The sequence below is a fragment of the Camarhynchus parvulus genome, chromosome 14 (assembly GCF_901933205.1).
Source record: "Camarhynchus parvulus chromosome 14, STF_HiC, whole genome shotgun sequence".
Taxonomy (NCBI): domain Eukaryota; kingdom Metazoa; phylum Chordata; class Aves; order Passeriformes; family Thraupidae; genus Camarhynchus; species Camarhynchus parvulus.
In genome coordinates this window covers 10,051,492-10,195,376 of record NC_044584.1, presented here as the reverse complement: position 1 = coordinate 10,195,376, position 143,885 = coordinate 10,051,492, and the positions used below count along the sequence as shown (strand labels likewise).

Below are 143,885 nucleotides of genomic sequence, written 5' to 3'. Positions count from 1 at the left end.
TTTGCCCTCTCTTCTTTAAATGGGTATGTAATCAACCTCTGTTGACCTTTACCACTCAATTTTCCAGCTGTGGCTTCTTTTCCAGGAGAAAGCAGTCATAGGTAGGAGACTCTTGGGCAGATGTGTGCCCTTGCTTTGTGTCTGTGTGAGTGTAGCACCTCTGGAGTGACCCACAGGCTCCTGTCATCCCTGTGTCCAGCGCTGCAATTCTGCAACACCAGCTCTTCTCTCAGCTGCTGCCTGGAGTTGGTGGAAATGAATAAACCTAATCAGGGAGGAGCAGGAGAAGGAAAATCCAGCTGCAGGGAGAAAAAACGTTTTTCCCGTGTGTCTCCCCTCCCACGAGCAGTGCCAGCATCCCTCGTTAGCGCTCGGGCTGCCCTGGGCCGCGTTGCCAAAGTGACGGAATCGGCTGCTCTGGCTGTGAATGAGAGAGAACAGGCTTTGCTTTCCTCAAAACTTACCAAGGATTTGGTTCCATGGCACCACAGCTGAATCCTGACTGGGTCAGTTCTTTCTGACTCTGTTGATTCTGATTTATTTCCCCTCTCCAAAATCCCTCACCAGTATTTGGGTCATAGGGATGGGTTTGGTCCTTGGGTTTGGTCCTTGTCCCATGGCTCTGTGAATGCCATGGCCTGAGCAGGGCTGCTGGGGTGGGAGGGAGCTCCCAGAGGAGACAGCAGTGATAACCTTTAGGAATTGCTCTGGACTGTGCAGAAGCTGCATTGACAGATCTGCTCTTGATGGTGGGGAGAATCATTCATGTTTTGATGCTCCCCTACTTCTGTATTTCCATTTTTCCCTGGGGCTGCTGAGTCTTTCTGGTTCAGCACATTCCCCCAGCCCTTGTGCCCAGACACATTTGCACCAAAGCAGTTGCAGAGGGTTTTCTGTTGTCATTTTGGTGAAAGATGTATGTATTTCATTTCAGAGGAAAGCTTTGATGCTCAGATTGAACCAATGCAATTTTTTACTGATATAAATTAAAGGCTAATCACTCATCTTCCTGTAAATAATTGTCTGTATCTTGGACCGCATCAGAGTAGTAGGAAAACAAAACCAAACCTGTTGTTGGAGCACCATTTTTGCCAGTAAATCAGCAGTAACTGTATTTCTGTCTGGTCTATTATTTTTATTCCAATATTATAGATCTGAAGTTCTCTGTTCTTACTCCAGGGAAGAAAATAACAATTCTGCTATGCCATAAGTTTTAGTTAAGTCTTTTCCTACTGAGCCATCACACTGTTGCTCACTGGTTAAGTGTGCTTAGTGAGACATTTGCTGTGGGCATTTTTCAAGTTGTCATCACTTAATGCAAAGCAAGGCTTGAAAAAAACAAGGCAATATAATTCTGCTCTTTTGCACAATTTTCATTTTTATGTCCTGACCCTTGCAAAAGAGCAGACTTGGTTACATTTTCTGTCTGTGTTGTTCTACCATCTCTGTGCTGCTCTGGTGGCCAAGAAGAGCCAGGCATTCCCATCTTCATCATCTCACAATGGTAGTAGAGGGGGTGAATAAAAAATAACTTAAGAAGCATTTTGGGTAAAATTTCATCTACCAATATTGGTTTCATTAGAAATACAGGATATAGGTTATTTGGAAATAGATTTTGCCAGACGAAAAGAGGGGAAAAGTGTAGATGTTTTCTTTTGGTATTTCAAAATGCTGGGTTTATTTCTGTCTAGATAAACAAGTGATTAAAGTTGCGAGGATTAAGCTGTAAGAGAAGTGTGTCCAATGAAATTAGTGGGCAAAATGGTGGAAGAGCTGAAATAATTATAAATTTCTGTGACGATGGAACAACTATTTCTTTATCTTGGGTTTGCTCTGGCAGGTTTTATGAGGGTATTAGAAGGGGAATATGCCCATGACCCTTCAGAGATTTAATTTGCCTGGGTGGTCTCAACTATACATTTAAAATTAGCTCTTAGAATGAATGAAGTCTCTAAGAAATGTGAGTATGAACAACTTCAGTCTCCACTGGGTCTTTCCAAGAAGTGTTTGGGGATTTTTTTTTTGTGTGTAAGGACAGTACAGTGAAATAAAAGTATTCCCGTCAGAGTAGATTAATGAATTAACAGCCCTCTCTAGAGTCTCGGGCTTTTCTTACTTCCCAATAATTAAATTTCCCAGGTTCAAGTCAGATTTCAGGCTGTCTTGGCTGACGAGAACCTACAAACTCCACTTACTTCCTACAAATCCTCAATGTAAATAAGAGGTGTATTTGAAATTCATATTATGACCTAAAATTCCTCTTTGTTGACTCTTTCCATTTTTGCTGGCATTCTGTTACTTTGTTCAAGTAGGGAATACAACCTGTACAAGGAGGCCAATGACCTCTCTTCAGCAAAAGGACACCTGAGTACTTGGCTGCTGTGCTGGGGTCTGGATTTGCTCTTCCAGGTACCTTTTGAAGATGGGCTATGTGACACTCACTCAAAAACTGATTACACAAAATTCCTTTTATTCCACCTATTAGCAGCGCCTTTCTATCAGGAATTTCTTAAAAAATTAAGATTTAATTATTCTTGCAAAATGTAATGTAATACATTAGTTTTCATCATAGGAGGATATTATCACGCTGTAAATAATTAAAGAAATCATAAATTAGAGCTGATGATCTAAATGAAAGAAGCACATTTTCTGATGACTTTTTTTCTATGAGTTTCCTCGCTGAATTCTGCAAATTAGCAAGTAATTTGTAATGCTTATCCTGAACATTATGTGAATTAGAGAGAGTCCATTGTAATTAGATTTTTTTAAAACCAATTAGCAAGTGAGAAAGGTCTCATTGTTTATTTAGAATTACTCAATAAAAAAGGAGCATAATTTTATTTGTATTGTATTTTTTCAAGATTTTAATGCTTTCATTTCCTCCTAATAAAGGGAGGGCACAGAGAAGAGGGATGATAAAATGCTAAGTTACCTCCTTTCCTGCTAGATATGTAGGCTCCTTCTATTTTCAAAGGTTTCTGAATCAGACCAAATGTGATAAATGCAGTATGTTATAGGGCAGAGAATTAATTCTGTTTTCTGCAGATACAGTCTAATACCTTCACTTTGAGATCATTCTTTTTCTACATGTCTTTGCACACATCATCCTAGAATGTCTTTAGTTTCCATTTTAACAGAAGTGGAACCTCTTTTTCACTTTTTCATTTAATAGTGAATGAAATTGCAATAGAAGCAGAATTTCATGAGTTTTCAGCCCTGTCTATGTGGGGAGATAGAATGTAAGAAAATAATGTAAGAAAATGTAAGAAAATAAAGTAGTATTGTAAAAACGTAAGAAAATAGTAAGAAAAAAAATGTAAGAAAATAAAGATAGTGCAGAAGGCAACCTCACCCCTGAAGAGTTGCTGCTGTACTAATTACCAAAGATTAGGAACAGGCCTGCCCTTAAGAGGATAAAAGAGTGGGTTAGCTGGGTGATGAGAGAGTTGGAGTTTGTTGGCTGTGCTCTGAGGAAGAAGGAGATGCCCATGAGAAATCACCAAGAAGGTATGGGAGCTTTGTGATAAGATGACAACATGTCTATAGAAATCTTTAGTTTTCTTCTATTTTTCTATGAAGAGTCTTATGAGAAGAGCCTTGTTTTTCTTTGCTGTTGCCTCAGGATGTCAAGTGAAAAGGATTTGGCTGCTGTATATTCATGAGTTGCTATAGGAGGCTGGATGAGCTACTTGGCAGAGATTCCTGGAGCAGCTGAGATGTTGACTTCTTGGCTACTGCAGCAATAATATGGCCACTACAGCAGTGTGCACAGCAGGACTGCAGCCATCAGCACCAAGAAAAACTATTTTCTCAGTTCAGAGCAGGGGCTCAGTCCCTTCCTTCGGTCACATTGCCACACCAGCACATCAGGCAATGATTGGAATCTGTGGGTGATGAAGGGCTGGAGGTCCTTGGTGTGAAAGATGTGACCTGGGTCTGAGGTTCAGAGCAGTAAAGATTTTCTTGTGGTTTTGTTTGCACTGGAAGGCCAAGATCAGCTGAGGGATCCAGTTAATCCTTTACAAGCCCCTCCATGGATGAAAGTCTCAGGCTGCAGCACAAAAACTTCCTTTTTTTCTTTCAAGTTTGACCTTATCTCTCAAGATTCATAATGAGATGAAGTCTTGGAGATTTTTTGTGCATTATTCAGCTGCAGAAGTATTCTCCTTTTCTCCTTTAAGCAAGGTATTTTGTTTCTTTTTCTATTTTCGCGGTGCAAAAGAAATATTTTGTAGTTTAAGTGTAGTAGTGTGGTCTGTCCATGTCCTTTTCTGCGCTGCTTTTGCTGGGTTCTTCTCCTCTTGGTTTTTTACCATCTTCAGCAAATCAGTGGGAGAGTAAATTACAACAGTTTAGTTTATTGATGGGACCAAGCTTAGAAAAACTGAGTGAATACCCAAAGCAAAGTGTTTCTTGAGTAGATGTCAGGAGGAGCAGCAACCCTGGCTGTTGCTGGAGGCACTCAGGGCCTCCCTGGCCCTGAGCCCTGCCAGAGCTCAGTGGCTGAGAGGCACAGCTGCTGAAAGCAGTGATTTCAGTGGTGGGGTCCAGGCAGTGGAAATAACCTGCTGGTTCTGACTGTAAAAGTCTGGAAAAGACAGAAAGCTGTGGTAAAGCTTTTTTCCCCCAGTCAGAGTGTCTGTAAGAGCAGGCATTAACTGACAACAGAGGAAATCGCAGGAGGCTGCAGAGAATTGTGGAATAGGGCAGATGCAGATAAAAAGTTAACCTGTGCTAGAGCAAATTGAAGCATGACTGCTGTAGCATTTATCATGTTTCTTTACAAGCTGACTTACTGACAGCTTCTTTGCTTGAGATTCTCTGATGCTGAGACTTAACTGGCTGCCTCTGAACACCTCACACATCTTTAATAGCTTTAATAGTTTGGTTGCTGTTTTTTTTAAACAACTGAATTTTGTGGGTTATACAGATACTACTTTTCTTTTTCTGCTCTATTTTGAAATGCTCATCAAGAATTCCAGGCAGTTTTGGTGGTGGAAGAGAATTTTGCTGAGTACATCAGTCATGGTAATAATACCTGGAAGTCTTACTCAGGTTTGGGAGGGAAGAACAGGTGGGCTTGAAGATGGATAATTATGTGACATTCACAGTATCTGGCAGAAAATTCCAGTAATTTCCTGCTCTGATACACACTTGTGAATAGATACATCTTCTGGTTAACCAGCTGTGGAGCACTTCTTGCTCTGCATAGAGGTAACATCTGGCTTAAATAAGAGGAGGAAAAAAAGGAACAAATTACCCAGAAAGTAATATTTATCCCCTCCCATTTTCCAGAATAGAAGCTTCAGTAAGTAGTTTAAATTGAATGGCAGGTATTTCTTCCTGAAACGTGAGTTAAAAAAAAATCTAAGCAATGCATGAAAATTTTAAAGACAGGAAAAGAGTTTCAGTTCTGATTCTGAGCTCCAATTACTCCTGTGTTTGGTCTGATTCTTAGAAGGAAAAAAGCCAACCCACTCTTTAAAAACATCAGTAGGATGTGTGTGTCCCCTGGTACCTCTAAGCAAACCAAGAGATTTCACATTACATTAATTTGCACGGTTTGCAAACATTTCTGAAGTAGCCTCTTGATTAGATTTCCCATTCCTGAGTAATGGGATCTTTACAGGGCACTTAAAAAAATGTATTGTTGAGAAAAATACCTTAAATTATTTGCTTAACAGATGAAGGGAACTATTGAGAGAATATGGACACAATGTAAATATCACCTGGGCATATATGGGTAGGAATTTGTGTGAGAGAAAAGGACTTCCCCATGCTTACTGCTCGCAAAAAGAGATTTGTGTGTCTCATGTAACATTGATAATAGTGGCAGCCTCTTCCTTCCTCTCAGCAGGAATAGCTATCAAAGATGAAAGTATCTTTGTAGGCCAGCATGAACTGATTTCCTCAGTCCTGTGCATGATAATATTTTAATTAGGCAATTCCTTGTGGTGGTGAGGAGATTTTCAATTAACCATGTTTAAAAAGCGTTCTCACTTTCCCTAATTACATTACTTTAATTTCTTAGTGAAGGAATAAATCTCAACAGACAGGAATTCATTCACCTGGATTTTTGGGGGCTATAAATTTGGTAGAAAATCCAGAAAGCAATATGCAGTGGATGAAATATTAATGACTACTCTGTTTCCTATGCAAGTTATTTGTGATTAGGAAAATGGGTGATGTGTGATGTGTGAAATTTCTTGCTTTTTAGAAGACTAAAACACAAGACATTTTTTAGAGTTGAAAATACTATAATGTCTATTCCTTTGACCACCACCTGTTGTCAGTTCAAACCTTGAAAAACCAAATTATTTCCTGATCAGTGGAACCAAACATGGAAGAAGTCAAAATGTTTACCTGAAGATCCTTTAATCAGTTTTTTTATTAACATTTCACAGAAGTTTCATGGGGGTTAATAAGTCACTAAGAGATGCTACAGGTGTCATGACATGTCACACATGCATTCAAGTGCTTGGACCATTACAGATGTTGTAGAGGACTATAAGTGAATGAAAACACTTATTTTATATATAAACTGCTTTTTAAAAAGTTTATATGTGAATGATAGGCAAATGAAAGTGCTTAGGCTCTGTAGTGACTTTCTCACAAATCTATGAAACATTTAAATGTTTTATATACTCTTTAGGTAGAATTTTTATTGCTCCTCTCCTAGTTCTGACAAATGAAGTATTTTGGTTGTTTCTGTTTTTTGATACACGTAGCAGCTTAATTACTCTTTTGAAACCCATGAGCATTTCAGAGGAGATGAAATTAAAAGCACGAATTCTTATCCCAGTGGTTAGTGGGCCTTTTAGTAGTGAAGAACTGCCCACTGATGAGAAAAGTCTCATCAAGCAGATTCAGAAACAATTGAGTAAGGCTTAGCTATTCTTCACAAAAGGAGAAAACCCCTGGAGATATTCAGATGATTATTAGTTTGTGGTTTTCCAAAGAGCAAGGATCTCACTTACACTGGCCATAACTAGAATCTAATTATTTTCTTCATTTTTTAAAATTGAAACCTTTAGTTGTCATAATTCTTGCTGAAAGGTAGGAAATACAGTTTGTCTTTTTTAGAAGTTGTAATAGGGACAGTGGGGACCTGGTAACAGGATACCCAAACTAAACCCAGTTGGAAATATTTAATGGAACAGTTTTTCCACTATGAAATACAGATTGAAGGGTGGAAATCAGGATTTAATATTAATTAAAACATGTTGGCATTTGACCAAGAAATCTGATAAGGAAAAGCCCAAATAAATATAATTTTATTTTCTTGATTTCATGCATTTCTATACCAATTTATATTTTAAATGATGTAATATATAATTTGAACCCTTGATAGCAGTATTGTTATTTTATAAAGTTTTGTCACTTTTGAAATAGTTATAGTTGGTAACAAATCATTTTATCAGAATTCTCTTTCTGCAGGTAAATTAAATTTTTGATTTTATATTCCAATTCAAAATAAAACCAGATTTTGAAATGGCAGCTTTTCCTGCAGGAAGAAAATTTGTCTTTTTAAGCAGATGTATATTTGTCTTAATATAGTTTCAGTATCAAAAAGATTTTCACTGCATTTGACTGACATTAATTGGAGGGGACAGGTGGTGGTGGCAATGGGGAGGAAATCTCTCCAGCACTGTGTAGAATTGATAACAGGATATGCAGGACTAGAGCTGGTTCAACAGAAATTAAGTAGACACTGATGCAAAGCCATGGTAATTAAATTTCAGAACTTTACCAGAAATCAGATTATGTTGTTGCTCGTGTTTACCTCTCATAAAACAAGGCACAATTGAAAATTTCCAAAATACTGAGATATTTTCATGCTCTAAATATTTCTAGAGAACTTAGAGAACTATGTAAATTTATGAGGTATTGAAACAAAAGAGTAGCTGCCTAGAAATAGAGAATGGCTGTTTGATGCCCCATGGCTTGGAGAGCAACTGCTTTCTAAAGGTGAGACTCTGCTTTCCTTCCCATAATGACTCCCTTTCCTCCAGGCACTTGCTCAAAGTGAATCAGCTCAAGGATTAATACTTCTGCATAAGGCTTTTGACAAAGTGTGTGATATCAGACTGTATGAGCTTGAGCATTGCTGAAAAAGGGATTTTGCAGAGGAGCAGCATTGTACCTTGGAACACCTGTGTGAGCCACAGAAATGCTTCAAACCCTTTGACAAACAGCTCTGGAAACAGAAGTGATGTCTCTGCCTGAAATACTGCACAGGAGGACAAAGAGAAAGGGTAAAACCATTTTCCAGCAGCGGGTTCTCAGTTTTCTGAGCTCCTCCCACTTTCAGCAATGCTGCTGAGTTTGGGCTTGGTGTGTCTGTGGTTTCCAGCAAGAATAACAAAGTTGAATAACCACTTGCTGGTGGTGATCTGCAGTGAGTTGGGTTTGCTAGGGCCAGTTCCCAGTTGTGATGTGTGTAGGTGGAGCAGATGCACAATTTAAAAGGCTCTGAGCCTACATCTTGGCCCTGTTGGGTGTTTTGAGGTGAGGCATGGCTAAACCCTGTGCTAGAAGTGGTCTGAGGGAGCCTGGCTGTAGTGGGGAGAGACTTTCCATTCCTCCAGGGATCCCTGCTGAAAAGGGCTGCCCATGGTCAGATCCCTTAATTTGTTTGACTTTTTGGTCTGGGCAGCTTGAGGGTAGAGCCAATGCAGGATGGAGCCTGGTGCAGTGCCCTACTGCAGTTATTTATCACCCCTGTACAGAACCTGCAGCACTGAAGCCACATTATCACTGACTTATCTAGGGATTGTGTGGCTAGAACACTTCCTTTTGCTGCACTGCAAATGAGAAGCTGATAGGAAAAGGAGAATGGTGCAATGGGCTTTCCAGAGCAGAACTGACAGGCTGCTGCTCCTGCAGGGGCACATCTCCCATGGCAGCTTCCTCGTGCATATGGAGGAGACGATGATCCATCAGTGACTCACTGAATGCTTTTCACTTCATCATAGCAAATCATTAAAAAAAAAAAAAAAGAGAGAGAGAGAGAGAAAAGAAATAATACAATTTCCATGTGCTTATAAATGCAGTAGGAGGCTGTGATTAGAAACAAGCAGCTTAGCATGCAAAGTAAGAGCACGGCAGCAGTAGCAGCAGGTTGGATGTTATTGCTGTTATTGAACAGAGCACCAGGGTGACCACACTTTACAAGGGCTTTATTGGTTCACTCTAGTAAAAATGAATCACACCTCTCTCCCTCAGCTCCTCATCTTTTTCCCTCAAAAGACTGATAGGAAAAAGGATGATTAAAAACCTCCAACATGAAAAAAGTTCGACTTTACACGTCAGTGCTGTGTACAGATGGATGATTCACCAGAATCCATCTCTGTTTTTAAGCTGGTTTTTTGTTTGAAGTGTTAGCATGTCAGACTTTATAGAGATTCTGGGTTTGAGCCTCTGCTAGTACCTGCTTTTATCAGGTAAAATGTTATGTGGTGGCACAGAAGGGACTCCTGCTGAAAAGTGCTCCCCTTTGCTAGTTTGATGGAAAAATAAAGAGAAATCTATGTGGAGTCTCCATTTCTGTGCTCTGAGGGATTATTTCCATGGAGGTTTATACTGGGCACTTAAATGGCATCTAGAGGTGCTTTTGAATACCAGATACCATCCTTTGCAACATTGGAGGGGGCGAACTAGACAATTTTCCAACTCTCAATGAATTTTGTGTCTTTCCAGTCTCTGTCAAGCAGCTTTTAACTTTTGTTGCCTTTACAGTCTCGGGAGTTAGAGGCAGCAGAAGGCTCAGCTATACACCATTCACCAGGCAAGAGGCTTCATGCCAGGGAGTGCAGGGGCTGAAAGCCATTATTTAGGAGCCCATAGCATAAAAGTACTAGCAGATGTAAAAAAGGATGGGGCACTAACCTACAAGCAGGAAAGAAAAATTGAGTTTATAGTCCTGTCATATGTGCATTTAAAGTGAATTTGTCATTGTTGCTACTTGCAACAAAACTGCACCAGTCAATGTTCAGCTGCAGCAGCACCACTTGCCAAAGCAAAGCCATCCTGTCTGTGACAGGAACACATCTGTAGTGCCTGGCATCTGACAGTCCTGAAGCATTTTGCAGCACAAATGCTAATTAAGCTTTACAACAGCTTTGTAAAATAGGTAAATGCCATGAGCAGACTTTTCAGCTGAGGTGCAGGGCTCTCTCTCCTGTGGAAGGGTGTCAGGGTGTGAGAGGGGGCATGTTGGGTGGGTAGCCCAGTGTGTGGGGCCAGAATTGTGCTCATGAGAATAGGTCTTCAATTGCTGCATGACCTTTTGTGCTTGAAAATTGGGTCCTACATCACAGCTGGGACCTCTGCTATGGTTACAGCAGCAAAACTCAATACAGCAATAGAAATGTTCCATAGACTGGAGTAGCACTGTGGTCTGTCTGCCAGGGAATTGTTTTGGGTTTCCCCCCAAACGAGACTATAATCCAGCTTTTGATATGCATCACATCTCCTCTTGCTCCCGTGAACCCTTCCTTGTCCCAGAAGTGTGCCCCTGTCCCTGGGCTGTGGCCCTGTGTTGTGTGTTCTGGCTCTGCACAGCTCTCCTGGAGCAGCCACGTGCCCTCTGCTCAGGTGTGAGCCTTCATTTCATCCACCCTGCTCGATTGTTGGCAGTGTGTGTGCATGCTGTCAGCCCTCCATGTCCTCCCTTCAGTGCTCTCAGCTTCCTGGCAGGAGGAGAAGATGCCCCTGGCTTGTAGCTGGAGCCCTTTGCTGTCACGTCCCCTGACCCCAAGGGCGAGCGCTGTGTCCCCCAGCCCACCCCTGAGCTGCTCTCTGACGTCCAAGGCTTGTGTTCAGTGTTGTTCAGACCCATCTGAGTCTGACGTGTAAACCCTGCAGAATTTCATGGCAAAAGGCTGGGAGGGAGGAGGAGGAGGAGGCAGACAAAGTGCCCAGTGCCCTACTTAGCAAACGCCTAAAGCCGGGCCCGCTGCGTTGCCTTGTCAGGCTCTGCATGCTGCAGAACTGATTAAACAAAACCCCGACGTGTTGGGGCCAGGAATTGCCCGGTTCAGTGTTAACATTGTGTAAACACTCTCCAACTGACTAAATTCTAGCAGATCCAAAAGTTGCCAGGAGCATTTTCATGCCTTCCCTCTCTGCTGAAGCTCTGCCTGCAGCTCCAGCTCCCCGGGTCTCCCTGGGACTCATTAGCATGGCACTGCTGTCACTGCTGGCAGAGGAGCCACGGGGGACAGTGCCACACGTGCAGAGAGTGGCAACCTTCACACAGGAGCGAAACACTGAAGCAAAACTGTGGTGGAGGGGGAGGATCATGTTTAATAATATGCAAATCAATGTAGCATCTCACAAAGATTTGATTTGTGTTTCGAGGCAGCTGCTAAAAATGTTGTTTTAACCCCTCTTGGGAGCGTAAACATATCCACTATACACAGACTAGATGGAGGGTGATTACATTTTCTAATAACTTTAATTTTACAAAGCAGAACATTTGAAAGCTGACATGTCTTTCATCCTTGGACCAAGTGTGTTGGGGAGATGCCCATGTAAAGGTAATTGCATCAGTGTTAAGTCAGCACAGCCCTGCCAACTGCACAAAGAAATGCCCTGCAGACTTGTCAGGATGTGAGGAAGTTTTGCTGTACATAATGAAATGTGAAATATCATTTTTGATGCACAAAGGACATGCTTTCTCCTTGCTTTTTATTGTTTCATCACAGGCAGCCCAGTGCTCAGTGGTGCTTCCTGGGCTCAATTGTTGTGTCCTGGGCTGTGCCTCTGCCTGGCTGAGCTGAGTGCTCACAGACTGACTCAGGACAGTCAGTGAAGCCTACGTGTTGTCCCAATTATGAGGGCAAATGACCTGGGTCCTTTGCCTTCCTGTAATCAATTCCACACATTGTTAAGCTTGTGTAACTCAGGTGGCTTTTTATTGCCTGTGCCTTGCAGAAAACAACACTAGGCTTAATGCAGTTGTTTGCACATGACACAGCTGTAAGAAAGAGCAATATTATGGCCCAGTGGTGCTGAGAAGCAGAGAGGTGACTCTGGAGGCAGAGACCTACACAAGGGCTGGGGCCCTGGAGCCTGGAAATTAATAAATGAGCAGCACACTGCTGTGCTAGCACTCAGGGAAGGTTTGTTTGTGTCCTCCTCTGCTAAGTTACTGTTCAGGAGATAGAAAATTGGTATTTCTGTGGCTTGGATCCATTTTGATTTGTTTTCCTGTTATTCAAATATCTGCCTCCAGCTGCTGTCTTGGGCTGAGTTAGACAGGGATGCACAAATTGTCTCATCATCTTTTAAAGAAGGTCTCTAATTTCCTCTCTTTAGTTTTTGTTTGGGGCATTTGTGGCAGCAATGTCACTGCAAGGGGCCGGGATTCCCTTCTCTGCAAAGACAAAACCAAAAGGCAAAGGGCTCAGGGAGTCTCCAGGCTCTACTTTGTTCAGACACACGTTGTTGATTGCAAATACAAAGGTATTGATGGGCTTCATTGTACCTCAGTGCTGCCCTTGACAAAATTTTCTTAACAGTAAAATGAGGCCTGGTTAAATCAGAAAGGGGCTGCCCAAAGGCTGTGCCATACTCAAACATCTGGAAATGTTTGTCTAGGTCAGCCAGGAGCCCATTTCACTTCAGCCATGCGGGTCTTGTCACCTCCTCACCCCCTGAGGAGCAGCTGTGCTGATCTGCAGGATTGGTGCTGATCTCTGACTGACACTTGGTGCCTTCAGCCTCTCCATCACACGAGGGAGGAAGGAAGGGAGGGAAGGAGATTCAATCACCTGGAGCAATCTGCTGTTTCCCTGGTGTTTGCTCAAACGTTTAATTATTCTCTGTGTTACATGTCTTGCACGGCACCGTTTTGAATTTGTCTCATCTGATCAGATGAAGGAAAATTTATTAACAACTCTTCCCCTCCTGCCTCTCCTTCTTTGAGATCTCCATACACTGCAAACCAGGCAGCTCTTGGTCTCTGTTTTGGGCTCTCACAAAACCAGGCATGTTCTCTTATCCTCTGCTTTGCACCTTTGCTGGTTTTCAATGTTATCTTTCAAAATTGAGGTACTGGGGGATTATAGAATATTCATCACCAGTCTCATAAGTGCTGCAAATGGAAATATATTTACCTCCCTACTTGTCACTTGCTCATGCATCTAAGGATAATTTTCTAGGTTGCAGTCCTCTGTTCTGTAGCTGTGCCTAAGTACACTTCTTGTTCCTAGAGACACAACCACAAATCTGGCTTTAAATGAACCTGGTGAATATGAATGGATTTCACTGAGATATCAACGTTTATTAAAAATTAAAAAGATCTCATCTAACTCTGCTCCAGCTCCTCTGTGTAGACTCTCCTTAGTTGGCTTAAAATGTTTACTCCTAGAACTTTAACATCCTCTTTAGTTACTCAAGGATTAGAAAACAATTAATTTTCCTACTGCCTTTTTCATAGATGGAAAAGAAATATATATTGAACATGTTACCTCTTCTGCATTTTAACTTTTCTGGTTGTGTAACTGCTGTGCTGCTGAAGTTCCTTTGCTCTCTTTAATTCTGTCCTCAGCCAGTCCTGAGATGACTTTTTCCTCTGTCATTCTTAGTTTTCCTAATAAATATTTCATCTTTTCTAATATTGTTTACAGCAATTCCTATTGATTTCCTCCTTCTCAGTCATTTTATATTGGCTTTTTGCTCCTAATTGCCTCCTTTACTTTTCATCAAATGAGACTTTGCTTTTAGCCAAACTTGTTTGTTTTTTTTTTTTTAATTGTGGTTCTTATCATCTCATGATTTTTCCCCAAGAACTTCCCAATCTCATCCTCTCTACGTTTTCAGTCAATTTTTAGGCATCATATGTTCTTTAGTTTTTGGGCAACACTTCTTTTGAGGCCTCAGCTGTAAAATTGTGTATGCCACATTTACCCTTCTTCTTTCTCTTTTGTCCTAATTTTTAATATTTTTGGTCACTTTTTGCATAGTATAACATTAAACTGCAATATGTGGAGCAGCAACAGTCTTATCTACATGTTTGAATAGCACTTGGAAAAACATGTCCTATATTTTTGTAGTCCAGAATCTTTGGAGAGTCTGTTTTCTGTTCTATCCTTTTCTCAATTAGTGCAGGGAAGCTGGACTCCAAGGAATTTTGTTGCCAGTTTGTTGTTTTCATTTCAGCCCTGAAGAAGTTCCCACTCAGGTTCTTCAGGCCATAACTCTGTCTCTTTTCTATAGATATCACAAAAGATATTCCTCCTTGTACAAACCTTGCTTGCATCCTTACTTTCCTACAGCTACACTGTTGTAAAATAAGATTTGGTTACAATCTTTTTTAGCAGACTGCACTGAACAAGGTTTCCTGACAGTGGGAATATACTTTTGCAATGGTAATTTTATAAGTGGAAGAGACTATCCCAGGAATAAAACTCTTGTTTGAGGGCCTGAGTTATGAGACATGTTAAATGCTGAGGGTTGGCATAAAACCAGCATTTGCTCATAGATCTGCACCCAAAGCCACTGCTGCACCAACTGCTATGAAATAATGTGCTCCTGTTGTGGCAGTGATTTTGGGTAATGTCTGTCAGCCCAAACTGCCAGAATGATCTTGCTCTTACTGCAAGGCTGTCCAGTGAGCTGTGCACAAGCTGTGAAGCCAGGCACTCACTGATTTGCAGGAACATGGCAGTTTGAGTTGGCATTCCTGAGTCACCTTGCCTCGTCATAGCTGAATCACTGACACTTAATTGATGGAAAGCTTTTCTCACACAGCAGATGTCAGGCCTTGCACAGAGGTCTGGTGAGTGATCCTGGGCTCCAGGACTGATTGGGAAGGTTCTTCAAGTCAAACAAATCTACACAGAGACAACTTTACTTCTCCCATACTGCACCCAGGCGTGCACCCTAAAGGATGTTTTAGTGGCTGCATGTGGTCACATTGAATGCCACAATCACAGTTTCCTGCAGCACTCTCCCCAGAAGTATCTTTCTTGAAGAACTTCCTTGAGATGTGAGAGGGCATCATGATTTTCCATGTGACAGAGGACATCTGGTAGCCCCCAAGGTGTGAGTGAGGTCATTGTGCTGCGTAGCACGAGCTGTACACCTACCCAGAGGAGATCCTGAAGCACAACCAGGCTGTATCTGAGAGGCTGATGACAGCCAGCTCAGGCTTACAGAGCATTCACAATGTCATTTTCAGTGCCTGGGAGAGCTCTTACTTTCACAGAAAATTTCTTGGGGATCCAGATTTGAAGAGGGTTCCTGACTAAGGTCTGCTGCCATTGAGCTTCTCCTCTCCCCCTTTCCTACCCCACAGCTGTAGCTGGAAAGGGAAGGGAAGGGAAGGGAAGGGAAGGGAAGGGAAGGGAAGGGAAGGGAAGGGAAGGGAAGGGAAGGGAAGGGAAGGGAAGGGAAGGGAAGGGAAGGGAAGGGAAGGGAAGGGAAGGGAAGGGAAGGGAAGGGAAGGGAAGGGAAGGGAAGGTACAATCTGGCCCTAACTGTCCATGGTGATGCTGTGCTCTATTTGGCATTTGTGCAATATCTCTCCCTGCTTTTTTCCCCTCCCTCCCTTGAGTCCCTAGATTTTTAAACACGTCCTACCAAGAGCACTCAGTGAGCACGGAGCAGATTGACTGCAAGCCCTTCTGATGCTGAATTCAGCTGACAATCAGCTCCTAATGCCAGCAGCTATTCCTGTTTTGTATCCTCTTCCTTCAATCTGATGCAGACAAGGTCAAGTTTAGAAACTTCTAACAAATGTTACTTTCTCATTAGCAGACAGACTGTCGGGTGGCAGCTTCTGGTTTGTGTGTGCCAGTTGCCATTTTAATCAGCTCTGTTCTGCAAGCTTTGTGTTTGAAGAGCTAGCCAGGCCACCAGCAGATCCCTCTGCACGTGTTCAGCTCTTCATGGTTTTCCTAGGAATTTGTGTTTGAATCCCATTTTCCAAGGGACCCTGAGTGTTCTCTGCTCTTTGAGAAAGAAGGTGACATCAGAGAAAGGACAAAGGGAAGGCTGTCTGGCTGGAGAGCATCATGGGCAGGTTGTAACTGGTCCACAGGGCCATGTTGTTTCAGTGAAACTTCCTGGTTTCAGATTCTGTAATTCCCATTTTCCTATAATGCACCTTCAGCATCCTCTGCTAATCCACCATTGGCTAAGGGCCACTGAAGTTTGCAAGGGACTCCAACTCAGTGAGTACCTTCAGTTGTGCATCTTGCACAGGAAAGAAAGTGAACTCCCTGCTGTATTGGTGTTGGATAACAGGCTGAAGGAAGAGCCCTGCTTTATTGTGACCTGATCAATGTCTCTTCTCACCTACTGATCACAGTGATCTCTAACCTAGTGCAGCAGGCTGGGCTTTGGATATGCACCCATAGCAATTATATAGGTGAATAAACCAAAAGTATATATAAGATACATAATAGGGTGATTTAAAATTGTATTGCGAAGATGTATATGGAGACTTACATTTTTAATCAAGCCTATTTTAGGTATTTGGGAATATTTCCACTGCTGTCATAGAATAATTTTGGTTGGGAAAGATCCCTAAGATCATCACTCCAACTGTTGGTAGCCTTTGCTTTGCCTTCCTAATGATTTGTCTTTGTTCTGGAGTTATCCAGAGGCTGTTTTCCCATGAGCAGCTCAGGGCTGTCAGGTTGGAGGATGCTCTGCTGGGGTGATGGTCCTGGCAGTGAATGTCTTTTGGTGATGCAGGAGGATGGGTGGGATTGCTCTTTCAGTCCTGATGAGGGGCAGTCTGGGCTGTTTAAGGATGAGTGAGGGTGGAATGGCTTTCCACAGACTGGAAAGAACATCTCCAGAACAACGTTCTTATCCAATGTGCTTTGGAATTGACACCCACCATCAGCTGCAATGAAATGGCCTCTCATTAATGCTAATCACACTTGCCTCTTACTTTCTTATTAGATAATGAACATAGTTAAGTAGTGGAAAGCCTGCTCTCCCTTTTTCTGCTGTGACAGCATTAGATTGTTGTGATTTATACTCTTCATATAGGTAGTAATATGATTATCCAGTTAATCTATTATTCATTTCACTCATGATCTATTCTTTTCACATCCTTATTCTGTGAGTCAATTTCTCTCTCTGCTATTTTAATAGAGTAGCATTTTAAATTGTGAGAACACCGCATTAAACATGTATAAGATTTAATCTAATTTAAAATGCTTTCTTCTAGCAGGATATGCCTAATAAGCATAAAACTAATAATGTTCAAAATGCTATGGGATATTAACATGGCACATTGTGAGGGATGCATTTTTCAAGTAAAGCTAAGCACTAATTAATGAATATCTAAACCACTTTCTTACTCTTTATCCTGAAGCTGTGTGATTGACATGGAAAAAGATCTTTTGACAGAATACCATTGCATAGAAGCTGCATTGAAGTTTACAAATATTTTTCCTTGCTGTCTAATGTGATATCTTTAAAGTAACACAAATATTAATGTTATATGGACACTGAAATACTTGGGAATCGTTGATCTGCGCTTGACTTAGTGCTGGGTGTGCGTGACCCAGTGGATGAAGTGGATTTTATGTTTCCTCTCTGCATCTTTCTGCAGAGATCATGGGTCTGTCCCAGCCTGCAGTGCCACAGCCTGGCTGTTGTGTTCTATGTTTGTAGTTTTAGAGACTTTTAGAAGAGTTTAATAATTTGGGCAATAAGTATTTTTGTTTCGAATTTGTTTTACAGAAAAAGGAAGTTTTGGGTTGAATGTAGACTTCTTTGAAGCAAATTCAGTCTTCTATCTTTTTCTGCTGCCTGAGAACTGAGTAATTTTATTTTATGTTAAATATTTTTTGTTTCCTGCTTTGAAACCAAGCTTCCTCTTAGAAGTTAGGTCAATGTACTCTTGTGAAAATAAAAAGCCTGGCCAGATGCAGAAAACCACATTTTGGTATCAACTGAACAGAACTTATTCTAACTAAAATAGACTCTTGTTTATTTGTTTCACTATTTTCAAGACCCCGTTTCATGCTCAGTTTTTGACCACATGAAGATAGAGAAAACAGTAAACACCTGATTCTACAGAAAAATGATGGTGAAACTTAGGGTTTATTTAGTCTGCACTGGCTGACAGGAACCTGTTTTTCTTTTCTGGGCCAAGCACAGCAGAGGGCAGGAAGGGAGCAGAGCCTGGTTCCTCACTATGACACTGGATTTTGGCCAAGAGCCCCCACTGTGCAGATTTGGAAGCCTCCTCAGCTCTGCTGATTTCCACAGAGCCGGTGGAATCCACTTTGTAACACCCAGTGGGAAAACTCATATAATTGAGCCCATCTTTATGCCTCTGCCATCCCTGAATCTGCTTTGTGAATCTCCTCTTCGTTATCATTGCATCGGTTTAATTATAGACTTTCAGCAGAGGCTGACATGCAACAGGAGGGCAAATTGCGGGTTGGTTTTCCGGGATTGCTCACTCTGTCCCAGCAGGGGACTCCGGGCACAGATGGTGACATTGGCCGGTGGCTCCAGCGCCGCCTCCCCCGAGCGCAGCGTCCCTGAGCGCTGCCCCCGCACCGCCGCCAGGGCGAGCCTGGAGCGGTGCGAAAGGGGCCCTGGGCAGGCAGGTGATGGGTGCGAAAAACGCCGATCACTTGTTTTTAAAATTTTTAAAGTTTAATAGTAATAAACGGCTATAAAAATAGTCATACAGTTAGAGTAATAATGATTTGGACAATTTGAATTATGGCAATATGAGACAATAGAAACAAAGAGTTATGGACGTCTGGGTACCTTTTTCTGGGCAGCACAAGCCCGAAAACCAGCACATGTTAACAGAGGATTAACCTTTAAAAACAATAACCTGTTACATGTTCATACATCTCATACATGATGCATAAATTCCATGCAAACACAGGATTCTGTCTGGTCATCATCAGCTTCTTCCTCTGAATCCCAATGGCATCATCCTGCCCGAGTGAGACAGGAAGAAGTTCGTTTCTTCTGATAAGAGGGCAATAAATTCTTTTTGAAAGATTTAGGTGTCCTGTGGCTGCTATCTCACTGCAAGTCCTTTCTTTAAAAAAATATCTTACATAGCATAGTTTCTGTTTTAACATTATGTCATAACCTAAAACTATATTTAACATGCTACTTAAGAGAATTAATACAGGATTACTTTCTAACACAACACATATAATATTCATTTTAATATTTGCAAAAAGCCAATCATAAAATACCCATTTTCACAATGAGCATTGAGACAGCTAGCTGCAAGTTCTGCCTCTAATGGTGTAGAGAAATGACTAATGCTGCAAGTTCCAGAATACAAACTCCAGAGGTATCAGGAGTGCTAAAAAAATTCCTTTCTGACAAAGAGGTCAGGAGGATATTGGTTCTGAGCATGGCTTGGATTCAGCAGTGTTTTTCCTTAAGCATGTTTAGGTTCTTGCAAGGTCACAGCTTTGCTGAATATTTCTATTTATTATTTGTGGCTTGCTAGTTGCTATGTACTGCAGCTGTAGTATAGGATCTGTTGTGCTGGTGGTGTTTGAACATGAGAGAAAAATAAGAGTATATTTGAGGAATGTATTAGGAGTGTACTTAACCCTACGTTATCTCTGCCCTGGAACTTGCATGAAGTAAACTTTTATGGGTAATTAACTTTTCTGAGCATTACAAAGTTTGAATGTGTATTTGAGTGTGTATTTATGGTGGTTTTTTAATACTGAAGAGGTAGAATTCCCCTTTGTAATTCTTTGTCCCAGGAGACACAGAAACGGAGTTAGAGGGGTTTGAGAAGCCCAGACTGAGGTGCTGGGACTTCAGTGATGCTTCCTGGTGTGCTGGAGAGACTCATGGGGAAACTGTGGCCATTCTTGCAGACATACAAAGTTAAAAAAATCACCACTTTTGAATTGGGAAGGAATTTTACCTGTGTATTCCCCAAATGCTGTTAGATGCTGCAGATCCTAAGGCTGCCCTCCCCAATGTTTCTCTAACCCTGCAATCCCAGTGAATTTAGGAAAAAACCCAGTGGGTGGATGATTCAGCTTTCTGTATCTGCAGGTGAAACAGCATAACTTGATGTCAGTCCTTCTGCCACCAGGACTACAATTCTACTTGCAATTACATCTGCACCTCCACAGCGCTGGCAAACAAGGTCAGCAGCAGATCTCCCCTGCCCTGAGATCTTTGCAACATGCCCCAAACCCACCCAGAAACCTCCAGCAATGAAATGTGCTATTATAGCATGGCTTGGCTTCACAAGACACTGTTCCATGGGTGACACCCTCCAGACAATGGAAGGGTTGGTTTGGTGTATAAAGCTCTTCCTATTTGGGATCCTGGGTGCCTGGGCACCGACTCATCTCACATTGACAGCTGGTGTCAATGACTGTTTGAGAAACTTAGGCCTTGGGTACACAGAGATGCAGCACTTTTGTTTTTCATGTCTGCTTCTCCTCACATCTATCCATCTAACAGTGATGTTATTTCTGGCCTTCATTGTTTTGTTTCTGCTTTCAGCAAATAACAGAAGAGAAAGGTCTGTGACAATTTTAGGAAGCTTTATAGAAGGAGGTTATTGATGGCTGCTACTTCTTCCACGGGCACTTGGAGAAATCCTTGAAATGATGTTTGCTGGCGTTGTGAAACGAATTATTACTATGGTAACAGCTGCTGAAATGTTACAGGAAAGTTTAGCTCTACTTTTCCTTTTTTTTTGTTTGTATGCTGACATGATATCTTGTAGCCTTATTGCCAAGATGGTGGCTTATTTGTTATGCAGCTCAAGAAAAAGAGAAAGGAGAAAGCTTGTCGAAATCTTCATATTCAGGATCTGAGCAGCAGCAGAAATAAATACTAATACTTCTATCTAAATAAACTAAAAATTGGGGAGGAAGGATCTATGCACATTTACTGGAGGAATCATACTTTAAGTGCTAGTGATTTTTTAAATTAAAGTATTATTTCATGCTGGATTGATATCCCAATTCTACAGTTATAACTGTGCTTGAGCTAAAAAATAAAATGTCTCTACAGTATCATTTTAATCGTTTTCCCAGCAGGGCCAAATCTGCTGTTTGGTCTGTGGGTAAGCAGTAGAGAAAGAAAAACTGAATGCTCTGCCTGCACATTCTGGGGCTGATTTGGCACAAAATGTCACGTCCTCCTTGCTGGATAAATGACCCTAAATTATCAGAAGTGTAAATGTCTGCATGAAGAGAGACAAGAAAGGAAGCTCTGGGCCTCTGAGTGTAGGAGTGTCAGTTTAGTATCACAGTGGGCACTAAAGGACATGAAGTGGAAGTTCAAAACAAAAGTTAATGAGAGTTTATTGCAGCCTTTCTTAAGTGGGAAGAAAGGGTTTCCTCATTCAGTTCTGGCATGTAAATGATGAGGACATAGAAGTGGTTGACATTGGAGTGGACACAAAGAAGTAAATGGGCTGTCTTCAACATCCAGATACATTGTCCATCGTGGACAGACCCCAGCCCTGGTAGCTCATCCTGCTGTAGGGGTGAAAGGAACCTTGCCAAGCCAGTTCATTTATCTGCACTTGTACATCCTCTGCACTCAGGAAAGTTCAGCACTGACTCAGTTATGAAAGTAGCTTGAGAAATATGGACTTGTTTTTCCTTATGAGATTGGAGAAGCTTTGTAATGAAAATATGTACCCACTGTGCTGGGCACATTGCAAGCTCCGCACACTGGCTTTCACTGCTCGTTCTGGAGGAGAAGTGGAATCCAAGTCAAGGGCAGCAGCTCTTTTTAGCACAGAGATTGCTGATGCTGCTGCTCATGACCAAAAGAAGATGCCAGTCTCTTAGGTTTTCTCCTGGACACTTGACTTATTATTTATTGTGTTGCAGGAAACAAGCTCATGCATCTGAACCATGTGGAATGTCACAGGGTTTCAAAACACAAAGGTGGGCCAGTCCCAATGCTGCAGGTGATACCAAGCCAGGAGCCTTTGTCCAGGTGTTACCAGCCTTGGACCCCCAGAGTTTGGGGCCACATCCCTTTCATCTCCAGGCTGTGTTAGCACTTGCAGAGCTGTTGTGGGAGTGTAAAACCTGCCATGTGTAGTGTAATGACAGTTCAACTTCTTCACTTTCCTTATTTTTTACCAGTATTTTTGGATTAGGACAATGTCAGGAAGATGTTGTTGAAGACACAACAATCTCATGAGAATTGAAGGCAGCTCTGACTGTAGTCAGTGTGAGCACAGTTCTGCTGCTTAACCACAGATGTGGGGGAACCCTGCAAAGGGACATGGTTTAAGGATCTAAATCCAGGTTTGAGATAGAAATTTATCATGGCAATGGGGAGAGAGGCAAACTGGAGTCTGCTCCCTGGAGTGTTCTCCTGGAGCATTCCTGGGAATGTTTGGGCAAGATGATGCACAACTTCACATCTTGTGAGGCTCAGCCTTGGTTCAGTGGCCTGATCCTGGTATGTTAAAACATTATTGAGGTGTTTTATCATTTAACTTCTCTGAAATTCCAGCCAGACCTACTTTATATACAAGTACCAGATAGGTAGAAGTCTTCATCTCAAGGAATGGCTTCTGTTCTGTCCTTTCCAAAATCCCATCTTTAATGTGCTTTTTGAAGTTAAACCTTTTGTGATGGTTAAGGTGATGGACTTTGTTCTAAGCCACAATCACTTAGAAATATTTGATTGTATGTGACCCTAGCAAACTTTGGGAAATTACTGGCAGCTTTACTCCATTATTTGGGATCTTAGTGCTTCTGCAGCAGCACAGCACTTCAAGTAATTTTGCTTCATGTAGAAAGGCTGCTTGGGGCTGTCTGGCTACTTCTAATTTAAGCAATGGATTGAGGAACTTTGTGCCTGGAAAATGAAAAACTACAAGTGGATCAGACAGTGGGAGGAAAAGTGGGTTTGTATTTGCAAACACCTCAAAGCACTGGCACCAGGGAAGTTTTTTGGCAAATCCTGAATCTTATCCTCTATAAATCTGTGGCAATTAGGAGCAACTCCAGTGACTTGAATGGGATTATTCATGTAAATAGAGATGAGATCATATTTATGCTTCTGTGCAGCTAGTCTTAGCAGGGAGTGGTTCCTGAACAAAGTGAAAAGATTCAGGTTTGAATGCATTTTAACTATCCTTCCTATCACTCCTGCCCCTTTAAATCCAAACTAAAATATTGCATGGAGTGCTTTCATAAATAATTTACTTTCTGCCTGACACCAGTCAGGGAGGCATAAAGCTTTCTGTGTGTGCATGCTGCTTCCAGAGCTCAGCAGTAACTAGATCTGAATTTAAAACAAAAAATCTGAAGACTTTTATTTTTCTATGAGGATAGAAGAAGTTCAGGGACTTTGAAAGAGTCAATTCAGGCCCCGCCACATCAAACAGTCTCTGTGGTGCTTGAAAAAGCACTGTTCATTCATCCTGAGCCCCCAGATGGGAGAGGGATGACGTGAGGAGAACTGCCCTTGTGGTTAAGGAACCGGGTGGAACTCCTGGGATTTTGGCTCAAGCCTCTGCTCTGCTCTAGGTGGTGCTGGCCAGACACAATGCACTCCTGTGCTGAGATTTCCAGGCTGCTTCCAAACAAGCTGGGAAGCAGAAAAGCTGCATTGATATGCTGTGCTCTGGAAAGATACCTGCTGCCCGTTGGGGCTTAGCTAACACAACGGGTGTGTCTTGTTTTCCCAAATGACCTTGAAAAATTGCTAAATTTTCACTTTTCAGAGGGAGAGTAATTACTGGGCAAGTTGTGGAGTTTGGGAGGTGTTTTTCCAGAAGTCTTTTATGACCTTGGGCAAAGCACTTTAGGCAGAAACGTAGTGAAGTATTAAAGCATTTCAGTCCTATTGAGGACTTATCTCTGGTTCATTTCAGTGGGATTTAGGGTTCCAACTTAAGTACCTAAGTATTTTCATGATCCATAAAAATCTTAAAGTTTCTCTGTGGGGAAAAAATGGAATAATAAAATATCTTGTCTCATAGGGGTGTTTTGAGAAGAAATTAAAGATTTTGAAAAATCAAAAAAATTTGAGGCTATGTAGGTGGGATAGAGAGAATGATCGTGTATTCCCTGAAAGAAATCCTGGAATACATCCTTGGCATGAGTGTTGTACAAGTGTTTCCATGCTGGCAAGAGCACCCGGCCCACAGTGCACAAAGTTAATTCTATAATTTACAGCAAACCTCTGGAAAAACATTTCTTTCACTTAAAAAACCTAAAAAACTCTGCCTGTGGCGTGGCATCTGGAACATGCTTAGCAAGCAGCAGGAGCTCTTTATAATTCATCAAAAAGGCCACATAGATAATGAGACAAAGTTCCTCACTGTAGCTAAATATTTCTTCCCAATGCTGCTTCAAAACAAAAAGTTCCAGGGTGGTGGGTGTGGGAAAGCCTCTCTCCAGCCCCAGGATCTGGTGTGTCCCAGGCAGGAGCAGTGCCCAGAGCTGGCCTTGTGTCTGGGGGAACCATTTGTTCCCCCACTCCAGGGATGTTCCAGCAAAAAGCACCAAACCATAAAACTCTCCTGCCCAGCTCTGGCACAGAATTTGTGCTGAAGTGCCCAAGCTGAGGCCAAATGAGCTTCAAAAAGCTGTCAGAGCTGTCTTGGGAGCTCTGCTGCTGCCCTCTGCCACCACCATGCTTTCAGCTGGGCTGGGGTGGGAGAATTGTCTGCCTCCAGACAGACCCAGAAAATTATGTTGGGAGAGAGGGCAAGCTGGGTTTGGGCTTGTTTTGTTTCTAGGTGACACTGTGGACAGGGCTGAGCTGAGCCTGCCTGTGGCCCTGGGGAGAGAAAGCATCTGAGGGAAATGATGCTTTCACTTGGCACCGTTTCCAGTGGGAATCAGTTAGGATTTCAAAGATGTTCCCCTGATGTGCTAAAACTTAGCTTAAAAAACCAGAGAGATGAAAGGGCAGCCTCCTCTGGCGTGCACTGAGATGTGACAGGGAGAGTGGCTGCTGCTGTAATGAGCTCCTGGAAGGGGAGACTCACAAGCACTAAGAAGTCAAATGAGCAGGAATGGCTGTGTTCAGGGTGATTGCAGCCGTGCCAGGGCTGCCTGGGCACAGGTGCCTTCAGTCCCTGCTCCTTTGTATGGCTCTGGAATTCCATGGGGTTGGGGGAGCCTCTGAGGTGTCTGGGAAGAGAGAGAGGGAGAATTGCTGTACCCCAGAGGCTTGCTCTGCATTTTGGCCACCTTCCCTCACTGTGTTTGTTCTGTTTTTTTTCTTTGTCTGTAAATGTAAACTGCAGAGACTTTGAAACTCTAACAGAAGAGGAAAGTGAGGCTCCTGTACTCCACTGAAAAGCTGTTAGGTTATTTCCTGGTCTTACAGCTGCCTTTTCCAGTCTGCTGTAGCTGAAGCTGTAATGCAGAGATAGGGAATTTTCCATCATGTTGTGTGAATCTGGGTGGGTTGTGAGGCTCTGTAATTCTGCAAGCTTTTAGAAGCACAGTCTCTTCATGGGGCTCTGTGTCTCTGTTCTCTCACCTGTATTGTGGCAAACTTATAGGTGTAATGTGTGTTTATATCAATGGGTCCATGTGTTCCTTTTTCCTTTTCTCCTGTTTAGTTTCGTGAGTCTGTTAGAAATCAATAAGAAAGACAAGGAAATTGTCCCATCTCTCTGTCTGTGGGATACAATGTCAAATGGAAGATGGCCCCAAAGGAGGAAACAGAACAGTATGGAATGCTTCCACCTGCTCTGCCTTCCCTGTGTAAGCTCTGCACTGGTTGTAAACTAAGAATGGGAGAAGCAACACGGCAGAGATGTGTATGAATGATTTGCTTATAGTTGCAAGCAGAGGTTTCCCTCTCTCCTGTGTCAGTTTGGAGCATGCCTTGTGGCCTCAATAGCACTGACTGAGAGATGTACACTCCTGCCTTGGGGAGGATAAATGGCTCTCAGTGGTTAGGGATGGGACTACCTTCACCTCTGGGGTAAGCAGCCAAGCTAACTCTGCACACAGTGGGGATGGATTGTGGCAATAACCTGTTGAGTCACCACTTTTTATTGTACAATTATTTGTGTTCAGGTCTGATGCCTAAATAATGTGCAATGCTGAAACCTTGCAAAAAAAGGAAATGAATGCAGAGAGCATTGCTATACATGGCAGAATGTCCCTGATGAATAAAATCTATAGCTATTTCCCTTGAGCTGTAGTTAATAACGTTCAAAAAATGATGCCTGGACTCCTCAGGGGCTGACATCTGAGTGCAGTTCAGAGGAGTAGCCTGAAGTTCAGACACTTCTCTGAAGCCTCTCATCCATTTGAATGTCATAGGGTCTTCAAACCTGGGCTGAAAACCCTGTGAGGACACTTCTCAGGAACCCCCTGGAGCACAGAAGTGCAAAGGCATGCAGAACTGATGCCATTTCAAGCCTGAGCACAGAAGTTTGTGGTGTATTGGTAAGAGGCAGAGATTAGGGTGGAGGAGCATCTTAATGACTGGTTTCAAACAATGGGAAATCTCACCTTTGTATAAAGTATGGAGTGTGCAAGGCTTCTTAATAACAAATGAGGGATGGCTTTGCAGCCTGTCCCTGTTTACTCAATGTTCATCTGCCTAATTACCTATTTTGCCTAGTGTAAGGCTGGTTATCATAACCCAGGCCAGTGTCAGCACCCTAACACAAAGAGAAAACACACTCCCATGTTTGAACTGCTGGGATTTCTCTGGGAGCTCAAATAGCACAGGCACATCCTTCAGCACACAGAGCCCCAGGGCCCAGTGCTTTTACATGGACTGAGAAACAGGCAGGGCCCTCCTGCAGCAACATGCACACCCCTTGGATGTGGCGCACACATGCCTGCAGGACATGACCTGGTCACACACAGATCTAGGCTGTGGCTTTCCACAAGGCAGCACCCTTAGGAGGCATGGCAGGTTTCCATAACAGATCCACTTTCAGTAGGAATCTTCTATTCTGAAGAGAATTCCATTCTTTTTTTTTTTGTGTGTGAGAGTGAGTGAGCAAGCAAGCCACACAGAACCTAGCAGCTCTGGATTTCTGGATTGCATTCCTCAGCACAAGAGCTGGCAGGCTGTCAAGGATAGGCTTTAAGTATGCACATATATTTTTGCAAATTGGACACTAAATGTCTTAGCAGAAACCTGGTACAAATGGGAGATGTTTCCAATCAAAATTCAACATGCTGCTGATCCAGCTCATTGCTGTATCTTGCCCTTGGTGAGTAAACACATTGAAGTACCTGGCTTACATGAGAGGACACATAAAGGAATTGGGTGGTTGGGACCATTACTTGTTGACTCACGTGCCTCTCAAGCTGCCACAGTTCCTGCACCAGCCCTGCAGCACACTGTTCAAAATACCAGCTTTGTCCCCTTTCCCATCTCTGGTTTACCTCCAGTCTCCTGTCGTTGGAGTCCTTTGACATCAGTGTGAGTTCTGAAGAATCTTTGTCTGAAACATCATTTAGACTATTTAGAAATTGTGTGACTACAATTGTGTGATTATGTGTCAGATCCGTGAATGTTGTCTGGGGCTTTGAAATAAAATACACATGAAGGAGCGAGGAGGAAGTGTATGAAAATCCTTGACTTGGGTTTAAACAATGATGACTAAGGATTGTCTATGCAGGAGTTTCCTGTGCAGTGAGGTAGGTTTAGAAGTTAAATGCTTTACTTAGCTGCCACTTCCATCTGTAGTGTCTGGATCTATCCCTCCCACAGGTTTCTGAGGTAGGAGCATAGCTGAGTTTTCCAGGGACAAGAGAGTGGCACCTGAGGTGCTGTTAATGGAGACCTTGCACAGAGTGTACACAAAACTGGAAATTCATATTCCTGGGTATTGCTGAAAAATCTGTGTTCTTTAGAACATTGGAACAGACTGGGAGAGTTCATCTGCAGTGCTTATGGGGCAGTCAGAAGCACGTGGAAGATGCCCCTTGTCATATAATCCACATATATGTTCACTGTACGTCTCTAGAGCTTTGCATTCTAAGAGCATCTTTGCTGCTTGCCCCGAGTTACTGGCAGATCTGTAGTGCCTGAGATTGTATGGCTAGCATGGTACTCTGACAAACATTTTTAATAACTTGTTATAAAAGTTCAAAAAGGACAAAGAATTGCAAAGATTCATTCAAAATAAGTGAAATTCTGCACTTGTGGGTTGTTTATTTCATAAAAGCCATCTTGATAAGCAGGAAAGTAGGACAACTTTCCAAAGCAGAAGTAGGGTTGTTTCTGGCAGGACCCCTCCTGCTTCGTTGGCTTTCAGAACTGCCCACGGCCTTACCTGCTCTCTGGGCTTCTGAAATTGTCCATGCACTATTGACACAATTTTGCGATACACGATAAAAATGCTTTATTGTGTGCACTTTCTTCTCAATCCACTAAAACAAAGCCCCTTTTTTGTTTTGTTTTCTTGTCAGATGGTCTATGTGACATTCATCTTCCAGGCTGTGACATTAACTGCTATATTCAGGTATTAGAGAGAGGAGGATAATGTCAACAGCAGCTACCAGTACTTCAGCTTTCAGAATGGTTTGAGGGTTCTCAGGTGAACTGAATTCAAGGTGTTGGAATTTGGGGACACTTGTTTTCCTCCCTCCCCTCATGGTGTCTCTAACTCTTGCAGAGCACCAGAGCTCATCCTCCTTGAATCCATGGAGGGAAGGTGAGGAGTTGTTTCAGTGCACCTTCCTGGATTCTTGATGCACTCCTTGAAGGCTCTTTGATTGCAGTGTTATTTCCTCTCAGAGCTGATGTGATTCTCTCTGTGCCACAATAAAACTTAACAATCTTTCTTCCCTTTCAAGAGAAAGGAAGCAATTTTAAAAAATATATTGCCACATATATCCCCAGCATTTCTAGGCTAAAAAATATATCACATTTAAACTGTTGTGGCTTTGGCTCTGCAGGCTTTCCCACATCTGAACAATGCAGTGTCATGCTCCAAAACTTCATGACTTGTAAGATTCAGTGCTGGGTTGGTAACTTATATGTAGTATTTTTTGAAATGTTGCAGTGTTGTATATTATTGGAAAGAGAAAATACTTATTTGTCCTCTGATACTGAGCACTGATTGGTAGCATGTCATATCTGAATTACAAATATTTTAAATTGTGGCACTCACTAGCAAATAAAAAGTATATTAGATTATCTTAGAATGCTTTTATGGCTCCATGTGAGTAAGTCGACAGATGGTACAAAGGCACTTGGTTATAATGTTAAAGGAATGTAAAAAATTGTCTTGTTTAAAATAAGAAAGTAAAATTCTCAGAAAATTCTACAACACTTTCACGAGTGTGCTATGTGCTGCATAGATAAAGGAGTGAATGTGAATCCTTAATGCCATGCCTGCCTTAGAAACTCAAGTAAAATCTCATGAAAGTAGTAATGTCCCACATGTGCACTGAGAAAACATTTGCATTCCATGGCTCTGTATCTGTCTTGAAGATCAATGTGCATATGCAGGTACAGGCTGTGTTCAGAGAGTACATGAGTTAGGGAAACATATCCAGCCGCTGTGAAATCAGGCAAAATTTGAAGCACAAATTAGGTGGAAATTTTCCAGATTTGTATTTAAAACCAGCATACTCAAGAGCTTTGGAACTAAACAAGCCCCATCTGTTTTAAAAATTATACAGCACTATGAAACAGCCACAGTATACATCAAAATTTGGGTTGTTGTGTAAGAAACAGCAATTTCTAGGGTAGAAAGAAGTTTTCCAAAAAATGATTTTGTGTGTCTCTTCTAGACGTAGTTGATTAAATGCACTCATTGCCTTAAACAGTTGTGAACTATTTCCAAGTCTGACTCTGATGGAAGTGTTCCCTCACACCTTATGGATGAGCTGTATTAGCTGGTAGGTGCTGCTCAGCTTAGGAGAGGGTTCTCTGTGGCACCAGCCAAGCCGTTGTTGGTGCTGAATGGGAATTTCCAGTGGAATGTGTATTTTCCACTGTCTGTGATTCCTGGGACACATTTGTGGACACAAGGAGGAGAAGGTGGTCAGGAGCAGTGAGCACAGATTGAAGAAGCAGGCCTGCCTGACCTGATTGCCTTCAGTGATGAACCAACAGCATTTGTGGGTGGGTGAGGAACCTCCCTGTCATTTACCTTGACTTCAGCAAGGCTTTCATCAGTCTCCTAGACAGTCTGGGTAGCATGGGACATTACATTCTGGATGGACAGAGAGCTCAACAGATGGACAGAGAACTCAAAGAACCAGATAACTTAGCTTGCTGATCCCAGGCACACCCATAGGCATATACCAATTGTGGCAGTCTGGTATCTGTCCTGGGGCCTGTCCTTTTTGTGACCTTTACCAGTGACCTGGAGGAGGGGATGGAGCATGCTTTTGTCAAGTTTTCAGGTGACACCAGTTTCCAGGTACTATCTGTCTGTAGCTTGAGGGCAGACCAGCCATTCAGAGGGACCTTGATATGCTGAAAGGGCAGCAAGAGCCATATGAAATTCAATAAGGATCAATACAAACTCTTCATGTGGGCATAGAAAGCCCTGTAATGGTAAAGGCTCCAAAAGGCAGAGCCAGACTCTTCAGTGAAATTGGTGGAAGGATCAGAGACAGCAGGCATAAACTGTACAAGGGAGATTCACACTGAGTGTAAGGAAAACTGTTTTCCCTGGGATGACGCTCAAGCAGTAGAGCAGGCTGCTAGCAGGGCTGTGAAGTTTCCATTCTTGGAACCTTTCAGGACCCGACTGGACGAAGCCCTGAGCCACCTGGTCTGACCTCAGGCTGGCACTGCTTTGAGCAGCAGGTTGCACATGGAGATTTCCTGGGCTGCCCTCCAACCTGAATTACCCTCTGTGATCCTCTAAGAGCTGAACATTTGGGATTAAATATTTTTTAGGCTTTTTAGCTGATGTTAACCAGACCTGACCATAGGGGAGTCAGATCTTCATATATTAACCTGGGATTTGGTATTTCCAGTCTCCCAAAGAGTCTGGGACATACAGGAGATGCAGTTCTGTAAAATGACAAACCTGCTGTACATTTATTGACTGAGTCTATCAGGCCTGCTCAGCTCTGTTTTCTTTCAAGTATCTCTGCTGGCTCAAACACTAGAATGTGTTACTGTAATAAACAGGTGGCCACTCATCTGGGGTTTTCAGGGGAGGCATCTGTATGTTCATTTTATCCAGGAGACACTATTGCCTGAATTACTGATAGTAGATTTGCTGCTCTAACAAGAGAGGGAAGAAAACAGAAAAGTTGACTCAAAGCTCTTGTAAACAATTAGTAGTGAGTAGACCAGGGTGTGAGCTGAGAGCACATCAGCTAACGCCCTGAATTCCTCTGTGTGAAGCAGCTGACTTCACTGACAAGGTGCAGCAAGGCCCTGGACAGATGGCCCTCTGCAGGTTCAGCAGAGCACACAGAAGATGCTACAGATGCAGGTGTTCCTCAGTGCTGCTGTGCCCGAGGCTGCTGCCCCTTCCTCTTTGCTGGCAGAAAGGGTTTGCCCAAGCAGGTACACCTTTGGTCAGGCAACATCAGCAGATGTGGCACAAAGTGGCCGTGTGGTGGGTGTGAGCTGCTCCCAGGGAACTGCTGATGTGACAGGGAATGCTCCCATGGGCTGCTCAGGGTGGCAAAGCCAGGGCAGGGGCAGGTGCCAGCAGCACCTCACATGGAGGAGCATCTACCTGAAAAAGGAGAGGAGCAGATGAGCTATGAGTTCACACCCCTCTCTCTGTGCATTGGCTTTGTCACTTCCAGAGGGCGATTAGATTTTGTGTCACTGCCAGTGAACAATGGCACCCACCCACGTTTTCTGAAATGTTGTATACAAGCCTTGATTATCATTGTCTTCCTCATTGACTCTCAAGAGTATGAATGTTTTACAGAAGCACAGATGTTACCCAGAAAATTCCAAAGTTGTAGAATTGCCTCATAATGCTTTTAGCTTCACTTGATATTTCCCTGAAGGATGCAATGCCTTCTTACATCTCTTTCTGGACAGAAAGTCCCTTTTCAATGTCCTTATACTGCAGCACTTTGTTTCTTCTTTTTCTTCTTCTTTTTTTCTTTAAATTTCTTTAAAGCTTGCTTTGGGAGTTGTTTCACCTTACATGACAGTCAGTCCCAAGGAATTATTTCTCTTTTACGTAATGTGCTCTGTCTGTGTTCTGTCTGTGGTGTGAAAACCAGCAGAATGCTGGCTGTTAATAACAATATCATGTAACATATATGTTAATGACATATATCCACTGCTTTCCTATTGCCCCAATCACCCTCCCCAAAGTCGTTGGCAATTCATCATCTTGTAGTAACTCCTAATGAGCAGCATGCAAGGGGTGAATTCCTGATGGTTTAGTGTGGCTGTTGAGTGTCCTCATTGTCCCTTCTGTCCTGAAGGGTTCTGTACTCTAAGGACAGTTTCAGTTCACCTGTCACCCAACTGTGAGCACATCTGCATGGGCATGGCAAGTATTGAACAGGCTCCATTCAATCAAAAATAGGCTCTAAGGGCCTATAGGATCTCTTGGTGATTATTTGTGGCAGAAGTTTTCCTGTCCTGCAGTGACATGGGAGAACAGCTCCTTAAATCACAGCACTGTCAGCAGCTGCAAACATCTGTGGATGTGGGATCTGTAATTTCTCCTCTCAGACCCTGACACTGCTGCTTAATCTCTTCTATTTGTGACTACACTTTTGTTTTTATTTTATTTTTTTATAGGAGTCACATAAAATCCACTGCAGGAAGAAATCACTGCACATTTCTCATTTGAATGGCAGTAGATACTGCAGGAATACATCTATATGCCTGGGTATGTGTATCTATACACACATACACACACATATATATATGTAAATAAAACCACAGGGAGCTCTAATGCAAACATTACCACATACTGTGAAGCTAAATGGAGGCAACAGATATAGAGGCATGGGAAGGAGGTGTTGAGTTTTCAGGTGGTACAATAATGAAAAGTTGTTGTGCCTTGTTGTCCTGGTGGTGACACCCATGAGAGCCCAACACATGCCTCAAGGACAACACACCCAGCAAGGTGCAATCGCTCCCTATTAAAGTGCTCATTGTTTTGGAACCAAGGACTTCCTTTACTGATCAAAGAGCTGCCTTTGATTAATCAGTTTTGAAATGAATGAATTTCTAAGTTCTTATTTTTCGCTTTTCTTAGGGGAAATATTTCAAAAGCCTTTTGATCTTTGGTGATAGGCATTTAGCAAAAGACAGGTACGCTTTTACAAAAAGAACCTGGGAAGTCTTGTTGTAAAGGGTAACGTGTATCAGAAAACATTCAGAACATGTTCAGCAGGTCTATTGGCTTCAGCAGACCCCTGCACACTCACAGAGTTGCTCTTATGCTCATTCTTTAACAGGATCAACGGTTTTAAAAGGTAAAATCAGGCTGCTGGTCTGTGGAAAAAAAAAGGGGCAATATCTACTGCAAAGGTCAGAAAATATTAATGTGGCATCTAACACTAACAGAGTATAGGCAGCACAAATCTCTACAAATAGGCATCCTGCTGGTAACCAATTGAAATGTAGGAGGTAGTTAATGTCTTTCAATTGTGTCATTTGATCCCCAGGGAGACATTTAATGGATGGTATTTTCCTACTGAGTCCTGTCTTTTCTTTCTGTACTTCATTAGTAATAGTTCAGGGTCCTCATGTTAATAAAAAATGTATGCACTGCTTACCTGATTTTTCCCATTTCACACAGTGTATTAGGAAAATTGATGTTTTTCTTACAGAATTAAATAGAATACTTTACCTTTAATTACACGGTGTCTTCCTGTCTGCAAGCAGGTTTTCCCCACTACTTATTAACAAGCCAAAGAGAAGGAAAGAACAGAAAAGATAACAGTACCTGAATAAAATAATGGTTATTTGCAAATCAGCTTGCTGTGAAAGTTTCCCCCCTCCCCATCCAAGCTGTGTGGTCTGGATTGATCTGGATTGTTCAGAATGCAGGGCCTATCTGAGGTATCTCTGGGAAATGGATGCCTCACTTCTGCTGTGGAGGTGGACCTGTGATATGAAATGCTCATTTACTGAGTATGAATAATTTTATCCCTAAGTGGAATCTTGCAGTTGTTTGACAGGGTAGAGCACTGATATCCTACTGCCATTAAATGGGAAAAAAAAATCACTCAAAGAACTCAAAATTCCACAAGTAGAGCTGCCTGGAATAATTTCAGATTCAAAACTTGAGCTGTTTCCCTCCAAGTGTTTCCCTGCTGGCTCAGGTAGACTATACTGACCCATCTCCCTTCCCCAGAGGGTGGCATTCATTTTCTGATACTGTCTTGGGTGGCTGCTGTCATGTTTTCACAATGTTTAAACTCAAATTTACTTTCTGGTTATCTTTATGAACTCCCCAATAAGCAGATAATTTAGTAAGACAAACATCTTACTTTAATGGTCTGACTAAATACAAAAAACCAGTCTAACGTGCAAATAGAGAGCCTCCCAGGAGCTGTTCTGTGTTGATGGGGCTCAGTTCAGAAGTGCAGCTCAATCCCTGTTTGTGGCTGCAGTGTTCCCGCATGGGGCACTTATCTGGGATGGCAGAGAACAGGCAATGCTGTCTGTCATAAACCATAAACTGTGACCCACGAAAATACTCTGGATTCATTGCAAGTGAATTCATTGGGGACGGGAAAAACCTGACAGTGGCTAAAAAGTGATTTTTTTGCGTTAGGCATGAGCTCTGCAGAGCAGGAGCTCACTGCACATGTACAGTGTGGTCCTGAGCACTGGCTCTTGTGCTGCTCACCTTTCCATGGGGCACTTTCCACCACCGCAGGGAGCTGCCCCTCCTGTGTTTGCACTGACACACGTGCTTGAGTGCTCTGCTGGAGCAGAATCAAGCGACCAGTTTCAATATTGACTTGTTTTTGTAAAGTTGAGCATGTTGTGTTTTGTTACATAGCTTGCGGTGGCGAGAGAAATCCATTAAACTTGAAGTTATTTAGTATGGGAAGACTGCAATTTATCGAGATTGCCTGAATGGAAGTAAGGGCATTGCTATTTAATTAGCAAGTGCATTTGGATTTTTAGATTATTTTTTCTTTTTGATTTTATTCAAAATATTGTAAGTGCTTTGCATATAATGAAAGAAGAATAGATTAAGGACAGGCGACTGAAAAGACATTAAAAACCTATGGCATAATATTAATTTTTTTTGCTATTAAGTGCGTGCTTTTGATCAGATAAGAGAACTTTTATTGCTGTGGTCTACTCTCATTTTGTATCTTAATTATGCCTGAAAAGATTAGTTAAATGACAAAGTCCTAATTTATATTACCGCAAAGGACCAATCTTACAGAGTTATTAAACTAGAACATGCCTGTTTGTTCCTCCTTCTGCTTCCCTGCTTCTGAGACCTTCCACTGAAGTCATGGGCACCTTCAGGTGATTTCCATAAATGTTGACACTCCAGCTGTGTTTTATTCTGTGGGCTGCTTTCATTGTTTTCTTTAATTTAAGTCATTGTAGATTGAAACTCCACTAACATCGCTACTTCTCCAAATAAAAAATGATGGACAAAAGGAAATGGCCTCAAGTTGCACCAAAAAAGGTTTTAATTGGATATTAGGAAAATTTCTTCACCAAAAGGTTGTCAAGCCCTGGAACAGGAAGGCAGTGGAGTCCCCATCCCCGAGGGCTTTAAAGGATGTGTGACTGTGGCACCCGGGGATGCGCTTCATCGGTGCCCTTGGAGGTGCTGGGGGAATGGTTGGACTTGATCTTGTTTCCAACATCAGAGGTTCTAGAATTCACAGCTGCTCTCCTCCATGAGAGTTAAGCTGCTGCTGCTCACAGGATGGACCTTGTCCCTCCTTTCCTAATCGTGCAGCGTGTCCCACTGAGGGATGGTGGGATGGGGCACTCAAGTGCACTGAATTCTTTCTGAGGAGTGCGCAGCATACTCAGTCCATCCATCCCATCCAAACATCCATCCATCGCCTCCCAGTGAGAGACACAAGCGCAGGACAGGACAGCATTTTGACACAGCGGTGACCCCGACCTTCGAGGCGATGATGACCCCGAGTATGGCCTCAGGGCTGCACGGGGCGGCACCGCACCCTCGCCGCTGTTTTTCGGGACGGCGGCCGCCCCTCAGCCCGTCCCGTATCCCGCCCCGTGTCACGTCCCGTCCCGTGTGTCGTGTCGTGTCATCATGTCCCGTCCCCTGTCCCGTCCCGTGTGGCGGCCATGGCGCTGAGGCGGCTGAGGGCGATCCCCGCGCGGCGGGCGCCCCCTGCCGGCCGGCGCATGCGCCGCGGGGCCCGGCCTGGGCCCGGAGCTGCCCTCGCTCCGCCGCCGCAGCGAACTCCCGAGCCCGCCGGGGAAATAAAATCTAACAGAGCTTTTTGAAACCCTCCGGGGTAGATAAACCCTCTGACACCTTTTAGTGCCAGCGAGGAAGGTGTTGCTTTGTTCTTGCTCGAGAGGGGTGTGTGTGTGTGTGGCCGACAAAATTTTACAGCCTCCACACAAGGTGCCGATACAAAACTTCTTCACCTGTTTGTATATTTTTAGCAAATAAAGAGATTAATGTTCGCTGATTCCAATCACGCAGTTCTTTAATTAGCATTCTGTCCTCTCTTGGTTATGGATTTCTCACTGTTCCTGCTAATTCATATTTTTAGTATTTTTAGTTTCTTTTTCCTCCAGCAAGGATTTTTCAACACAAATATACTGAGTCTTTGTTAACTTCTTCTTTACCTTCTGGTTCCTGAAAAACATTTTTGTAGTCCATAAATTCTTCACTTCTTGTATCCAATTTCAGCAATACATCACTCTCTCCCAGGCCTTGCTCACTGAAGCATATCAAAGTTAGCTTACCAAAACTTTAATTTTCTGTAATTTTCTCAAGCTGTATTCCCCCAATACCAGCTCATGCTAAATTTTGGCTAAAAGTGATTTAACACATTGCTTGTAATTAATATACTGGTTATGATTAAATAAAACAAATTAATTAAATTAATTAAAGCCATGAATTAAAAATTAGAAAAGTTATATAATTTCCAACAGAAGAACAAGGATTTGGCAGATGGCTGTAATCTTTTTAATCTTGAATTTTATGCAGGTATTTGGAGCTGCCTGTGCTCGAGCAAGCTCCATATCTCTGCATGGCTCCCTTCTGCCTCCTGTGAGCAGTGATAATATCACTTCTCTGCCTCCCAAGACTGCTGTGAGTAAATGCATTAGAAAATTATTTGGCTGGGCTGGTTTTTTCTCTAGTGCTCTAGTATGATTTGCTCCTGTAGCTGGGACAGTTGTACAACTGCAGTATTTTATAAAACACCAGACAGAGGCAGGGGATTCTGCACCCCTCAGGTGAGACCCCACCTGCAGAGCTGCCCCCAGCACAGCACAGGAAGGACCTGGAGCTGTTGGATGAGTCCAGAGAAGATCACCACGGTGATCAGAGGAATGGAGCAACTGAGCTGTGAGGGTAGGCTGAGAGAATTGGGATTGTTCAGCCTGGAAAAGGGAAGGCTTTGGGCTGACCTGATTCCCTACCTGAAGGGAGATGACAAGAAAGGTAGAGAGAGTACTTTTTACAAGAACGTGTAGTGACAGGACAAGGCAGAATGGCTTCAAACTGACAGAGAGGAGGTTTAATTTAGACACCAGAAAAGAATTGTTTACACTGAGGGTGTTGAGGCCCTGACACAGGCCCAGAGTTGTGGATGCCCCATCCCTGGAAATGCTCAAGGTGAGGTTGGATGGGACTTGTAGCAACCTGGTCTAGTGCAACCATGGCAGAGGTGTGGAACAAAATGATCTTTAAGGTCCTTTCTAACCCAGGCTGTTCTATGATTTCATGATTTCATGATCTGCTGTGACTGCTCTCCTCGTACACACTGCTGTAGGAATTACACATGCTGGTGATGAGTATACCCAGCTCTGAAAGAAGTTTCTGAAACTTCTGTGTTCCTCACTTTTGTGGCTGCAATTTAAAAATCCACATTTATAGTGCATGGTGTGCTGTCAAAGCTGAGATCTGCAGGATCTGAGCAGTTTTGTGACAGCTGCAGGATGGTATTTCAGTTTCCACGGAAACTGGCACAAAAATCAAGGTGAAGTGTTGGCTGATTATCTAATAATAAAGCTGAACATTTAAATATGAAGTTCTTCACCTTCCTTTTGCTGAGAAAACTTCTGTTCCTACAGCACCCAGCAAATGCTATAGAGGCCTTGTGTCTTCAAACTGTGCTCACAGCTTGGGCTGTGTAATCTCGTTTCCAGAGAGGAAAGACAAAATTCAGCCTTGACCCATTCAGCCACAGAGCCTTATGCTCTGCTTTTAAGATAAAAGGCTGATTTGTCCTCACAATTACTGCACAAACCAACACCATTGTTTATATGACAAATTACAGAATAACAGAAGTTCTTTTGCTTTGCTGTGTGTTTTTCTACTGTGCGTTTCCAGAACCTTTCTGTGCTCAAATGCATTTCTTTGTAAAAAGTTCTCATTGCATACATTTTTTATCTGCCCACACTCTTGCTCATCACCTGAATTTAATGGCTCTTTGGCTTTGCACTCACTGGACTCTTGTTTTGAGTCAGTGAGTTTGATCCTTGTGCTGAACATTCCTTTTTCAGGTCATTGATTTCTAAGGTTAACAAAATGAATCCTCCTTCTGATCCTTGCTACATCCCGCTAATCTCATTGCTATATCCTGAACTGCTCAATTACCTTTTGTCTTCAATTTCAGATGAATTTATCAAACCCACAGATCAGCCTTTTGTGCAGGAAGCAGTTTCATATTGGATTCAAGAACATATTCGTGTGAATATTTCTCATACTTATATTTCAATTTGCTAAGGCTGTTTAAATTTTCTTGGTTAATTTGCTTCTTGACATACCCTTTTAAGTGTACTTTCTCCACTGCTTATTTTTTGCCAGGTATGTCTTTCTTTCTAACCTCTATTCTTTTCTGCTCTTGAAGAAGTGTCTTCCAGTATTTGATAGTGTTGACTTTCTACTTTGCAGCACTTTATCTTTTCTACCCTCCTGAATAATTTTATTCATTTGCCATCCTTTCTTCACTCTAGGCAGAGAGTAAGAGCCAATGATCTTCTGAAGGACATTTGCTCTGTTTTACTCAATAGGAAATTGGGGATTTTCTTAGGCCTGTCTTTTTTATCTCAAACTCCATGTCCCACTGTTTTGATGGGGATTGATGCCTACTTTGCCAGGTTTGGCATGATCACAGGTATCTTGGCTTGGACATATGGAGGAGAACACAAATGCAAAAACCCAAAGGAGCAAAGTTCATGGCCTAATTCCCCATGACCCTTTGGATCACCTGGATATTAATTCAAAAGGGAGCCAAGCATAAGTCTTATTCCTTTCAAATGACCTGTTTCAAACCCAAAGGATTCCAGTTTCATGTATCTATAACTGAGTCCCTTCTCACAGATATTGTCTTTGCTAGCAGTACAATATGGAGAAGAAAGGGCTTTTTACTCATCCATTAATGTGTCAGTGGGTTGTCTTTGAGCGTGTTACAACAGCAAGGGCCACATGTCTTTCACAAATGTAATAAAAGAAGCCCAAACTAAATTCTGGCTGCAGAAACCCCTGTGCAGCCTCAGGACTCTGTCACTCTGAGCTGCATTTTGCATATCAGAAATCTCTTCTTTCCACTGCCCAAGGACCATGTAGCCATTTACAGACTACACTGACATCCCAGAACAAGTCACTGCCTTTGGCAGTGGCTCAGAGGGCTGGGATCTCAGGAATAAACAATTAATCTGAAGCTCTCAGGCACAGTAGCTTCTTTGCTAAAGAGAGGTACATTCTTAGCAGTAACTGAATATGGCTGAAGATAAGAGTTTGATACCAGAGCACTGAGAATACAAAGAACACCACTCTCAATCAAGCTTGCTTAGAAATACCATTTCTCAGGAAGAAAAGCTGAAAGAAGTTCTGCTTTGGAAGGGACCTTTTGACAAAAACTTGGGTTTATAGGATTTGTTATCTTACATGATCCTATTTTATTTTAAATGTATCAAGTTAATTAAGGGTCATGTAATTTCTTTTACAGAAGAACTGAAGCTCTGGGCTTCTCTGAGGAAGCACAGAATTTGAACATGTGAGATGAGTACCCCAGAAACCTCATGGTAATTCCCTCACATTCAGACAATTATCTTCTAATCATTTGAGATACTATGAAAAACTTTAAGCCCACAATACCCATATGCTTTAAACAGAGGTGAGGAGGGTGTGTCACATTTAAAAAAAGAAGTGGACACAAAGGCACTTCTGTTTAAAAGCCTCCAGGGTACTCTGAAATGTCAGTGGTAAAGCCTGGCTGAGCAGGGAGCTGATAGTAGATGATAGTCTGCAGCAGGCATGCAGTTTATACAGCCTTGAACATTGATTAGGAATTTCAATTAAATATGTTTTTCCTGAACAGCTTTGAGCTACTAGTTGTTGCATTTTTTTGGAAGAGGATCTTTGATGGTTAATTGGGGAGCAATATGAGATATAAAAGAAGTATGAGTAGCCTGAAAAAAAAAGCAGCTACTTGTACAGATTTGAGTGGTATTCTATTTTAGAAAGTGGTGGACATGTTTATGCAGGACCAAAATACTGCTAGCAGGTGAGTATGTCACTACCACTGCAGTCTGACAGAAGTCCATTAGCTTAAAAAGGGGTCTTTTAAGACAGGAAAAAGGACAACATAATTAGGTAGTCTGGAAAACACCTCCTCTGTTTTCATGGACACATCAGTTCCTTGATAGAAGAAATACACATTCAACAATATTTTGGGTGATTTCCATTTCCAGTAATGTTGTTGTACATAGGAAAGGAGGTATGTTTGTCTTAGGCATTTTCTTCTTTGGAACATAGAACAGAAGGAACGGAGAAATTACAAGAGGTAGTGAATTTAGCAAACCTGCACATAAAACAATCTTTCATAAGAATAAAATGCTGCATTTACAGCTGTAAATGTACACACCCGTATAAGTTAAAAATACAAAGCTACTTTTACTGTGTTTCTTGTTCTTTTAAAGTTCAGAAAATGAAGTACTTGAGTGCTGGACTTAAAGTGGTGAACCTCATTGCATTGGCAAAACCAAACCATTCATGCAGCACCAGGCTTTTGGCTTAGCCTAAGTGAGAAAGTTAGACAGTGCAACCAAAGTGCAATTGTGTTCTTCACAGTGTGTACATTTTGACTGGCTTGTAAAGTGAATGTAGCAGTTCATGACTCTCCCAGGCAGCTTCTTTTGATGGTTGAAGAAAACATGATCTGCAACATACTGGGCCACAGCCTGACTTGGAATGATTAGACCGGTGTTCATCAGACAGTGGAGAAAAGTCAAAGTCGGCTACCTGGGAAAGGAACATCAAAAAGATAATTTTTAGTTCAGTTCCCACTGGCTCAAGTCCAGCAAGAGCATATTGGGCTGCAAATGGCACTTGGTCCTCAACCATTTTCACTCAGTCACTAACTTCAAATAGATTTCTGATTTATACCTGCTGTGCACATGGCTTATAGACAGTGTCTCTAGAGGTATATAATTTATATTGTGGCACAGTGTAAAGGGTATTAGGTACTTTCTAAAGTACCATGAAAGCTGCTTTTGATCGAAGAACTCATGCTTATTGCAAACACCTTTTGTAGCAAGTGAAAGTATATTAGAGATGGCATGGAGCTGGAGAGATGAAGGCCACATACGGGGGTAGGTAACAATTTAGGGCTGCTTTAGGTAACATACCCCTCCTTTTTTACTATCCTGTATCCTCTTGCACTGTCTCCTTGCTTTCTTTCATGTAACTACTCTGAGGCAGATCCTCAGGACTGGATACTTCAATGCAAGTATCTGCTTGGGAATATTGAAAATTATTTTTCTGGCAATTTAGAGTTCTCTGCACCAAGCCAGAAGCATGGCTGTTTCTTCATTTACTTACACTGCTTGGATTTTTTTTGTGGAACAGATCACAATTACCAGGGAAATTTTCCCTCCCATTCTGTTTGTCTGGGGATTAAAGAACCTTTCATATCAGATACCTTTCATGGCTGAAAGCTACCTCATTACTATCCCAGCTCAAAGTAAGAGTAACTGAATACCTCCACGAGGTCTTTTTGTTGTGTGTGACTTCGAAAAGTTGTGTACAGCACCAGTACCAGCATCACTGAAACCAGAGCAGTGCAGAGCAGGACAAAGAAAGCTGGGTGGATTCCTAGGAAAAAGCACAAGGACACATTTCTGGAGTGACACAATACCCCAGAAAAAGGCAACAGTGAGAAGGAAACAATGAAGAAATTTTAGGAGTATTTTTAGAAAAAAGAAGGAATGTGTGTAAGAAGGAATAAACTTTTCAGCCCCCATCACTCCAGGTTTTTCTGAAATCTCAGGAGTGGGAGAGGGGTTTGTAAGAGTCTTTCCCTCTTTTGCACTTCTCCATCCAGTTACATATGTTAGCCCCTGACTCCCCAGGGTGTTTGTGGTACCCCAAGAGGGTTCCAAGAGGATGGGAAGCACTCTCACCTCCACAGCAGCCAGGAGCCTCCAGCACAGAGGGTTCAGCCCTGCATGCTCACCAGTGCCTGCTGCAGTGAGCTGCCCTGTCTGTACACAGCTGGCTCACAGTGCCATGGTGTGACCACTCTGTGTCACAGCCTGGCTGTGCCGCATCCTCTTCACCTGGCCACCTAACCCCTCTGCCAGGTGGTTTAGGGACCCAAAAGGGCCATGTGTGACCACACATGGGGGAGCCAGCTGGGGTCACTGGCAGGAGGGACAGAGACTTGTAATGAAATGGAAGCCTAGAAAAAGCTACCCTCAAAATTCCATAATTAAACTAAGCAATAAGAATTGAGAGTGCTTAATTAAGATAGTGTTACAGACACGTTTTCCTAATTATCCTCTCTAACTGCAAAAGCTGGACTATTTAAACTGAAAAATATTTCATTTAAGTAATACAGCCTTCCCAGTGTACTTAGTAGCTTCAAGACACTCTTGGGACTGAGGGTTCAGCAGAACACAAGAAGCTCAGAGCAATTACAGCAGGCACATTATAAATTCTCATTTCCCTTTTTATTCCTCTCCTTTTAGGGATCTACACCACATTCCTGAAACCTCATCTGAAGGCTGGTCATTCCACGCTTGTCCCTAACCTGTTTGGGACTCTCCGTGCTGCTCAGACTCCCTGTCCCTCACCTGCTGGCCGCACTTTGATCCCGTGGTATGTCTGCAGCATTGTCACGCCGTTCTCCACCCTGACACTGAGGCAATATTGCCCCGCGTCCCTGAAGGTGTGGCTGAGGTTGTAGCAGGAGCCACTGATCTCCACCAGATGGCATTTGTCACCTTCAAGTGGAATGCACTCGGATTTTATAAGCCAGCATAATGCTAGTGGTGGGCTGAAACGACAAGAGCAAAGAGGCAAAATAAAAAAAAGGTGAAAACTCTGCAAAAAGATTCAGCAAAGAGCTTGGTTAAAATAGCAGAATAATTTTGAAACTAATGAAGTTAATTTAAATACAAATAAAGAAATAATCAATTGCACTGTTTGGTTTATAGCATATGCCAAAAGAAAAAGTTCTTTGTGATGCTTCTATAAAAGCAGGCCTTTCAGCTGAGAGCTGAATACCTGCAAGGGTCATCAGTAGGCCACTGTGTGTAGAAAACTCCATAGTCCTTCTTCAATAAAGATAAAAGGAATCTTTTTTCCTGCACTTCCAAGGGAAGGTAGTTTTTTCTTTCTCCTTCTCACACAGAGATCACTGTCTGTACCACTGAAGCACACCCAAGACTGTTTTAATTAAAACATCCTGCACATGAAACTGGAAAGAAGATGAGCTCTGAACAAAGGACTAATAGCTGGAAAATGTAAGTAAATTTCAAGGATCACAGCATTCCCTTACAATAACAAAAGGGTTTTTATTTGCTCTCAAGCAATGCAGTGCAATTTATGGCCATGTGGCTTCTCACCACATATAATTGAAGCCTTTTATTTACCTTTCCAGATCCCTGTTTCAACTGATTCTGCTTGAACTCACCTTATGCACTATAGACTTTGATTCTGACAACAGAGAGAGATTTTCTTTACCCTATTTTATTAGTTTTTTGTTTCTTATCTTGTTACAACATTCTTTGCTAAAAAAAGCATCAGGTTGATGTGTTTAGCTAATTTTCTAGCTTTGTTTTTGATAACCCATCTCTTTGTTACTGCATCTCTATCTTAAACTTCTCTTGCATCAGCACCAGTCCTGTGACTAGGAGGTCACCAAGTCTGCTCTTAGTGATCTCAGGTTTGGCTGTCACAGTTTTTGGCTGTTCACCTTTACTGGGATGCAATCTCCAGTTCCCGTTCCTGCCAATATGCCTTTTACTTTCTGACTGCAAACTGTGCTGCTTTGTCTGTTGGGACTGTTTGGTAAATGACTCTGCTTGGGTGCTGTTCACTCCAAAACTTAATGTGCTCTAATGCTGCAACTTGAGAGAGCTTGTGCTAGGATTGAGGTGATCACAACTCTCCTAGTTTTCTATGATCCTTACTGCATGGGGCTTCTGTGTCTTATTCATCTTGTGGCAATCTGAACTTTGTCAGAATCACTCCCCAAACCCATTAATCCCCTATGATTTGCTGCTATGCAACAGGACTTGGAATATATTTCAATTTAATAACAGGGAAATTGGTGAAGGAGTAAAGTTCAGAAAGAAGTTTTCAGATGTATTTTCCCCCACTATTTCTCTGGCTACTTGTCTTTTAACATCCCCATTGCAAAGACTAAAAAAAAGTAGCATCTGCTTTACATAGGAGGATTCCACTTTTCTGTAAAGATGCAGGGTCTTTCAGGCTCTTAGAGCTCATGGCATTTCAAGTCAGGAAAATGCAATATTCAACAGTATTTTTGGGGGAAAGGAGGTGGTTTTGGTTTTGTTTTTTAATAATTGTTCTGTGGGGTTCAACTGACTATTTCTAGGAAACACTGGGGAAAAACACTTAAAGAGACAATTTTAAGGAGGAAAGAAGTTGTGTTTGCTACTTACGTGCCATTGATATGAAGAGATAAATTCAAGTTTTCCATTACATGAGTCTCTCTGGAGCCCACGATGTCAATACTTTTAACAGCATCTGAGAAGAAATGAAAAGCCAAGGATGTCACACTCCACATGTAAACTTGAGTCTCACTGGGTTCCCAGTGAAGGTTTATTTCCACAGACTTGCAGATTGGAGCTTCATCAGTCACACAAATAATACTATTTCTCTCACACCCCAAAAGGAAACCTACCACTAGAGATGTTGTAAATTTCCTGCCTTTTTGTCTGATTCCTTTTTTTTTTTAATTTATATAATCACCTTTATTGATTCTTTACATTTTAAATTCTGTGTTTCTTTACTTCTGAGGCTGATCAAATCAATGAGACTTTCCTAATGCTTGATTTAACTGATTTATTGTTTAGGGATAGCTGGTGTAAATTAAACAAACAAATCCACCATAAGTTACCATAAATACTTTGTTGTTTGAACTGTATGTAAGACTTTTACAAAAGACAGTAAAATTATCCGTAGATTAAAAAGAAACTGAAGATTTTATCTGTTTCCACCAATTTTTCTGCCCTAGAAGAGCAAGCAGTCAATTCCGCAGTGGAAACACTTCACCAAATCATGTTGACCAGTCCTTGCACATAAAACAATGTTGAAGTTGTGTTACCATGTCAAAGCTAGATTGTATCTGTATATGCTAGATTGTATCTGTACATACACAGCTTGTTCTGCATTGGAGGTGCAAAATGTTTCATAATTACCCAAGAGCTCCAGAGCTGTGGTAAAATCACCAGTTTTCTGCATCGTTTCTCTTTCGTGAATGATGCTCCCAATCTGCTCCCATTCAGCCACGACCTTCAGGTGCACCGTGCGGTTCCCCAGGGAGGAGCAGTTGCAGTAGACAAAGGGTTCCTTGGTAATCTGGTAAATTCTGCATGCAACAGGAAAAGATTTAGAATCAAAATTGCCTTTTACCAAGTGCTTGCATATTTCTGGTTTAAAAAGGGACAAGTTCTAATATATTTTCTTTACAGACAACGTTCCAGTGGCTGTGATTCTAATTCTACTTTATGTGCATATAAACAAGGATTTATGCCTGTGGTATTACCTATAGAACTACAAGATCCAGAGTAAATCTCTGCATTTTTAATTAAAGAAACTAAAGATAATGCTAAAAGAATTCACAAAATTGAATAGGAATAGTCAGTAAATTATGAAAACAACATTTATAGCAGGCAGACTATTACCTAACTGATTTTATTGGGATTTTTCTCTAGATGAACATCTGAATCAGAGCCATCTTGAATACTCATTAAAGCAAACCAAGTAACCACACCTACCCGTCTCCAAAATCCCAGCTGTAGACAAATGATGCTGAGTTGAAGTAATGACTTGGGTCATGAAGAGAGAAAGAAATCCGAGTCATTGTGTCTGTGGAGGAACTAGAACCATGTGTGGTAACTCTGCTGTCTTCTATCTGGGCTATGGCGAGGTTCCCTGTGATAAATTCTGCAGAATAAAAAGGGGAAAGAAGAATGACAACATGTGTGACAGAAGAATGACAGCATGCTTTCACAGCATGCTCTGTGTATCAAAACATTCTTTCAGATGTACTCTGTAAGTCTTACTGTGTCCAAGTCCAAGTGGTTAAATGTATTTTACATTTATTACTCAGAGTTGTCATGTGTGTGAATGAGGCAGTGAAATGAAAATATTTATTGAGGGTTATACAATGGGTTATGATAAAACATCCAATAGAACTAAGAGAAATAATCCTAGACCGACTGAGCTCAATATAAACTTTTACTATTTATTTTAAAATAACTGGTATTAATATCAAGCATCTTGATTCAGAGTCAGGCCAGTACACATACTCATCATGTCTGGGATGGTGGTTTTTGTTTGTTTTGTGAGGTTTTTTAATGTAGGTTTTTTCCCCCCTTAGTTTTAGCTATTTCTACAAAAATTAAGATTTGACTATCGTGAATAACAGATGTGCTATATATTGTGAATGCAGAAAGGGGGGAATGTTTTTATCTATTAGAGGTTCTTTGTTGGACAATGAGTGGCAAGGACTGATCTAAAAAAATCCTCCCTAGCCTACAAACAAAGAGATATGATGAGACACCACCTCAAAATTAATGGGCTATTGATTACCAGTAACAGACTCTTATCCTGTTAACAATTCATTAAATCTGGTTAACAGGCTTTTTGGTGATGCACAAATAATAATTGCAATTACTGTTGGAATGGGGCTGTCAATCCCTGTATCAGAGATTTGGTTAACCACAGCACACCAGTAGTTAATTTGTAAATAAAAAAGCATATTTATAGTTATAGTTATTTATAGCATATTATAGTTACTATAACTTTATAGTTATGAATATTCCCAAAAAACTGAAGTTGCACTTAGCAACATTTAGAAAGGCAGCCATGATTTCAGATCCAATTTCAATACACTTGGACAGAGCTTTAAGTGAAAATGTAATGCTCTGCTGTCCCGATGGCCTAAGATTTGCTGTGTCATGCAACAGGGAAAAGCAGCAGATTGGCACTGCTGATGGTCATCCTAACTTTAGGCCTAGAAATGCTGGAAGGCAGTAGAAGAAGCATTGTTCTAGGAGTTTGGACATTTCTGACCCATGCTGATGTGTGAACTGCAGCTGCTGAAGCATCTGATTTCCAGTTCAGTTTCTCTAAGTGACAGAGGTAGGAAAACATGGGCAGCACCACACTTTCCTGTGTACTACAGGACACGAAAGAACACAAGCTCACACTGCTGTTCTCAAGGTGAAGAAAAAAAGAAGTTTATTTTCTAACTCTAACATTTATAGTTTTCCAAGAGAGACAGTAGATTGGAGGGTGACAGTGCCACCTCTCCAATAACACTAAACAGACTAACAGTCCATCAACTTTCTCTTCCTCCATAAAAAAATGCAAAACAATGAATTATTTACAAAAAGTGTGTGAGAAAGTTCGTTACAAGAATGTCAACATCAGAAAGCTTAAAAAAATCTTAAAAAACCAGGGTGACACTTTTCTCCTGGGTGTAGAGAGACTAGAGCGTGGCTGTAATGGTACTGATGGCACCATGCCCCCCATCCCACCTTCAGCCCAGGGCTACAAATCAAATCTGTTGTCAGAAGCCATATTTACACTGGCTTTCTCTCTGATGCTGCAAGGGCATATATCCTGAGCTCCTGGAGAGGTACAGGCTATAAAGCCATTTTTACCCATTTTACCTGTAATCTGGAGCACGGTGACGTTTCTTGCAATCGGCCGACACAACCAACAGTTTATGTGAGTCACCCAGACAGACACAGGGAAAGTGCCAGGGAATTCACCAGTCACATTAATTATGGAATTAAACTGCTGCTCGGATTTCTCTATCAGAATCAGAGGAGCATAGACCCAGTTAAAGTGATACCAGTTTGATGTGACATTTTCGTTCTTCATTCTTAGCCTGGCCTGAACAGTAGCTTGAGCTCCCGTTGTGATGGGACCATTGTTGGTTATTTCCAGGCTATACAACTCTGTGGAAAACAGAAGAAAATGAGTAAACCAAACCTTCTTGTATGGCATTCTAAATTTCATTTATTTATTTATACATTTGAACTAGTCAGCTCTAGTTATATAACTCACAATGACACTTATCCCAGCAAAGAATTTACCACCATAATTTTTTACTGTTTAAATATCTGGAACAGAAACTGTTGCATGTGTATATGAGTTCAAATAAATAGCAGTAAACAATATGTCAGACTGGGTTCTAGAAATGTTCATAGTAGGAGACAGCTTCAGTCTAGAACATCACAAAAGCTTTGATGAGGTTTTACACCCAGAGCTGGGTGCTGGCTATAGGTTCATTGTCACTAATGATCTAACATGATCACTGGACTTCCAGCTACTGGAAGAGGCTCAGCTCTAATCTCTGTCCTAAAGATGTAAACTTTCAAACTCAGGTGAGATTTCATTCACTAGATTCTTTGCCAGCTCTGTCGAAAAGTTTATCTAACTTTCCTCATAAGTAAACATAAAAAACCTCAGTAAAAGCATTTTCTGTGCTATGGTCCACCTTAAATTTCCTTTTCCAGGGAAAGACCAGAAGTCCTACGGCAAATAAAAGATGTACCATGCTGTAGTGGCAGATCAGTTGCTGTCCAGAGGGACCTGGACAAGCTGAAAAAGTGGGCCCATGGGAACCTCATGGGGCTGAACCAGGCTGAGTGCAAGGTGCGGCAACTGGATCGGGGTAACCCCTGGTATTCAGTACAGGCTGGGGGATGAAGGGATAGAGAAGGACTTGAGGGTACTGGTGGATGAAAATGTGGACTTGAGCCAACAATGTGCACCCACGAAAGATAGGAGCTGCATAAAAATCAGCCGGCAGGTTTCACAATGAGGGTGGTGAAACACTGGCACGGGTTGCCCAGTATAAATATTCAAGGTCAGACTGGACTGGGCTCTGAGCTACCTGATCTAGCTGAAGATGTCTCTGCTCATAGCAGGGGGTTAAACTTGATGAACTTTAAAGATCCCTTCCAACCCAAACTGCTATGATTCTATGAGACATGAAGGCATAAGAGGTGCAGGACCTGTGATTCTGAGCCAGCTCTGCTGCTCTGAATGACTCACCATTGTCTTCTCTGCCATTTTTACCCAAATTACTTACTTCAGATCTTGCAACTACTGGAATGGACAGTGTTGAGTTTTGTGGAAAGCATACATTAGATTTTTCCCCAAAAAATAGCAGTGCAGAAGCATTAAAGAATGTGCATGTGTTAAACAACAAAATCAACCCTCAAGCCCCAAAACAAAAGGAAATGCAAAATAGCTGTGAATTGGGACAGAGCTGGTAGCAGGGTCTGGTTTCTTGCCTCCAACATGGAGCATGTTCCCTTCCCTATATCAGAGCTCTGCCTGGTTCTCTCTCATCAGCAGTGCTGGGCAGAGCAGCAGAGCTGGGGGGCTCTAAGGCAGGGGCCTTTCCTTATCCTCTCTTTCTGCAGCCACCAGACTGCTACCAGGGACCTGAATCTCCGACCTTTAGAAACTGCATTTCTCACTCATCCATGGCCTCTAATATGATGGGAGCACTGGGGCTAGCTAACTCCTGTGCTGGCTTTTCTGCACCCATCAGCTTGGGATGAAATGAAAGAGATGGTATTTGTGCCTGCATTTTATTTTACAGATCACAGGTGCTGAACGATTCTGGAGGCAGAAGAACAGTGAGAAATGAACTGTAACACTACTGCCTGAGAAAGAACTCCACTGTTCCCATTTCACAGCACAAGAAATGGCCCTGAGTTCAGTTTTCTGAGTTAAAAGAGAAATGCTTGTGATTTGATGAAATCTGACAGAGGGAGGTTTCATGTCTCTAGAAGATTCAGGCTATGTTCCACTTAGTTTCAGCAGAATTCAGGGAAAAAATAGCAGACTACCTCATGCTTATCTAGCATTTCTCCTTGGAGGTTATCACGGTGCTTTACAAATCAGGGCCATACCATCCCAACAGCTGCAGCAGCTGGAGGTTCAGTGGCTAACTCAAGGTCACCCACGGAGTGACCGGCACAGCAAAACACTCCATGCAATTCAGGGATTTCTCCTGCCTTTCTGACCTTTCTCTGCAGAATGGAGCTCTGTAAATGCCACAGCGAGGGACAGCACCTGCCCAGGTGCCCTGTGACCTGCGGCGCGGGGTCAGCGGGGGAAGCAGAAGTGCAGCTTTTGGGTCAGAAGTGCAAAGCAGAACCCCGGCTTCCCGGAATGCCCCACCTCCACTGCAAGCACCAAGATCGCAGCGCCTGAGAATAAAGTCTGGGGTGGTGGGAGCGTGCCCAGAGCCGCTTCCATCCTTGTCACATCTGTCAGGCTCGGGCAGGGAACCACCCCCACCCGTGATGAGGTCTGAGCCCTCGCCCCCAGCACCCCGCACCCCTCGCCCCTCTCCCCGGCGGCGATGCCAGCGCAGTCCGGCGCTCCCTTACCTGCGGGCGGGGAGCGGCCGTGGCCGAGCTGCAGCAGCAGCAGCAGCAGCAGCGCGCAGAGCAGCCACTGCATGCTGGGGGCCGCGGGGACGGGCTCTGGGCCGGCTCTGGAAGCGGGAGCGGCTCTGGGCCGGCTCTGGAAGCGGGAGCCCCCGCGGCGCTGCGGCTCCCGTGTCCGCGCCCCCGGGCCGCTCCCCCGCGGCAGCGCCCAGCCCGCCTCTCCCGGGGACAGCTCCTGCGGGATCGCCAGCGCCGCCGGGATGCAAAGCCGCCGGCGGTTTAAACAAATAGTCAATAAAAACCACAAATGCCTCCCATCTGCCTAGAGCGTGGGGACATCCCGGGGCGTTCGGGAAGGGGCTTGTGCTGCGCTTTGGTTGCGGCAAGCACATATAAATGAAGTATTCCTGCGGTGGCGCGGGGATGGCTCTGCCGGGGGGGCACTTCGGCTGCTGTTACCGGTCCGGCAGCGCTCCGAACGGCCTGTAACGGGTGCGCTGCTGGAGAGAAGCGACAGCAAAACCGCCGGAATGTGGTTTTCTAGTATTCTTTTTTTGTCGTTTTATTTTGTTTTTTCCTGTTTTGTTTTGTACCTTTTGGTTTTAATTCGCTCACTTGTATTATTTTTATATTCTTAAACTCAACATTCGAAGCCCTTTCTCGCTCCGGGCCGCCGTTCTGTTTCTGCTGGCGGATCAGTTTCTCTGCGCTCTTCGCTTCCGGTGGTGCCGCCGCTCCCCCGGGGCACCGGCGGGGCGGGGTGGGCTGTGCCGCGGCCGCCTCTGCCCCGGTAACCCCTGGCCCGCTGTTACCGGCGGCCGCGGCGCCAGTGGGATCTCCGGGGACGCGGGACGCGCGGGGCTGGCCTCAGGCGGCGGCCCCTGGCAGCGCCCAGCCGGGGCGGGTCAAGGCGGGGCCGTGCGAGGCTCGCGGGGCCGGCGAAGGGAGCGGGCGGTGCCGCGCTCGCCTCCGCCCGGGGAGAGGCGCGGGAGGCGGCACCGGGAGGAGGCGGCCGGAACTGAGCTCGGGCGCTTCCGTCGCGCCCATGCGCTGCCGGCGGCCTCAGGGAGCAACAAAGGAGGGAGCCGGGGGGCCGCGGCCGGGCGGCCCCGGGGAGCCGCGGGGTGAGGAGCGGAGCGGCGGCGCCCCGGTGGGGCCCGGGCCTGGGCGCGGTGGAGCGGGGCGGGGGAGGCGGGAGCGGCGCGCTACGGGCAGGAGGGGCCCCGCCGGAGGCCTGGGGCCGAGCGCGGCACCGGGAGGGCTGAGGGACGGGGGAGACGCCGCTGCGGCCGCTCACGGTGCCCGTGTTCGCAGGGCGGAGATGGGCTCGGCGTGACGGCGCCGTGGCAGCGGGGAGCGACCCGGGCCAGCAGCGCTGCGGCGGGGAAGGTGAGGGCGCGGGGTCCCGGGCTGGCTCGGCCGGACCTGGTCGGGAGCAAAACTGACGGGGATCCCCCAGGGGAGGAGGGAGATCGCCGGTCTCTCAAGCTAGGCGTGATTTTAGGCTTCTTTAGGAGGGAGACGGGCAGCCTGTGGCGGCAGGACAGCTGTAGGCGCCCCTGGGAGTGAGTCCCGCAGGGTGTGACCGGGGGGAGCTGTAGGTTTGGGGCAGAGGGCAGATGATGACAGGTGTGCGGTGTCGGGAGCATCCCTGAGCCTGGAGCCTGCTGCTGGGAGGGAGGAAACCGCGCAGAACACGGGAGTGGCTGTGCTGTGAAGAGCTCAATAACCCCTTTTATCTATTAGTGCACTCCTGTCACAATGAGTGCTCTGCATGCTTGGAGTTGTATTTGTAAGCCTAAGTAAATGCTGCAGTTGTGATTTTTGGAAAAGGTGGTCCTCTTTAATATGTTAGAAGAATGGATGTAGGCGATGGGATAGCTGCTGTTTACAAGCCATGTAAACTAACAAATACTTCTGTATTCTTTTGTAGGTGTGTTGATCTTGATTTTATGTACTGAAAGCTGATCTTCACTCCTCCAAGATGGCATTTGTTTCAGCACAAGGGCCTACGGTGGTGGACCAAACCACTTTGATGAAAAAATACCTTCAGTTTGTGGCTGCTCTTACAGATGTCAATACACGTAAGAGACTTTTTTTTTTCTTTTAAATTGCAGCTCTTCATTACTTAGTTTCACAAGTGTTGCAGACTTGTTTGGACAGCTCATGCAACAGACAGTGAATTCTGTCAAATTCACTTTGAAATTTGTTTGAATTTTGATTTTTGAAGAAGCAAAATGATGAGAAACACTTGCATGAGCCAAAGTGAGTGAGATGTGTGTGTGTGTTGTGTGCAGTTGTGTGGTGGTTGTTTGAGAGAGCTGTGTGTCTTATAATTGGGCAGTGATAGCTAAACTGATAAGATCTGATTGCTTCTTTGACCAATGAGTTTGTTGTTTTCCTTCATGACCTAGTTTTACACTCACATTTTTCTGCTTGAATTTTCATTTTCAGCTGATGAAACTAAATTGAAAATGATGCAAGAAGTCAGTGAGAATTTTGAGGTAAATAAAAAGATAATAACCCCAAGCAACAAAACCCCAACAAAGCCCCCCATACTTTCTGCAACGGCAGCCTTTCCTGTGCTTAATGTATATTAATTGAATTTCTGATGTTATGCAGTTAAAATATTAATAGTAGTATCCTGCGACTAATGATTTATATGGTTACAAGTCATTGATTCTAGATTTGTATTTAGGAATTAACCAGGTTGTTGAAGAATTACATTTGGACGTAGTGGGCTTTCATTGCCAAATCTTTATTCATTAAACATTTAAATGAAAATGAAGTAAGAAATTTTTCTTCTATTTTTTGAATGCTATGAAACGTCTGTATTTAAAGTGTGATGGATCACAAGGGTTTTCAGGATGAGGGAAGAGACGTAGATCTGACTCTATATTTTAGAAGGTTTGATTTATTATTTTATGATATATACATATATTATAACTATACTACAAAGAAAAAGAAGGAAGATTTCCAGAAGCTGCTACTTAAGCTAAGAATAGAAAGTAAAGAATGATAACAAAGCAGCTGGCTCCGACAGGGAGTGAGAGCTAGCTCTGCTATGAGTGGTCAGTGGACCCAAACATCTACAGGGGACTAATCATGGATCTACTTGTTACATTCCCCAGCAGCAGATAACTTATTGTTTATGTCTGGTTCTGAGGCTGCAGTTTCTCAGAAGGAAAAATCCTAAAGAAAGGATTTTTCACAAAGAGATGTCTGCGACATTTAAAGCTTTCTTATATTTAGTTCAAATGTGTATTGTGCTCTTGTGAAACAGAGGCCCTTCTGATTCCTCTGAGTATTCCATGGTGTGGAAGTGAGAGAGGAGTTGTCAGATGCAGAATCTGACATCAGGAGTGGAGATGTCTCCAGTGACATCTTTTGCATGGTGATGGACCATCTTGTTAGATGAGCAGCAGAGAAAATGTGAAACACAAGTTAACTCAACCTTGCGTTAGCAGAAATTTTACTTTAGTTGAATACTTAGTTGTTATGTGCCTGAGCAAACTAAAATCATTCTTGTGGAGTTTTTTATCTGCTTAAGCTATTTCTGAAACAATTTATCTGACCAAAATAATAGTTTTAGCTGCTTAGTCTGGTGATCTGTTAGAATCTGAAGACTTTGTTGATTCTCTTTGCTCTTCCCTTCACTAGGGAAAGACTTGTATTTGTTTTGCTAATGTTCTCTTGGAACTCATGTGGTTCTGTAGTGTCAGCAGATACTTAGTCACTGAATCTATTCAAGATTCACTGAAAATGTTTAATAGTGGCTCTGAATGTAACTGAATGTAATCTGTGTGATGTCTATAACTCCCCATTTTTTGTTCTTAATTAGAATGTGACATCATCCCCTCAATATTCTACGTTCCTGGAACACATCATCCCTCGATTTCTCACCTTTCTACAGGATGGGGAAGTTCAGTTTCTGCAGGAGAAGCCAGCACAGGTAAACTGTGTGGAGCATTTCCTGCCTTTTTGCTGTCCTTGATTAACCTAATGAAATGATTTAAGACTTGCTAAAAATAGATCTGTCATTTGGAGTAGAACTGAAAAAGTCCTGTTTCTAAATAAGTTACTTATAAACTTTGCTAATCTGGACTTCTGTGAAAAAGGAGGAAAAGTAGGTGTAACAGAATTGGCTTTCTTACTGAAATACGGCACATTGTTACAAATTACTGACTTTACTGAAGGTTAGGAATGAAAGGCAAAAGTTGAATCTTTGTCATTAAATACTTAAAATTGCATTCTTTATAAAAAGTCTGATTTTCCAGCTGTAAAGTCGTTAAATTTACTTCATTCACATAGGTGGGTAATAGGAAGAGTTATGTCTTTGAATACAAGCTTATGTCTACATGAAATAGCAACTAATTGTTGGGTTTTGTGGGCTTTTCAAAAAGTTCTGTCATATCATTATAATTTTTTTTCTTTTTTTTTTTTCTTTTTTTACAGCAACTCCGGAAGCTTGTGCTTGAAATAATTCACAGAATACCAACAAATGAACATCTTCGTCTTCATACCAAAAATATCCTGTCTGTGATGTTCAGATTTCTGGAGGTATTTTTCTGAAATATTTTCCTCTACTTTCTTCATCTCCAGAATTTGCTGAGGATAGGATTTTCAATAGCTGTGCTGCTGGAGCAGGAATGGAAAGACATTCTATTTAAGCTTCACCCATGCCCTTTCTTACCATCTACAGGTTTTCTGCCTGTTCTCTTCTGCCCTTTAGTGACTTGGATTTTACAAATGCAGGGAGCTGTTCTTATGCTGGGCAGGATTTACTGGCAGATAGCTGATTCTTGGGAGTTTGTTTTCTGTCTAGGAATTCACAGCACTCTCATCTGAAGCTCACATGGGGGTCTCTGTTTGAGGGGCAATGGGAACAGATCTGATGGTACAGAGTGGTTGAAATGTCTGGGTTTTATTCCCTCAGGGATGGATTTAATTTCAGCCATACTCTGGGGCTGCAGGGTATCCAAGGAAAGGCATCTTGCTCACACAAACCCATATTAATAGGGCACTTCAGGCTGTTGAGAAGAGTATAATTTTGCAGGAATTTGAAGTACCCACTGAGTAGTTGGAGAATTCAGCAGTGAGCTCACTAAAAAGTTTCTTTTTTTTCCTTCCAGACAGAGAATGAAGAAAATGTACTGATTTGCTTAAGAATAATTATTGAATTGCACAAACAGTTCCGACCAGCAATCACACAAGAAGTAAGTCATAACTCTTGTTACATGGTATAAAACTTGCTGCCATGCTCTTCAGAATTGCTATTTTCTTCACCTGGGTGGATTGATTTATTTTGCTGTTGTCCTTTTATGTTGCCTGACCTGTTGTCATAACCATGTTTAATTTTTTCCCTTTTTTCATATTAAAGTGATTTTTTAAAGAAAATTGGATAATGCTGGCACTCCTGGGTAAAAAAAAAAACAACCAAACTGTTAAAGCTTTGTTGTACTTGGTTTAAATGTTTATGGACAATATGAGCAGTCTAAGGAATAAAATTCCCTCACAAAGGAAGAGAATTGATGCCCTTTTAGTTTGTAAAGGAAAATCCTGAAAAAGAATTTACTCTGGTTGACTTCCCCCTGCCTCCCCTGTTCTCTCCTATGACTCATCAAGGGGAATTTAGAAGTTTGCATTGTTATTCTCTTGCCTTGATTTTCTCTTGGGAAGACTTAGTTGTTTAATTTAGGTAATTATACCTAACAATACTGTATTGGAATTATGTAAAGTTGATAGGTAGATCAGATTCTTTCCAAACGAAATTTGAATTAATACTAACAAAGCAGAAGGAGGTAGGAGAACACTTTCAGATTATTTTCAGTTATCATGAAAAGTGTGCTGTACTGAGTGGAGATTTTATATATTTGTACTGTTAATACAGAGATTCTAAAATTGTGGTTTTAAAATTCATTAAAAAAGTTTCTTTATGGTAACTGACTTCTTCCTTCCTAGATTCATCATTTTTTGGACTTTGTCAAACAGATTTACAAGGAACTTCCAAAAGTAGTGGTAAGCTTTTTATTTCTTAAATCGTCCTTGCTATAGTCAGAAAACTAGTTTTTATTTCTTAATTTTGTCTCTAAACGATACTGACATAATTATTTTGCATCTAGTGATACAAAGTAAATATAGTTTTAGTGAATCCATTTTTCAATACTATGTCTAAAAACGGAGACATTTAGATTTTGCTTTGGAAAACCATGTGTTTCTGGCTCGCTGTTAGTGGTAGGAGAAGATGGAGTGAGCTGGAGTTCTGCAGCAGGGTGAGGTCGGCTGCAGTGGTCTCCAGGTACCCAAATGTGTTTGTTCTTGAGGGAAGGGTGAGGTCATGGAGGGAGGCTCCAGTCTGATTTTCCCTCCCTGATACAGAGTAACTCTTGGGATGTTTTCCTTTAGCTCCCCCTTGGCTGGTGGAGCTTTTCTGCTCTGTCCAGGGGGGTAGGTTGCAGGGTGTGTGTCTGGCCTGGGGAAGATGCTGCAGTGCAAACATCACTGCACAGAGGAGAAAACTGCTCTGGGGGAGGATTATATGGGGAGTTCTGAGGAGATGGGTGGCCTTTCCATTGTTACTGGCATTTGTGATATTTTCCTTCTGCTCTTTGCTTGTAGAATCGGTACTTTGAGAACCCTCAGGTGATTCCAGAGAACACTGTTCCCACTCCTGAGATGGTTGGCATGATTACAACCATTGTGGTGAAGGTGAACCCTGAGCGAGAGGACAGTGAAACGAGGACAGTGAGTGTTCTGACTGCTCTTAGCTGGGGACTCTGTAGCACAGGACCACAGATCATAATGCCAGGCAAAAATAACAGACTTTCTTTTGGCTTGTTTTTCCTATCAAAGCTTTTCTGTAGAAGCTGATTGAAACTTTCCAGGTATTTTCTATGCAGCTGTAATTACAGGATTTTTATTTAATGTAATACTCAATGCTTTGTGTTTGAAAAATGTTATTGTTAAATATAGTGCTACTAAAATGAGCAGTTTCTGTAAAAAAGTGTTTTACATACTCTTTGGAATTAATAATTAGACTGTTTATAAAGCATGTATTCTTTCTTTCAGCATTCAATAATTCCCAGAGGATCTTTGTCACTAAAGGTCTTGGCTGAGCTACCTATTATTGTTGTTCTCATGTATCAGGTTAGTACACTTCAGTATTTTGCATGTAAATACTTCATTACTGAATGGTTTATGTAACTTCTGTTGGCTATCATATTAGTAAAAATGAATGTGATATATTTTTGAAATTAAAATATCATCTAAAAATAAAGCTGGTGAGATGTCTTAGTTTTTTTTGTGATTAGCTGTCCAGTAATTTGACTGCAAGTGTGACTTGTGAATTTCTCTAATAATACTTTCTTTTTTTAAGCTCTACAAACTGAACATTCATAATGTAGTAGCTGAATTTGTGCCCTTGATTATGAACACTATTATAATACAAGTTTCTGCTCAAGCAAGGTAAGAGCATTTAATGGTATTTTGGTGATATTTGACATAAACTACTTAAACTTGTCATTCAATATTGCTCAAAATATTTTTGTCTTCTATCTTGTGATTTTTCATTCTAGTCTTATGCTTTTAATCTCAAAAGTAGCAATGATTATTTGACTAAAAATTACCAAGGTTCTGTAGGTGAAGTTATTGTCATTATATCTCATTGGTAAAGTCTATAGTTGTGCAGTAGGTGCCAGTTTATTATTTGATAATGAGTTTTTTTAAAATAGAGTTTCTGATGAAAATCCACATTGTCACAGACAGTGATGAAAACCCTGGGAGTGTGGACACTTGTTTAATCTTTTTCCATGCCATCAATAATGGATTTGTGCTCTTCAAGATGTAGCGTACATGAAGCCTTGTGATGTTGCAGGGGTAGGCACTGCTTTTCGTGCCTCAGAGAGGGATGTTTCTGAAGAGCAGCAAGTGGTTCTGGTCAGGGCAGTGGGAGAAAGATCTCTGCCTTTCCCTGTCTGCCTGGACGACCTGGTTAAGTGGTTGGAGCTTGAGAGAGACAGACAAGTCTGTGGGAGGGAATATTGCCTGGAGAAAAATTGGCCTCAGTTAGGGGAGCTGAGCCAAATGTGTGCTGCTTTGTGTTGGCTTGGCTTTCTGTAGGAAGGTGCTGCTGGGAATCTGAATGGCAGAGGGCTTGTTGAAAGTGGGCTCTTCCAGAGAGATTGTATTCTTTTAAGAAGCAAGAACTTCACTACAAGATGATGTAATTTGAAGCTTCACTGAATTTTCTGAGTGGAAGTACTAAAGGGGAGGAACAAAATCGTAACCACTGTTCCCTTTAATTTCAGACAACATAAACTTTATAACAAGGAGTTGTATGCTGATTTCATCGCTGCTCAGATTAAAACATTGTCTTTCTTGGCTTACATTATCAGAATTTACCAGGTAGGATTAATTTGTAAAACTTTGGTACCTAATGCATCAGGTTTCTAGTTGCTTTATGGCAGGCAAGTGACCTGCATGTCTGCAATGCATCAGGGGTTGGAGATGGGAGCATTTGTGTAGAATATCTGGAGATGGAGCTGTACTTGGTTATCCTTTCAAAAGTATCCTCATGTGAATACAAAGAAAAAATATGCTCCTTCCCTGGGTATTTATGGAATGACTATTGTAGTTTAGTTTTAGGATTAGATTTTGCAAGAGAAACCAGTGAATTTAATGGAGTGCTATTTTGCAAATGTAACACCAACCTTAGGAATAGAACAGTGTAGTAGTTGTACTCATGTTACTCTTTTTTATTGCAGGAATTAGTGGCTAAATATTCTCAGCAAATGGTAAAAGGAATGTTGCAGCTGCTCTCCAATTGTCCAGCTGAAACAGCACACCTCAGGAAGGAGCTCCTGATTGCTGCCAAGCACATCCTGACAACAGACCTGAGGAGCCGTATGTAGCACTCTTTACAAGTGTACCTGTAAACTGGAATGATTTCTGCTGTTGCTATCAATTCTAGAGGCATATTACTTATTTATATTGGACTATCACAAGATGCCAGGCCAAATGGAATTGTTGTGTGCAGGTTGCCCAGTTTGTCCTTTTCAGTAACTCATTAGTTATATACAAAAAGTTTTTCAAAGTTGTAAATAACCTGAGCACTTTTTTTCTCTTTGCAAATATAATTGGCTTTGACTGGGTACTGCAGTGTTACTCAAGGGGCAAGTGTCAGTGGAGTGGACAGTCACAGGAGATTGTTTGAAAATTTCCTTGTAAATGGCACTGCCTTTTATAAGCTTCAGGAATTAATTTGGGGATAAAATCACTTTCTAACTTCACATTTAAATACCAAGGTTAAGTCGTCTAATGCTTAACTATCTTATTTTAATTATTTCCTTTGCCAATTGGTGTATATGGCTTTTTCATTTTTCTATTTGTTAAATTCTAGAATTTATTCCATGCATGGACAAGCTGTTTGATGAATCTATACTGATTGGCTCTGGATACACTGCCCGGGAGACGCTGAGGTATGAGAAAATTCAGAGTAATGATCTGAGTGCCTGCCAGGGCTGCTTGAAAATCATTAATATCTACAGCAGCTTCTGTATAGGGTCCTAAATCTTTGCTTCAAATAACTAATTTTACTAAATTGTTTTATTGGCAGGGCTTCTGCTGCTGTAATAGTGGCTTTTGTTTAACACTTTGATGGCACAGCATGGTAATGTGAGCGTAGGACAAAATAAGAAAAATGGGTGAATGACGATTTCAGTTTTTTGAATTGTGGAGGACAACCACAACAGGGGAACCAACTCAGTATCTGCCCAATATTTCATGAAACACCCTAAATCTTATGTCTGGTGTAAAATCTGAATGACATTTAAACTGTTTTGTCAATGAGTACTTTAAAACTTACTTGTTGGCAATTGAAGAAGTAAGTGGAGACAATACCTAACTTTCTGTGTCTTCAATAGTCTAAATTTTAGGTGAGCTTGCTGACCAAATTAGTATCTGAACTAGGAGAATTAGTTCTTTTTAAGTATCTAGTACCTTATTGACAACATGTGTTAGATTTAGAAGTATTTTCTCTGTTAGAATAATTTGTGATTAATTATGAAACAGATTACCAGCCCTGCTCAAAATTCGGCTAACATGCATGTTATCTGCATGTAGATGAAAATATGTGGTGGGGTGTTCTGCAGTGAAGGAAGAAAGATCAGAGAGGCAGTACCAGAGTTGTGGAATAGACTGATGCATCATTGGTTAAATTGCACAGCTTAAAATTTCCTCATGTGACCGAAAAAGCCTTGTGAGCTCTGGGTTTGCATATGAAAATAGAAAACTTATATTGAGAAATTTGGAAGTATCTCCAGGCAGTAATTATTTGTTTAGTCAAATTAGGAAACTTTTTAGTTGTGCTCAGTGTGTTTTCCTCATTTCTTGTTTTGGCTGTAGACCCCTTGCATACAGCACCCTGGCAGACCTGGTCCATCATGTCCGGCAGCATTTGCCTCTCAATGACCTTTCCCTGGCTGTCCAGCTGTTTGCCAAGAACATCGATGATGAATCTTTGCCAAGCAGTATCCAGACCATGTCTTGCAAGCTCCTGCTAAATTTGGTAGACTGTATCCGGTCTAAAAGTGAACAGGAAAATGGAAATGGTAGAGACATCCTTATGAGAATGCTGGAGGTATTGATTTGTTTAAAGCATTTGATAATTGCTTGGATATCCTGCTTTGTAGTATGTTGTCAATCACATTTTACTTTCTCCTTTCTTCAGAAATGAGAATATGTAGGAACAGCCTGTGTACTGTATTTCACTTCAATGCTTCAGAGAAGGGCTCTTTAAAATGCTCTGCAGCTGGGATATCATCTCAAGTGTAGTGGAGATGCTTTGTCAACTCAGCTTCATTCAGTAGTTAGTTTCAAAGCAGGAAATAGAATGCCTGTTTTGAGTAGCTTAGTTTTTTAATAATTTTATTCTAAATTTTAGTTATAATTTTTTTGTTGTGTAGGAGTATGCAAGAATTGTATTTTTAAATGCCTTATGGTTATTGGTGTGTTTTTTAATTTATTGGCTATTTAGTGCCTTATGCTTTTTGGTGTATTTTTTTTTAAGCCCTGAAAGAGGATCTTCACACAGGTCCTTGCATGGCACAATGCCATCTATACAATCAGAAATATCTTCTCTTTGAAGACCTAATGATCCTTTTTAAGGATCTTTATATGGCATTTTTTTTTTGTATTTTTAAAAATCAAGGATGCACTACTGGTTCAAAGAGGGCCAACTAGTTTATTGATACATTTAAAAATGTTTGCTGTCATTTGAATGACTTCAAAAATAGCTGAAAGTTTTATTGATCTCACTAAGCTGATTTGAAATATCAGTACTATTAAATTTAGGATGATTTTTGAAGAAGCAACTTACTGTCTTTTTCTTTCCCCCCCTCCCTGCTGTTTGATCTGCCTCTCCTCCTGTGCCTTAGGTGTTTGTTCTGAAGTTCCACACCATAGCACGCTACCAGCTCTCTGTCATTTTTAAGAAGTGCAAGCCCCAATCCGAGCTCGGGGCGGCTGAAGCCGCCTTACCTGGAGTGCCCACAGCAGCAAATGCAGCCCCTGTTCCTGTCCCATCTCCTGCCCCAGCCACTCCTGTGGCCCCTGCACCTGTACCTGTGTTTGAAAAACAAGGGGAGAAAGAAAAAGAAGACAAGCAGACATTTCAGGTCACGGATTGCCGGAGCTTGGTGAAAACTTTGGTCTGTGGGGTCAAGACGATCACGTGGGGCATCACCTCGTGCAAAGCTCCTGGTGGTAAAACTGCATATTTAATTGCATTTATCTCTCATAATTCTACAGAAAAACCCTCTCTAGAATGAAAGCAAATAGTATTTTTAATGCTGAACTCTTATTCTTCTTTCAGAAGCACAATTCATTCCTAATAAGCAGTTGCAACCTAAGGAGACTCAAATCTATATAAAACTGGTAAAATATGCAATGCAAGCATTAGATATTTATCAGGTATGTAACCTGCCCACACAGCACTTCTATTTGTACAGTTACTGTATGTTAGATCCTTTAATAAAGATTTATTTGTCAGCTAAAACACAGATTATTCACATAGTATATTTTCACTAAGCCTTTAATTGGGACCACAACTGTTGAGAAATGCTCAATATGAAGAATTAATTTCAAAAGTGAATTTCAACCTACTTAGTATTTGCAAGCAACAGGTTTTTTTCTCAACAGCCATTTTTGTCTGTTCATGCAGGCAGGTCAGACTGGAAGTAATAGTCTTTCATGTAGTGAAGTAAGTCTTTCCTTGAAAGAGATAGTTTAGCTAGCAGTTGAAGCATTCACATGTCTGTGTTTGTCTTCTGTAGTTACACAAAGTATCAATGAAATGTAAATGTGTTTGGTTGGGTATTAAGTAATTTGTAAGTACACTGATATTTCCTACTGTTGTTTTTCTCTATTTGTAACTTCCTAGTTTTAAAATATGTTCTGAAAACACTCAGTGTTAGTATTTTTAGTATTTTTGTCATCGTTGGCTCTTGTGCCCAACTTCTACTTATGTGGGGCTTGCATGTAAAACCCATGAAATGTTGGTTACTTTCAAAAGTTATTTTAAGTGTGATGGAGAATAAGCTACTCAAATTCTGTAAGCAGTGTATGTGTTTTCTCAATTTCTGTAGGTACAAATAGCAGGAAATGGACAGACATATGTTCGAGTAGCAAACTGTCAGACAGTCAGGATGAAAGAGGAAAAGGAAGTTCTGGAGCATTTTGCTGGTGTGTTCACCATGATGAACCCTTTAACTTTTAAAGAAATCTTTCAAACTACTGTTCCTTACATGGTGGAGAGGATCTCTAAAAACTATGCTCTTCAGGTATGTTACTGTTTACTTTTTAAATTGATAATGAACAGCATGTAGGAAAGAGCTTATGCCTTGAGGTACACATGACTGATGTAGAATCATAAAAATATTGAAATTAGCACGTGAGATTTGAAGCAGTCTATGTAAATAATAGTCTATGAAAATAATTTAAAAATGGTTTTTCAAAAAACTATACCTAAGTGATGCAATACAAACATGAACACTTCAGTTTAGAAGATATGAATGGACTTCATTCTTGAAAAATACTGAACTTTATTGACTTGTTGTTTTGTTCAGCTTGTTGTGCCAATGTTCTTCTGTTTTACGGAATGCAAATCCTATAATATTAATTTAACCTAAGACTTCAACATTAAGCTACATAGATTGTTGTTTTCCACTGAGGACAAACAGAATCACTTGGGTAGCAATGGAGATGGGGAAAGAAATTTATCTTAGAGTTTTTTTTAATGGATAGTGCATTTATTCTTTTGTTCTTTTTATTACAGCAGCAATAAGTTCTTTGTGGTTTCCTTTTATAGATTGTTGCCAATTCTTTCTTGGCAAACCCTACTACCTCTGCTCTCTTTGCAACCATTTTGGTGGAGTATCTTCTGGATCGTCTGCCAGAAATGGGCTCTAATGTGGAACTCTCCAATCTGTATCTCAAGCTGTTCAAGTTAGTCTTTGGCTCAGTTTCACTATTTGCAGCTGAAAATGAACAAATGCTGAAGGTAAAGGTCATTTGTTTTAAAAATAAGTCTGCTTTAAAAACAGCACTCTTAAGAGTTTTGCACAGTAACGTTTGAGAGTCATTTAATGTTTGAAGCACTATTTGTGACACTCCTCCATTTTTTGCCAAATTCCAAGTACATTATGTTGTTTATAAGAGATGGTTTCTTTGGATATTTTCTTCATATTTGAAACTATGCGGTCATGTACTAATTCTGAGTATAAATGGCTGATACATGACTGTGGTCTGTGATTGCCATAAGCCCATGTAACTTCATGGTCAGGATATGTACAAGTTCTTGCATATTTTCTCTTCGTTTCTGTATTAACTTAAGGTTTTTACTTGGATTGAAATAACTTTTTTGTGTGTTGGTGAATCTTGTTCACTCATGTCATATTCAGTGACATGTACCTCTTGAGTTGATTTTTCTATGCTCTTGGGAAGTCTGGGCTTGAGGAATGCTGTTCTTTCTACTGACAATATATTATGTATTCCAAGGATCTATTTATGTTGGTGAGATCATCTCATTATTCAGTGAATTTAGAAATGCTGAGCTTGTAGCAAGAGTGCACTTCCCTCATAAATGCAGCAGCTGCCTGTATCTAGAAAAGACATTAAGAATTTAATGGAACACTGATTGTGCTCTCATAGTTTCTCTTTGTTTTTCTTCCTTGTACTTTGTACCAAACAAAATTTCTGATACAGGTAACTGTAGAACAGAGTGGGGATTACCAATTTCCCAGAATCTTTGAAAACTAGCAGTAATATAAAGCAATATTCATATAATCTTGCTTTAATTCTTGCAGTTTGTAATCAGAATCAAGGCCATTTGGATTTTATAAGATGGTGATGAAGTTTAAAGAGTGTAATTTGCTACCTTCACAGTTTCATGCTTCTGTTACTTTTTTTTGTTTCTGTAGGATGAATGGTAGGGGCCTTGGGCAGACAATTTAATTGAATGATGAAGGCTGTTTGCAGCATTTGCATAGCAATGTAGAAAGCTTTTTAGATGTTAATAATATCTAGACACGTTGCTGTTTGTCTCTAGTCCATGAGAATACTGGTTTATCAACTAATTTATCAACTATTTTAATGAATCTGCAAGATGTTCATGTCCTCTGCTCTAGAAAGGCTACCAGTTCCATAGCCTTTTTTACTTGAGAGAGTTTGCTTTCGAAATTAAATTTTAGCATTCACAAAATTAAGAACTAACAATGAAATTAGATCAGGGGTAAATGAATATTGTTAAGTGTCCTCTTTTCTCCTTCTGACACCTCTGATTTCTGCTCCCCATTCCCAGGTGCTTGAGAGGAAATATTTTCTCAATGTGTCAGATTTGCCTAATCTCATGCTAAACTCTTGTATAGTACGATGATGACATAATGGGTATTTTATTAATCTTCAAGCTTTATTTTCTTTATAGCCACATTTGCACAAGATTGTGAACAGCTCTATGGAACTTGCACAGACTGCCAAAGAGCCCTATAACTATTTCCTGCTGCTCAGAGCACTGTTCAGATCTATTGGAGGAGGCAGTCATGATCTGTTATACCAAGAATTCTTGCCGCTGTTACCAAACTTACTGCAAGGTAGAACAACACCTTCTTTCCCTGCCCCAGCTTCTGATTTTTTTATGTGAATAGTAGTAATAAAGTTATGCTGTGTAGTTGAAAACCCCTCAAAACTAAAGCCCTACCCCTGATAAGTAGCTTCTGATTTTGAGTTTAGTGATTGATTTAAATACCTTGAATGTTCTTATTTTAATTTACTATCAGCTGCTTCAGGCTCCATAGTTTTGGCTGCTTCACAATTTCTGCTGCTTGTTTTTCTTCTTTTCATTATGGGGCTGTTGGGGTTTCTTTGATTGTTTATTTACTTGTTTGGGGTTTTTTTGCAATGGGTAACTTTGTTGGCCTAAAACGTGGGGGATGAGTGAGTAGGTGAAGCAACGTTGCCAGGCCACCACTGGTTTTGTGGGGAGAACATGGCAGTGAAGCTCTGGCTGTTGTGCAGTTGAGGGCATGTGTGTGCACCTGCAAGGGCGTGATAAATAGAAATTCAAGTAGTGCCAGACTGCAAAAAGAAATGGAAATAACAATCAGTTTGATTAATTGAGCATTTATGCTTGCAAGAACTGTGTTCCAGAAATACTGAGGGTGAGCAAGGAAATGTGGAGAGCTACTTAAACCTAAGGACAAGCTAATCAGAGCTGTTCCATGACTGTAGACTGGTTCAGATCTACAGCTGTAGGGATAGTTTTTATTGTAGGTAGCAAATATATATGTTATCAATAAATCATTATGTAAAACGCATGTCAGTAGATTTATGGAATATGTGAAATCTTTATGGGGAGAAAAATGACTTGGGGAGTGTGCTTATTCTGAATGGGGCAATTAATGCACTTGAACTCACTGAATGTTTCTTTTCAGGATTCAAAATATTTTAAAAAAAGTTTTGTGTGAGTTTATTTTTTATTGTTACAAGGCTGAGGTTTGAGTCAAATTATATTTTTTTCTCTTCTATCTGCTGTATTCAAATGCTACCTTGTGGAGTCTAATATTAAACTTTAAAGTATGTATAGATGCCTTTTCTTCTATATTTGTGTACATAAAAAAGCATTCACTGCCTGACATCCTTAAATGTAAGTTAGAATAATGAATGGTATTAATATTTTGTAAATCCATTATTTACAGAGCTGCAAGCTCTACAGTGTTTAAAAACGTCAGGCTCTTCTGAATTGAGGAAATAGCAATTTTGAACAGCAAACTGTAGACTGTCTTTTTCCTGTGAGTGTGTAACTTATCCATAATTTTCAGGACTTAATATGTTGCAAAGTGGCCTTCACAAACAGCACATGAAAGACTTGTTTGTAGAGCTCTGCCTCACTGTGCCCGTTCGTCTGAGCTCGCTGCTGCCTTATCTGCCAATGCTCATGGACCCCTTGGTGTCAGCCCTCAATGGATCCCAGACCCTGGTTAGCCAGGGCTTAAGAACTCTGGAATTGTGTGTGGATAACTTGCAGCCAGACTTTCTGTATGACCACATTCAGCCAGTTCGAGCTGAGCTCATGCAGGTAAATGTGTTGTTTCCTCTTAGACCACAAGAGGTCACTGATTTGCTGAATACTATCAGAAATTTGTGTGAAGCTTCGGTTACAAAAACTTGAAAAATCTGTCATGAGACCCATACCAGTCTGATGTGAGTGTAGAAGGATAGTTGGTGTTGTGCTGTTAAGCTGAAAACTCTGAAAACTTAGAAGTGAATGAATGGTTTCTCCTATATACTTTGTTAAATGGTTACATTCTATTTACTTTTTTTGCTTCTATGTTTCAAAACTAGCTCTGAGCTTAATTCAGTACAGCCTTGATTCGCCTGCTTTTTTAACTAACAATGTTGTTTAATATTCATCATAAACATGAAACTACACTCCAAGATATCAAAGATTTTCTAGCTGATCACAGTAGTCTAATCTAAAACTGCATTTAGGACCACCTTGTTACAAAGCGCTTGGGCTGTTGTGGACTGAGACTGCTGATATTCAGCCTTGATAAGGAACTTATGCAGGGTCAGTTACCCAAATGCAAATATAATATAAAGCGTTTTCCTTGACTTTTTTTTGACATTACAACTTGAAAAATGTTGGAGTAAGATGTTTTTTTTTTACATGACAACTTGAACAATGCTGAAGTAAGCCTGGCCTGCCCATGTACCTTAAACCCCCAGGCTTTGTGGCGAACCCTGCGCAATCCTGCTGACAGCATCTCCCACGTGGCTTATCGTGTGCTTGGGAAATTTGGTGGAAGTAACAGGAAGATGTTGAAGGAATCACAGAAACTACAATATGTGGTCACAGAAATCCAAGGACCCAGTATCACAATTGAATTTTCAGACTGTAAAGCATCCATTCAGCTCCCAATGGAAAAGGTAAGGGCTTAAGTTACTTTCAGTGCTGAAAAACTAACTTAAAAAATATCTGCCTAGAAGTTCTTTCTTGATTTCTTCTATAAACTGTGTAAGATTTCACCCCCAAAATAACAGATTTAGACATGCTGTACTGCTCTTACAAAGTGATAGGATAGGGACCTTAACTGGCCCAAATGTTTTCATAGAATGGGTAAGGCTGGAACTTCTGGTATATTGCTTAGGTTAGGAGCAGGATCCTCATCTAGAAGTCCCTATTTGCTTTTTGAAATGTAACAAAACTTTACTGTAGAAATTCTTCAGTGGTGACTATTCTCATGACTCCAGTGATTTGGTTTTGTTTGCTGTCTCTAGAAGCACTTTGTACTGTACTGGCTTTCATCTGGCAGTCACGGTGTATCACAAGTGCTTAGTTCTCAGTAATTACAGCAATCTAATATCTGAAAGTGAAGCTGGATTCTGAGATAATTTGGTCTGTAGCGTTTTAATAATTACCTTTTCAATTAGACTTTCATAAGTAGATACCATCTGAATGTAGTGAGCAATTTTCTTCACAGGCAGCTGGCTCTCTGGCTCCCTCCAGCCAACAGGCTTAAAAATAGCTTGGAAAAGTGATTCTTAAAATGCAGATTACTGATTTCTCCACTGGACTGAAGCTGATGAGTTGAATACATATAAATACTGTAGTTGCTGACATTTACCTGTCCTGCTAGGTTTAATTCAAACTAAATTTTCCTAAGGATTTTAGCATCTAACATTTATATGGAGCAATCTGCAGCTGTTCAATGTTGACCAAGAAAGTGTTATCTGCTGAACACTTTGTATCTATGAAAAGGAAATGTCTAATTACAAAGAAAAAAAAGGTGGAATAAATTGAAAACAAGAAATCCTTGTTTTCTTTTAGTGCCCTGGTAGACTTTTGTGGTCTGTCCAAAACCTATTTTTTTTTTCATTGAGATGCTGTGATAAAAACTTGGGATGATAAGTCAGTGGAAATACCAAGGAAGGAAAATGCCCACTTTATAGGAGGGGCTTTTTCTGCATAAACTTATTAAGCATGGATGGTTAGATTTAACTTGCAATTGATAATTTCTTTTTTCATGCGTTCCAGAAAAATTTTTACAATTTTTACCTTTTTTTTTCCTTAATGCCCATCTCATTTATTTTCCTGTCTTTTGTGGGAGAAGGATAGAAATTAGGCAATTGTGCTTTTATGTATTATCTCTATATATATAAGTACAAAATAGAAATTTCCCAAAGAGATGTACTCCCCTTTTTTAATCATCTTCATGTCTTAAAACATTGTTTCGAATTATTCTCGAATGTATTAAATCTTGCAAAGGAAGAGACTATTTCCATTAAATAACTGGTGTTCAGAAGTTGCTTACAGGGACGTTTCATCATGCATGGAAAGGTACCATTTATATATGAATATAAATGCATTATATACATACACTATAAAGGGATTTGATGCAATGATTATTGCTGAAGGGAAGACAAGGAAAATTTGTTTTTGGGAAAGGGGAGGGACACAGTGAAGGTTTATTTCACTCATAGCTTGAAATGCTTTCTGACCGTGGAGGTAAATGTATCTGCCATGAAACTTAACATGTACAAAAGCTCAGAAAATAGCAGGGTGTTTTCAAGGCACACTCTCAGGCTCTCTCTGCATTTCCTAACTCGGGCACTCCAAACTGTGCCTACTTTGAAAGCTGCTTTTAATATATATTAATGATACCATTCCCTTGATTAATGACGTTCTAGTAAATGCCAAGAGTAAGGAGTGTGTGGGTTCTCTTGTTCCATTCCAGGCAATTGAGACAGCCCTGGACTGTCTGAAGAGCGCCAACACGGAGCCCTATTACCGCAGGCAGGCCTGGGAGGTCATAAAGTGCTTCCTGGTGGCCATGATGAGCCTGGATGATAACAAACATGCATTGTACCAACTCCTTGCACACCCCAAGTATGACAATTCTTTAAACATAAATGTGTATGTAAAATTTATGGTGTCTTTGGAGTAATCTAGTTTAGAGACAGTGATTAGTCTGTGCAATTCATGGGGCTTTTGGCTGCTGGTGAAAAGGAGTTTTGTTAGCATGTTTTTTAATGCCAGTGACATGTTAATGTTTCATAGTTTAATTTTCTTCCCCTAATTACAGTCCTGTGTATAATCTCTTATATATGATCAATATGATTAATTTTAGTTTCATTTATTTATATAATTGGAATATTCTGGTGCTTAATTGTATTTTAGAGATTAATTTAGATTGTGACATTTTGTACGTACATCTAAACTTCTACTAAAGTGAAAGACAAAATTCAGTTTCATTTAGTGACTAAGCTATAGCATAGTCACATGCAGCCTCTGTTTATCTTGGTGTGGGAGCCTTTTATTAGAGCTTTTCTTACATGTTCTGCACTTTTAGTCACTGATATTTCACGAGTTTATTGCTTTTAGACAACTTTAACATCTTTGCCCAAGAAGTGTGGGCTGACTTTGACTCTTGCAATGTAGTAAGTGTAGCTAAAGAGCATAGTAGCTTTCACAGTTTGGGCTTGTTAGACTTGACATAAATATAGCTTTGCAATGAATAAGTTTTGTTGGGCAGTGCTTTGATAAATAATGTTTCAATCATTCAAGATTAAAATCAAATGTCATTTTAAAAAAGGGAAAAATGTCAAAATATTGAAAATGACATTCTGTAATTGAGTTGCAGTGTGATGCCTGTATACCTATTATTGTATATACGTGGCTTCTTCTGAACCACTGGCTTTAAATGTTCCTGATGAAATTGAGCTATCCATCATGCTGGAGACCAGTGCCTGACAAAATTAATTCGTGCTGAGTGAACTGGTCTGGCTCTATCAAAATGAGGGGAAAACAGGAGGTGGAGAAGGAGCTGGATATGCAGAGCAAACTTTGAATGAAGTTTGAGCTGGGGAGTGCTGCAGTTCGGGGTTCTGTTGAACACAACCGTGTGTTCCAGCTTCACAGAGAAGTCCATCCCCAGCGTGATCATCTCTCACCGCTACAAGGCCCAGGACACGCCGGCGCGCAAGACCTTCGAGCAGGCCCTGACCGGGGCCTTCATGTCGGCCGTCATCAAGGACCTGCGGCCCAGCGCCCTGCCCTTCGTGGCCAGCCTCATCCGCCACTACACCATGGTGGCCGTGGCTCAGCAGTGCGGTGAGTGAGGGGACATGGCTCTGGTGTCCAGGAGAGCTGGGCACAGCTCAGTGCTTGTACACACAGTGCAGTGAGTGAGGGGACATGGCTCTGGTGTCCAGGAGAGCTGGGCACAGCTCAGTGCTTGTACACACAGTGCAGTGAGTGAGGGGACATGGCTCTGGTGTCCAGGAGAGCTGGGCACAGCTCAGTGCTTGTACACACAGTGCAGTGAGTGAGGGGACATGGCTCTGGTGTCCAGGAGAGCTGGGCACAGCTCAGTGGTTTTACTCAGAGTGTGGTGAGTGAGGGACACAGCTCTGGGTGTCCAGGGGAGCTGGGCACAGCTCAGTGGTTTTACTCAGAGTGTGGTGAGTGAGGGACACAGCTCTGGGTGTCCAGGGGAGCTGGGCACAGCTCAGTGCTTGTACACACAGTGCAGTGAGTGAGGGACACAGCTCTGAGTGTCCAGGAGAGCTGGGCACAGCTCAGTGCTTGTACACACAGTGCAGTGAGTGAGGGGACATGGCTCTGGGAGTCCAGGGGAGCTGGGCACAGCTCAGTGGTTTTACTCAGAGTGTGGTGAGTGAGGGACACAGCTCTGGGTGTCCAGGGGAGCTGGGCACAGCTCAGTGGTTTTACTCAGAGTGTGGTGAGTGAGGGACACAGCTCTGGGTGTCCAGGGGAGCTGGGCACAGCTCAGGGCTGTTACACACACTGTGGTGAGTGTGGGGACATACATGGCTCTGGTACTTCAGGGGAGCTGGGCACTGCTCGCTGCTTGTACACACAGTGCAGTGAGTGAGGGGACAGAGCTCTGGGAGTCCAGGGGAGCTGGGCACAGCTCAGTGCTTTTTCACACTAAAATCACAATATTGCACTTACTTCTGGGTAACTGCATTGGATTTTTGTTTGATGGTAGAATTATGTTTTATTTCTTTAGAGCAGTGGGCATTATTAAACAAATTTTAGAAAGCAATCAGTCACCTGATAATGCTCTGTAAATGCTACAGTATGAAATAACTGCAGCATGGATCAGCTTATACACTTCCAGAGCATTTGTGTAACTTAATACTCACAGTATTATTTGCAGATGGTCTTTAATTAGGTTGTTTCCAGTTGTGGTTTTGAAGGACCTTGAGGGGAACTAAGTAAATGTTGGAGCATTGCAGTGTCTTATATCCCAAGAAGAGAACTTTTTGTTTGGGCTGTATGACAAGTAATTTGATAAAAAGCATATTATGAGCATATCACTCTTCATTGTCACATTAATGCAACTGAGATTTTTATGACTCCTCAGTTTTAATTAATCTTCTTGCAGTGCATAGTCTAGTGCATAGAAGAAGATATTCAAGTAGATGTAATCTTTTTTTCTTCTAGGAGTGAAGGATGCCTTACAATCCATTTGTATGCAAATAGGCACAGGGCTTACTGGTTTTGCCATCAGCTAGTCCAAGGAGTAGTAAAATCTAATTAAAAGACTATTCATATTGAAATATCCATTGTTTTATCTTTATTTCCCCTCCCCCCCATTCCCTGTTACAAATTCCAGGTCCTTTCTTGCTGCAGTGCTATCAGGTTGGGAGCCAGCCTAGCACAGCCATGTTTCACAGTGAAGAAAATGGGTCCAAAGGCATGGATCCCTTGGTGCTTATTGATGCCATAGCCATCTGCATGGCATATGAGGAGAAAGAGCTCTGCAAAATAGGAGAGGTGGCCCTAGCAGTGATATTTGATGTTGCAAGCATCATCTTGGGTTCAAAGGAAAGGGTAAGATTTTTAAAAGCGTATTGAAATGATTGAGTTTCAGCCAGTGCAATTTTGCTTCTAAAATTTTGGAGGCTACCAGTAAGCTGAGAAAAGGAAACTGATCAATTTCTTTGTTTCCAGGCTTGTCAGCTTCCCTTGTTTTCATACATTGTGGAACGTTTATGTGCTTGCTGTTATGAGCAAGCTTGGTATGCTAAACTAGGAGGTGTTGTGTCCATTAAATTTCTTATGGAACGGCTGCCACTGATCTGGGTCCTCCAGAACCAGCAGACTTTCCTGAAGGCACTTCTCTTTGTTATGATGGACCTAACTGGAGAGGTATGTAATGAGTGAATTTCATCAAATAGTGTGGGGAAAATTTCTGGCCTTAAATTCACACAGATTGAGCTCTTAGTAATCCTGATTTTGCTGAACTTCAGAATGCAGTTTACCTGCAAGAGTTAGTGAATTCTAGTCGTTTTAACTCAAACCAAGATCTGAAGTTAGGAATGAGGTCAGATTTTTCCACATAACTTTGCTGAAGTTTTTGAGGTTGCACTTGCTACTTTCAGAGTAGAAATGTAGAGGCCACATGTAGATCACAAAAGAACACAGATTCACTGTCACTTACCACAGAATCACTAAGCTTAGCTGGAAATCAGAATCACAGGATTCATCAAAATCAAATTCTAAGTTGATGAAATTTGTGATTTTTGTTCTGTATTTAGCTGATAAAAATGATCTCTGCTGCCTCAGGTTTCCAATGGAGCAGTTGCTATGGCAAAGACCACATTAGAGCAGCTCTTGATTAGATGTGCAACTCCTTTAAAAGATGAAGAAAAAACAGAAGAAATCCTTGCAGCACAGGAAAAGTCTTTCCATCATGTCACACATGACCTTGTTCGAGAAGTGACCTCTCCAAACTCCACTGTGAGAAAACAAGCCATGCATTCCTTGCAGGTGCTTGCACAGGTCACTGGCAAAAGTGTCACAGTCATCATGGAGCCACATAAAGAGGTAAGCAGAAATATTTACTGAACTGGAGCTTAAAGTTGTTTTCCAGTTTGGATTTGCAGAAATGCTTTCTTGGAGTGTTTTTGCACACTAATGAATTAAGTTCATAGTGCTTTGATGGCATATGTTTGTCATTTGCTGACTTTTGTTGTTCGAACTTACACAATGGCTGGAGCACTTCAGAGATTCATACAGGCTCTGCCTGACTCTTAGCCAGTATTTGTACTGTCTTCAGGTTGATTTACTTCCTTAAATTATGGGCTGCTCATCCTGCCACCAATCAGACATAGGCTAGGCCATATAGACACTACATTTTGACACTCAGTTTTGTTATTCACTAAATAAGTGGCATTATTGCTATGCCTTTCCCTATCCAAAAAGAGACTATAAAATTCAAAGCTGGTTGAAATAACTTTTGGCTAGGTGCTCCTTAAAGCTGATATTGCTTGGTCTTTTGGAAGATAATTGGATGCACGTAAGTCTTAAGGGCCATGACAACATTCCAGATTATGCTGAGAAACTCCTTAATTGATATCTTACTTTGCTGAAGCTGTTTAATGAGGAAAGTGAGAAGTTGATGTAATGGAAAAAAGTTACACTAACTTTTTTGGTCTTCTGATGTTTTAGGAGCTTAAAATATTCTTGTTGCTTGACTGTTTGAAATGCTTCAGTCTATGAATTTCTTTGTTGTTCATGATGTTGTGTGAAGTTATTAAATATCATAGATCTGTTCACAGAGAATATGTATTAATTACAGCTACTCCACTGTTTTGTGAACTGACTGTGAATCAAAGTAATTCAGAGAATTACTTTTTCTCTAGCTTAATTTCTTCTCCAGAGACATCTGGAGCCACAATAGAAGATGGATAGAAACCTAGAGCCATGACTAATGGTGTCTTCTCAGTGGCTGGGTCTGTGGGGTCATTTCAATAGCTGCTAATTCAGTAATCTAAATTCCATCATGTAGGTACTCCAGGACATGGTTCCTCCTAAAAAGCATTTGCTGCGGCACCAACCTGCAAATGCCCAGATTGGCCTGATGGAGGGAAATACATTTTGCACAACCCTGCAGCCCAGATTGTTTACAATGGATCTGAATGTTGTGGAACACAAGGTTTTCTACACAGAGGTACTTTGTTTTTATGTTCTCATCTTTGAATGTAGATGCTTCTGTATGATGACATGAGTACTTTCATTGTAAAAAATACATATTTTAATTGGTACATTTTAAACTTTAAAATGCAAGAATTTCCTTTTGAAACATCAAGTGAAGTCTGCTTTGCCTGCAGCAGTCAATGCAGATGATCCTCTGGTTTTGAGTCAAGAGAAAAACAAAGTGCTGTAGATGAAAAGCTGTCTGTAAAGGTGGGGGTGAGATAGTGCTGTTTCAAATGTGAGTAGCAATATTAAAATGACTGTTTATTTTTTTCCTAGTTACTGAATTTGTGTGAGGCTGAAGATGCTGCCCTAATGAAACTACCTTGCTACAAAAGTCTTCCATCGCTTGTACCTCTTCGAATTGCAGCCTTAAGTAAGTAAAACCTCCTAAACAAGGCTTGATGCAGTTAAGTGTCCTTGTGAGCAATGGGCAGTCTGCTTCCTGAGATCAGCAGAAAACCTGAGCACTGGAAGACTGATGACTGCTCTCCTGAGGTTACAGTTTAATGGAGAGAATAATGGGAAAGTATGGCTGCCTTCTTAATGACTAGAATTCAGTTTTCTGAAAGGAACCCAAAATATTTTAAGATTAATTATGTTATAATGCATTAGGAAAACCATAGAATGTTAATAGAATTCTCATTCTTTTACTATTTTATGATGCCTGTTGATTTTGGCAATGCATACAGTACTTTAGCTGTCTGCAATTTGAGATGACATAAAAAGAAACTATAAGAGAAGCGGTGTAGAATTAGGGTTTATTTTCTCCTCTCCTTTGAAATTGAGTTAACAAAGAGAACAAATTTACTTTGATATTTGCAGATGCTCTAGCTGCCTGCAATTACTTGCCTCAGTCAAGAGAGAAAATCATTGCTGCACTTTTCAAGGCACTGAATTCAACAAATAATGAGCTGCAGGAGGCAGGAGAAGCATGCATGAGAAAGGTGATTGTATTAAAACAACATTCCTTTTGAGGTCATTGTTCTCTCTGCTTTACTTTCTTGGTACAAGACTTCTTGGGAAAGTTCTCTACAGGAAATATTGTTGCTCTTTTCAATTTTTGTTAGTGATGCTGATAAAAGTTCGTGTCAGATATGTTTGTTTGGGATTTGAACTTTGCCATAAAGAATTATCCAGGTTGCAGTTAAGAATTATAAGGATCAGATCACATCTCATAAACAGGTTTATCATATCTCTTGGATAAGGATCATGGTAAATCTTTCAGTCTTTCTGTGCAGTCTTTCCCACTTTCTGTTGGTCTGGTCTTTGTAAGTGAGTCTTCTAAATAGCTTCAGTCCTTTTCAGCTGTTTGGCAAATGTGCAGGCTTGGCTTTGTTGTAAAAATTGTATGTTTTGTCTGTGTTCCCAAAAGAAGTGGTGGAGATCCCATAGTTGGTTTTGGACAGCAGAGTTAGACCTGCATCACAGTGTGATGGTTAGCTAAGGAACAGGACCCTGGCTGTCCTGTTTGAGGTCAGAATTAGTGTCCTTGCCTTACACTGCCCTGTCGGACCTGTGGATGCTACATTATCATCTATAAAGGCTGGAAGAACAGGGAAAGGATATTCTTTCATCATGATTTGTTGTTCAGTAGCTGTGCCTAATTCTGATTCAGCAAGATTTTAATGCCATTGTTTTAAATGAAAAGAAAAAAGCTAGTGAAATTAATTACAACCTCTTTGTAAAGCTGTGTAGATAGGCTGACATGGAACAGAGAAGGCAACTCCAGTAATACTGGTGGTTTGCATTTGTTTGTGCCATTGACTGGCCAGAGGTTGTGTGACTTTTCATGTCACTGTGGTCATGAGAGGGAATGTACTTATCATTTATGGCTTGTTAACAGCACAGTTGGGTTGTGAGGTAGCAAATAAGGGTTGTTCTGACCTATACATCAGATTTGTCTGATTGCTTTTTTCCTGGGATAGATTCATGCCCACAGGATATTTGGTTATGACAGGGAATATTCTCTCTGGCTGCTTGCAGCCAGGCTCTTTTGACCTTTTCTGTTGCTCAGGATGCATGCAGATTGTAATACAGAAATTTGCTCTATTGCCTTCAGCCAGATGCACAGGCAGTTCTTAATATAGTGTCTAAGTAATTAGTTCATAGCTGTGTATTTAATTTATAGCTGTAACAGTTTTTCAGTCTGTCTGTAATTATGATCTCCTACTTGATTATTTTATGGAATGTCCTGCTGTGTGTCAGAAATACCTGAGTGCTTCCCAAATCCATCTTGTCACTGGGTCAATTTCCAGCACTAGATGTTGCTTGAACTATTGTATTGAAGGAACAAAATAAAAGAAGAAAAATCAAGTCAGCTGAATCTATTTTAAGAAAAATGCTTGCACAAAAGTCACGTCCCTCTCCACCTGTATCTTAATTGTGCACTCCCTTGCAGTTCTTGGAAGGAGCTACCATAGAAGTTGATCAAATCCATACCCACATGAGGCCTTTGCTGATGATGCTGGGGGACTATCGGAGTCTGACCCTCAACGTTGTGAATCGTCTGACCTCAGTCACTAGACTTTTCCCAAACTCTTTCAATGATAAATTCTGTGATCAGATGATGGTAAGCCCATCCATATTTTTATTTTAGCTCTTCCAGAAGAAATTTTCTTCTAGCTACTATTCTTATTGGTGAAAAATCACAGAAGTTCAGCAGCGACTCAATGTATATGTTGGAAGTAAAAGATTTTTGTTTCACAATTAATAAAAAGCCCTAATTTCTTTAAACATTTTGAGTAAATTTCTGAAGGGCTTCTAAACCAAAAAAATTATTTTTTATTTTATTTATTTATTATTTTTATTTTGTTTATTTTATTTTTTAGTGAAGACATAACTAGTTAGACTAAGGTTTCTTTGGACAAATTTTTCTTTAAGCAAGGTGCCACTTGCACCTTTAACAATTTTACTTCTCAATGCACTTAATCTGTTTTGGTGCTTTCTTGATTCATAAAATTTTGGGAGGTATTGCTCTGTTTATTTGCAATGTTTAAACTGAATATGTGTATTCTTTATCCCCTTTGCATGAATATTTAAATATTTAAATGCATACACATCAAGCAAGTCATCAAAGAAATGTAAGACTATCAGATTTAAGTTTTTTATGTGTATATATATATATATATGTATATATGTACTTATAATCCCTGCTTTCATGAATATGGAGAGCACTTCTAGCAACAGCAAACTTTTCAACTTGAGGGAATGAAAATAACTGATAATTCTTCCCTTTGTTTCCTTCAAAGAATTATTTCTGCCTCTATATTGTCTCTTGTAGCATATGCTAAAATGGAACAGTCTAATTAGAAGAATAATGCTAATTATCCTTTCTTTGTAGCAACACCTGCGTAAATGGATGGAAGTTGTAGTTATTACACACAAAGGTGGACAGCGGAGTGATGGAAATGTAAGTTAATGAATGCTTTTGTGTGAGAAGAGAAGAAATAAATAGTATTAATGTTTTGGAATTCAAGAACTCATTCAGTTGTAAATGCTGCCATAACTGATTACACACTGATGCTTTGTTACAAGCTAACAGACTTGTTGGATTGAATGTAGAATATTGAATATCTGTTAGAAGTTTCAGGAAGAGCAGCTTCTTATCTGCTGACGATGGTTACTTTAGAGACTGTTCTAGGTTAGTGTGGGAGCAGCTCAAGCATTTGTATTTCTTTTCCCCCTCAGGATTTTCTGCTTAGAAATCTGTTCATTGGAATGGCTGATGAGCTCAGCAGCATAATCCCCCATTTTTCATTAATATGTTTGATGTTCATAATATTGCCTTTTGAAAATTATACGTAATGATAACATAATCCCAGTTAATTTAAAATTTAATTTACTTAAACCAAGTTCAATATTTACTAGTTGGGATCACATTAAAATCACTCTCCCAGTGAAACTAATGACCTCAGTGTAGAAGCATGGGAAGCTGATCACTTCCCTTATAAATGGAAAACTGTGCAGTGTAATGTCAATACTGTGTGCTCTTAGCAATACTGATGGGAATTCCTGCTTCACTGCAGTTTCCTGTACATTACCAGAGGTCCCACAATTCTATTAATATTTTACTAAATGCTTTTATTAAGTGTTGAGATTTATGATTGCACCTAAGAAAAAAGGGAGGGAATTCTATTAATGTCTTTGTTTCTCAAATTAGAATGAAATTACATTGGCTTTTTATTTCCCTCAAAACATGGAAATGGCTTAATGGCTTTTCATTTCTCTTTCCTGTCTTTGCAAAGAGCTTTTAATCTGAATTTGGTCATTGCTTTATATTAGACCTAGGTGTTCTCTAATGAAGTATAATAAGATTGGTTTCCTATATTTTAACTGAAACACTGTGCATTCTTCAGTTAACCTCATTTTATTCATGCCAGAGTAGTTCTAAGGCCTTCATATACTTTTGGGATTCACTTTTCCTCAAATGTGATGATTACAGATATCTTGCAGATCTTTTTGTAGCAATAATCTTTTAAACCACAATGTGGCACCTCCAGAACAGTTTTTATTTGTCACTAAGTCATGTTTAGTTGGGAATTTCCCTGATTTTAATGGTTTTTGTTGATGTTTTCTGTGCAGTTATGTATTTAGATAGATAAGTTGAGTGGGGAGTGCACACCAGACACTTGAGAAAGAATCTGGAGGGACAAGACAAGTCTGGAAACATTTCAAGTAGAATTGTGTCAGTGCAAAGCTGATTGTATATTACTTTTCTGCTTCCTAGTTGTCGCTCCAAAGTTTCCTTAAAAGTAAAAACTCTAAGAAACTGCAGGAGCACACATCTTTGTCTTTGTACAGTTGCTGTGGCAGGCTGTGTTCATGTGTCTGCATGTACATTGTGCTGTTGAAAAACAGGGGTGGTGAAACTGGTGGTCAGTTATTGGCAGCTGGCATTTCACTTCTCTCCTTTCTTCATGATCCTAGTGAGATTCCAGCATCTGAGACACTCATTAAAAGCAGTGTTGGGGAGTAGGCTGGATCACTCAGACTGTGTGGTTGAGTAGAGGTGCTAAATGCTCAGTGGAGAACAGAACTGACCAGGAGAGCCTGATGTGCCCTCCCTGTGCTGTTCCATGCATTCCATCCTTTTCCAGCAGTATGGGATGAAGGTGCCCTTGGATGATGGTGTCAGGCAGTTCTCCAGCATTGTGCAGATAAAGGCTGGTCAGCAAAGCCTCTTACAGAATAGTTAAAGTCTGTGGAGTGAGTTTTCAAATGAAAATGGTAACTACAGGCAAACTGAAAAATTAGTTAGAAATGCTGCATAGTGATGGCTGCTGTAAAGATCCACACTGATGCCAGAATAACTAAGCCTTGCTCACCTAAATAATTTATGGCAGTCCTGCTGTGATCCTGAGCTGTGATCAGGCTGTTTAGAGAAATGAACAAATTAAAATGTAATATATTAAGTAGTGATTAAAATCTAATGCATTGGTCCAGGGAATAAAATATTTGATTTAAATCTTTCTTCCTCTCTTCCCTTCCTTTCCAAGGAAAGGCATGGGATTTCAGGTCATATCTGGTAATTGAAAGAATAAGTTTTGAGTAGATGGTTGCTTCCAACTGTCCCTCTTGTGAGAGGGTGGAAATTTCCATGGTGGAAATTCTGCATCCCAGCCTAGGAGGAGTTGAGAGGACATTGTAGCTTGGTAGCTCGAGTACTGAAAGTGATTTTGTAATAGATGGTGGCCAAATTTGTCTTCAAAGAGGCTAAAATATTTCCCCTGACTTAATCATCTTTATTATCTTTTTATTCAGTTTAAATATTTGAGAAGCTATGTCTGATCAATGTAAAAGTAGAAAAAAGGATGGATTTCATCCTAGTTCTTTGGAGGGCAATTTGGAGCATGTGAGATGCTCATTGTCTCTGTTCCTTCCGTTTGAGATGAGGAAGTAACTGAGCTGAAGTTAGACTGCAGCCTGAAGAATGGCATGTGCTGATTTGTACATTTATTTGATATTTTTATGGGCTTTTTCCTTTCATGCTGTGACTTCTGCTTTTGTTCAGCCTGCCACGGAAGGGGTAGAGGTGAGAAACTCAGTGCAGGCACCAGAAACTTTTTTTGTTGTTGTTTTGTTTGGTTTTATTTTTTCTTTTAACTTGTGGTTTGTTAGTTTTATCATTGTGTTTTGGGCACAGTGCATTGTGCCTTTGAGTGCAGTGCTGTGAATTGTCTTCTCTTTGTCTGTGCAGAGCTGTTTTGATCACGTTGCAGTTAAGGATGTTGAACATGTTTGTACCAGAAAGAGCAGGATTTTTAGTTTCTGTGAAGGCATAAGTGGTTTCAAAGGGTTTTTATGTATTCTCAGCCCTGCACTTCAGTCCATGAGAGGGGTCTTGTGGGGTCTGTCTGGGTAGATCAGGTTAAAGGAGTAGAGCCTAATGCTTTGTATTTTAATTCAGTTGAGAAAAGGTAACGCACTTGATAAAATCATCTTGGATGCTGGAACTTGGTTTTTGAGAGACGGTGAGGGTGGTTTCATTGTTTTGTTTTTTCCTTTCCCTTTTTTTACTGAAGGAAATTACACTCTAAGTAGCTGAAATCCAGTCTCTATTTAAATCACATAATGAAAAAAATGCAAAATGATTTTGGACTTCTGGAGAATTTAATATCTAGTGAGAGAACAGAGCTGACTTTACAGTAACCAGCTGTTTGTGAGATTGGCTGAACAGTGCTGTGAGAAAGCTGAATCTCTCTTTATGTGTAATCTGGGGTATGGGGTGTATAGCAGAAATGGTTTAGGGGGAAGGCCTGCCTGTTTGATTCTTGACCCACTTGGTGTAGAGCAGTGAGCACTCTGTAACTTCCCCATCAGCAGTATCATTACAGTATTTAGCTCTTACCTGTAAAACACCACTCTACTGGCAAGGAAAATAAAATTTAAACCATGATATTACCAGAGAGGGTAAGGCAGACTTCCACAGGTGCAATTTTTTCATGCATTATGGTAAGTAGATGCTGTGTATATGTTAACCTTCTGCATTTGGCCACTGGCTATGCTAACACAGAGGGGAAAAAAGAAGTAAGATGTGTGAGACTGTTTTTATACACTATAGCAAGTAATATTTATTTAATTGTGTTTCTTTTTACGTGTAGGAAATGAAGATTTGTTCAGCAATTATAAATTTATTCCATCTGATCCCAGCTGCCCCACAGACTCTGGTTAAACCTCTTCTGGAAGTTGTTATGAAAACAGAACGAGCAATGTTAATCGAGGTAAAAGTGGGAGCTAACACTGCTGAAATTTTTGCTTTATAGTCTTTAACATTAGTGTATGATAATTATAATATTTTAAATATAGTGTGAGAACATTTGATGCTAAAATATGCTCCTCAAGCCTTTAGGAGGTATTAACATTTGTCTTACACCCTTAGAAGTGAAGTTTTGAAAGTATCAATAAATTCTCATCATGCAAGTTCTGAACATTTTGTATCTGTATAAATGCCAAGTCAACTGTATTTTTCTGAGTGGTAGTAAATTAGTGGGAAATACTCTATACTCTGCATTTTTAATTTAAGGTTTTTGAATTTTTCAGGCTGGCAGTCCATTCAGGGAACCACTGATAAAGTTTTTGACACGTCATCCATCCCAGACTGTGGAGCTGTTCATGATGGAAGCCACTTTAAATGATCCACAGTGGAGCAGAATGTTTATGGTAAGCTGTGTGGGGAGACAAGCTGGAAAAACCCCTCAACTTGACAAATCTGATGAACATCTTTTACATGTTTTTTGCTTGTATGACCTTGTAGTCCTTAACCATGGTCTCACTCTTGACTGCAAGGTTCATGTTTCTGGTTTTGTATTTGTTTGTCCTGAAGTGTTGATTTTATACCTTTCCAGATCATGTAAGGCTATTACTGAAGTGTAGATGTTATTTTTATGTCCGTGAAATACAACCTCTGCAACTTTAGTGTGGCATATAAAAGCTACAGGATGATATAGTCGCCTGATATTTTGGCTTTTAAAGGTTATTAAAATTATTTCTTCCCCTTTTGCAGAGTTTCTTGAAACATAAAGATGCCAAACCTCTGCGGGATGTACTGGCAGCTAATCCCAACCGATTTATCACTCTGCTGCTGCCTGTGGGCGCCCAGGCAGCCGTGAGACCTGGCTCCCCCAGCACCACCACCATGCGGCTCGACCTGCAGTTCCAGGCTATCAAGGTGCTCATTTATCTTGTTTGTCTCTGCACTGGATAGCTGAAACCTCTTCAGCTACAAGCCTCTTACATCCAGCCTTTCAGTGAGTGTGTGTGTGTATTACAGCTCATAGAAAAACACTTGTAAAAATGTGGAGTGTTTGTAGCCAGAGCTGCTTTGAGAAGGGAAAAGAGATTCAAATTATCTCTGCTTTTTTTGTCAAGTAGGATACAAGAGGACAGCATGACAACAAAACATAAATTTATTTTTCTAAATCTAAACTATTTTGTATTTCACTCTTTTGTTTTGCTGTTGAATATTTTAGCACCCTTAATTGACCTTAAGCAAGTGCTCGTATATCATTGTTTCTCCTGACAGATCTCTTGTGTGTTGACTGTGCATTTGTCTTGTTTTGCTTTGGACAGATCATAAGTATTATTGTTAAGAATGATGAATGTTGGTTAGCAAATCAACACTCCTTGGTGAATCAGCTGAAACGTGTATGGGTGAGTGAAGCTTTTCAGGAGAGACATAGGAAGGAGAATATGGCTGCAACAAACTGGAAAGAGCCCAAGCTGTTGGCCTATTGCTTACTGAATTACTGCAAGTACGTAAAAATCTTTAGTTCCTAGACCCTGCGTGCATTTTTTAAATTTTAATTTTGAAAATACTGTAAAGGTATATAAGCCTACTAAAGATGGTTTGCAGTTATTGAAGAGAAAGTGTAATATATCTCCTAATACTGCTATTAGCTTTAAAACCATGCCTGTGGTACTGGCTACTCTTGCTTCTCTGCTCCTTTAAAAGATTAATTTCATCAGCATAGTAGTTTGTGTATTTTTTTCACAGAAGCTTTGTATTTTATGTGTTTTCACAGAAGGAATTATGGTGAAATAGAGTTACTCTTCCAGTTGCTTCGAGCTTTTACTGGCCGATTTCTCTGCAATATGACTTTCTTAAAGGAATACATGGAAGAAGAGATCCCCAAAAACTACAGCATCCCCCAAAAACGGGCTTTGTTCTTCCGGTTTGTAGACTTGAATGACCCAAACTTTGGAGATGAGCTCAAAGCCAAGGTAACTAAAGCAATTAAATCAAAGAAGCCTGGTATTTAGGTTTAATTTTCTTCTTGGGAACTAGGGCAACAAAACTCCCTTACTTAAATGTCAACGAGTTTGATAATTGGCAGAGTCATTTAGGTGAAAATATCATACCTGAAGAAGAGCGATAATAAACAGAGACAGCAATTCATCTTGTGCTCAATGCTGACTGCTTTAGTTTACACTTTCTAAGAATCTATGTCCTTGGAAGGAAGAAAGAGGGGGAAAAAAATGTGTGTGTCTTTTTTCTTGGGGTTTTATGTATAACTATACTGTCTCTGTTACTCCTTTTGTAACTCGGTGAGTGTGTCCAACAGGCAGATTTACATGTGGGAGTACTTGAATGTTGGCTGCCATTAAAAGAATATAATAGTACAGTAAAACTTGCTTTGTTTATGTTCTGTAGGTGCTGCAACATATCCTGAATCCTGCTTTCTTGTACAGTTTTGAAAAAGGAGAAGGTGAACAGCTGTTAGGCCCCCCAAACCCAGAAGGAGATAATCCAGAAAGCATCACTAGCGTTTTTATAACAAAGGTAACAGTCTTTGTTTACACTGAAGTGTTTGGAAATTAACACAAAAGTCAAATGAGAGGAACAACTTTTTCATCCTGCTTTGAATTTGTTGTTCTGTTCTGAATATTATGGTCTGTTATGTTGAATTCCTTCATAATGTTGAATGTGAGATCCATTAGTCATCAGTAGGATGGGACTACAATTTTCAGTTTATGCTGTTTTCAGATTTGGAATGTGCCTTTATAAATGAACCTTACTTGGCTATAATCCCACTGTTTTTATAAGGAAAGCTTTCCATGACCCAACATCAGTGTCTTTCTAATTCACTGCTATTCCATGGAACCAGTCAGAGGTTATAAAGCAAATGTTGTTGAAGATGAGGGTTGGGGTTTTTTGTTTATTTTTTAATAGGTTAGCAGTTTGGAAGTTCCCAGATGTGCTCATAATTTAAAGATTCACACTTCAGGAGGTTGTTTTGTGGGTACTAAACTGAGTCAAGAAAGCAATTATAATTAGTTCTTAGTCTTCTTAAAAACCACTCAAAAAGCAAAAATTTGGTACTTTGCCTTTATAGTAATAAAAGTTGGGTTTTTGTCAGCTTCATTTTCTCTTCTTTGATCATGCCTGGAACTAGGTACTTGATCCAGAAAAGCAGGCTGATATGCTGGATTCTCTGAGGATCTACCTGCTGCAGTTTGCCACGCTGCTGGTGGAGCATGCCCCCCATCACATCCATGACAACAACAAGAACAGGAACAGCAAACTGCGGCGCCTGATGACCTTTGCCTGGCCCTGCCTCCTGTCCAAGGCCTGCGTGGACCCAGCCTGCAAGTACAGTGGCCACTTGCTCTTGGCACACATCATTGCCAAGTTTGCCATTCACAAGAAGATTGTTCTGCAGGTATTGACCACGGGCTTGTGTTAAGTTCATGGAGTGCTTTCTTTTATTGTAAGATTCAGAGTAAGCTGCACGGTGTTTTTGAATGCTGAGTATAATTCAAACACCATAAACAAATGCAGAAGAAGCAGGCCAAATGTTTTATACTGATTTGCTTGGAAATAGAGAGAAAGAAGCAGGAAGGGTAAGGTAAGACAAGTAGATGTTTTGGTTGAATTAGCAAAATTGGGAATGTTTCTTCATTTAAGAGACAGACACTTCAGTTGAGACACAATGTGGGGACCAAGGGAAAACTTCAAATTGGACAGTGGAGAGGGAGGAAGAAAAGGGAATGTAAAGGAAACAGCGAAACAGAAGTATATGCTCTATCCTTCTGCTGCTGATGTATCATGGTATTTCTAACAAATTATGGGCCTTTAGAGAAAAAATTCATTTTTTAGAAAACATGTGTTGTAGTTTCCCTTTCTTTATAAATGCTTTGTTTTTGTAAATGCATACAGTATTGATGCTGATGAGAAGCTTTGCTGTTCAGGTTTTCCACAGCCTTCTCAAAGCTCATGCAATGGAAGCCCGGGCTATTGTCAGGCAGGCCATGGCTATCCTGACTCCAGCTGTGCCTGCTCGAATGGAGGATGGACACCAGATGCTCACTCACTGGACACGAAAAATCATTGTGGAGGAGGGCCATACAGTGCCCCAACTAGTACATATTTTGCACCTGATAGTGCAACATTTCAAGGTACTTGTACTGTTACTCTGGTACTCACTGTATCTCCTGTATCAAGGAAGTAAACAGTTTGATTAGAAAAACAGCATAATCTGATTTATATGGTTTAGTTTCAAAATGCATCATTTTTCTGTAAAGATACTTATCTATAACTGGATACAACTGTTTAATAGCGAGTAATTTATTAAGCTCTGTCATGATTGAAGTTAGAACTCCAAATGTCAGGTTAGAGTTTTCAAGATGAATTCATTGCATATGCATTAGCAGTGTTCTTTAACAGGTCTGTGAAGATTCTCTAAGAGTTCCTTAAACAAAGTGCACAACCATATTCTTTGCCATCCTCCAGTAATCCTTTTTTTGTATGACTTTATATATTCTGTGGGAATAACTAGATCACTTTTATCTGTAGCCAGGATATGTTGGGAAACATTAAACAAATGGGGGAACGGTGCAGAATGTCAACATAGGAACATTTTTGAAAACACATATTAAAATGGAATTCAAAGGGACAGGTAATACATATTCAGGAATGATGCCTCAAAAATTTTTGAAAGAATATCTGAGTGTGCTCAAATGTGAGTTGAAGCTCTTTAAAAGGCTTGGAAAAAAATTGGTATGATTGGTCCTTGAGAAGAACCATAAGCCTTAAAAAGAACATGTTCATTTGAATGCATGAAATCCGTAGTCACTACTGAAAGTTGTAGCCAAAATACTATTTTCAATGCACCAGTTAATTTTCCATATTGCAAAATTTGAAGTGGTACAGGTTTAGCAAACTTTGGAATTGATGACTGTTTTACAATTTTGCTTCATTTCAACTTTGTAGGTTTTGCGTAGAATGTTACTGGTTAATGACTAACTTTTCTGTGAAACCATTTTTTCAGGTTTATTATCCTGTGAGACATCACTTGGTTCAGCATATGGTTAGTGCCATGCAGAGACTGGGCTTCACTCCCAGTGTTACAATAGAGCAAAGAAAATTAGCTGTGGATCTTGCTGAAGTTGTTATTAAATGGGAATTGCAAAGAATCAAAGACCAGCAGGTAGGAAATAAAAAAAAATGGGTAAAGATTGAACTGTTCCACAGTTTAATGAATTTTTTTTTTAACACGCACATTGCTGATATTTCAGCCAGATTCAGATATGGACTCAAGTGCAAGTGGAGAAGGAGCAATTTCTGCCTCATCTGCTGTTAAAAGAGGATTGTCTGTGGATTCTGGCCAAGAAGTAAAACGATTCAGGACAGCTACAGGAGCAATAAGTGCTGTAAGAGAAAATCAGGATTTGTTCAGAGAGTCTAAGTAGTGTAATTGTTTTTTCCACATGACTCGAAACTCCCTAATTTGAACTAGTTTTAGCTTTAGCAAGTATTTTAAATCTGTTCTGGTTGTTTTTCTCCTTCAGTCTGGCTGATGGCTTTTGTGTTTTGTGTACATGCAGGTGTTTGGACGGAGCCAGTCCTTGCCAGGAGCTGATGCCCTCCTTGCCAAGCCCATTGACAAGCAGCACACAGACACTGTTGTGAATTTCCTGATTAGAATTGCTTGCCAGGTACTGTGGTTATTCTGATATGCAGATACTAGTGTGGAGTAGCAGCCAAACACATAAACCCCTCTTTTCACACAGGTCCTTTTAGACTTGGATTATTCTAATGTTTCTGTGCTTTTTCATGATTAATTTACATATTTGGGTGATGCTGCAGTGTATGCTTGTTCTATTGCCTAGGTTAAATGTTAAGAATACTTTATCCCAAAATATTTTGAGAGTTTTATAAGGAATGGCTGTATCTAGGTGTAATGATTGTAGTTTTATTTTCCAAATCCTATACATGGAATTACTTTCCTGCAGCATGTAGAGCTAAAGTTTTTCACCAAATTTGGAGGGAATTCTATAGAATGGGAAAAATTATCTGGGTGTACCTCCAGGCTAACAAATTTTATGGCTTCTGCTCCTGCAGCAGACTCAGCTGGTAAGTAGGATGGGATTTTATATCCCACAGTTCATTGCACAAAATAGATATGCTCTTAAGTATAAAGATGAATTGAGTAAAGAACTGCACATGTTTATAGATACCTTGCAAACAGTAAAGATTAACCATCTTGAGTATGTTCAGAGTTGTAGTAATAAAGGATGGCATGAAACTTTTGTTTAAATACACCTTTGATGGGTGATTTGGGTTAATTAGCAAGCAATTTAGACACCAGTTCTGGTGTTTACTATTAGTTGTCAGCTTTTTATGCATTAAATGCTGTGTGACTGTACTGATAAAACTACTTAAGCTCATCCATTTCAGAAATAAGAAATTACATGCTTGCATGGAATGAATAATAAATTAATGACTTGGTTCCAAAAGGGTGTCATTTTGTTAACTCTGATTAATTGCTAGGTAAATGACAACTCCAACACTGCTGGATCCCCTGGGGAGTTGCTGTCGCGACGCTGTGTCAACCTTCTGAAAACAGCTTTGAGGCCAGACATGTGGCCCAAGTCAGAATTGAAGTTGCAGTGGTTTGATAAGCTGCTCATGACTGTGGTAGGTAACATTCTATCTAGTCCTGTAGGTCTTTAGGTTTCCCTGGCAAGTGGGATGATTGAGTACCCGTCATATCTGGATAGAGATTATTACAGTACTAATCTTTTCTTTGTAGTGAAATAAATAAGTTGTTAAGTGTGTGAATTGCAGCAGTGGTTATAGTTTGTAGAGCTGCAGTATTGACTGGTTGGTGTGGTTTATTTATTTTTGGGAGTTTTTTCTTAGTAGGTTTTAACAGATTTGATCTGAGTTTAGTAATCTCTGTAATTCCTGTTTACCCTTACTCATTGCCTTTTTGTATGCTTTCTCTTTAGGAGCAGCCCAATCAGGCCAACTTTGCCAACATTTGCACTGGTTTAGAGGTCTTAAGTTTCCTGCTGACTGTGCTACAGCCCCCTGCTATCCTGAGCAGCTTCAAGCCTCTCCAAAGAGGGGTAGCAGCCTGTATGACCTGTGGGAACACCAAGGTTTTGAGGGCTGTCCACAGTTTGCTGTCTCGCTTGATGGGAATTTTCCCCACAGAACCAAGTGAGTGGTGTTTTCTTCCTCCTTTTATCCTTTATTGCTGCATAACTTAAGTGCTTGAGGGGTGGGATGAAGGCTGTCTTTGGAATGTGCTAATATTCTGTTTTATGATTCCTGCATTTAATGGTCCATTTTAGCTTGCACTTTCAACCTCTGATTAAAAAAGGAAAAGCTGAAAGAAGTAATCATGTGGAATACATCATTATCCATTGACATAAAAACTTAATAACCTGTGGCTGTCATAACTTTAGTTCAAGAATGTATGCTATAAATTTAATGTACTTTTGCAATTAGAATTTTTCAGCTTCAGAAGTGCAATTTTTTAGTTATTAAGTTTTGCTGTTTTGCTGAAACAAGGAAGGGAGATAAAGTGTAAAAAAGAAAAGCAATAAGTAATATGCTGTGTCTAAATAGAAGCTAATTTAGATAATATTTTCTTGGAGAAAAGTAAATCAGTAATGTAAGACTGTTCATCAAATTGAACTACTCAGAAGAAGTGAATTATCAAAGACATACTGGTATAATAAAAAGCTTTATATAAATGAGGGATCTGCTTGTGTCACCTTAGCTTGTTGACAGTGTAAGACTCCAGTGATGTTTTAGTGACTGTACATTCACAGTGTAACTGTTCTTTGCCTGTTCTGTGGGTAGTGTTACCAAAACTAAACACATCTCTGAACTCTGCAGGTACCTCAAGTGTGGCTTCCAAGTACGAAGAGCTGGAGTGCCTTTATGCTGCAGTTGGGAAGGTTATTTATGAGGGACTGACTAATTATGAAAAAGCCACCAATGCAAACCCTTCCCAGCTCTTTGGTAGGTGTCCCACACCCCTGGCAGCTCTATGGGAATGCCCCTGAATGAGTCATTGTCACAAGTTTCCTTTCCATAAATCTGATCTGATGCAGAGGAAGTTGTGGGAAGCATTTCAGTCTAACTTGAGAGATGAGCTTGGGATGTCATGTCTGTGAAGAAAGGGAATGGAGGGGGGTTCATTGTGTTCTGTCTGTTCCCTGAAGTGACTTGGGAGCAGTTTTTGGAGGTGGAGAGCTGTAGATCTGCTAGGTGGAAGTCTTTTGTATTCAAAGTACATAGGTGCAGTATTGATATTAGCCAAAAAATAAAGTAAAAGTTACTGCCATTTTCTTACGTGGTAAAAAGCTGAATCCTGCAGGTCCTCTGAGATAGAACAGAACAGTTCAAGGAATCGGTGTAGAGTCTTATGTGTTCCTGCCTTTCTTTTTAATTTTTTAAGCCTCATTTATTAGCTGATTTAGGTAGTGTATTAAGATTTATGTATTTACAGATCTTAAATTCTTAGTAATCAAGAAATTACAGAAATACTGTTTTTTTGAGTGACAAAATCTGAATTTTTTAGCGTAGACCATTCTGAAGAGCTGAAATGGTTTTCTTTTCTTGTTTTTTTTTTTTTTTTGTACTTACTGAACTGCTAGACAACTCAGCTACATAATAGAATGACAGAGATGTATAGGAATAATAGAGTTTGGCCCAGAACTGGTTGTGTTGGTAATACAGACCTGAAATTGTACAATGTTGGAAAACCTGCTGATTTAAATGGCAAATGTCCTTCACTGTTGTATTCTGTGAGCTGTGTAGATGGCTGTAATTTTACCTTGGGAATTGCCAATTTGTCAGATGTCAGGAGGTACTTTACATCAAACTAACCATGAAAGATGTTTCTTACATTTTGTCCAGAGCTCCCTTAAAAGCAGCACCACAATCAAGCTGTCGGGAGGTGCATTTTGTAGTAATTCTGTGGCTCAGAGGCTGAGCTTTGTGGGTCAAATTTTGTGCCCATCTGATCAGAAAAAGAAATCAAAACTTTGATCATTGAATGGTTCCTGCCAGAGCATGCTTCTGTAGATATGCTGTGTAGATACATTGAATTAGAAAGTTGCAGTAGTTTTTTTTTCAGTAGGTATAACTTTACAGGGTGTGTGTTTGTTTTTTTTTAAGGGTGAAGTAGTCAACTTGAATTAACTTCTTCAATCCAGAGAAATTGATTTATTAAACTTTTTTATAAAGTTTCTAGGTTAGAAAACCCAAGTTACGATTTCTTAATTATTAAACCCAGGCCTACTAATTTAATTTTTTTTCTATTTTTTGCTAATAAAATAAATGTGCAATATCAGGAGTAGTTACATTTTTTTAAGGTCTTGGGGAAGTATTTGTTCTAGATACCTTTCTTCTGGTCCTCCTTTTTCCCCCTTGCTGTTCATCACACACCTGTATACAAAACTTTGAAATATTTTGATTAGTGCAAAAGTAACCTTTTAAACTTACTCTACGGACTAAAGTTGAGACTGAAATTTTTCTCCAAATCTCTCCAGATTTCTAATGTTCGTAACCTGGGTAGTCCCATCTTCTTTCATGGCATCTGTACCTTACTCAGGTCATGCTCAAGAGAAGTTTGGATTCCTAGTCTCGTTTTTATCTCTAGGGACTCTGATGATTCTGAAATCTGCATGCAGCAACAACCCCAGCTACATTGACAGGCTGATCTCAGTTTTCATGAGGTCCCTGCAGAAGATGGTCAGGGAACACCTGAACCCACAGGCCACAGCAGGAGCAGCAGAAGCAAACACAGGTATTACCTTGTACAGTCTGTTAATGACTAGAAGTGTTAGAAAGTATTAAAATATCTTCATCCTAAAGGGATTCAAATGACTCTGCAGGGTTTGTGTGCATTATAACTTGTTGAAAAATACTTCAGCCTTAGTGACTAGTGCTACTGAAGTATTGAGAGCTAAAAATGCATTTATGAGTTCCAGTTACCTGCTTAATGCATGAATTTCAGTATTAGCCCAACCTTTTCAGTGAAGGGTTAGTGAAACATTTGTTGAGCTGCAGCATAAATAGAAGTACTGATATTCTTCAAGGCTTTACAATGTTGAGGGGAGAGGGGCTGATTTTTTTTGATTGCTTTGTGCTTTCACTTTTTTTTTTTAACTCCTTCCTATTTTATAATATTGAAACAACTGTGTTTGAATTAACTTGTTGGAGCTGATGCTTTAGCTTTTAATCTTAAAATAGCATCTCTTTCACTCAGTATAATTCTGTCTGTTGTCAAATGAATTAGAAAAAATTAGATGTAAAGAAAATTCAGTGCTGGTAAAGGGCCTTGTAATTACTAATGAATAAGTTACTGAAGTAAACACTTTGAAAGGATTTTTGCTGTTCGATTCCCAGCTCATACTTAATTTAATTTTTGAGAACCTTGTAAATTTTATTAACACTGAGAAACAATTGGAAAATTATTAAACTTCATTGATAAACAAATCAGGAAATTAGCTGAACAGAATTATAGAATTAGCTGCATCACAGACAGTTTCTTTCACAAAGTTAATTGTAGTTTTTTGGTATTAGGGGTCTGTAATACCTTTACTAAAGATTTGCAGAATGGAAAAAACAGGCTTACCTTTAGGATTTTGAATGGATTTGGTTTTGAAAGAAGTCATAGAATCATAGAATAATTTGGGTTAGAAGGAACCTTTAAGATCATCTAGAAGGCCAGGGGCACCTTCCACTAGACAGTTACTAAAGCCCCATCGAAGCTGGCCTTGGGTTTTGCCTTAGTTGTGTAGGAATGTCAAGTAGTAATTCTGAACACACTATCTCTGGGGATAAATTTCCAGGCAATAGATCATGCTGATATTTTTAAAATTTACAGCATCTCATCTGGAAAATTTTTTCCTAGGTGGTTCATAGGTGAATACACAACTCTAACCCTTTTTTTGCATCCATAGCAGGTACAAGTGAACTGGTAATGCTGAGTCTGGATCTTGTGAAAACTCGCCTGGCTGTGATGAGCATGGAAATGAGGAAAAATTTTATACAAGCTATTCTAACATCTCTCATTGAAAAATCCACTGATGCCAAAATTCTTCGTGCAGTGGTAAAAATAGTGGAGGAGTGGGTGAAGAACAATTCCCCAATGGCAGCTAATCAGGTAAATTGAGTAGATGAAGTCATTATTGTTCTTAAATACTAAATAACTGTGGTTAGCCAATATAATTCATCAATTTTGACAATGAGGTTTGTAATGATCTGTTATACATGTTTAGATGCCCTTGATGGTATTTAGACTATTTTAATTCCCTGTGAAAATAGCTGCAGCTATAGATACTTGGCATTTCATAGGCTTATATATGATGTTTGATCTCAAATGCTGCTTTGTGGAGAACTTCCTTTAAAGTTTTAAAATATACTTCACATTAACCTGGATAGAAGGACTCTTCAGGGGGAAGATGACTAATGCTGGTATAAATTGTGTTACTTTTTAACATTTTGTGGCCTCCTCAATCTGCCATATTTTTGTTAAGAGTTGAGCTCTTTACAGCCTAGTGCTGTACAAAAGGACCTACACTTTTTATAATATACATCAGAATTTTTTAATCCCTGAACAACTTAAACTTATTTTTAGTCACAATTTTAAAATTCTCCAGCATATATTAGGAGGATAAGTGCTTGAGTTATTTTTATTTTTAAGAACTATGACCTACCAAGCTCTTTTTCAGTACTTTAGAAGCAGAATCCTGTAAAGAATGGCTGAGTTGTAATTTTAATGTGCTGGTTCTCTGCATGTTTTAAGATGAATTGACAAAATTAATCATGTGTTCTTTTACCACAGACACCTACTCTCCGGGAGAAGTCCATTTTACTGGTGAAAATGATGACTTACATTGAAAAGCGTTTTCCAGAAGACCTTGAATTAAATGCTCAGTTCTTAGACCTTGTTAACTACGTCTATAGGTAATTATAGCAATTAATCATTTATTGCAGCTTATTGGTTCATAATTTGTACCATATATGAACTTTATAACATGTCATCAATCCTTTTAGGTCTGAATTAAGGGACTATTTTTTTCCTAAAATGCAAAATCAGTTCACTTCACTGAGACCACAGTGCATATTTATGGAATGCAATTTGAAAACAGAAGTTCCTTAGTAAGGATTTTTACTTTTGGCACTGGTAAAATACCTCCACCCCAACTTCTTCCTTTCCCAAGATACCAAAGCATCCTTGTAGCTGACTGTATTCTCAACACTGTGGTTACAGCTAAGATCTGTCTTTTCACATTCATAGGATATAAAGATTATTTTTCGTTGAAACTTAATTGTAAATTACACTTTCAGGAGAGTTGCTTTTGCTAGGTAGACTTGAAGATTTAAATCACCGTGAAATAATTGAAATAGTCAATTTCAACCTTATCAACAAATGCCAGGTATTTAATGGTGTGCTACTCCTTCACTTTATTTTGCAGTCACTTAGCTGCTATACTCTGCTGGTTCACTGTGCAAAACTTTGGTGAGCACACGGTGCTCAAAGTTTTATCAATCAATATCATTTGTAATTTCAAACACCATACAGCTGTAGCTCAGTGTTTCACAATTATAATAAGATTTTATCCTGAAAGAGTATTTCTGATAGTTCTGGGCAGTTTTACAACAAGCAGCAATGTTTTCTTTGCTGTTTCTCTCAAATACTGCACCCGGATGTTCATCACGCGTGTGGTTTTACAGAATGTCATCTCTTGGGGTTTTTAGTCTGTTATACAAAACCTAGGAGTCTTCTCTTCCTAATGGCTCTGTTATTTCATCTTTATTCATTTTAGGGATGAGAACCTTTCTGGGAGTGAACTTACAGCTAAACTGGAGCCAGCATTTCTCTCTGGTTTGCGCTGTGCCCAGCCACTCATCCGAGCCAAGTTCTTTGAGGTCTTTGATAATTCCATGAAACGCCGTGTCTATGAGCGCTTGCTTTATATGACCTGCTCCCAGAACTGGGAAGCAATGGGAAATCACTTCTGGATAAAGCAGTGCATCGAGGTAGGGAAACTGCTTGTATCAGAAATGCAATTAGATATGTGTTTTATTCCTTATTTTGCCTTGTTTGGTGTAAAAGCATTGTGTGGTGTGTGTTTTGTAGAGTGTATTGTCTGTATCAAAGCTGAAAATACCAAGTCTGCTGCCTCATCTCCTGTGGTGCTTAAAAATATATACGATGGCTAAACAGTGAAATGCTGATGCTTGGGAAGTGACTTTAGTAGAAATGTTTAAAATCTATTTTCTCTGCCAAAAGCCTAATGGCCAGGTTAATACTTCTTAAGGAAAACAACCTCTTTTAATTGATAATGACTATGGAAAAAACCCCAAGAATTGTTACAGGAGAAGATTTCAAGAAAACTGTTAAAGCTGGAATGTTTCCTAACAGTACAACAGCTGTTAGGTGGGATTGCATTGAAATGTAATTGCATCTTTGCCTGGGTTATTTAAAATAAAGTGGGACAAAACCTTTTATTTTAACGATTTGCATATTAAAGCATGAATTTAAGGTGTCTGTGAATGTCCATTTTAGGGTAAAAAAGTCTGTATGTATTAGCAGATTGAGGGCACTTAATACATGTGTTAAAAAGTACAAAATTAATAGAATCTCCTAGCCTTTAGGCCTAGGAGATTCTATTAATAAAGGTGATAAATAGGCCTTAAACTTACTACTGCAACTTTTATCTTGTTTTTAAATATTAAACCATAGCGATGTTTTCTTTAAAGTTCTGCAGTAAAGTGTATGTTCAAAAACTCTTGTTGCTTCTCCACATGGCAGCTGCTGTTGGCAGTGTGTGAGAGGAACACCACGATTGGCACCAGCTGCCAGGGGGCCATGCTGCCCTCCATCACCAATGTCATCAACCTTGCTGACAGCCACGACAGGGCAGCTTTTGCCATGGTCACTCACGTCAAGCAAGAGCCTCGGGAGAGGGAGAACAGCGAATCCAAAGAGGAGGTAACTGATGGAAAATGCTGTGGAGAAAGCAATCTCTCTGATGGAATTCAGCTCTTCCTAGTTTCTCACCAGATACCTGTGGAGAATGAGTGATGAAAATGATGTGTGCAGGTTGTTCATGGCTCCTGTGGTTTATGCATGCTTGGGTCTCTCAGAACTCCCATTCATTCATTCAACACTCTAGGCAATTGCAAATCTGAACCTGAAGAACAAAACAGTGAGGCCTGAAATAAATCGATCAGGAAGGTGTTTTCTATTGTGGAAAATAAGCAAAACTACGTAGAAAATGCCTATTTTTACATACTGTGTTGTTTATTTCTGTGTAGGATGTTGAAATAGACATTGAATTGGCTCCAGGAGATCAGACCAGCACTCCCAAAACGAAGGAACTTTCAGAGAAGGACATTGGCAACCAGCTGCACATGCTGACCAACCGGCACGACAAATTCCTCGACTCCCTTCGGGAAGTGAAGGTGGGTGCAGCTTGTTGGTGACAAACCACTTTAATCCTAAAACTTCACATTGATCTGAAGTGTTGGTTTTTTTTCCTTTTTCTATCTCACACTTCTCATTTTTTAGCTGAGTTTTCTTGTGTAGACATCTCTTACAATCTGCAATTTCTTATTTGCCTATGGTAAAATATTCTTAAGCCTTCACTTCGTTGCTAGTTATTACTGTATCCCTTTCCTACAAAATTAAATATCATCCTCGATCACTCTCAGTATATTTTAACAATTCATTTCAGAAACTAGTGATGACAAACACAGGGTATAGGATCAAAAATGTGTAGCGGCATCTTATGATTAAATAATTTCTAAGAAAATAATTTAGCTGAAAGCTATGTTTAAATAACTCCACACTAGCAACAGCTCTATCCAATTAACCTAATTATTCTTATTACCAAGATGATCAACAAATTCCCTTTTTCTTTCTTTTTTTTGATGGTTGCAGTAATGAATCAGAGTCTTGATAAACATGAAAATAGGATTAAATTTGTGTTGAAAAGACATTAGTATTACTACTGAATCAACTGTATAACTGAACTGTTTTGCCACAGAATTAATTGTATTTTCCTATTTCTATACATCTGTCTGTTTCCAGACTGGAGCATTGCTGAGTGCCTTTGTTCAGTTATGTCATATTTCTACACCTTTGGCAGAGAAGACTTGGATACAGCTATTTTCACGACTTTGGAAAATCTTGTCTGACAGACAGCAACATGTGAGAACCCCTCTCTCTCTCCCATTTGCAGATTCCTCTTTGTAAATGACTGCTGTTCCAGGAAAATGTGTTTGTGTGGTGACTTCATTCACTAGCTTTGAGATATTTGCCATTCTCTGCCTGTTGAATGCTGTGTACCTGTATCAATACATCTTTTGAAAGAAATAGGGCCTTTCATTTTAGAAAGAGAAATGTACTTATTGAAGGGTTGTTCCCTGTACTAAAGAGATGTTAAATCTGATTTCTCTAATTGAAGAATCTGAATAGACAGATAATGTTATATTTTTTCTTCTAGGCTCTAGCAGGTGAAATAAGCCCCTTCTTGTGCAGTGGAAGCCATCAGGTGCAGAGGGATTGCCAGCCAAGTGCCCTCAACTGCTTTGTGGAAGCAATGTCACAGTGTGTTCCTCCCATTCCCATCAGACCTTGTGTCCTGAAATACTTGGGGAAAACTCACAACCTCTGGTTTCGTTCTACACTCATGCTGGAACATCAAGCCTTTGAAAAGGGACTCAGTCTGCAGATTAAGCCTAAACAGACAACAGAATTTTATGAGCAGGAAAGCATAACTCCTCCTCAACAGGTAGTGTTATATTTATTGAAATACCTTGTGAAATAGGAAGAGAAAAACCTAACACTGACAAGTCCTCCACTAAACCATGTCCCCAGTGTCACATTTTACATATATTTTAAATATCTCCAAGGACAGTGACTTTAGCACTACCCTGGGCAGCCTGTTCCAGTGCTTTACAACCTTTTCATTGAAGACATTTTTCATAATATCAAATCTAAACCTCCCCTGGTGCAACTTGAAGCTGTTTCGTCTTGTCCTATTGTATTATTGACTTGTTGAAAAATTTTGGTTTTTTATGATTTGATCTGTTGTGTTAGGGAAGACAGGCAAGAGTCAGTGTACAAGCCTTAGGATGTTTTTGTCATGCAGTGTTGTTCTCAGTATATGGTTCTTACTAATTTCTTGCCTTGGAGAGTTTTAAGGAGAATTTTAATAAGTTTTATAAGCCTTTCTCTATTTCCATGTCTCTCTCAGCTTGCCTCAGTGTAGAACATGGGGTTTGCTATCTACTATGCTTTATAAAGACAGCTTAACTGTGGAGAAATATGCGTTCTTAACCTTGCAGGAAATCCTGGATTCCCTTGCTGAGCTCTATTCTTTGTTACAAGAGGAAGATATGTGGGCTGGGCTGTGGCAGAAACGCTGCAAATTCCCAGAGACAGCAACAGCCATTGCCTATGAACAGCATGGCTTTTTTGAACAGGTACAGTCTTGATTTTAGAAATTATCTGAGTAGTTCTACTGTCAGGATAAATATTCTGGTCAGCAGGAAAGACCTCTGAATATTAATTATTAACTTCAGTCTTCTAAAATGGAAAGTGCCATGGCTTCTCTGCTGTCTACAGTAGTAGTTTGAGGCCTTTTAATACTGAGGTAAGCTGAAATTTTTGTGCACACCCATCAGATTTTCATGACATTTGTCAAGCTGTCAAATAATAGCTATATTCAGGAATGAATTTAACACACTTGACTTTTTTTTTCAAGTCTGCGAAGGTTTTCTCATCACTTGTTCTTTAAAATAGAGTATTGAGTTATGTGTACATAGCAGATGGAAACCTGGAATGGTTGAATTTTCTTTAGGCACAAGAAACTTATGAAAAAGCAATGGAGAAGGCTAAAAAAGAGCATGAAAGGAGCAATGCTTCCCCTTCCATCTTCCCTGAGTACCAGCTCTGGGAAGACCACTGGATTCGGTAAGACTTGGAAGCTGATGTGGAACAAATATTTTTACCCTGCAATAGAAGCAAAATACTCTTCTCTTGGTTTAAAGCATTAGTTGTGAGAATAAACTTACCTCAGGACTTAGCTCAGATACAAGGAAAACTTAAGGGAATAAAAAAAGCTATTTTGTATTCCCTTAACAGAGCCTCAGAAGTGATATGCCTGAATCGCTGTAAAAATGTAATTTGCTATTGGTGGAAACAGACTGGAGTTAAAATTTGTTTTTCCTATTTAAAATGGTTGTTCTGGGAGACACAAAATGCAGCTCTTCCCTGTTCACAGATTTCTGTGTTATAACTGATAATAAATAAATAAAAAAAGTATTCCCATCTGGATAAAACTTCTGCAGTGCTTGCAAAGCTGTTTGTAGACAAACAAATATGCAGATAATATTCTGATACACAAACATTTATTGTCACTTTTATTGAAGTTTTTGGGGTTTTTAAGTAACAAAATTGACACTGCATTTGATTTTCTTAGTTGCTCAAAAGAGTTGAACCAGTGGGAGCCTTTGACAGAATATGGCCAGTCCAAAGGTCATGTAAATCCTTACCTGGTGCTGAAGTGTGCGTGGAGGGTCTCAAACTGGATTGCTATGAAGGAGGCTCTGGTGCAGGTGAGTGAGGGCTTTTTGGGCTCATGTTTAGTTTCTCCTCATCCTGCCTTGGCTGTCTTCACTCTGACTGTTTTAGGAGCCATCCCATGAGAATAAGCTGGTGGTTATTGTCTTGAGGCTGCTAGGACAGCAGGCTTCATGGACATCTTGAGCTTCTTGGGGCCAATGGCAGACTTCTGTTGGAGTTGCCAGTAGATTGTCTGGAATTTTTTTTTTTAAGTGTTGTATAATGTGTCACTAATCTAAACAAGATGGAAAACATGGAGGGGGGGTTGTGTTTGATTTGGTTTTTCTTCGGTTTGTTTTTTCTGTTTTGTTTTAATTTGAAGGAAATATATTCTCTGTTCATGGCAGGTAGAGTTGTTCATCTAATGAGTTAATATAGAAACATTAACCAGATGTAAAACTGAAATCTAAAAGGTGGGAATACTGCATTAAATCACAGGTAGAAAGGAGCTTGCAGATCTTTCTTGCACTGTTGTATGCAGTGGGACAACACTGGAATTACTCTGCTAAAGATGCCAGAATTTGCAATAAAAGGGTGAAGTGCATATTTAAAATACAATGTGAAGCCAAATGTCTAAGCAGCAAACTGCACATGCAACAAAAACTGTCTTATGGGTGCTATTTACATTTTAATTAATTTCTTTTGTTCTTATAACACTTAGTATTCTGTGTCCTATTTAAGTATGCAACTTCAGAGGCTAAGTATAGAAATATATGAGAAAGCTTTAAAGCCTAAAATAAGAACTATATTGTACAGTATATTATAAGCCTTGGGCTTGAAGAGAGTGAAATAGATCATATCTGACAGCTTCTGGTTTTGGACAATTGCAAGTTGAGTGGAAGTGACAACCCTGAGTAAGTGCTGATATGCTGTAGCTGCAGTTGTATTAAATGAAGTATTTTCAGTAATGAGACATTTATTTTATGACTGAGGAGAAGATGCTGCTGAAGCCATAAATGGAGCCTTTGTGACTCTACTCAGGTTCTTGTAAAAGTGTCAGCACGTTTGCATAAATATTGGGATCTGAAAGAATAATTGATTCTCTGCTGCTGTACCTCACTACTCCAATTTTATTGATATTCTTTAATGTGGCTGTTTTTTGTCAAGTTCCATGGTTGATTCACAAGAGAGGCCAGGGATGATGGCAAATATCTATCAGTTTTTGTAAATCTTTGTGAAAGATTTTTAATAATCTACCCATTAAAGTTGAGCTATTAAAACAGCAAGTAGCCTTTGATAGGACCCAAGACTCATTTCCATTTGCTCACACTGCCATTGTGTTTAATGATCCAGTAGATAACATAATAAAGAAGGAGATTATTTTCACTGTGTAAGTGTAAGGATGCTACCTGGCACTTTCTCTTTGCTGGCTCAGGCGTAAAAGTCAGTTGAGGATAACAGGAATAACAATTGTAATGGTCACCATACACTTTATCAGCAGGAGGATAATGCAGGGGGATTTCTGTGTTGCACATCAAACCATAAAGAGCTTGTTGTAAAGTGGAGGAAAAAAAGGTGAGAAAGTTGTAGATTAAAGGCCTGCAGTGTCAGCTGGTGAGCACTGGCTCAGTGCAAGTTTGCTGCAAAATGGTCAGAGAATTTAGGTGCTGCACAATTCAAGTGCTTTGCTGGGTTTAGTTGCCATATTTCTGCTGTTCCAGAATTCTGAGGAAATGGTTTAAAATTATTTTATAAATTATTTTAGCATCTGGAATTACTTTAACATGTGAGAAGTTGGTTGTGATTACTTGAAGAAATATCAGCTGTTTATTTTCATAAATTTAGCAATGCCCTAGAGCAGACAGGGAGTACAATGCTGCATGATGTGGGACAGGTAGGCACAGGATCCTTTTCGGGGAGAAGTTCCCATTACATGTTCTGAAGCCCCTGAAGCATTTCAGACTTAGTGTGTGTTATCTGCTGAGAAGCATCTCCTTACTTTGTGCAGGATGAATTGTTTGCTGTGAGCTTCCTGCTCCGGTGGCAGGGCTGCTTTGGGCTGGCTCAGCTCTTTGAGATGCATTACAGTTGTCAGAATAAAAATACCCCGGCAGCAGTTTGGGCATGGGCACTTCTTCTCTTGTGCTGAATTGGCAATTCATGTGCTAGCCTGCCCTTGCCAGTAACTTTAGGAGAGCTGAAACTCCTCTAGTGTCATAAATGCTAATACTTCAATCTGATGTCTTTAAGAAATGAGATTATTTTTAAAACATCAAAGTTATTTGTTTAAGAATGCTTCAAAAGAATTAACTGTTTAAGTAGGAATGATCTTTACTGGAGGTTTTTCCTATTCCACGACCAGGTGGAGCTGAGTTGTCCGAAGGAGATGGCCTGGAAGGTGAACATGTACAGGGGGTACCTGGCCATCTGCCACCCCGAGGAGCAGCAGCTGAACTTCATCGAGCGCCTGGTGGAGATGGCGAGCAGCCTGGCCATCCGCGAGTGGCGGCGCCTGCCCCACGTCGTGTCCCACGTCCACACCCCACTGCTCCAGGTAACAACAGAGCTCTTAGCTCCAGGTGTCCTCCAGTAGCTGGTGTCAGAACTTTCAGTAGCTTCAAGTGTGAAATATTTTAGTGTATATAATATGTATATATAGTACTGATAGTTTTTGCATCGTGGTATTTTTGTTCGAAGTTGCAGAATGTGTGTTTCTGTTTCTTCGAAGTACTTATTGTTTATCAGGAAGAGTTTGTTAGTGATTAAATCCACCTTTTTTCAGATCTCCAGAAATATTTTTGGGAAGCACCTGGCACAACTGTGATTATATGGAATATGTAGTTTAACTACTACATGCAATGAAATAACATGTATTACATGGTGAAAAACGAATGGTGGTGTCCTTTGAAACTTTCACATACATTTTACCATATCAAAAATGGATTTCTGTTTCCTTTTGAAATGTATAAAATATCAACACCCTGTTGTTTTCTCTTGGATTTAATCATGTAAATAACTAATTTTCAACTGTAAGACAAGAGTTTTTGAGAGTAGATGTCTTTTTGACAAGTATAATCAAACAGAAGTAGATTCCTAAATCCATCTTTAAAAAATCTGATTTGGCCTAGAGTTACTTTCAGAAGATTCCTGAAAATGAACCTTGTCTCCTCTGATCTGTGTGGGACCAGTGTGGAAGTGGGGCTGAGGCAGGATTGTGTTGGGCTTGGCAGTGTGGGATTTAGGCAAAACATTCCATTCATTTGACATTTAGGCTTTGTCTCTGTTTAGATACCCTATAAATATATACCTGACAAAGCTCTTTATTCCTATGGAGGGAACCTTTCATCTCCAGGGGAGAAATTGTGGAATAGCTCAGTTTTCATAATGGATAATTTCTTGATGGGCCATTGCTCAGAGATCTGACACTGAGCCCTGCCTGTGGAAGTACAGAGGACTTTGCTTTGAGTTCTCTTTGATACAGAGGCCTCTGTGATTGTGTTTAAGATCAGTGGTTGCATTCTGTGTGTGTGATTCATAACCAATCTACACCATAAATGAAGGGGCCTCTATAAAATGATTGCTCCTGTGGGTAGAGCTCACACAGCAGCTCATACCTTTGAATTTTTATAATATAAATTGATGCATCAGATAAAGTGAATGAATATGGAAGTTTTCTCCATGTTCAGAAGTTGTTATCAAGTAAATAAGTACAATTTGTGAGCTCACACAATACCATTAGATGGCTTCTCAATGAATGTAATTCCTTCCTGCTAAGATTTCACCCACATTTCAAATTGCCCCCCTCTCCTACTCAAGAATGGCAGCATCTGCAGCAGGAAAAGATTAATATTGCTAAATAAAGTATTTAAGTGCTTTCAGATATCAATTAAAACAAGCTTTTAAAACAATCTAGTATGTATATATCCCTCATGAAGAAATGATAAATTAGTCAGTGACTGACAGAGGTACAAATGCAGCCTCGAATTTGTGCTGCAGTAATTACTTTTTTAAAAATATCAGATAGTATGTGATTAAATACCCATGAGAAAATTAAATTTATGTGATGAATGGGTGTAGGATGAAGGTTAAGCTGTTGTGAGAGCTGATACTGAGATGATTGTAGGAAAATATTACTTTAATTTATTTTCTTTGAAGAGATTTCACTCTGTAAATTTGGACTGACTTTTTTTTCTCAAATAGTTATCTCATTTGGTTGATTAACAGTGAATACAACTGTTATCTACCAAGTGGTAGCTTAGAGAATACTACACTGGCTTTATTGTACTACAGGTAATTAAATTCCATTAAAGTTTGTGGGCCTTTTCTTCAGGTGGTTGAAGTTTTAACAAACTGTCTGCTGCCTTTAGTGGGTTCGAGACTGCTGCCATCTTCTGTTTGTTCCTTATTTATATTGTTTATGTTTTCTAGGCAGCACAGCAAATAATTGAACTTCAGGAAGCAGCCCAAATAAACGCGGGACTGCAACCAACTAATCTGGGGAGGAACAACAGCTTACATGATATGAAGACTGTTGTCAAGACTTGGAGGAACAGGTTACCTATTGTGTCAGATGATTTATCCCACTGGAGCAGCATTTTTATGTGGAGACAGCATCATTACCAGGGTAAGTCTGCCTGGTCCAGCATGCATTCGTCATAGAATTTTCCAGACAACACATATTGTATTTGCAGGGATCCCTGTGGCAGGGAGGAATGATGAATCTTTCTCCACGTTCTCAAAAGGCTAATTTATTATTTTATGATACTATATTATATTAAAGAATACTATACTATACTAAAGAATACAGAAAGGTACTTACAGAATGGTAAAAAGATGATAAAGAAAACTCGTGGCTCTCTCCAGAGTCCTGACACAGCTTGGGCCTGATTGGCCAATGAGTGAAAACAACTCACACCAGAAACCAATGAAACAATCACCTGTGGGTAAACAATCTCCAAACGCATTCCACACATGAGCACAACACAGGAGAAGCAAACAACATCTCAGATAATAATGGTTTTTCTATTTCTGAGGCTTCTCAGCTTCCCAGGAGAAAAATCCTGGGCAAAGGGATTTTTCAGAGAGTGTGAATGCCACAAACACCTAAGTTTTTGGTGGCTTGATTTTGGTGAATTCTAGTTTTTGTGCAATTTTCATTGAAATGTTTGATTATCTTAAGTCATGTGTGTTGCTGTGTAAGGTACTGCTCTCTGTGTAACACCATTTCCAATGGCAAACATTTCCCCTTGCCTTCCCAGCCATTGTGACTGCCTATGAGAACAGCTCCCAGCACGACCCCAGCTCCAACAACGCCATGCTGGGCGTGCACGCCTCGGCCTCGGCCATCATCCAGTACGGGAAGATCGCGCGCAAGCAGGGGCTGGTCAACGTGGCCCTGGACATCCTGAGCCGCATCCACACCATCCCCACCGTGCCCATCGTGGACTGCTTCCAGAAGATCCGCCAGCAGGTCAAGTGCTACCTGCAGCTGGCTGGAGTCATGGGCAAAAATGAATGCATGCAGGTAGGGCAGCTGTGTTCCTGAAGCTGTTGTTGCGTCCTGTAACCCCACGAGCCATCAGATGCACTGATCTAAACAAGCTGCCTGTATCCAGAGCAGGGGCTGATTTGCCTTGGCCATGTTATGCCCTGCAGGGAGAGTTGTTTTGAGTCATGCTGGCAGTCCAAAGCAGTTAATGCCCTCTGTGAATACTGGATACTGTGAATATATTAAAAATTAGCTGACCCAGAAGTAAAGTGGGAGTACGTTTATTTAAATCTCGCAAGAGAGATAAATGGAAAGACTTTGAAAATGGCATTATTTGTAGTGGGAAAAAACAACACTGAGTGTCTGACTCATGAGTGATGGATATTGTCAAACTGAAGTAAAATTGTATGTGTTGAAAAGGAAAAAGCGTGATTTTAGGCAAAACCCACTGGCACGTGGGTGACCAGCAAATGAACCTTGTAATATAACATAAATATAATATGTAACATAAACAAGGTGGAAAGATAACCTGCTAAATGTTGTCTCTAGTTTGCATAGGCCAGTGGAAACTTAAAATTGTCAGTCTGTATTTTTTAAAATGAAAATGAAATACTTGAAAGTCATGCTATTTAAATTTCAAGAGAATATTTTGGCTGTTGTTTTATAGCACTTTCATTTAACAAAGCCTTCCCTTTTAAAAGACTTTTCTCACTAAGGCTTATTTAACAGGGTCTTGAAGTTATTGAATCAACCAATCTGAAGTACTTCACCAAGGAGATGACTGCAGAGTTTTATGCTTTAAAGGGAATGTTCTTGGCACAGATTAACAAGTGAGTATGCTGGCTGCAAGAGGCACTAGCACCCGTCTGAAAAAAAATGCAGCTGAAGTATTCAACACAGTATTTGAGCAGAAAAGCCATTCCATATCTTTATACCAGCCAAAACTTCTCACTGCTGTGTAAGTAAGTAAAAGTATCTGTGAGGGTTCCTTTGCAGTTTGGAGATGTAATGATTGGTCCTATATTGAAGTCTTGTACGACAGAAGTAGTAATTGTTTTGCTTTGCACTGACAGGCATTTTACTATTCTGAGGAAGATCTCTTTAATTCAAGAAATAAATAGCTCATCAATCAAATTTTGTTTGGTAATACCAAAAAGACCCCTTCAGATTTCAAGAGCTCTTAGTGGGCATGGGATTTAATGACAGTTTTGCTGTGTGTTACATATGGGTGGAATAATTCCTTTACCACTGCATTGTGGCCACTTACAGAATGAAATCCATCAGGTCTCAAGCTGTACACTGCAACCTCACATAGCAATTCGAGTCAGGAAATGATGGATATCTTCTTCTGTGGATACAAGAGAGAATTTTAAATAGGCAGAATGCAATTACTTGGATGGAAAGTACAGTGGGCTTTTATATGGTCACTGGCTTAATTGTAGTTGAGATGTAAAGAGAAGAAAGTGTGCCTCCCCCATATTGTTAAATTTTTAAAAATTCTTGCAGAGAATTGTCTCTGTTTGTTCCTTCAGGATAAAATGGATAAAGGTTTCTGTTTAAAAATGTGGTTCTGATGTACTTACAATTTCTAAATCTTACCAGAAAACACTACAGTTGAGGTCAAGACTTTAGGAAGGTTTCAGTTAGGACCAGTGGCAGTGTTGAACCTGAAAATGGGACTGCTGATTGATTACCTGTGTGTCAAAGAAACTGAAGTTAAAGGTCACCTCTGCTCCTGCATCCTCCTGTGCTGCCCATTGGCTGGGCAAGGTGATAGAAACCATTTGAAAAAAATCACCTCAGGTGTCAAGAGTGATGGATTGTAGAGTGGGAGAAAGGAAAATGGTCAGAGAAGTCCCTTTTTTGTAAAGGAGCAGTAGTGATACAAAGTCATCCATCAGGCTGCTGCTGGGCTGGTTCACTTCAAACCTTCATCCAGGGTGCAGGGAGCTTCTGAAAGCAAGGACATTAATGTAGCACAAAAACTAACACATGACAGACAAAGCTGTTTTCCTTTTTAGAGTTATGCCTCAGTAACTGGTCATTTAAAATTAGTATTATAATCCCCCAAGCTAATATTGTTATGTTAAAAATATATTAAAGATAATTTAAAAAAATGAGTCGAACAAGCATCATGTTACTTTGATCTTGGTTATTTCAATGCTTATTCTGCAAGGGAGAAGTGAAGCTCTTTCTGTTCATAAAGAGTCTTGAAAAACTTTAAGTTTCTTTATTTTGGTGATGCTTATGTGAGTTTTCTCATCCTTTATTTTTATGCCTAAGAAATAACATTGATTCAAGGGCTGTATATATACTGGGATGAATCATGCCAGATTTTGGACTTGTGACACTTGAAGAAACATGGAGAAAACCTCAGAAGTAACAAACAAGTAATCTTTTGGTTACCCAGAACTGTGTGATTAACCTTCAAATTCCTTCACTTTTCCTGTTGAAAAAAAAAACCCAACTTTTAGAGCTGTGGGGATGAGGAACTGACTGTTTCCAGAAAATGTTGAGTGTAAAATTTTTCATGGCTTCTCTGGAAAAGGAGTTAAGTAAGATGCATTCCTCTGAAAGATAAATTAAATATCATCTTCCCAATGTTGCTTTACTCCATTTTTTGCCCAGTGGAGCAGCATGTTTAAATGATTTTGCTTCATTCCCCTTATTATCTGCTCTTCTTTCTCCCAGTTTCACTGCTTGGGTTTCCACTGCAGTGCCCTGGGAGTTTTTTTTTTTTTCTTTTTTAAGGGAGTATGTGAGATTTTTAACTCTAATGAAACTGTTTTCATTATGAAGCATTTACTTTTGTTGGTGCTGAACTGCAAGGAAAGCAATGACAAAACAGTTGTAAGGGACCTTATTAGAGAACTTAACAAAAGCATCACTGAATATTAAGAAACTAATTGCTTGCCCTATCAGAAATCTGACTTACACCAGCAAACAGCTACCAAATCATATAAAGCTCATATTCCTACTTGTCACCACACAGGTCTGAGGAAGCAAACAAAGCTTTTTCTGCAGCTGTGCAAATGCACGACGTGCTGGTGAAGGCGTGGGCCATGTGGGGGGATTACCTGGAGAACATCTTTGTGAAGGAGAGGCAGCTCCACCTGGGGGTGTCTGCCATCACCTGCTACCTGCACGCCTGCCGCCACCAGAACGAGAGCAAATCCAGGAAATACTTAGCAAAGGTGAGGTCTGGGGGGGTTAAAAAAACACCCAGAGCTTCACCCCCTTGGGAAGGGCTGGGATGATGTGCAGTGCTCAAGTTTTTGCAATTAGAGAAAGAGTTACTGAGGGAAAGCTTTCATTTAGATAGAGGGGCTGTGTGTGGTTGCTCATAATTAATTTTGGGATTTTTTATGTCAGTGGGATGTCTGGGTTTTCCTTTAGATGTGGAACCTTTCTGTAGGAGGAAAAGGACAAATCACATCCAGCATTTCTACTACTTAGTGTGGTGCAATACTTGCAAAAAGGCGTCCTTTGGTGCTTTAAAAAGTAACATAGTTTGTGGTCTGTTTATCATTACTATGGACAAATAATATTGATATTTACCTAAGCATTACATTTTATTCCAGATAAGCATTTTCCATACAGTTTTATTCTGAAATTCAGCAAAATTTTGGTCAAGAAAAGCTGTTTGTGTCGTATGTTTCTCAGTTTGGGGATATTTAATCTCTCTCATGAAGAAAATTAAAAAATTTTACCAGACCAGGGAAGACAAACTGTTCTGATCATGAAACAAACACAGAAAATATTTGAGATTAAAGGTGGCCTCAACAGCACTCTGAAGTTTATTATTCTCCTTGTCTGGTTGCATAATAGTTAATGATTTTTAGTCAATGCTTAATATATTTACATTTAATTTAAACTGGGGGTGGGCAGTTAAAATAATTAAGAACACCCAAAGAAATAATCAAGTTCTTGTATCAAGGTTCATTTATCAGAGCTGTATATTTTAGGCTCTATAAAATTGCCTAAATTTTTATCTACACCCTCAGCGAAAATCCCAAAGAATTTCTCGAATGCAGTCGTGTTCATTTGCTCTTTTCTGTCTTATTTCATAGTAAGGAGTACACTTACATTTAGTTTTTACATCCTTTAAATATTATTTCTGAGTGAAAAATAGCATTGGCCAGGCACAATGAATGTAAGTTCTTGTCTCTGAGGCAGCTTTAGCACTTTCAAGGACTCCACAGTCATATTAATAAAATATCTCTGCTTTTGTGCATCATAATGATTGATGTGGCTTAAATTTAAGCACTGAGAGAGCCTCTTGAAATTCTCTCCTAGGTTCTTTGGCTGCTGAGTTTTGATGATGATAAGAACACCTTGGCAGATGCAGTGGACAAGTATTGTATTGGTGTCCCACCCATCCAGTGGCTGGCCTGGATCCCACAGCTGCTGACGTGCCTGGTTGGCTCAGAGGGCAAACTCCTCCTCAACCTCATCAGTCAGGTACTGAAGATAATCTCTAATTCCTTTTTGTCTGTAATCTTCATTTGTGAGGTGACACACGAATATTTTTTCAAGCAAATTGCAAAAATGCCAAGCTTTAAAAATGGTATTGTTTGCAACTGTTGATGTGTTAAAAAAGGTAATTTCTGCCTTTAAGCAAGATATTTTAAATTTCAAAATGAGTTTTACTTACTGAGATTAAATCCAGTGAAATTGTATCCTTATTTGCATAAGGCATTATAGTTCTCCCCGTGGAATTCTATTTAATATATTTTTGTGAATGATATAGAACACATAAAATACATAGTTAAAAATGCTTGTAACGTAGGAGGAAAGAGTGGTTAGCTTTAGTAGCTAAAGGGCAAACTGTCTGGAAGTGTTTTGGTGCTTGTTCATTCAGGTTGATAGAAAACAGTTGTGAAGTCCCATTAATGCACAGGTGGCCATGGGAAGCTCTCACAATACCTGAATTCCAGGCCTCCAGTGCTCCACTGTTTCCTGGAACCTGGCACAGGACAACTGTTGTGCTGAATTCCTCACAGAACTCCCTTCTTTCCCTCCCCACTTGGTTTTTGAGATATGGAATTACTGAGCATGCAGGTCCCTTCCAGTTCAGGGTATTCTGTGGTCCTGTGAGATTGAGCTCCTTTCATCCTATTCCATCTTTGCTCTTTCAGACCTCTAAGAATGTGAGTTTTTGTAGCTAGAGAATGTCCATTTGTGTTGGCATGGCTGTACACAGCTCTGGATATGTCTGTGTGTGCATATATCTGTTCATGTTCCCTTCCCTCTCTCTTCATAAAATTAAATGTAACTTTGAAGAGACCATGCAGCCAAGCAGCTTAAGATGCCAAAGTAGGTAAGGCAAACTTTGATGGGTATGGCTTGATATTGTCTGGCAAGACCAATGTGCTCTACTGTCTTCTGGCAGAAAATACTCATTTCATCACTTTGTAGACACATTGTCTGTTGAGATCTGTATAAAATTTGTAGGAGTGTTTGCTCAAAAGTCATACACTAGTTGGAGCTTAGACTTGTAAATATCACAGATACTCCTGTTTGTCTTACCTTTAAACTTCAGGTACATAGGAAAAGTATGAAATCAAAAAATACCATATTTTCTATGTTACTGTTTTAAAACTCCACAATTCTCTTCAAATAACTTTTGAGTTACAGCATGAAGCATGTGTGTGTCAGGTTAGTGATCTAACCTGTGTAATAAATATCATTACTGAGTGCTTCAATCCCTTTGCTACATTTCCACCACTTACCATATCCATTTGGATGGAGAAAGGATCTATGATTTAGTAAAATTGTGGCTGAAGAAGCCTCAAATAATGTCTTAAGATGTGCTTTACTGCAGGTAGTAGACACATGGTTTCTTTCCTTTAATAGATACTGAGATTTACAGATTTAAATGGGATGCTGAATGTCAACATCTCTTTAGGGTTGTTTTTTTTAATGGAAGCCATAAAATCCTGGTTTTATTTTTGGGTGTAGTTGGTATCCCCTTGCATTAAGTGCCACAATTAGGTGGAGTAAAGTTACTCTCTAATGGGCTTTCTTATCAAGTATGGTAGGGCTTGCTGGGAATTGTGGCCTAATTTAAAGACTAACTGCTGTCATTATATCTGTTTTTCTTCCATTATGCACATGAGTAAGATCTTTGAGCTGGCCCAGCTGGAGCTCTGACATTATGCTGCTTTCAGGTTTATTAGGCAATATGATCTGGAAACCCTAATTAGGTAACGTCTTAACAGTGTATGCAGGGAGCTACCAATTCATCCTCTTCGGGTTCCTGTTACTGAAAGAATCTTTAATTTCCATAAGCTGTTATTTAACACAAAGAGCTGATTATTCCTGAATTGGACTCATTTACAAGATAATCTGTCTGTGTTGATGTGATCTGTAGTCAGTATTCCTTAACTGAGAAATGTGTATCTCCAAATAGGTGGGAAGAGTCTATCCCCAGGCTGTTTATTTCCCGATCAGGACTCTCTATTTGACCTTGAAGATAGAACAGCGAGAGCGCTACAAGAGCGGTGAGTTTGATCCTCATGGAATTGTTTGGGCTCTTTGGAACTTAATTGTTAGGTCAAGTTTCACTGGATATTACAGAGAAAACAGATTCTCCAGAAAACATACCAACTTAGCAAAGCTAAGAAAGAAAACTCTTGATATGCTCTGTTTGCATTGATTTGTTTCTGTGGAGTTAAACCTGCAGATGGCTTGAATTTTCTTGTATAAAATATTCACCAAGAGGAGTTCCATCTCTTTCATTCTCATATTACCTTAGTTTTTGAGAATCCCATGTTCTTTACTGGATGTTTTTCTTCATAAATTTGTGGAGAAGTAGAAAATTCTTGGTTTATAAATACAGGAGAATGTCACAGGTTTTTAAGATTCTCTAGACTAATTTTCATTGGAAGCATGAACCATGCAACATTTAGGAGCCACACTTAAAAATTGTATCTCCATAATAACTTCTTATGGTGAATTTTCAAGTAAAATGAGCATCTCAATGCTCATAAAAGCAATGTTGGCTTTGAGAAATGTTTGGGAGATGGGGAAAGCATTCAGCAACTTGCAAACAACTGTTTTCCCAAGAACAAATGACATCTGGAATAGTTATGTCAAATGATTCCACAGAATTTAGTTGTTCTTTTGTCCCACATAATTTCCTGGGAATCCTGGGAGAGCTGCTTGAAGAACTCTCATTTCAGTTCTGTGTTCTTTATTACAAAGTACATTGTTTATTTAATTGCCCTTTCCATTTGGGAATTAGTTCCCTAAACTTCTGTATAAAATTTGAAAGGGCGCTAATTGAATAATGTTTTATTTTTGTTTGGGTACTCTTTTGCAGAAGGAGATGCCCACATACCCTCATCATTTATTCTTTTCCAGCAATAGTAACATATTTTCCTGTAGGTTCTGCCCAAAAACACTGCTGGGTGGGGGGGAGTTAGTGGGGATCATCTGATAAAGCAAAACTGCATAATCACTGTCTGATGGGAGTTGACATTCTAGACATGGTTTGTGCTAAAACAGCTTCTGACAGTTCTCTTGTTGGCATCAGCACATTTATTCTTTAGTTATGTGTGAAAGGCCTCCCCAAAAGGGGAGGGGAAAAAACTGCCCATAATTCAAATAGTTTGATCCTATATGAAACAATGTCTGTTACTTCAAGTGTATAAGTTGAAGAGTGTTTATTTTGCTTTAATGTTGGGAAGTCTGTACCACATAAATAGCATTTGGTGCAGAGTTTTCTCTAAAAACCCCCAATTTTCTTTCTAAAAAAATCCTTTCTGAAACTCAGTAAGGAATACAAAATTAATATTTAATGTAAATCTCAAGCCAATTCTTGGAAAATTTATTTTATTTCAAAGAGACACATATCAAGTTCATGAAAGGTCATTCTTATTTCCTTTTTCATGTTCACTTTCCAGATTCAGGGCAACAGCAGCCAAGTTCAGTTGGAAATCAGTCTCACTCTGCCTCAGACCCTGGGCCCATCAGAGCCACTGCTCCAATGTGGAGATGCAGCAGAATCATGCACATGCAGAGGGAATTGCATCCAACCCTTCTGTCCTCTCTGGAAGGCATTGTGGATCAGATGGTCTGGTTCAGAGAGAACTGGCATGAGGAGGTATTTGGCTTCAAGGCACCTTCAATGAATGTATGGATCATCTAAGGGAAAGTTAACTGCAAAATATTTACCCAGAATTAATTTTAAACATCAAAGCATAACTGTTTGTTTTGATTAGGAAACTGATGTTTGTAGAACTGACTGTTCTGATTGGAGTTTCAGGATCTTGGTTATTTTTGGAAGCTGTACAGGGGTTTTGCAGAACTGTTAATGTGATGAATGCCTCTAGGATTTAAGCTGTTGCTCATACTAACTGAAAATGTATATTCTCACGTTAAGTTTCAGAGATACCAGTTTCCTTCTTGATCTGGTGGTCTGTGACAGGTGGTGATTATTACCTGAAATTTGCATTGCAACAGAGAGCAGATGGACCTGCCACTCTGCTGTTCCTTGCCTCTCAAAGTGTTGGACTACTGTTCTGTCTGCCTAGCACAGTGTTTATTTGAAGGTTTCCTCACATCACCTTTTTTTTTCATATGTCTCAAAATATGAAATCTAAAAGTTACCTGTTGTTGAAAGAGCAAGTTGTCCTTTGTGAGGCAGCATTTCCCCTGCTCAGTTTGTTTGTTTGCAATGCTAATGAAATTCAGTGCTGTCATTCTGATTGACCCTCTGATGCAGTTTAAGAGTAGAGTTTTAAGCAGATGTTTCTGAGAGCATAATTCTACTATATAAAATGCAGTGGGAATGAATATTTGGTGTCAAATCAGAAGGCCTGATCTTCCTGACTATTTTGTTTTTTTCCGTTTTTCATTCTTAGGTGCTCAGACAACTGCAGCAGGGCTTGGCAAAGTGCTACTCCGTTGCCTTTGAGAAAAGTGGAGCCGTTTCAGATGCCAAAATCACTCCTCATACACTGAATTTTGTCAAGAAGTTAGTCAGCACCTTTGGAGTAGGTCTTGAGAATGTCTCTAATGTGTCCACCATGTTTTCTAGTGCAGCCTCAGAGTCACTAGCTAGGAGAGCACAGGCAACAGCTCAAGACCCCGTGTTCCAGAAGTTAAAAGGCCAATTTACAACAGGCAAGTGTTTGAAAATTTTTTAAATGTTGCTTTTAATCTCAAGAAAATTTCCTCCTACGGTTCAGCTGTGAGGGCATTCTGCTTTTTTATTCCAATGTCTTTCCAGAGAGAAAATTTAGAAAACGGCACTTTTCTGTCATTCAGCAAAGCTGAAATAGTTTTGTTCCTGTCTTTTGTACAGCAATAAATGTAATTCAAGTGGAAAACAGACATCAACCTAGAGAATAAATATATTGTTGTATTTTTATTATTGAAAACTGTGGTTTGATTACATATGTGTTTAAAGATAAATTAGATTACTTCAGTGTAATGTTTTTGCAATTTGAACAGAACTGCTGGCTGTATGCGAGGGACAATAATGATCTGTCTCTCTGTGATGCCAGAATTTAATGAAATTTTCACCCCAGAACTCCAAACTGATGATTTTATGTGAAGTCTTTCAAAACAGCCTACTTCTGATGAGTAAGATTACTTTACTGTTTTGGGTAGCTAGATTATAAAAATTCTATTACCCAAATTTACATCATTGGTAAATTGAATCAATAACTTTAATCAGATCTAATAAAAAAAGATACTTAAGGGAAGTAGCTTTTTTGCTTCATTCATTTTCTCTTAACCAGTAGCTACATATTTGAGTATCTGATCTTGATTTGAAATTCTAAGAAAAGCTTGTTGACAAGCTTGATTTGTTTGGTGAAATGTGTTAAGGCCACGCAGCTCATACATGACAAAGTGACACTGATTGGCATCAGTGCTTTGGGTTGCCAGAATTTTGAGTTTTGCATAAATTCCTTGGCTTTTCTTTAAACATAGATGAGAGTGTTTGACAAGCAGATTTGGGGTGTTTTTTCAAGCATTTTGCTGATAATATTGTGAAAGGAAGGGAACTGGTGGGGATCCTGTGAAAGTGAGTGAGTTGTAGAAGTGACCCACATTTCTCGTGCACGCCATGCTTTGCACGATGTCCTTTCTGAGGCACAGCAGTTGCATGACAGCAGATAATGAAAGTCCTGAACCATATGATTAAATTTTTACTGGATGAAGTGTACTAGGGAGGGAAATGGAAGTAGAAATACTTTGTGTGTCTTTAATGGGAGCGTACAGGGGGAAAAAAAGTCATTGGATAATGATTAATGGGGTGAAATTTCACCAGTCCAAGTGCTGGATTGTGTACCTAGAACAGAAGAATAATGGCAGGTACAGGTGCCAATGGAGAGAGGAGAGCAGCCCTGGATCAGGGATCTGGGGATGGTTGTTGTACATCCCCTTCAGCTGAAATGCTCTACATTAAATACAAGTTTGGACTTGATTTTTATTTTTAATAATGGTTTATAGTCTTTACATTGCAACAGTTGTATAGCCACTTATTTATTGCTGTAAGTGTTGTTGATGTGCTTGGTTGGATTTGAGTTATTTTTGGTCTGTCACAGTAGCTCCTACTTCCTTTCCTGTGAGCATCAGACAGCTCTGGGGTTTCCAAGGTGTAAAGGAAAAGTAAATAGAATGCCAGACTACAGTCTGCAATATCTGAAGTAATATTTCAAAACATTTCTAGAGAAACATTTAAGAAAATTTAATTATGATTCAGTTGCAATTTTTAGTTAAGAAGTGGAGAGGATTTCCAGTATTTTTTATGCTGTTTTTATTTTTTGCATATCTTTGTGATATATAAATGGCTGTTAAGGTTTTCAGATGTTCTCTCTTAATTAAGGAATTATATGGAACAACATATAAACCAAAGTATGAGATAGGGCTGGTCATAAAAATCATGTAAAGTCATCAAATGCAAAGTGTTTCTTAGTAAACTTCAGTTAAGTAACAGTAATTACTTTCTTTTTTTGAAGATTTCATGTTTTATTTTTCGTGTACGATGAAATATGAATGTCTGCAGGATACATGTAATTATTTTGCTTAGTGCTGGATTAGATTTTATTTTAATCTATTACATTCAGTGTTTAAATTTACAAATTAAATGTGGGAAAACAAAAGAAATTAAACCAATCATCATACTTAATAATTGCTGTAATCTAATTAGTTATGCAGAAAATGAAAATAAGTTTTTATTGATTTTACAATAACAGTAAAATATATGTAAATAACTGAATAGGATTCTAATTACTGTACTGAAAATTGCAAGAGTTTTTTAACATTGCAAGAAACCAATTGTAGAATGTGCCTTATATGTCCTTGTGTCACACCACAATGTCCATGTTTGTTTTTCCTGTTCTCAGTTCCAGTTGCATTTGGATAATGGACAGATAATTACAGTGGTTGCCTTTCAATTCAAAAGTGTCCAAGTTAAGGAGCTGTCTTGGAGTAAACTTTTTGTCAATTATTCCCAGATTAATGTTGACAGCTATGGTTTATAGACACTTTCAGCATGGTTTGGTTGCATAATCATTTCCATCAACATCAGAGTTGTATTTTGATTCCTGTTTGGAGCCACTGGAGACTCTCACACCATTTCATATATTCTGAATTCCTTGTCTGTAGCAGTCTGGACTGTTGGAGCTGTGATAGGTCATCTTTATCTATCCTAATGTTATATTATAAAAACAAATTCTACTTTGAATTTTTTTTCTAGAACTTCAAATGCATAGTTCTTTAACCATCTGTTCTTTGTTCTTTCCTTTTCTGCTAAACCTTTTGACATCAAAGAAAAGAAAATGCTGAAAAATGCTCCTTTTGAGAGCTCTCTCAGCAGTGAGAGCAGCAGAAAAGCTGCCTCAATTGTCCTTTTGTGGGCAGATGATAGTTTAGAGTTTGGATCAGCTTCTTTCTGCAACCATCTCTCAAGCTGAATATGAATGGAGAGCTCCAAAATACCCCCTTGAAGGGCATGGTAATTTCCTTGAGACTTTGTCCCCTAGCACAATGAATCCTTCACTGTGCTGGTGGCTCTGTAGTCAGGAGGAAGCTCTTGAAACCCAAGTGTGGCTCTGAACTGTTAGGAGGGGGCAGGGGGAAGAGCTCTGTGCATTTTCAGCCTTTTTAAGGATTTTTTTTCCCTTCTGCTCAAGAGTGAACATAGTGTACTTTGGTAGCTCTTTTTTTGCTTCCATTGTAATTTTTAGGTAACAGGATGTTATCCCAGAATTCCAGATAAAGAGTTGGATGATATTTGACCTTGGTATCCTGCACATGCAGTCTTGGTTTTCTGGAGCTGAGTGATAAACGAGAAGTTCTGCTCCACATTTCTGCTTTCCTCTCACTGAGATTTTTCATCTTTATTGGCTTTTTCCAAAAGTTCTTGTGAGATTGGAAAGAACTTTTGGGAAGTAGAGTATATAAATGTTTGAATATTATCTTCAAAAGCAAGACAGCACTTCAATTTTGGAGAATGCTTGGGTCTTCTTCAGTGTCATGGGCATAAAGAATTGTCCTGCTCTCTGCAGCTAAGCTCACAACTGAGTCCTCAGGGACACTTCACATGATTAGTGCCTTGGCTTTTTAGCTGGAGATCCTTCAGATGTGAACCTTTAATAGAATCAGGCTTTTCCTACAGTCAGAATAATCTTAAAAATCTTCAAATGAACTGTTTCTTGCTCTAAAAGCATTAATAGCCAGTTGCCTTTGATCAGAACTATTTTCTTCCAGTGTAGCAGAAGGGTTTTTTAATATAGTTCTGGAGTCTTAGTTTGGAGGTATTCTTTGTTTTCTTAATGCCATATTAATGTTGTGTAGGTCAAAGGCAATGGGGGGGACAGAGGGTTTGATACTCTAATTTTGCTACCTCGAGTATGTTTTTTGGTGTTTCTTCCTGAGGAGTGATGGTACAGCCTTCAATCAAAATGTATTAAGAGGCATCAGAATTTTTTTAGGTCTGTCTCACTGGGGAGAAGATTGTTCCTCATTTCTCCTTCCATTGAGGGTGGTAAGAAACTTCAGCAGCCTTGAGAAGAGAGAGCAAACTGCTTCCACTGCAGTCTGTGCCATGGGGTCTTCTGTGAAAATCCCCGTTAAGGATCAGGGGAAAACTTCCCATCCTTTTTAGGAATAGGTGGTGAAAGTAGTGAGCTACTTCAGACCAGTGTGTGTTAGCTTGAGAAAGGTGTTTTCCAGTATTAAGTACTGAAGAAATGGATTTTTTTTTTAAACAAAACCACTGTTTATATAGATTAAGATGTCTGCAAAGCAGAGAGACTTCGTACTCAAATAATGTTTGGTCTTGTATTTCCCTTTCTTCCAGCTGAAGTGATTTTTCTTCTCAGATGGGCTCTCTGTGACACGAGCAGAAAGACTAATTGAACTCTGTGTTTCCCATCTGCCACTGGGAAACAAAAGAACAACAAAAATCCTAAAACAGGCATTCAGCAAACTAGAGCTGCTCTTGTGGTGAACAGAGTGACTTTTTTTTGTAAGGAAAATATATTGATGTGTGTTTTTACCTCTTGGCTGATTCACATTAGTACAAAAACTAGTTGCAGTTTGAGGGTACTTTCCTGCACTTCAGAGATTGGGGAGACAAATGATGCAATAATTTTGTCACTTTGATGAAATGATTTACTCCCACTGCTCACTAGAGGGTAGGCTTGGGATTTTAATAAGAGTGTTTTACAGTGATATTGCAGTAGATGCACTGCCCACAGCAGGCAGAAAAAGAAAAGGGAATATTACATCCATAAATATGAAACTGTATTTTTCATTATAAACTTTTTTCTTACAGAAGTGGAAAGGATTTTGTATGAGCTGGTTTTTTTGTTCTCTTTTAGGCTGGTAAACTTAGGTCTTTCACGGAAAGATTTTAGCATATCAGTTTATTGTAGATACCCAGTGAAGTATGTTTGGTTATATGTTCTCTGATATTTATTTGAGTAACAGAACAGCAAAATGAAAGTGATTCTAAGGTGCATTGTTTTCTTTGGCATTAGAATCCTGGATTAAAGAAAAAAAAATAGGAGAGTGTGTGTAGAATGACAGGAACTCTGCTGGCTAAATGAATATTTTGTTTTTAGGAGTAAGTCTTTTGGACAATCAGAGTTTTGAGTGATTTAATTGTTGTTGAAAAAGCTTTTATAATGCAGCAATTGCTGTGTGCACATACTTAATTCACTCTTGGCACACTTGCAGGCAGATGTTTGTAGCATATTTATGTGGTCAAATTTTCTGAGCAGTGCTCATGTTTTATTTGGTTTTTGGTATTTGGTTTTTGGTATTTTTGTCAACTTAGGAAAATATTGAGTGTATATAACATGTTGAAATGGAGGTTCTGCAAGAAAATTTAAACTAATTTTTAAGACTTAATTTTCTATTGTGTTGAATAATACTGAAGATTCCCTTCTGCTCTAGCTGCAAATGTCAGAAATACTGAATTATCAATCTCTGTTTTTTTTCAGTTGCTTTTTCACTTGAGACATGTTGAGCTTAAAATGGCATCTTCTAGGGAGTGGAGATGAGTTAAAAATTCAAGTCTGTTGGTTAACTTGCATAGTTTGGGATGCCATAACTAATGAGTTTTACAGAGAGTAGTTTGTCTTCTTATCCAAGTGTGTTTAATTTTTCATTGTTGTGGCACTGAAGTGCTGAACCATCATTTCATGTATGTGGTTTATTCATTCTCCCTCTTTTGGGAAATTCAAAGACATTTATTTATTTATTATTTGCTTTGTCTGAAACTGTAGTGAGAGCAGTGTTGGGAAGATGGTGTTGGTGTGGCCCAGAAAATGCTCAGTATTGCAGTGATTTCTGTTACAGAATTATTTGCATAATGTACTGAAGTCGATATATTGACCTTGAGAAAGTTCCTTCTTCATCTGCATGTGGATTAAAGGAGATATTCTCACTCTGTGATACTGTTGACATTGCAGTGGAAAGAGCAGGCTGTTTGCATAATGTCATTTTTCTTGGGCTGCTCTGACTGTTCTTCCTGTAGTGTCTTTCAGTTGTTGTCTAAGACAGGAAAGAATAAGAATTTTCTTGCAGCTGAGAAGAGAATAGTAATAATAACAATTTTCTTATTTGTCCTGCAGTTCCTCATGGATTCTATGTTGTATCCTCAACTGGGGCTCTTTCATTCGTTTTAGGAGTAAAAAATAATAAATGAATAATTAAATAAATAAATGACTTGTAATGATACAGGTAGAAAATTATAGTGCTATAAAGTAAGCCTACTTTTCCTCTTTCACTGAGTAGTCTGATGTAATAATTTGGGGTTTTGCTGCTTTCTTTCTATGCAGTCTGTCTGGTTGCAGTATATAGAGAATTCAATACAGTAATAGTATTTAAATTTTTCACTATATGCTTTACAATGCTTGTGTGACTGTAAAACAGGAAAATCTTAGGAAGTTTGTTATATGCTAAATAGCAGAATATTTTGGAGTTGTATACAAAAAAGAGGTAGCAGATTCTGACAGGTTTAAGTTATTGTTCTGTATAATGCTAGGACTTTGCAAAAAGGTTTGCTATAGAAAATAGAAATATTCAACAGAGCCTGTCTTTTAAAGGCAGTTCAGCTTAGAGGGGGGGGGTGTGTTTGGTTTGCACTATTGAATTGGGTGATTTGTTTTTGTTTGGGTTTTTTTTTTTTAGATTTTGACTTCAGTGTGCCGGGATCAATGAAACTCCACAACCTTATCTCCAAACTAAAGAAATGGATCAAAATTCTGGAAGCCAAAACTAAACAGCTTCCAAAGTTCTTCCTCATAGAGGAGAAGTGCCGCTTTCTAAGTAACTTCTCAGCTCAAACTGCGGAAGTAGAGATACCTGGAGAATTCCTCATGCCAAAGCCAACGCATTACTACATCAAGATAGCAAGGTAACCTAAAAATTCCCTTTGGTAGCTGTAATTCTGGAAACAGAGAAGAAAATTAAAGCCCACTCCATCCATCCGCCCACTCCATCCATCCATCCATCCATCCATCCATCCTGCAAAAGTAGATAGATATTTTATAGTAGATAAATATTTTATATATGTGTACCACACATATAGTCAAACTTTGATGTAAGACCTTTTTAATTTATCCTCCTTCAATAATTTTACATTTGATCACTAAACACCTGCACTGTTCAGAGCATATTTAATTTTCTTGTACCTTGCTGTGAGTTGAGATCTGTGCTTTAATGTCACCACTAGAGATGCTGTTGTTCAAAAGAGTTACAGAGCTCTCTCCAAATGCTCCTGGCAGGTTCATGCCCAGGGTGGAGATCGTGCAGAAGCACAACACAGCTGCTCGCAGGCTGTACATCCGCGGGCACAACGGGAAGATCTACCCCTACCTGGTGATGAACGATGCCTGCCTGACCGAGTCGCGCCGCGAGGAGCGCGTCCTGCAGCTGCTCCGCCTCCTCAACCCCTGCCTGGAGAAGAGGAAGGAGACCACCAAGAGACATTTGTTCTTCACAGGTACTGAAAAGAGAGAGGTCTGTGTTGTTTTTAAATGTAAGTTTCGCTCAAAGGTTATGATGGCTGGAGGTTTTTGAATATTCGCAAGGGTAGTTAGTCTTGTCTGGAGCTGTAGCACCCCTCTGGAGGAGTGCAGCTGATTGCATGGGGTCTGGGGTGTTTTTAGAAATGCTTATCTGCCTCTCTTATGATATCAAGTGCACTTGTGAATATTTAAGGCAGAGATGCCCATTGGGCCTGTTGGTGTGGAAATAGGCGCACATACTTCAACAACATTGAAGTATGGGAAATATAATTGGAAATACAACATTTAGAGACAACTGAAGAGGGATAGAAGAAAATCTTTTCTCCCCGAGTTGTGATATAGGAATATTGAATTTCTTTTACGTCTTCCACATAACACAGAAGAAACACTTTTTCTTTTTGCTGCTGAATTTCATCTAAACAAAGTATTACCCTCTTTCCTGAAGGTAAAGAAAAATATGAAGAATGATGAGTGCTCAATTTTTTTCAAAAATACTGTTGATATTTCTGACGAGATTAAAAAAATCCTACTGTAATTTTTTTACCTGAGCTTGTAAATTACTTATGAGCATAGCATTAAAGTTTTCTGTTGGTAGGCTCCAGTTGATTATCGGGGTTGTGTTTTGAGGGCTGGTGTGTCAGCATTTGGGCTCTGAGGAACTCAGGTTTGCTTTGCTCTCTGTGTCCTGTCCCTGCGCAGTGCCGCGGGTGGTGGCGGTGTCCCCGCAGATGCGGCTGGTGGAGGACAACCCCTCCTCGCTGTCCCTGGTGGAGATCTACAAACAGCGCTGCGCCAAGAAGGGCATCGAGCACGACAACCCCATCTCCCGCTACTACGACCGGCTGGCCACGGTGCAGGCTCGGGGCACGCAGGCCAGTCACCAGGTACTGCAGCACAGGTTAACACAGGGCTGTGCCCTGAGCCCTGAACCCTGCCCTTCCCAGGGCAATTCCATCCAGGGCTGTCCCCAGCACCCTGGTCTGCCCCAGCAATTTCATCCAGGGCTTTCCCCTGCACCCTGCCCTGTCCTGCCCAATTTCATCCAAGGCTTTCCCCAGCACCCTGCTATTCCTTGGCAGATTTCCCCCAGCACTTCTTCAGAACTTGGGAAGTTAATTATGTACTAAATAACAGAATATTTTGGAGTTTAAGAAAGAGGTAGCAGATTTAAGTTATTGTTTATATAAAGCTAGGACTTTGCTAAAAGGTTTTCTATAGAAAAGAGAAATATTCAGCAGAGCCTGTCTTTTAATGGCAGTTCAGCTTAGCAGGGATGTGTGTGGTTGGTAAATGTCATTAGATGTCAGACAGATACACAGTGCATGGTGGTGGTTGGATTTTTTGCATGTATTTTGATTTTGCATAATGAGAACTCTATATCTCTTCAGAGTTTTAGGTGATCTTGGAATGATTTTATTAAAAAAAGCTGTATTTGTATTGCTGGAAGTTGTTTTGGGTAAATGCCACTGAAAACAGGCAGGGTGCTGATTGATTTTTTTTTTTTCTCTCTTGTATAGTGCTTTAAAAATAATTAATTGACAGCATGGGGAGCAGCATTTCTAATTTACATAAGCAGCTACAGTATGGTATGTGAGGCAGGCTTCCCATGTTCTTCTAATATTTCTCTTAAAATTGCCGGTGGATCCATTCATCTTAGCCAAACAGAAGCAGTTGGGCAATTTCACCTAATAAATGAAGTAATCAGAAAGAACAAAGCTCTCTCTCTGTAACCTCCACCAAACAAACAGTTGTGATGTATAAGGTGGTTTTATGGTTTTTTTTTTTTAGTTAGGGTTAGTGCAAATTCATAGATAAAATGCCAGTCCCATTCCAAATACAGCTATTAGAAAATACACAGTAAATACGTATTACAAATGTAGTTTAAACAATTGTCTCAGACTTTCTTTGTTACAAAATAAAAATGGGAGTGCTATGTAACACTTCTTTCTATTTTCAGAATTCTTACATTTGAAACTTTAACAGCCCTTTAATTGGAGTCAACATGACTATCATGCTTTCTGGTGTAACAGAACAGATCCTTCTTTTTCTAACTAATTAGGCCTAGTATATGCTATAGTAATTAAATATTTTGGTAGATTTTTTTTTTTTGCTTTTCCTAAAACGAGATACAGCGATTAAGAGCAGATTGGTAGTTGCTTTAGAGCATTAAAAATGCCTTTTCCAAGTAACCCTTTTGCTGTGCAGGTTCTCAGAGACATCCTGAAGGAGGTGCAGAGTAACATGGTGCCTCGCAGCATGCTCAAGGAGTGGGCCCTGCACACCTTCCCCAACGCCACGGATTACTGGACCTTCAGGAAGATGTTCACCATCCAGTTAGCCCTCATTGGCTTTGCAGAATTCATCTTCCACTTGAACAGGCTCAACCCTGAGATGCTGCAGATTGCCCAGGTGTGCTTCAGTTTGCTCATTCTCTCGTCTTGGATCAGATGGGTATTTGCACTGTGCTTTTGAAATGAGCTGAAGTTCAACATAGATAATTAACAGTGCATTTCAGTAGGCTTTTTATTTCTGTGTGATTGCACATCCTGTAGGGAGCACTTTAACCTGCAGTCCCCATGGACATCAGCTCTGCCCTCTGTGGTGAGAGTTCAGAACTTTGTGAAATTGTTCTTAGATATTTGAACTCTTCATGTAAATGACTGCTAAGTCTCTTTTTTTAGTCTTCTTTCAAATATATTGCTTTCAAAATACCTCTGTTTTAAATCAATTAGGTGTAAGAAAAATAAAATATAGAGCTTCATTTTCTTAAAGGGCTATACCCCTTTTCAAATACCATTCTCTTTTGAGCATATCCATCAAGCTACAACTCTATTAATCATGATTTTTCTGTTTTAACCCAATATTTAAAATTATGTTTGCCACCTAAAAAAGAGCAAAGTTGGTATTTATTAAAGTCTCAATGCCATTTTAATGCATGGAGAGCTATAGTCTGCATACCAATTAAGATTTTTTGATCCCTCTGTTAAGTGTTCAGCTTAATTTTCAGTTGTTTACCCACAGCTGAACCTTGGACACTGAATATTGTCCCAGAGGTCTATTGGCAGTGACTCCATACAGATCAGGATCCAGAGGAATCTACTCCTCAAGTTTGGTATTACATGTATTTAGTGAGGGGTTTGGACACAACATTTTGAGAGAAATACTTACCTTTGTGCATGCCATTATTTATAACTTCATTGCTCAAAAGGTATTTGGCTAAACAAATAACACGCTTTTGAAGCGCTGTTGAAAACTCAGCATTAACAGACAAAAAAACCCAACTACTTTTGGTTCCATGAAGGAAAATCAGTTCCTTTAATTGCTTTTGTGCATGTTTCTGTTCATCCCAGGACACTGGCAAGCTCAACGTGGCGTACTTTCGCTTTGACATCAATGATGCCACGGGAGATCTGGACGCCAACCGCCCGGTGCCCTTCCGCCTCACCCCCAACATCTCCGAGTTCCTCACCACCATTGGGGTGTCAGGGCCCCTCACTGCATCCATGATTGCAGTAGCTCGCTGCTTTGCACAGCCAAACTTCAAGGTTTGTGTATCTTTTTAGCAGATTTGTAGTTGACAATTTATAAACAAAACCAGCACTTTTTTGGTGAAGGTAGGAACTCAATGATAGTGCGGATTTGTTTTAAAATTTTACCCTGAGGTCATCACAAAGGCCAGCTGAAATGTTGGAAATGTTTGGACATGTTTTATGTTATGTGTAAACGTTTAATTTGACTCAGACTCAGCATAAAAGTTGGCTTTAAAAGCCTGAGACTGTTGGAGTTGGCAGATTAATACCAGTAACTCAACTCGGTGATGAGAAACAACAGGAAAGTATTTGTTGCAGGCATTTCTTTTTCATCCAAGGATAGAACTGGCCTATATAACATATATGTGTATATATATTAAATACATATGTATGGATGTTGTAGTCAATGTTCTTTTCCTGTGTAGCAGAAAATAATATTCCCTGAGAGTGTAATGACTGCAATAAAACCATCCAGCTTTTCAAAGTGTTCCAAATCTTTGCCCAAGACTTCTGTCCGTGTGTGTGTGTGTTGTAGAAGCCATGAATTTAGTGGAGTAATTTAAAAATAGGGCGTACACAACTGTATCTGTGTATCAATATCTTAATATGTTGTTAATATCTGTAGGAGTCATTGTATTGTGTTTTTGTAATGGAAACTTTTTATGAAAAGGAATACCTGGAGAGGAAATAAAATCTTTGAAAGCCACACTCGTCTTGAAAAGTCTGAAATTGCAATGTGGCACCAAGAGTGTCAAAATACTGTCGACTAAAATCTAGTTACAATTCTGTAATGTGATAGAACCTGATCATTCTGTGGATTAAGTGCCATAATCTGATTTTTCTTCTTCATATAGGTTGATGGCATCCTAAAAACTGTGCTAAGGGATGAAATCATCGCATGGCACAAAAAAACCCAAGAGGACACCTCCTCTCCACTGTCAGCAGCTGGGCAGCCCGAGAACATGGACAGCCAGCAGCTGGTTTCTCTGGTTCAGAAAGCTGTCACTGCCATCATGACTCGGCTCCACAACCTGGCCCAGTTTGAGGGAGGGGAAAGCAAAGTCAACACCCTGGTGGCAGCTGCCAACAGCCTGGACAACCTCTGCAGGATGGACCCCGCCTGGCACCCCTGGCTGTGACTCGAAGCGTTCAATAGTTTGAGGGGGGATTTTGTTGTTTTTGTTGTTTTTGGATTTTTTGTTGTTTTTATTTCCTCCTGTTATTTGTGGTGTGAGCCATATTTTGTGTTAAGAAAATGTGAAAAAAGCTTTCCAGACAACGGCTTACCTGTCACACTGCGTTTTGTCAGTTTTCATTCTAGCTGTGTTTACAGTAGTATGGTGTTTTTACTGGTTTTAATTTCATGAGGAGACATTTCCTCCTGTTTATGCAGTTGATATGCAACAGCAGCTTTTGCAAATAGATTAAAAATGAAGAGAGAAAAATAATATACAGAAAAATCTAATTTTATGATGAAGACTATGAAACTAGCATTGTTAGATTTAGGGTCTGCCATTCCTAATAACTTGCAGTATATGAATTTTTTATACAATAGTAATTACTAAAAAAAAGAAAGAAAAATACAGTAATCCCAGTTACTGAGTTTTCCTCTGTGAAATTTTACTTAATCACTCTCTTCGTAATGCCAAAATGAAGGCACAGATAAATGCTCTTAACTTTTAAGTTTGCTTCAAATTTACATGAGCAATGTTGCTTTGTACAGACAATTTTGTACCAAATGTTATAGAAGTGAGATTTTGTTAGGCACTGAGAAAATGATGATCATATTGTGCTGCCTTTTCCTGGAGCACAAGCTATGTACAGTAAAAGTGTAAACCATTTAGAGTATTTGGTTTAGGTGTGGACAGTGTTTGGGGGGAGGTTTATAAAAGGATGGAAAAAGTCATCCTTTGATATCTGTATTTGTCTGTAATAGAGAAAAAACAGAAATCTTATCAAGTTCTCTTTACTGTTTAGAATTACAGTAGCTTCTTTAGAATGAACCTGTTCCTTTGTAATTTAAGAAGAGCAGTTTAATGTTTTACTTGTCTTTCTGTTGTGTTAGCATTTTTATAAAACTTTAGTGTTGAGAATGTTAAATTTGTACAGAGTGATTTTTTTCCAAATAAATATTTTATAACACTCTCTGTGGTATTAATTTCATTTATAATATTTTTAATATTATCCTATGAGTATGATTTTGCTTCATTATATGATGGATGAAACAAGCGTGGCCCTTCATTCCCATGCTTGGTGCTCCTTTTGTATCAAGAGAATTTTGCTCTATGGCGCTATGTACAAGGGGAAGCTCAAATAAATGAGTGCCAAGGACTATATAAGAAAACAAATTTCCCTTTTTTTTGCAAAGACTTACTTCCTTATCAAAATCATGTTGGCAGGAATAATCTTCTTATAAAACATAGCACTTCCTGCATGTGTCACAACACGCTCTGTCTGCAGTCATTCACAACTGAGCTCAGTGCTTTCGTGACTTGAAGGGAATTGTTGCCTTCCCTTTATTGAAGATTGTAATATTTGCAGCTGTGAAATACAGCACACACTGCACAGAGGAGATGCAGGATCATTTCTTATTTGCACATCTTGGATATGTCTGAGAGATGACAGCATTCCCTGACAGGAAGTCATCAGATAATTCAGCCACTTTCCTGTCCATGATAGAAATCTTAATGGGAAAATGTGAATGTGACTTAAGAGACAAACTTTGTTGTCTTTAGATTTGTGACATCTCTCTTGTTCTTGGCATCACCTCAGATATACTCCTGAAGGAAGGTTTGGGGTGTGAGAGAGTTATTTATTATATTTAGCAGAGAGTTACTTTAATGAGCTCCCTGATGGTGTTAATGTGCGAATGTTAATACTTGCTTCTCTTTCATGATCATCGGCTATGGATGCACCTCAATTTGTGAGAAGGCCTACACACTCTTAAACCAGAGTTTTACCACCAGCTCCAGGAGATAAATCTGAAAGCTTTTAGTTATACATGAGCATTCTTCAGGGCCTGGGGATATCTGACATCTCTTGTACCAGCAGCAGCTGTCCATTAGCAGGAGAGTGGTTTGACAAAGTATGGGGTAGGAAGTTCCTGATTATCTTCACCAACATGTGACATTTATCTTAGCTGCATTTAATTTTTTATGACTGTAGATAAGGGTTGCCTCTGTCTTGTTAGAGATCCATGCTCAGAATGCATCTTGCTGAGCAGATACTTGAAAGTTAACTACATTAAATGTCAATTCACTCTAAGTATTCCCTTCAAGGTTTCTTCCCTCAGATTAGATACTACACAAAAAAAGCCTATGCCATTACTCAGTAAAATCAAACACTCAAGAGAGGTCAAATTTAAAATTTTCTGAAATTTCTGTGTATGAGCACTATGCCATTCTGAAAATTCCTCCTGTTGTGTTTGTTTTTTAACCCCTGTAGAGTTACAGACAGATTTCACCAGATCTTCATGAGGGTAACTAGTCACAAGCCCTTGACACCAAAGTTCTGCCAGCAATAATTCTGTATAAAATACACATTGGTTGGCTTTGGCACATTTACCTGTGTTGGTGTGAATTGGGCACTCTGGGAGGTCACTCAAGGCACAGAAATACAAAAAACTAAGAAGCAAGTTTGGCATAAAAACCTGGATACAAATATAAACTGTGGAGATTATATGGAGAACAAATAGTTGTCAGGTTTCTCAAATTACACTGTTTTCTCTCCTGACTCTTGTAATCATGTTTGACTCTGTCTTTATTAGATGATGCTGCTGCAATTTAACTTTTTATTATTACACTCTGCTCTCAAGTAGATGATCAGAACTTGTTTGCTTAAGTGAATTGTACTCTGAAACAAAAGCCTTTAACAGGAGTTGAGTGTTTGAGCCCACCCTCTGGAAGTGGTGTGTGCCACTTTCCTCTCCTGTAATTGGGCTGTCCATGAACTGTCAGGTGCAGAGTGAGCAAGGGATTAGTTATTACTGGAAGATGATGACTCAAAGCCTTTCAGAGCAGATAATGAAAGCTCTGTTTCGTAATGGCAGTCGAATAAAGTTGCTTTTAAGGCTCTGATCTGTTTCAAATATCATGTATGAAATGTTCCTTTGTGGTGTAGAAGCCTATTCAGAGAGAAGATTTCACACTCACAGGAGCTTTTAATCAGCTCAGTGTGGGTGCATTTCACATTTAAGAGGTTCAAGAGAGCACATGTGAAACAACTGGTGACTTGTATGTGGTTTATCATCATCATCCCTTCTCAGTCTGGTCTCACTGTCCCTGTGTGCATGAGCTGTGAGCCAAAGGGCAGTGTCACCTCACCTGGGACCTCCTAAACCAGAGCTTAAGGTGCTGAAATGCTGAAAAAAGAGAGGAAGTCTGTGAAATTGTTCACTTAGACTTTCATCTCTTTTGTGGCTTTTTCATCTTTAAATGAGCATTGCCTTTCCCTGAAAGCTCCAAGCATGGGTTGTGCTCCCTCTCTGCCTTCAAACATTTCCCTCCCCTGTTATAATCCAATGCTTTACTTTGAGAAATCTTTTTATTTCTTCCAATTCCCCCCAGAAAACATCACATTGCTCCAGGACTGGAGCATCCTGGTTCCAGCTGGAACCCCTCAACTGCTTGGGAGCTCCTGGCACTGCATCCCCCTGTTCCTGGGGGACCCCTGGGTGATCCCTGCCCGCCCTGGGGAGAGAAATCCTGGGCAGGAGAAGGGAAGGAGGGAAGGGATGGCTGATGGGCACCATTCTGTGCTGCCCCTGCCCTTCTCCAAGGGGAGGGACTGAGCGGAATCCACTGCAAATCCAGGGAATTTTAGGCAGGGAAGCAGAAATGGCAGAGGCAAAGCTGAGCCCGGTGAAACAGGAAAAAGAGGCTGCCCTAAGATTTGTTTCTTTGCTTATTTCCCCTTAAGAATGGAGTTTCATGTTAATTGCTAGCAAATGGAGGGGAATCCCCCAGCCCAGACTGATTGGCTGAGGACAGTGGGCAGCCTGGTAAATATTTTCTGCAGGGGTAACTTGCTCTGATGGCCGGGTCTGGCTCACCCAGGGCTCAGGACGTCGTCAGGGAAACTTGGTAAGAGATGTTTTGGTGTTACAAAATACATTTTTATATGTTTGTTTGTTTTGTTTGGGGTGTTTTTGTCCTTCGGTGATGCTTTTCGCTCTGACTCCACTGGAGGACTGCATGTGGTTAATACAGTCTTTGAAAATCCATCTTGAGCGAGCTATAAAACCCGCGCTGACCTTGTCTAGCCCTGGAGGATCGTGTCGTGCTGCTTGTGAGAAATGAGGTGGCAGAGCTGGCTGTGTCTGTGCGTCCAAGGGAGAAGCACTAACCAGGGTGGGCACCTCTCCCTGCCCCCTGTTTTGGCAGTGAGGTCTGGGCAGAAGCAGTTCATTCATTTCTTACTGTGCTCAGCAGCACAACCTCGTTAGAGCTTTGTACGAACTCTTATCTTGCCATTTAATCCACAATGGTTGGATTTCTTGCAAGAAAACACTTAACTGTCAAAGAAATCAGCTGTCATAACAAAGCACTGGTAAAAGCCCATTTCCAATCCACCTGGTTCTTGTGCTGAACATGCTGTAGATGTTTGGTATATTTGGAGGTGCTATTAGCTTTGGCTTGTTAAATTCATGTGCTCCACACCCCTATACCAGGCTTCACTTGCTGCCTGCAGCCTTATTTTATTTTATTTTATTTTATTTTATTTTATTTTTAAGGATATTTATTCAGGGTCTAAAATACCGTCAGGATTGTACTTTAATCAATCAGCCATTGCTCACCCTCAGTCCAGCCCCTGAGAACTGTTACAGTTCCAGCTATATTAGAGCAGCTTGCTCAGCTTGATAGCTGGGAAAGGACAGACCTCTGCTGGCTCTTTGTTTCTCTTGATACTAACACATTAATTACTGTCTCTCTCCACTCCTTGCTGCTGTTCGTAAGAAAGTGGCATTAAAGAACCGATTCTGCTTATTCAGCAAGAGTTCTCATCAGCAGCAATTCATAAACCACTTTGGAGTGGGTCAGTATTGCTTTACCATCCCTTGAAGCAATACTAAGTGGCACAGAACTTTTAATTGAGGTCTGGTGGTGTCACTGAAATGTTGTTTCTTTGTGTAATAGCTGCCCCTATTCCTTTCTGTAATACAAAAAATAGCCGTTATCAAGTAGAGAAAGATGCTATATTAATATTCTGTAAATTAACAGCATCCATTATTAAAAAGTCTGGTTTTTAACCTCTCATGCAGTACACTATGCTACCATTTATTTTTTAGCTTGACATGTGAAAGAACTATTCCCCATCCTTTTGAGGTTCTGTGGAGGAGTGGGAATTGGGACTTCAAGGTTCCTTATCCAACTCTGTGTGTGGTACAAACCCTCTGGTATGAAGTAAATCTGTGGGGGAAAATTGGTATTTTTGATACTTAGGATGTGCGTGTGTGTTTGTTGTAAAACATAGTGGCTTTGTGAGTGAAAAGAAGTGTCTCCAAGTTAAAACAATTTTCTTGCCTTTCTTGTTTAGGTGTACTGCAGTCTGGGTGGTCCAAACTCAATTTTGTTGGGATTAAATGAATTTAGAGAAAGTTTTCTGGGACAGTGTCCAAAATTCTGTGATCCCCCACAGCCCCTGTGCACTTTTCCCCCTTCCACTCTATGTGCCTGGCAGAGACAAAATGCATGGGCATGCACAGAGCCACAGGAGATGACACAATGACAGCAAAACTGAGGCAGGTCAGATGAGTTTTTGCCCTGCAGGCTGGATCTGGTTTCCAGATGTGGAGCTGGATACACCCTGTGTGAGATGTGCTGCCCTTGCTTCAGCCTTTGGAAATTTCTGGAGAGAAAAGAGTGATTTCTTACTGTGGCCTGTGAACTCTTGGTGAAAGTGTTGGGATTCTTTTGTATTCTGGAAATGGATAAAAAATGGAAGATTTCTGAAACAGAGACACTGAGGAACTGGAATAGTGGGGACCCTCCCTTTGACCACCTACTGCCTGGTTTTGATCTGGTGATCTGGGGAAAAGAAAAATTCAAACTTCCTGAGCTTTTCACAGTCTTGCAAAAAAGTAAACATTAGTTTGGGGTGAAATGATGACTTGCTTGTCTCGGCTTTGGCTGTTTCACTGAGCTGGTATGTTGTGAATGAGGTAACTATTGAAAGTGCCAAAATGCTTGTTTTATTCCTCTTGTGACAGATGTGATGCTGTAGAGCTGTGGGATGGTTCAGCACAGAAATGAATTCTGTGTGCAGCTCCCAAACAGGCTGTCAGTCATGCAGGGGAAGATACCTAGCTCAGTTTAGCTTTCATTCATGTGTATTTCTTAGGAGTTATGTGCACTCTGGGATTCATGTGTTCTTTTCTATGACCTGAATGAAGGTATTTTGCTATAGTAATAGTTACATCCAAGGGTGCTCAGCTTCCTTTGGAGCACTCTTCTGTAAATCCACCTAGAAGGAGAATTTAGCTTTGGTAATTGTGTTTTTACCCCACACGGTTTTTTTTGTGAAATATGTTCACAGACTGACACAAAACTTATTCTTTAGGGAGGCTGATTTAATGTCAATGTAACTCAATTTAGTGTCTAAAACCCCAATTCTTAATAGAAGGTTTTATTTTAGAAAACTTCCTATTTAGTAACTTTTTGTGCTGTTTCTGAATAAGACTGGATACTTGGTTAGGCTGTGCTTGTGTAGCTCTTGGTATTTATTGCAGCATGACAAGCTATGCTTGGGAAGAGGATTTTCACCAGTTTTTAGTGCTGTCTTTGTAAAATATCAGAACCATAGATGTCAGGGGTTTTGTTAAGAGCAATATACACAGAATTAATGGCATAATCCCTCATTCCAGATTCCAACAAGACAAAACACTGTGATGCATTTCCTTTGCAGTGAAAAACACTGCCTTTAGCTTCTCACTCTTTCTCTTTCAAATGTTGTTCAGTCAAAGAATAGCCTTGAGTTTTCTAAAGAGCAGAGTAGCTTTGTCAGATCACAGTCTTAAACACCTCACTATTATTTACACAGACCTAAATGTAGATGCAGAATTGGAATTATCCACTGACTGCAGTTCATTCTTGGAATGCAGCTGAATGGTTCCAAACTCAGTTTACAGTTCCTCCATATGAGGATGTGAGAGAAACTCTGTCACCTGCCAGCCATGGCACAGGCTGGCAAATGCCAGGATCTGGTTTGTGTTTCTCATTGACTCACTTTGTCACCTTGGTTGAGTTACTTCACTCCATCCTCCTGGTTTCCCTGCCAATCTTTTACATTTTTCTTAAAGGAAAAGCTGGAACAGAGCTTGGCACAACGCAGGCCATGTCTTTAAGTGTCCCTGCTGTGTAAATAATGTGTTGCTCTTCAGCTGTTATTAGTTTCATCACTCAGGAACTGGATATACACAGAAAAGAAATGTTACCCCTTTTACCTTTAGGAGAATTGTTCCCATTTAATTTATCTGTGTTTGGCACTTTTGAGGTATTCTACTTTTCCTAGAGTGGAAGAAAACACAAACACACAGGTTAATTGCCTTAGCTGCAGAAGTTTTCCTCTCTGTATTTTCAAATTTGGTTCACAATTATATTCCTATTTTGCCTGAATCAATGGTAAGAACTGCACACCTGGAGTTGTGTGATTCACCTCTCTATGTGCTTTTACTGTTATTCAGAAGGAGCAGGGATAAATGCTCTCAGTTGAAGCAGGAGATTACAGAACATGAATCAGTGATAAAAATGTGCAAATGGACCTGACATCAGTGGTGTAGCTGAAATATTTTTTCATGATTGCTCTTAGGGATTTGCAGTATCTGTCCCCACCATCTTTAATAGGTAGCTGTTCATGAATCAAATAATACAATTTCAGTCAAGAAGCAACCTGCCAGTGGGAGGAAGTGTATGAACATAAATTACATGATTATTATTCCTCTTGCTTCCATGCATTTAATCACAAAACAGCAGAAGCCTGAAGACAAAAAATAAACCTTAAAGGCATCATAATCTTAAACAACAGTAGCAACACACCAACATGTGCCCTGTAAAATAGAAAAAGATTAGTAAAAGAGTGGCACTTCTTAATTTATTTTCCACTTTTGTGATCATTAGGCAATAACACTAAATTAACTTACTGTATTTGCTTGCCAAGTCAACAATTCTTGAAGCAAAGCTGCAGAGAACTGGAAACTTACTGGGATATGTGGATTGTACCTCCTCTTATTAGAGGAGAAGAAAAAAGAGGGGATTTTATCTATATTTTCTTAGGGCAACCCTCCCTGTGTGATCGATGTAACTCCATGCAGTGATGTCTGCCTGAATTTGCAGAGAGCCTGCAACAATAGACCTGAGGGGAAAAGTGCTTCATCTTTTGGAACTGGTTGCTGACACCAAGGTCAGCCATGGAATTTTTTAGTTGTGAACTGTGTTCCTGTTTATGAAAGAAAAGCAAGAGTCATGCAGTGGATTCTCATCATCGAGCAACACAATTTCTTTATTTTTTTATTTCTTTCTCCTTTGATTATATAATAATCAAAATAAAATTATTTCTTCTTGCCCATGGATGGGTATGAAGAAAGATTGGATTATCTATATCTCAGATCTATATCTTTTCTATCTATATCTCCCATCTTTTCCTTTTTTGAGTACATTTCAAATATTTAGCTTGCCTTGGAGGTACAGGAAGAGGAAAAACATTTAGTGCTTGAGTGTGGCCATAGGTGTTCCTTTTGCAGTAGATTACAAGCAGTGTACCTTGGACTAGAGACACTGGCCTAGGGAAGAGGATATTACAGATTTAGATGTTTTAGGTATTTAGTTATGGCACAGTGTGTTTGCATTGGCTTTTTGCTCCCTCAGCAGTGATTTTGGCTGTTTGTTCACTTTCCCCTGGGCTGAGCCATCCTGGTGTCTGTGGACCAGAGCCTTCAGTTTGTCCCTGAGCCGAGGTCCCCGAGCCACCTCCAGACCCAGGGCAATGCCACATTGTCACTGCATGGCCTGCCACCCCGACTCAGCCTGCTGAGGGGCAGAACTCACCAGGGGTGGTGGAGAGAGGGGAATTTGTGCCCAGAGCTGTCGGGTGGATGTGGCCCCGTGGGTGCCCTGCACAGCCAGGGCTGCAGGAGGGGCAGGGGATGCCAGCAGAGCTGGCTCAGGACTCGGCTGCTGTGACGGTGGTCACAAGGGTTCTTGGGTGAAGGAAGAGACGAGATCCTTGACTCCATGATCAGAAGACTTGATTTATTATTCTAAGATATATACATCTATTATAACTATACTAAAAAGAAAAAGAAAGGAGAGTTCCAGAAGCTTGCTAAGCTAAGAAAGAAAAGCAAAGAATGATAACAAACGCCGCTCTCCTGGACTGTGTCCGAGAGCCCTCCGTTCTGGATTGGCCATTATTTCTAAACATCCAAAATGGGCCAGTCCAGACTGACCTGTTGCATTCCACAGCAGCAGATAACCTATTGTTTATGTCTATCTCTGAGGCCACAGATTCTCAGAAGGAAAAATCCTAAGGAAAGGATTTTTTCACGACGAGAATGTCTGCGACCAACTGCACCCCAGAAAATGACCCTGGAATCTTATTTGGGTTACTTTAATTCTGTATACATCACAAACAAACAAGCCATAATGGGAAAACCATTTTATCAATATCCTGTGTCAATGATATGGAGATTAAGGGCAGCTGGATCCCAGCACAAGCACAAAATGTTGGGCAGAGCACTCCTATGCAATTTAATCCTTTAATCCATGCAGTAAATAAATGTTTTTGATATCAAACACAATCACTTTGATTACAGCAGCAGAGGGGCACATTTTTTCATTCTGCATATTTTTTATTCTGCAAATTTTTCATTCTGTATATTTTTTATTCTGCTGTGTTATGTGGACTAAATAGGAAAAAGCCTGATGGGGAAGGTTTGACAGGGTAGGCCCTATAAATGCACTCTCTTCCTGGTATTTAGACAAATTAATCTGTGGGCAAGGGCACTGTCATTAACAGAACAGACCCAGGGTCAGTTTCTTGTCACCCATCTCTCACGTATGATAAGTATTCTCCCAGAAGAGTTTTGTTTTCAGAAATTTTGCTTTCAGAATCAATATAATTGTTGTTAATTTTTAAACTATCTTCAAATGAAAATAATTTTGATTCTTAAAATATTCAATGCATTTTATATGGAAAAATTTTGCCTCCAAGTCTGAAAATAGTAAAAATCAATTTTTAATTTTTTTTTCAGTTCAACCAGGCACATAGTCAATTGCAACTTTTTTGATGGGATGCTGTTGGGATGTTCTCAATTTTACAAGCACTCCATTTTCATGTCAAATTAACAGCAACCCTTATGCTTATTTTTTAAATGGTAAAAAACAACAGTTGGGCTTTCTCAGTGTGCTAGTATTGACTTATATTTTCAGCTGACTGACAGCTGGTATTTAAAGGAACCTTATTCTTTGGGGCTACCCAATTAAAATAATTTGGTACAGCACAGACCCTTCTACAGTGATGGGGAGCAGATCACTGTAATTAAAGGTGGTGAGTTATTTTGAGGATATGAATTTACATGAGGTAAAAAAAAAACAAAAAACCAAAAGATTTTTGGACAGAGATGCATTTAACAAAGAATTTGAAAAGTTCATTCAGAAAATGATGAATCTTTGCACATCCTGAGTGTAGCACTAAGTAAGCAAAGCAGCATTCAGTGTTCCCAGACTATATGGAATATTTGTGGGGTATGTATAAAAATGAAAGAAATGAGGGGAGTTGAGATGTTTCATCCCAAGCTCCTCAGCCCTGACTGTTAATTCCAGTGGGAGCCCTGTCCAGGTTCTCTGGCAGAGCTGCCTCCTTGCAGGGATGGAGCTGGGAAACCCCAGGGACAGAGTTTGATGGGCTGAAAGTGAAGGAGAGTTTGAGTAGGATGGATTATAATAATCTAGTGAAATTAATTGAGATCTAAATGGGGCAGGCCTTTGAACATCTCCTGAGTAAATATTGGCAGGATTTAGGGAGAGCTGGGTTTAGTTTGTCCTTCACAGACACCTCTTGGCATCTCTGTTCTGTGTTTGCAGTGTGGCTCTTGAGAACTTCTGGTTTTTAGCTACCTCTTAATGACAGTGGTACACTTCAGAAATCTCAAGTTTATTCTTGATTTGCTCTAGTCCGTTTCATTAAAGGGCCACAGGGCCCCTTAAAACAAATTTTACTGTCCAATGTCTTTGCCTGATTTCTCTCTTTCTCAGTTTTGCATCCCAAACCTGTTGCCCTTTTCCAAAATTCAGAAAATATCATCCCAAATCATATGTGGATCCAAGCTTGGTGACTCTTGGGAGTTTATTTAAATTATAATTTGTTATATCCTTTTACTTGAAATGTTGTGGAGCATATTATTCCCATTTATTTTTCTTTAAAGAGAAAAATGTTGTGGATCCAATTTATTTTTAAGACAATAATTAATTATATTTGGATTTGTTGATTTATCAATCCCTTGTGATGTCTCACATAGATATTTTTAAGTGTAGAGCTTAAACTTTTTGTGAAAGAACTGTCATTTTCTTTATCTACCTGCTGCCCACTACAATGGGGTTTTTATTCATCTGAGCTGTCCCAAAGTAAATAGTGAAGTTATGAGGCACTTTCCTCAGAAATCCAGAGGGGCTTTTTAGTACAATTTTTTTAAAATGTAATATTTTAAGTCTGATTTTCCATCCTAGGAGCTATAAATCATACCTGTTTACAGATATGTATGGAATTCTGTGGACTAATGATTTGAAAGTGCTATCACAGGAAAACAATGGTGTTGCACAATAGTTGACTCCCCCAGGAAATTGCAGAGCTATCTCAGTGCTCAGGAGGTTTAAAACTGTCAGTGCTTGGTAAAGATGAGTAATAGCAATCCTAGGTGTTCTCAGCCTTGAGTTTTAAAATTGTTTTCAACTCTCAATGCAAATGTCCCTTTCAAGGTGAAAAATGTCACACCAGAAAGGCTGAAAAGTTTCCAGGCAATTACACTGGTGAATAAGTGTGTATGGATTCTTGATAACTTCAAAATAAGCTCTTTTAAAATAAATAATAATAGTGAAAAAGACAGGAGGCCTTTGTAATTTATATATGGGTTGACTGGAGAAAATAAAACATTGAATAAATCTGTAAGGCTATTTACTGATTGCTGAAATCTAGAAATGACTTTTTCAGTTCTGCACTAAGGTTGCCCCTACAGACCAGCTCCACCAAGGCTGTCAGGTATTATGTGATGACATGAACTTATCTCAGTCAGGGAAGTTCAAAGCCTCAGATTTCATTTTAAATTGAATATAATACAAACCAGTATTAATAGGCAGTAGCCCATCCACTGTTTATCTCTTGTTAATTTGACAGAATAAATAAGCAGCGAATGTGGTTTCACTTTTTTCTCAGCTACAGCTCTCTGCTGCAGAGAACATTAAGTCTTTCACAATAATCTTTTCCATGTTCATATGATGCCAAGAATCTGGGTACCTGTTCAACAGGTGCAAAAAGTCTCCTTTTGTCTTTTCCTGGCAATTTTAGCAAGTTTAAAGACAGAGACACAGAAACTGTCACTGCTGTAATTGCAGCTGAGCAAATGAAGGTTAATATTTCAGAGGACAAGCAGGAATTTGTTTAATGTGTGTCGTGATTCTCAGAATTTTCTGTTGGCATATGATGGTTAGTTGATGGGCACCCAAATGGCAACATATTCATGTTTGATACAACTGAGATTTAATAGCTGTGTTGTCCCTCTGTAGAAAAAAAGAATCCTTGTATGTCAGGAAACAAACATACTTCCTTGAAACTATTGTTTGTAGGCACTTTGAAAAATGACTTTTTAATCCCTGTTCAGCAAATTTCCTTATGCAAAAGAGATTTTTTATTACTTAAACAATTATTATTACTTAATGTGAATTTGAAATAATCCATTTCCAAAGAAATATCTACACCTGACTGCAATTCTTTCTCCCATCATTGTCCTTTGGGGGAGTAGTACATAGTGTGCCTGGAGAAACCTAGAGGCCCTCTTAGTAAACCTCACCATGGCTACAAGGAAAGGGAGTATATTCAGATGCTTTAAAAATGGCAGAAATAATTCTGGTGTCATTTGGTATCAGGCACAGATTTGTAGTCTAAATGGAAAGAGCAAATATTTCTTTTAACATTGTGACTCTGAAGCATAATAGGAAAAAGAGCTGAAAATACAAATTTAAAGCAACTTTTCTTTAGGCAAAAAGGAGTGAAGAAGGATTAAAGCAGGTAAAGGAAGTACATAAATGGATAACTGGAGGAAAGAATTATGTGAATCATGTACTACAGACAACTTTCAAAGATATGAGGCTCTACAACCATTTTTATCTAGTGCTTTATGGCTGCAGTCTGGAAAATTGCTCACACACGTATGACATGGAAGCAATTCCACTGCTCTCAGTGAGTCAGGAACAAATGGGGCAGCCACATGTGAATATGTTTTCCAGCTTAGAGCTATCAGACTCTCCTTTGTGCTTGTTCAAAGCACCCAGTGAAGTCACTGGGAATTTGGGCCAGTTGGAGATTTCATCTGGAGTTCATTTGGAGCAGTCTCACAGCAGAGCTTGTGTTTCCTTTCAGGATGTAACTCGCGCAAAAAGAAAAATCAGGCATCATTTCAGCCTTTCATGTGGGCTTTTCAGGACAAAACACATTCTGATTGCTGCTCAGGAGCGAGACCTCAGGCACATCATGGCTCACCCTGGAGGGATTTACCCTCCCAGCTCTCTGGATTGCAGGGCTGAGCCAGACCTGGGGGAGAATGGCCAGGCAAGCCTCATGCCAAAGACAGTGCTGGCTGCTGAATCTCTTCTTCAAAGCTGAAATTTGGGCTTGTTGATCACATGGCAAGTACTGTGAAGGGGCTGATGCCAGTTTAGAAACTTCTTGTCCTGTATCCTCCCTGCCTGGGGTGAGCACTCCTGTGTTTAACTAAACTAACCACCCTCCACTCTTTTCCAAATCTGGGTTGGGAAGGACAAGCCCTGGGTGAGCTTGGCACGATGAGGTAGTTTGAAACAATGGGCCAAATATGGCCATTTGCTGAATTATTTGTAGTACAGCTGAAAAGAGTAAAGATATCAATGTCTGGGTATCACTGCTCTAGTCCTGAAAATGCTAGCTGTGATTTTTTACATTTAAGGATCAATGAATGGTGTGTGTAAAACTGAAAGCTGTTTCCATTATAACTTATCAACAGAATAATATTTGTCTTTTTCTCATAAGAAATTCTCACATTTTTCTTATTCTCCTTTTTGCCCGTGAAAAAAAAAAAAGAGTTTCAAAGTATTTTTCCCAAAGGAATAATTTTTCATGATATATTCATACACACTTAAAAGCAGCGCCTATCATGAAAACATCATTCCTTACCTACCAGTTCCGTGGAGTCACTGAGTTGAAAGCTCACTGTGCTCTCCTACCAGGAGTAGATCAACACCATGCATCTCTGAAGCAGTGCATTGATATGGACCTATTTAGATTTTTATCAGTTCCAGCTATGTGTAACCATTTTATTATAATTGACCTGGGTTTGTTTCTACATGTCTCCCTCATTAAAATGTATAGCACCTGGGCTAATGGATTTTGTTTCTATCAAGATATAATGAGGACTGGCATATCTGCATATTCTCTGAGTGCACCAAGAGCAGAGACAAATACTCCATTTTATTACCATCTGACAGAGACATAATGATTGCTGAGAAACTCATTACCATCATATTATTCAATGATTTAACTCAAAAACCTTGCTGTGCTGCAGCCTGGCAGTGGTAGAGCTGTTGGAAATGCCTGTTTTTGTGCTTGAGCAGGGTGAGCTGAGCCTGTTCCCTTCACCCTGTGTGCTGCACACAGTCTATTTGCTTTGCAGATTTCTGACTGACTTTGAGTGTATTTCATTACTGTGTAATTAAGGAACATCACTGAAAGATGGTTAGAAAAGCACACGTGGTGAAGGTACAGGTAGTGAAGGGAGTTGGCGCAAGAGGGAGAAATGAATTTTTCCTTCTCTCTCAGTTGTCCCTCATTTGCATACCCCATAACCCTGTGGTTTATAGGCGAGGCACCCTGGCTCCTCCTCTTTTGAGGCAGCTGCTGAGAGAGTTCCAGCAGCTCTTGGTCAACTTTTCTGCAGCTTTGCAAATACAGACAGGTACTTAGAGATAAAAGCTTTTCAGCTGCAATTTGTGTCCTCCTTCTCTGTACAACTTCCCTCTTCCAAATGGTGCTGCTGAGCTGATTCCTCCAGAGCTCAGTTCAGCGCAGAGGACCGTGACAGAAAATGTCACTGAGCGCAGTTTATCATCTGAACACAAAACCCCTCAGTAATGCAAAATAACACAGTTCAGCTGGCAAATGCTGGCTGCAGTCACTCTGCTCCCATGCTAGACAGGGTGAACTGATAATTTGTCTCTGTCACCTGAGATAGGAGGTCCTTAAGTGTTCTAAATATCTATATAATGGTCAAGAAGGTTCTAGTCAGGTTCTAACCCCTTCCAGCCTGTCTGACAAATTCACCTCAAGGTTCAACATTTCACTGTATGTGAAGGGGTGGGAGCAATGTTCCCATTTCTTCTTCCAGTGTGTAGAATCCACAATGCTGAAATATGTTAAAGGGTTCATCCTTTCATATATGTATCCATAGAGAAATGCACAATTTTGACAGGGGGAAAGTAAGAGAGTTTTGGTATTTTGTAAATTTTTTCAAGTTCAGAAATTGTGTTAACCTTTCAAATTTCAAACATTGAGCAGCACTAACCAAGTGTCAAGGTGGACACATGTTTGGGATGGTAGTGTCATTTTATATCACTGGACAGCTTCTTCAGCAACTTGGATCCCTTTGAAACTAATTTGTTCTTTTAAGTAACTGTTCTTCAGTTACTAAAGAAACATACAGTGTGTTCACACCACAAAGATGTGATTTATTTGGTAGGTGAGAGGAGGAGTGATTTAGAAATCTAGAAATCCAACTTTAGCCATTTGATTTCAATGCTGTAAAGTCAATGGATAGAGATTAGTCCCTGTATGCAAAAAGAAAAATGCCAGGGATTATTAATAAACCTGTTTCCATCTGATCAGCAATAAGAACTTTGCAATACAAAAATCTATAAAGACTAAATTCAGTCCTGAGCTCATTTACCTGTGTTTTAATATTTAGAAATGAGGAGAGTAGGTAAACTTCTTCTTCTGTTTATGGACATTGGTAAGCAAGTTCACAGGTTCAAATGCCTGCTGAAAAGGTAATGTGAAATTGATAAAATAGGTTATGCATACCTGAAAATAAATGCAAAGTTTTCTCCATATTCAGTGTTTGATCATGTAAGTAATTTAGTTGTGTTATATCACAGAACTGTGAGCACAGGATTTCACCTGGGAGGGCTGCTATGGGTTTATAGAGCAGGTTCCCAGTTGGAAAATGAACCATATGGTGCATATGTCAAACCCAGGGAAGGAGGTAAACCTTACAGAGACCTAACAGATTCACTCTTAATTAAGATCAGATGGTGCCTGCCATTAATCAGGATACCCAGGCAGTCTATTTATAGATCTTGGGTGTGAAACTGTTGTATGAGCAAATTCCTCCAATCACCTGAAATCTGTAAGTGGAGTTTCACTGATGTGGATGAATGTTCAACATGACCCTTTGTGCTGGGGGAATTCTTGTGAGTGGAGATGGGAACATCTCTGGACCAGCCATGTGTCTGCCCAAGCTTGGAGGAGGACAAAACACAGAGCAGCAGGGAGCTAGGAAGAGCTGTGTGTGATAGAACTTGTTTCTGGAGTGCAAAAAGTAATTAATTTCTCTTAATTTTCCCTTAATTTCTCCCATTCCCCTAATTTTTTCCCTTTAATTTCTCCACCTCCTTGCTGTTTCCATCTAGCTCCTTGCTCTTCACTGTACATTCAGACTCCAAATTGCACAAAGACTTTTCAGGCTGTTGTAAAAGGCTCATTTTCTCTTGAAAACTAAAGAGTATTTCACAAAAATGGTGATGTGTA

At 40.1% G+C, this 143,885-nt stretch overlaps 2 protein-coding genes across 5 annotated transcripts; one reads left to right on the top strand and one right to left on the bottom strand.

Moving 5' to 3' along the window:
* Window positions 1–41,119: 41,119 nt before the first annotated feature.
* On the bottom strand, window positions 41,120–51,098 carry TMEM130 (transmembrane protein 130). Its single transcript, XM_030958359.1, has 8 exons — window positions 50,950–51,098; window positions 48,205–48,495; window positions 46,303–46,471; window positions 45,724–45,893; window positions 44,965–45,049; window positions 43,129–43,331; window positions 42,036–42,148; window positions 41,120–41,296 (listed from the first exon to the last, which is right to left on the bottom strand). The coding sequence occupies exons 1-8, from the start codon at window positions 51,020–51,022 to the stop codon at window positions 41,120–41,122; spliced, it is 1,281 nt and encodes a 426-aa protein (XP_030814219.1). The 5' UTR covers window positions 51,023–51,098.
* Window positions 51,099–51,919: 821 nt separating this feature from the next.
* Window positions 51,920–127,986, top strand: TRRAP (transformation/transcription domain associated protein). Of its 4 annotated transcripts, none has more exons than XM_030957817.1 (72): window positions 51,920–52,073; window positions 52,264–52,338; window positions 52,883–53,033; window positions 53,404–53,453; window positions 54,791–54,901; window positions 55,405–55,509; window positions 56,082–56,165; window positions 56,911–56,967; window positions 57,568–57,693; window positions 58,018–58,095; window positions 58,325–58,413; window positions 59,256–59,352; window positions 59,712–59,850; window positions 60,347–60,425; window positions 61,351–61,585; window positions 62,382–62,709; window positions 62,819–62,916; window positions 63,591–63,785; window positions 64,313–64,504; window positions 65,927–66,092; window positions 67,320–67,576; window positions 68,227–68,427; window positions 70,236–70,387; window positions 71,412–71,611; window positions 73,143–73,360; window positions 73,481–73,678; window positions 74,096–74,356; window positions 75,321–75,482; window positions 75,788–75,884; window positions 76,334–76,455; window positions 77,910–78,080; window positions 78,852–78,920; window positions 82,612–82,731; window positions 83,051–83,170; window positions 83,514–83,678; window positions 84,080–84,261; window positions 84,532–84,730; window positions 85,161–85,289; window positions 85,903–86,169; window positions 86,699–86,905; window positions 87,778–87,936; window positions 88,025–88,159; window positions 88,334–88,444; window positions 89,280–89,426; window positions 89,741–89,954; window positions 90,639–90,764; window positions 92,410–92,556; window positions 93,716–93,918; window positions 94,600–94,721; window positions 95,585–95,798; window positions 96,574–96,753; window positions 97,080–97,226; window positions 97,855–97,974; window positions 98,270–98,557; window positions 99,114–99,251; window positions 99,629–99,741; window positions 100,250–100,385; window positions 102,695–102,886; window positions 104,761–104,956; window positions 105,591–105,856; window positions 106,550–106,650; window positions 108,813–109,014; window positions 110,117–110,281; window positions 112,233–112,323; window positions 113,728–113,927; window positions 114,688–114,949; window positions 121,478–121,703; window positions 122,074–122,291; window positions 123,016–123,200; window positions 124,522–124,725; window positions 125,667–125,861; window positions 126,701–127,986. In XM_030957817.1, exons 3-72 carry the CDS (start codon window positions 52,934–52,936, stop codon window positions 126,983–126,985), a joined length of 11,514 nt encoding a protein of 3,837 aa, XP_030813677.1. In that variant the 5' UTR covers window positions 51,920–52,073; window positions 52,264–52,338; window positions 52,883–52,933; the 3' UTR covers window positions 126,986–127,986. The 4 variants fall into 4 exon arrangements, with proteins under 4 accessions (XP_030813677.1, XP_030813674.1, XP_030813675.1 ...); XM_030957814.1 differs by having other exon boundaries at window positions 70,236–70,414; XM_030957815.1 differs by lacking the exon at window positions 52,264–52,338 and having other exon boundaries at window positions 51,938–52,073; window positions 70,236–70,414.
* The last annotated feature ends 15,899 nt before the right edge of the window (window positions 127,987–143,885 follow it).

What these genes read in the sequence shown, in the direction of transcription:
- TMEM130 (XM_030958359.1), bottom strand. Translation starts at nt 51,022, where the DNA reads ATGCAGTGGCTGCTCTGCGCGCTGCTGCTGCTGCTGCTGCTGCAGCTC. An exon ending in TCTCTTCATATCAATGGCAC is followed by an intron (nt 43,332 to 44,964) that starts GTAAGTAGCAAA and finishes TTGTCGTTTCAG; the next exon opens with CCCACCACTAGCATTATGCT. An exon ending in GATCAAAGTGCGGCCAGCAG is followed by an intron (nt 42,149 to 43,128) that starts GTGAGGGACAGG and finishes GCTTTTTCCTAG; the next exon opens with GAATCCACCCAGCTTTCTTT.
- TRRAP (XM_030957814.1), top strand. Translation starts at nt 52,934, where the DNA reads ATGGCATTTGTTTCAGCACAAGGGCCTACGGTGGTGGACCAAACCACT. An exon ending in AAGCATTAGATATTTATCAG is followed by an intron (nt 62,917 to 63,590) that starts GTATGTAACCTG and finishes CAATTTCTGTAG; the next exon opens with GTACAAATAGCAGGAAATGG. An exon ending in TTCAGCTCCCAATGGAAAAG is followed by an intron (nt 68,428 to 70,235) that starts GTAAGGGCTTAA and finishes GTTCCATTCCAG; the next exon opens with GCAATTGAGACAGCCCTGGA.